The 142,944-nt window shown below is 38.9% G+C and overlaps 9 protein-coding genes across 10 annotated transcripts; 5 read left to right on the top strand and 4 right to left on the bottom strand.

Annotated features, from left to right (window-relative positions):
• Positions 1-31,868: 31,868 nt before the first annotated feature.
• buc (bucky ball) lies at positions 31,869-35,249 on the bottom strand. Its single transcript, XM_062441775.1, has 8 exons — positions 35,190-35,249; positions 34,969-34,998; positions 34,647-34,799; positions 32,713-34,209; positions 32,487-32,588; positions 32,210-32,293; positions 32,054-32,123; positions 31,869-31,970 (listed from the first exon to the last, which is right to left on the bottom strand). Exons 2-7 carry the CDS (start codon positions 34,973-34,975, stop codon positions 32,092-32,094), a joined length of 1,875 nt encoding a protein of 624 aa, XP_062297759.1. The 5' UTR covers positions 34,976-34,998; positions 35,190-35,249; the 3' UTR covers positions 31,869-31,970; positions 32,054-32,091.
• A 529-nt stretch (positions 35,250-35,778) lies between these two features.
• kbtbd2 (kelch repeat and BTB (POZ) domain containing 2) lies at positions 35,779-49,172 on the top strand. The gene is made up of 4 exons (XM_062441549.1): positions 35,779-36,028; positions 40,689-41,297; positions 44,358-44,523; positions 45,802-49,172. Exons 2-4 carry the CDS (start codon positions 41,125-41,127, stop codon positions 47,359-47,361), a joined length of 1,899 nt encoding a protein of 632 aa, XP_062297533.1. The 5' UTR covers positions 35,779-36,028; positions 40,689-41,124; the 3' UTR covers positions 47,362-49,172.
• Positions 49,173-51,311: 2,139 nt separating this feature from the next.
• avl9 (AVL9 homolog (S. cerevisiase)) lies at positions 51,312-79,257 on the bottom strand. Its single transcript, XM_062441693.1, has 16 exons — positions 79,050-79,257; positions 75,945-76,065; positions 71,834-71,919; positions 70,135-70,206; positions 69,134-69,223; positions 68,977-69,040; positions 68,596-68,636; positions 68,455-68,493; positions 68,283-68,352; positions 67,560-68,050; positions 66,276-66,410; positions 65,966-66,185; positions 64,294-64,411; positions 62,819-62,872; positions 54,614-54,702; positions 51,312-54,075 (listed from the first exon to the last, which is right to left on the bottom strand). The coding sequence occupies exons 1-16, from the start codon at positions 79,131-79,133 to the stop codon at positions 53,924-53,926; spliced, it is 1,926 nt and encodes a 641-aa protein (XP_062297677.1). The 5' UTR covers positions 79,134-79,257; the 3' UTR covers positions 51,312-53,923.
• A 2,137-nt stretch (positions 79,258-81,394) lies between these two features.
• lsm5 (LSM5 homolog, U6 small nuclear RNA and mRNA degradation associated) lies at positions 81,395-84,004 on the top strand. The gene is made up of 5 exons (XM_062441705.1): positions 81,395-81,467; positions 82,931-83,026; positions 83,110-83,137; positions 83,228-83,300; positions 83,729-84,004. The coding sequence occupies exons 1-5, from the start codon at positions 81,422-81,424 to the stop codon at positions 83,759-83,761; spliced, it is 276 nt and encodes a 91-aa protein (XP_062297689.1). The 5' UTR covers positions 81,395-81,421; the 3' UTR covers positions 83,762-84,004.
• psme2 (proteasome activator subunit 2) lies at positions 83,991-89,217 on the bottom strand. The gene is made up of 12 exons (XM_062441704.1): positions 89,050-89,217; positions 88,750-88,782; positions 88,599-88,661; positions 86,708-86,794; positions 86,362-86,410; positions 86,172-86,269; positions 85,976-86,044; positions 85,612-85,679; positions 85,070-85,124; positions 84,892-84,978; positions 84,708-84,806; positions 83,991-84,306 (listed from the first exon to the last, which is right to left on the bottom strand). Exons 1-11 carry the CDS (start codon positions 89,095-89,097, stop codon positions 84,726-84,728), a joined length of 738 nt encoding a protein of 245 aa, XP_062297688.1. The 5' UTR covers positions 89,098-89,217; the 3' UTR covers positions 83,991-84,306; positions 84,708-84,725.
• A 1,755-nt stretch (positions 89,218-90,972) lies between these two features.
• Positions 90,973-106,490, top strand: LOC134001922 (E3 ubiquitin-protein ligase RNF31-like). 2 transcript variants are annotated; one of them, XM_062441106.1, is made up of 24 exons: positions 90,973-91,157; positions 92,021-92,226; positions 92,859-93,005; positions 93,159-93,314; positions 93,439-93,495; positions 93,603-93,735; positions 93,936-94,088; positions 94,192-94,345; positions 94,845-94,996; positions 95,573-95,715; positions 96,526-96,654; positions 96,791-97,135; positions 97,979-98,164; positions 98,318-98,524; positions 99,090-99,263; positions 100,405-100,503; positions 101,264-101,353; positions 101,454-101,568; positions 102,299-102,411; positions 103,339-103,452; positions 103,648-103,696; positions 104,163-104,256; positions 105,308-105,473; positions 105,779-106,490. In XM_062441106.1, the coding sequence occupies exons 2-24, from the start codon at positions 92,023-92,025 to the stop codon at positions 105,824-105,826; spliced, it is 3,228 nt and encodes a 1,075-aa protein (XP_062297090.1). In that variant the 5' UTR covers positions 90,973-91,157; positions 92,021-92,022; the 3' UTR covers positions 105,827-106,490. The 2 variants fall into 2 exon arrangements, with proteins under 2 accessions (XP_062297090.1, XP_062297089.1); XM_062441105.1 differs by having other exon boundaries at positions 96,412-96,654.
• A 1,616-nt stretch (positions 106,491-108,106) lies between these two features.
• On the top strand, positions 108,107-118,053 carry irf9 (interferon regulatory factor 9). Its single transcript, XM_062441107.1, has 10 exons — positions 108,107-108,174; positions 108,540-108,640; positions 109,778-109,900; positions 110,033-110,213; positions 114,603-114,733; positions 115,430-115,514; positions 115,778-115,837; positions 115,923-116,312; positions 116,470-116,588; positions 117,126-118,053. The coding sequence occupies exons 2-10, from the start codon at positions 108,584-108,586 to the stop codon at positions 117,273-117,275; spliced, it is 1,296 nt and encodes a 431-aa protein (XP_062297091.1). The 5' UTR covers positions 108,107-108,174; positions 108,540-108,583; the 3' UTR covers positions 117,276-118,053.
• A 147-nt stretch (positions 118,054-118,200) lies between these two features.
• emc9 (ER membrane protein complex subunit 9) lies at positions 118,201-123,910 on the bottom strand. Its single transcript, XM_062441108.1, has 6 exons — positions 123,746-123,910; positions 123,430-123,633; positions 122,017-122,093; positions 121,757-121,826; positions 121,406-121,500; positions 118,201-119,896 (listed from the first exon to the last, which is right to left on the bottom strand). Exons 2-6 carry the CDS (start codon positions 123,622-123,624, stop codon positions 119,716-119,718), a joined length of 618 nt encoding a protein of 205 aa, XP_062297092.1. The 5' UTR covers positions 123,625-123,633; positions 123,746-123,910; the 3' UTR covers positions 118,201-119,715.
• A 9,195-nt stretch (positions 123,911-133,105) lies between these two features.
• On the top strand, positions 133,106-141,331 carry LOC134002345 (neutral cholesterol ester hydrolase 1-like). Its single transcript, XM_062441688.1, has 5 exons — positions 133,106-133,319; positions 135,674-135,896; positions 136,085-136,154; positions 137,080-137,251; positions 138,452-141,331. Exons 1-5 carry the CDS (start codon positions 133,185-133,187, stop codon positions 139,070-139,072), a joined length of 1,221 nt encoding a protein of 406 aa, XP_062297672.1. The 5' UTR covers positions 133,106-133,184; the 3' UTR covers positions 139,073-141,331.
• Positions 141,332-142,944: the final 1,613 nt, after the last annotated feature.

The raw sequence follows: 142,944 nt of genomic DNA, 5'->3' as shown, positions 1-142,944 counted from the left end.
GGGAGGGGTAGCACTGCATCAGAAAGCATTTGTATGTTAATATATTATAGCTATTAAACAAAAGGACTGACGTGCTCAACTCACAGTCTTATCAGAATATCAGGCACCAACCTCAAATAAATCAAAGTGCTGCCGTGGACCATTAAAAGTTATAATATACAGTGTGAGTGCTGACATCTCCATTTGTTAACATATGATAGCTGTCTTCGAATAATTCATGAATACAGTTATAAAGAAACTCAGTGACGTCATTTTGCTCTAATTACAATTCCAGCTGCCACTGACTCATGAAAGAAAGCACAAATGATGAAACCACAAGATTATGCATGAAGTATTTTTGATTTTATTGCAATATTTTTTAACAAGTCGAGTGCCGTCATCCTGGTTATGCCCTTGAAACAATTACAACAAAAACACTTGCTGAACCCACAGAATCATGCCGACTTTAATAATTTGAACTTAAATATAATTTTTAAAATAATTTTTACTCTTAAAAAAGTGAAACATGTTACCTGTAGATGAGGTTAGTACTTTTACCATTGCAATCTACCATCTTGAAACATGACAGTGTAAGAGAATCCTTTATCACGTGTCATAAAAATTGATTTTGTGAATATCAACCTCAGCTTAGAAAAGCTTCTACATTTGCTTTACTAAACATCTGGAGTCTGATGGGTCAACTTTCCCATAAACATTGTCCAGTATGCAGGACATGATACATTTTGGAATAAATATCAGAAGTATATTAGAGCATAACTTCCCTTGAATTAGTAAGAATTAGCTGTGATGGCAGCTGTCAAAACTCAAGCTTTCTCAACAGAAGAGGTGTTCTGGTGGCGTGAGGGTCAGAGTGCCAGCCATGAACCACAACATCCCTGATTCATGTCTGGCTGTGGATCTTTCCCCATCTCTCATTCATCATTTCCTGTTTTCCCTCCACTGTAATCTGTCTTTTAACTTGGAAGCAACAATTAGGACAAAAAATACAATGTCAAGCAAATGTTTACCTTGAATGACTTGCTCAGATGGACATTTTTTGCAGTGGGTAGCTGCTCAGTTAGCTCAATGAAGAAATGTGAAAGTGTGTCCTCTGTAGAAAGTCAGCTTTGGACAGATTTGACAAGGGCTGCATGCATCCTGAGGTGTATAAAGCCTTATCATGCTAATAAAATACAAGTATGCTTTTTGACACAAGACAATAGACAATATTGCTATATTCCCAATGCCTCATAGGAGAGAAGATTTTATGATCAGTTTTAATTCTCTGTTGAACATCCAGACACATTCCCACTACTCCTCTGAGGGTATTACAGGAATAATATAAAGATCCTCTGTTACTGAAAGAGCTCTGATTTGCTCTAAAAATCATTTCACCAGCATCAGACTGAACACTATAATTAAATGCGGTGACCAGAGTGTAATTAAAAGCTGTGGAAATTACATTTTCGCAGGAAGACGACTGCAATATTTGCAGGGATGACTCACAGTTTTGGGTTAAATTATTAAAGGGAAGCCTGAGGATGCATTTAACAAGATGCTATATTTATATGTGTGTGTGCGTGTGAATGTGTGTGTTTGAATATCTTAGGGGCCACCTGGGCTGCAGGACTGAGCCCCGGTCCCTCTGGACTTCACTGATGCTATCGCTGCAGTGTAAGCAGTCTTTGATATATTTGCTTTAATTATGGAAGATAATGAATTTAAATTTGTGATGCATCAAGGCTATGAAATGGCAACCCACCCCTGGAGCCCGTAAATGTCTGATACTGCTTCAGGCTCCAGGGGAGTTAGGGAAATCTTACACAAGATTGAGTAAATGAAAATACATATGCCTCTGAAATGCTAATGTTGACTTTTGGTGCCTAAAACTGGCTGCAGCCCACGGGACATGCTGAGCTGCAGCACTGGTTCAAATTTGTGTGTGTGTGTGTGTGTGTGTGTGTGTGTGTGTGTGTGTGTGTGTGTGTGTGTGTGTGTGTGTGTGTGTGTGTGTGTGTGTGTGTGTGTGTGTGTGTGTGTGTGTTCTTGAAAAACTTCTCTAGTGCGAGTAAAGTTAACCTTTAGCTTACCCTCAGATAAGTGCTGCACATTTCTATTCCTCACTCATAGACAAATTGCTCTGCAGAAACTAACAAGTTGTGCTTCTGAGATCAATCGCATGGAACAAAAAGAAGGGGAGAAAAAGGCGTTCACTTCATTCTGTCGGGAAGCAGTGAAGCTTAACTCTGCCCCAATTTCTCACCCTTTGTTTCACAAAAAAAAAATTATATGAGCATGAGTTCAACATCCATATTCGCTCCATCCGCCCACGTGTAGTCAAGCCGCTGGCAATTAATTAAAGGAACCACATGCACAGCTCTGCCAGCTTGTCAGGCCTGCCAGTCATCAGCACGGCGTGACAATGATCTGACCATCACCGGCTTAATTGGCATTCGGAGGACACGCTCTCCTCTTCGCTCACTGTAGGCTAAATAAACACACAGGCAGGCAGGATGCAACCTTCAGTCCTCATTTCTCTTGATCAATAACCCTGCAACACCACATCTGACAGGCAGTTACAGCTACAGGAGCATTTTTTTAAACATCTGCACTGTTATTTGAAGTTCTCAAATAATTACAAATTCACAATGGACAAGCTGCTGAAAACAATTAGACAGTCCTATAGAGGGAAAAGTAGATGTTTGAGCTTTGAACAGAAGGAATTAACACGAAGAGAAGAGCAGGATCAGTTCTGCTTCACTGCTAACATTTTCCCCAACTTGTTTGGGTATTTAAACCAACTACCATCTTGAGGTAAACATGTCTCAAACCTCCAGGCTTCCTCTAGGTATACTTCTTCCTTTAAAGTATCGAAAAAGATAATGAGCATGTGTCTGGTTAATCCAAAACTTTATCAAACCTCCTGTATGGTCATCTGGCGCAACACACCTGTAGAAATATTATTGCACTCTTTAAAGACCATCTCATAGTAGACTGTTTTATGCCACAGTATATACTACAAAGGTATGTAGAGCAGTGAGATTAGCTTACTGTAGCTCAGTTTGACCTTTAAGTTATGGTAACTTGTAACAAAAATAATTTCGGTGAAGTTCAGGATAGGGACCACACTTCAAGCACTCCTCTTCCTGTCATATGTCTATAAACTACTCTTTTTGTTCTCATTCTTTCTCCTTTTTCTCTCTCTTCTATCATCTCCACAGGGTCCCAAGGGGGTCTGCCGTGCCTGCAAGCTATGGTACATACTTCCCAAAGCCTTCCCAGCATCACAGCTGTCATCCCACGCCACCATTCCCATCTGCCCGTCACTACTATTCTCATCTCGGCTGATGGGATGGTCTTTGCTTGTGAAGTGGTTTTATTCTCTGTCAGGAGTTACTTCCTATGAATTATCTCCATATTGGACGATTCTGGGCCTAACAATGTATCTTTAATGCAAACATTCAGTGTCAGTGAAGTTTGAGCTATTTGTTGGTTTGTCTGTTCTATGTCGAAACATAGTGGGCTCTGTGAAAGAGTACCCACCCTATGAAGATTTAAAGGGCTCGTTCTAAGGTAAAAAAAAACACAAGAATTATTTTCAGGTCATTAAACACTAATTAAAACATACACATTACTCACTTAGGTGCCACTAAATTCTACACACTGCACCTTTAACGGCTACTATGGAAATGATCTGTGGTAACTTCAGTCTTTTTATTCTGCCATGGTTAAATTTCATGTCATGACTGTACCATTTCAAATCTGTGTTTTTGTACATTGTGTATATCCACAAGAATATTTCTGACAGTGTTTTTGTCTAATGGCATATAGTAACCACCACATGTCTCAGCCATATACGGTATAACATTGTTATTTTTGGGATGTGCCAGGCTTTTCATTTCTCATGGGAGCTGTGCTATACTGTACAACTATTCCAAAATAAGTTTTACACAATGTAACAATCTTTGGTGTTTCTGTTTGTTTTCCACCCGCTTCTGATACTTTATCTGGGCGTGAATGAACAGTAGAAAGTCACGGTTTCAGGGATATACGAATCATGTTGATGGAACATTCTTTGCTTTGGTGCTGACAAAAAAAATTGACTTTTAGTGTTGGAAGAAAAAAACAAGCCATGTTCCTGTTTTTTCACTGTTATTTTTAGGGGAGGCTGGTTTTGGGCAGCGTTAACAAAACTACAGTTATATTAGAACTGATATAAAGGACAAAAAATGTTTATTGATGATTGAGAGAAATGAAAGATGGACATGAGTATTAGACAAGGAATAAATAGCACAACTCTTTGACTGGTTAGCCAAATTTATCTGGAAGATCAGGTAAAATAATTACCCAAACTTCCTCATTCAACTTTGACTTACTCTACTCAGTCAAATGTGAAATATAAGGATTATTATTGAGCTGACCTTTCATTTCACCCCAAAAAAAGTTATTTATATAATCTGGATAATTTGTTAGCTTGTTTACAATCTGTCTGATTGTCTGACTGTTCTTTTCTTGAACTGTAGCGAAGTCACCGTGTTCCCAAATCTCAGTAATTACTTTTGTGAGCTGAGTATTATTAGAATTGGTGAAAGATATGAGAATAACAACCCAAATTTATCCTCTAATCCAGTGGAAGGCAAATAGTGGCCCGTAGGCCAAATCCTCTCCCGCTAGCAAGAATGTTTGACCCCCAATGAAAGTTTTTACTTTCAAAGTTTCCATCAAAACCTTTGAATTATTTTAAGGGCTTGTGTAAACCCTAATTAATGAGTTGTGTATGTAATGTGCTATATAAATAAACGTACCTTTAATGTAGATTTTTCTACACTGGTTAAGTTACTATCCATGTATTGACTGACTACATCAGTTTCTAATGGTTTCCATCTACCTGTCATCTAAGCATCTGTGTGAATAAATATGTACACCTTTTTCCTCTCCTGCCTCTGTTTGTCTGCACGTGTTATATGACCAGACAAAGACAGACGCATGTCAGTGTGCATCCTGTCAATCAGAGAGCAAAGGCCTTCTCCAGCCGCCAACCTGGAACAATGATGTATACACGGAAATGACGGGTGAGGTTCTTTTCCCCCCAATCCCCCCACCACCATTACTGCCTTAGATGAATGGGTGATAGAAACACAGAGCACTTACATTCCTGGAAAATTAGGTCAGCTGCTGAATGAAGCAAATGGGACGGGAATGAGATGAAAGCCTGCACACTTCTGTGGAAATTTTCAGCTCCCCTGTCCACTTTTACATGACAAAACATCAACCACCTGGTACCACTTCAGGCTGAAAAGAGCGTAATTGGGGGACGTTCTTCTTCTTCTGCACAATTTGAGGCATAATAGTCGAGTGTAGGACTGTTGTGTAATTGTGTTCATAAACTCAGAAGGCACAAAGACAAATTCTTCAAGCATGCAGTCTTTTTCAACGAGTAAATAAAGGTGATTGTGATTTTTCTCCAGCTGGGATCAGATTCTTCAAAGGATGCAACATCCTCATCTCAGGCCCACCCCCTCTCCCCTCTTCTCACCCCCATCTTCCCCACTTTCCCATTATATAAACTGTTTCCTTTGCCTCCATGGGGGCTTCTAATTGCCTATTGTGCTTACTGCTTGGCTGTCTGGGTGATGTGCAGTGACAGGCTGCATCCTGAAAAAAAGTCATGTGTACTCCGGGGGTTCTTCAAGAAGAGCTTTATCTGTCTCTCACATGATTTCTCTCTCTCAACAAATCTCTCACAATCCCCCTCATCCTCTTCCCCTCGTGTCTCTTATAATGTAAAGAACGTATGTCAAGTAGAAGTGTAATGTATGGCAAGTAGAAAGAGAGCATGCATGCCTTGTTCCGGGGGTAACCGAACGAAAAACTTTGAGCAATTTGTCAGTTGTTGTTGCAGTCGGTCCACAGAAGTTTGTTCAAAGCCACTTGCAGAATCTGCGAGACGTTCTTAGTTTCCACTCAGATGAGTTGGAAAGTCTGGGAAGGAAAGACAAAGCGTGTGGGAGAAACTTTCTGGTCTGTCTCTCTGCAGAAGGATGGAAATGATATTCTCAGGTTGGATATGCAAAAGGTTTTTTAAACATTTTCACATCCATCCAGTGTTCACATTTGAACATGTGAGTACTGCCTGAAGCAGATAAACAGGTGTAATACACTGTTTTGTTTTGTTTTTTTCTTTTTAGGCCATTTGTTAGTGATGTTAGTGTTTCCTCCCTTTGTATGATTCATTCTGGCAGATTTGAACACAGCAATCATTCTCGGATCTGGACCAAAACAACCATACAGAGGTCCTTTGAGGATGCACTGCAGAGATTTGAAGCACAAGAAAGATGTCTATTATCTATTAACAGAAACTCATCTTTCACTAACTTCAACAAAAATACTTTGATGGCCTAAACCTAACCCCTCACAGGACTCATGGATGAAAACCTTGGTCTCAGGTATCAACTGCCACCAACCACCATTTCTCATAAAGTCAAACCACCATGCTGCCTTGTTGACTGTGAATAGTTTAAGGCATTTTAAAACCTATTGTTTGTTTTCTGTGGTCCAAAAACAGTGAACGAGAAGGTAAACTTGTCGTGTTTTCCACTTGGTTTGGGTTCATTTCATGCCAAAAAAAAAGTTCAAGCAAATCATTAAAAGCCATGTGAAAACTCTTGCTTGCAGTTTTGCCCTGTTGTCGGTTCAGATCAAGGTTGGATCCCATCCCCATGAAAAATGTGTTGATTAATTTGTTCCCCATAGGAGTACAAACAAATCGTGCCAGGTGAGAAAACGAACGAGAGTGTGATTCAACCGGACTAAAAAAAAATGCAGGTTTGAAAAGACCTGTAGTTAAATATGATGAGTTATTGAATGTATGTAGCTTTTTGTTAGTTAGTTAGTTAATTAGTTAGTTAGTGATAGTTAGACATTTTACTGGCTTTTCTTTACTATGGCACATTGTGCTGATCACATCCAACAGAACAACAAAAACAAAAGAAGTAAAGTTAATTGTTTTATACAGTATTCTTAACTCTTCTCTTTAAACATTGTTAAACTGCACAACACAACTTTGCACAAAGTTGGACATCATATAGTTCCTCCTAAAAACATAAAAGAATGAAAAAGTCAAACTCTGATGAGCCGTCACTCAGTGAGGTTTCTGTTTAACTTCAAAGTTTCAAATCCAGACTTTCTGCAGGCAGGAAAGTGAACTGACTCCAAATAAAGTAAATCAGTGGTTTCTATTAGGGGCAAAGGCTATCTCAATTTAACCTACTAAAATCAGAACGTTTTACTGACTGTGGCTAGTCAAAAATGTCCTGAGCTTTGTTACAGGAAATCTGGACGAATGATAAAAGTATTTATTAAAAAAAACATGCAGACTGATGTCAAGTGCTGCTGATGACATGCAACAGCCATACTCTGCAGAAAAAAAAACTATGAAAACAACTGCCGTCAACACTGTGGGAAAAAAAACATGTGAACATGAAGAGATGCCAGAAGGACACAGGGGTAAAATCAAGCAGTTGCACACACACACACACACACAAATACACACAGTAGGAACTGTACAACATCCATGATTCGTTCAGGACCTCATATCCAGCAGACTGAAATGAAGCTCATCCGTTAAATTAGTGTAATCGGTGAACCACTCTCAGTGGCTCATCAGAGGGATCTGCTCCGTCCCCCATCTGCTCCCTGCCAATTCCGCTCCAGCGCTGCCGCGGCCTGCAGACTGATAGGACCCCGCAGGCCTGGCACCAGGTTCAGCCACCATGATGAGGACATTTACATTTTAAGCATTTGGCTGATGCTCATATCGAGGATGATTTACAGTTTGTGGGACCTGAGGGCAGAGGCTGACCTTGTGTGAATCACTGGTCCTCTTTGTTTTATGATCTCAGCTCTGGCAGTGTGTGTGTCTATTCATGTTCTGTGTTCGCTGTTATCAGGGATCAGGAGAGTTTTCCCACAACAGTTGACGATTTAAACACTTTGTATCTCTGGAATGAACTAATCAACCTTGAAGCACTAACGCTGGGAAATGTGTCGCTGAGGCCTGACTAATGAACACGCATATTAGATTGGTGTACTGTCATTGTTGTTTTGAGGTTCATAATGTCTAAAGGATAAAGAGTTGTTTAAACTCAGCTTCATGAACATGAGTGTCGGTTCTCTTTGTCCAAAGTGTCCTCTTATACTGGTGATTACTGTTTAAATGGTTTAAAGGGGTCATATCATGCACATATCCAGGGCCATACTTGTATTCTAGGGCTGTACTGGAATATTTTTTTTTGATTTACAACAGTTTTTAAAACTCCATATTTATATTATACTGGCTCTTTATGCAGCCCCTTAGTTCAGCCGCTGTTTGAAACAGGCCGTTTTAGCTCCTGTCTCTTTAAGGCCCCCTCCCGATAAGCCCACTCTCCTCTGATTGGTCAGCCAACTCCAGAGGCTATGTGAACAAACAAAACTAGAACAAAATATACTTACCAGCAAAAACTGAACAGGCAACTCTTTTTATCACAACCAAACGCTGAACAAGACTTTTATTAGGCTACCAAAATGTTATAACTAACTTTCATGAACTTAAAACACACTGTGAAACATGCTATTATGTAATCAATGACTCCATGGTATCAACTTGTGGAGCCATAGCCTAATGCATATGGTGCTTCACTGTCTATTTTACTTTAAATGGGACCATAATTTATAAAATTAACATCATGCTATATTGAAGAAGAAGACCTGGATTTGGTCTTTATTTCTGACAGTGGGCTCATGTTTACAGCAAGTATTTACATGAGTTATGAATATAGCAACCAAAAACTCATCGGTGTGTACATATGAGCATGTGAGTATAGTTTTAATGTAAGACAAACTGGAAATGAAAAAGGGTTTGTTTTATTTCTTATAAATTCAAATGTTCATAAATGAAGAGTTTGATGTTCCTGTGGTAAAACTGTTGAAGTTTCACATAAACTTTTGCCAGCCATACAAGCTGCATATAAGCTTAAATTAACAATATTCACAGTATATAGGCTGAATGTTTCATCTCACAACTGTTTTTTTTGCCGAGTTTTTTGCCCGGCATAGAAAAAAGAACTTCCCATCACCTTCCATCACCTTGAGCTTAAATAAGAGGATAAAGAGTACTGTCTCACTAAATCATCACTTTTCAAAGAGTACTGTATGATGCTTTAAAAGGGTTAGGAGACACTGCTTTATCTCATTCTGGATAATAGTCATTTTTTCTGTTAATGATGGCACTGGTTGCTATATTTTGCAACTGTTATATGTACTGTATATTGACATATTTATAATCACTGTAAATTCATTAATAGATAGATAGATAGATAGATAGATAGATAGATAGATAGATAGATAGATAGATAGATAGATAGATAGATAGATAGATAGATAGATAGATAGATAGATAGATAGATAGATAGATAGATAGATAGATAGATAGATAGATAGATAGATAGATAGATAGATAGATAGATAGATAGATAGATAGATAGATAGATAGATGAAAATATGTTTGACAATGTGTGCCATTATCCTTGAATTTAAATGAATCATGTCTCTATTACAGCTCACTTTTCATTTCTGATTTCACATCACCACAACATGTCATAAAAACTATTATTATTTATTTAAGGAAATGACTGAGTGCATAAAAAATATATATATATACAACATAGCCATATGTGCACGAATATGCACAACATATTTGAAAGATGTATTTTAGTAAAAACTATGATTGTAATTCAGACATTTCCAAACTTTCCTCACATGTGGACAAACACCTGCTGGCAAGCACACACATTAACGCACAAAAACAGGCTGGAAAGCAATAAGGCTGCTGACTCATTCCTAAGCTGACCACATGACCGCCGCCTTCACTTCACACTCCAATTGCCAAGGCCCCCCTGCCCCCTCCCTAGCATTTATTTCTAAAAGGGGGCTGCAGATGAAAACTTAGCTCAGATATACCCCCCAAGCCGTTGACACCTCCACCATCAGCCTCAACCGTTATCACCCAATCAAATCCCCCTTTCAATCTCCGCTCGATGAGGAAGAGATAGGAGTTAAGGTGACCTCGTTCTGAATGAGGCCGACGAGGCTGTATAATTGGATACACTCTGACGTGAGATTGAGTTTATCTCAGGTAAAAAAGGGCCTGACTGACCCGCTTTCTCCGACTCCGCTGCTCAGAGATGGATGTTTGTGAATGAGCGTAATCACTTTACAGAGGCTGAGATGGGGCTGCTTCACCTCTCGACTCAGAAACAATCAGTTTAAACTGCAGCTGCTGCAGTTACCTCACACACCAGAGGTCGACTTCTTCCTCGGTTACCTTTGACTCCTGTGAAGGATGTGTTCATGGACAAGTTTGTATCATCTGTATTGTTCAAATATTGAGCTGGAACAAAGAACTCCAGCACACTGTCTTCTCTGCTTGTAATTAGATGGGATTTATTGGGAACAATGTTTCGGTACACTGACCTTCATCAGGTTATTTTACAAGACAAAAGGACTCAGCATCTTAAATAGGTTGGTTGACCCACATGGACCAATCAGGTCACACGACAGAATGACATCGCTCAGTTAATCAAACATCAGACAAAATCACATCATAACTCTCTATGCTGAAGTATAAATAGACAAAGAAATGCAAAATGCACATTACACATAGCTTAAAATGCACAACACAACAGAGGAAAAACTAGCTTTCAAAAGATAAACATTCACTGTATTTTCAATACCTAAACAAAACTGGATGGAAAAACTCTCTGAGAATCTTGAGATACAAACATTTTGTTCTAAAACTTAATTTTGTTGGTCTTAAAACTTCAGCTTACTCACCAAATGGGAAGTAGGAAGTGGAAGTTCTTATGCTTTTTAGCTCTGACTTTATCCTGATTAGATAAATAGATTTGCCATGTAACATGCTTTCTGATGTAACTTAAATCAGCAAGGTGTGCCCACTGCTTCTGCATGTTTGATGCCACATTTGGATGAACTTATATATTGCAGCAGAGGTCAGATCAAACACACACCTCAGTAACTCTGGTGAGGTGTGAACTAGTAACTTAATCTCTTTAAAGCTGGAATAATGTATATAGCTTCTTCCCACATGGAAATAAAGTATGAATGAACAATATCTCATACATTATCTATCGGTGTCTGTCTGTAGCTCCCAGCTACTTCAATTTGATTCCCACTGATGTTCAAGATGTTTTGGAGAGTGCGTATTTGGCCATGAAGCTGTCACATGCCATGAGGCCACAGCAGAACTAGCAAAGCAGTGAGGTAAAATGTTAAAAATGTGTAGCTAAACAAGCAGCAAGTATCAGCGACACAACAGGGTCCTAGTGAGAGCAGCACTCCGACTTTCACCATATTCCCAAATGATTCTTGCATATCTGAAACAATATAATTTAGGATCCACTTATGTTAGTTTTGTTCTAATGTACATTTTGTTTTGTACATTTGGAACACAGTTGGTGGAGGTACAACAATTGATTTGGAAGAGTTGGTACTGTTTGTTAATCTGTGATACTACGAAAAATACTACTACAACTACTACTACTTCCACGTTACTGCCCCACTGACAAGTTTTTGTACTCCAAAAGATTCAAATCTACATTTCTTCTCACAGTGTACCTGTGAATCACCTTTAAAGGTAGGTTTTGACTACTGTTAGTGTTATGGAGTGTTTTTATAAGCAGGTTTGTTTTGTTTTTTTGTGTTATGTGTACAATGCAGGTTTTACTTTTATTTTAATAAAATTTTACTTTTCAAATGTTTCATGAGGACAGATATGTATTTGTTAGGCCTCAAGGATGGAACAAAAAGATGACATTTCTGCTGCAAACATTTTAGTACTTTTTTAACAGCCGATCATGAGTCTGACAATGTTACAAGAGTACAAGGCTAAATCTGTGAATTTGACATTACACTTGTTACATTTTTTTTTTTTTTTGCCTTTATTTAGATAGTAACTTGGCAGAAATGCTGACAGGAAACAGGGATAGAGAGAGAGGGGAATGACCTGCAGCATAGGTCCCCGGCTGGATTTAAACCAGGGACGCTGTGATTACATGGAATGCGCTCTAACCACTCGACCACCAATGCGCTCCATACTTGTTACATCTTTGCTGAATTTATAAACACATGCTTGTAAGTGCCAAGAGTTCTTTGGGAACACTGATCACAATTTGTTTGTTATATATAATTATTATTACATGCTGTAACCAAAAGCTCTATATCTAAATGGCATTGGCTTTTGTAATTGACATTAGACTTCATGATATCAACCAGAAAATGGTTTGATTCAACAATTGTAGGATGTCTTGCATGAAAATGTGTCCTTTTATCCTTTATAAAGTGCCAGAATGAGATACAAAAAACTCAACATATATCACACATCTCACAAGGCCAAAGCAAAGAGTAGCATGTAGCAACGTTTTTTTGCCTCATCTCACCTCATTTGACAACTTTTGACCACTTTTACTTTTACAAGCTTTTCTGTAATGCCCCAATTGTTGACATTTCTCTGTTCATTTCTGCACAATCATCATGCTTGTAAAAGACTGACGTTAAACCGCGATATACTGCTGCCGCTGTAGTTAAGACAACACTGCGCCTGAGCAGCTCATTATATGAATAACCTCGGAGAGCGTCTAGCTCGTCTTAATGGACAACACCAGGACTTACACTATTAAGCGTCTGACTGTGGGAGTCTTTTGAAAAGCTGTAAATCCACACTTTCTGTGTCTCTCACGAGCCGGCTGTATCTCACTCTGCAGACACAAACTCCCTCTATGCTTCAGTACATCTCACTCTCTATTTTTCAGTCATTCTGTCTCAGTTTGTCGTCTTCTCTCCTTCAAATTTCCTCCCTCTTATCTCTGCTCCTGTCTCTCTCACTCTCTCTCACTCAATCTCTTTCTCTCACACACACTTTCCCTCTCCACACGTCTCTCATGTTTTTCTGATCCCTCTGTCTGCTTCTCTCTGTCTAATTAATTCTCTCCTCTCATCTTCTCAGGCTGTGGGTGATCAATGATCTTTCACTAATTTCATTGGCAGTGTGTACAGTGCCAGTTGGAGGCTATCTGGAGAGTTGGTACTGGTTACATGTCAGCAGGCACCCGTGTGCAGTGTATAAAATGAACCGGACTCTGAATATATAGGAGTATATATTAACATCTTGCAGCCTGGAAATGAAGCTGAAATTGAATTTTGAGACCAACCGCTTCTTATTTCAGAAGGCTGACCTTCAATTCTAATTCTAAGTAGAGATGGATGAATATATTATACATTGTGTGTTTGGAAGCAGCCCACACACACACACGGATTCCAAGCATTTCTGTAAAATGCGTTCCCTTTTTGCAAAGGTTTTTGAAATTTCAGCTTAACCTCCCGCAGCGTCCAGAGGTCTGATGACCTTTTTATGAGATGATCTCCAGGGAAGAATTTCATGCATGTTGAGATGAACCAAACCATGACGGTAAATGTGTGCACTTTCACACCTGGATGGCGCCTCTGCCCATCAGCTCCATCTCCTCCCCAACTCTGATTCCAATTCAGCTCCACTAATCCATGAAAGAGGCACAGCAGGGTCTCCAGAAATCAGTGGCTGGGTCAGATATTTCCTATACATGAGGGATTATCTAAGTCTGCCTCGGGAAAGTAGGAAAAGGAAAAAAACCTCAATATCTTGTGTTAACAGACCTCAAAAAGCAGGCGGGAGATCAAGTTTTTCCTCGCTGTAGAGGTTTATTCATCGCAGTTAAAAGGATAAGCTAATTTTATAGGAAAAGCGTTACATTGAGGTTACCTTGACGATCGTCTCGTCTTCAAATTTCGCTTTAAAGCTGAGAGTAGCATCTGCGAGATGAATCATTCAGGGTTTGAGTATCATAGATTTAATTAGGTTTTGAGATTTGAGATAGGAAATAACAGAGAGAGAGAGAGAGAGAGAGAGAGAGAGAGAGAGAGAGAGAGAGAGAGAGAGAGAGAGAGAGAGAGAGAGAGTGTGTGTGTGTGTGTGTGTGTGTGTGTGTGTGTGTGTGTGTGTGTGTGTGTGTGTGTGTGTGTGTGTGTGTGTGTGTGTGTGTGTGTTGCCGTGGAAGTATCAATGCTGTTCACAGTGAATCTTTCAAATATGAATGGAGTGTACCGTAAAAAGAGTTTTCTTTTCAGTTCTCTTCTCAGACCACATGGTAAAAGCTTTCACGCCATCTGTGACTCAGTTTCATCATCTTTAGTGAAAATGTAACAGGGCTTATCACAGGAGAAGCACAAAGAGCTACAAGAGGACATTATGGTATCTGAAGGCTGCATATCTCAATGAGTAAAGCTCTGTCTGTTTTGTTTTGTAATAATTCCCTATTTGGTTCCCACAGTGGCTTATTTTTCCAGCAAGAGCCACATTTGAGAATCTAGTTAACACTAATTGTTAATAATTCACATTTCCGGGCCAGTTTTGTTGTTTTGTGGATACATTTTTCATGGTTCAATAGCTTTGGTGTAGATGCAAATTTGTACTTCATTAGATTCCTCTTGCATTTGTTAAAAAATGCACTTTTTTTAACACAACAGTATACATAGTGCTGTAGCTGGGATTGTATGATCAAAAAGCATAAAAAGCATGTATTTATTTGGATTTTTCATTGCTTATTTATCTAATTATCTATGTCAATTTTAACTCTTTAATTATGCTTTCTGTAAGTATAAATTTTTTCTTTAAAGGTCCGATTACTTCAAAGACTTCTCCATGTTGCCAGTAATAAAATTAATATAAGAAACTTTTGGATTTTAATACCTCCATGATAAAAACTCTCTGAAAGACATCAGTCACCACCTTTTATTACCAAATATCTGGTGAGATAAAGCCAAGATTTCAGTCATCAGACTTTCATCAGGGCAAAAATAACAACCTCATACAAGTTTAGTAAGTAGAAGCTTGGACTTTATCATTCATTTATTGGACCGAAGTGTTGTTTTCTCCAAATTTGATCTTTTGGGTTTCGCATTGCGGCATGAGAGGTGTTTTTCTCTTTAAAGTATCTCCTAAAATGCATCACGAATGCTGAATGTGAAAAACCAAACAGTGGAGTCACATAATCTCTGGCTTCCCTGACTCACACCCTCTGGTGTCAAAGGATTATCAGCTATTAAACCTGCAGATGAGATGGTAAAAGAAGCAGCTGCAGCTTCACAGGTAGGTGTTTGTTGCTCTTCTGCAGTCCCCCCCACCCCTTTCTCCCCACCGCCTTACATAACCAGGATTAGCTCATTTCTCCATCCTGCTTGTTATTGTTTGCTAACCCTCGCTATCCTGTAATCCTTTTCTGCAAATGAACGCTCAGCCTCTGATAGCCACATCTGCTCCAGGTTTCTGGCAATTAGGCCCATTGAGGAATACGACGTTCCTTTTTACCCTCCGAGGGCCCCCACGTTACACGTGTTAACAATCTCCTTCTTCCTGAATTCGCTCGTCATTGGCATTCCCCCTGCTGTGTTTGTTTGGGTAAAACGCCCTGTGTACAGGCCTGTCCCTCTGCAGAGCTTATAGACTGAAAAGCCCCAAACGCCGTGCTGATTACCTCCGGGTGGGGTAGCAGCGCTGCCAAGAACTCAACCCAGGCAGTACACAGGAAAACAACTGTGCTCTGCTATTCACAGTGTGAACGTGTATGTGTGTGTCTCATCTGAGCGGATCTGTTCAACAAGTAAATATTGTGACATTAATCGTCTGGATGATTATTCCCACAGCAAAGCCAGGCTGCTAAATGCCTATTCAGCTGAACGTCTCTTTATCTGTGGGCAGATAATGTACTGTCTGCTGCTGAATATTCACTCCCTGTCAGGAAACAGGTATAATCAGCACTGCAGTATGTGCTGCTGATAATGATGACACCAGATGAATGTGCATTTTTTTAAAGTTTGTTTTTTGTAGTCGGTTAGACATCTGCCAAAATCCATTATCGCTGTTTGTTGTCTTTCATAATTCTAAGCTAGAAAGTCATATTTATAAAATAGTATATTATTGTATAGTATATTAGTAGTGTAGTATAGTATATTGGGTTTTTATTTTTCAACAGTCAGGAGTCTTACGTCACCTTAAAAATTACACTTTTGAGTCATTAAATATTCTTTCAGTGACACATGAAGCTCTAATTTTCATATCTTGAAAGCACTATAATTACAAAGGTTATCATCATCATTGTGGTGAGTCTTTTTGGTTAATTTAATTGAAATTAAAAAACAAACAAACAAACAAACAGAAACAACAGATATTAAATTGTTCATCCTCTCATTAATAGGCATGTCTCGTAAGGAGCACATGAAACAACCCTGCAGGGCAAAATGCATGGTTCAAAATTTACAACATGACTAGGGCTGCACAAATGATTATTTTCATTAATAATGTCTGCAGGTTATTTTTTGAGTAACTGATTGTTTTAATTATAAAATATTGATTTAAAAATGGTCCCAAAAAAAGATCTGTGTTGCTTGTTTGTTTATTTTTTTCCAAGCAACAGTCTAAAATTTAAATATATATTCAGTTTATTGTTACATATGATAAAGAAAATCATCAAATCCTGAGAATGTATAGGCTAGAAGCAAGTAATGTTTGGTATGTTTGCTTGTAAAAATCACTTTTAAAATGAATTTTCTGTTAACTAATTGATAAATTGATGATGTGTTGGAAAGTGCACTAAATGGAAAATATGGTTGGAGAAGCAAAAAAACAAGCCAGAAAACATAATTTCAATGATTTTTCAGGTGAAACACATCTATGGGTTTTGGAAATCGGCCTACATTTGTTTGAAAATTCATGACACCAATTTGAATATAACTTTTGTTCCAGCAGAATTTTGATAACTTTATATCAAGACCATATTAAGTCCTTAAAATATTTCACTCACAAGCTCTGTATTAGTGCTCCAGTAATGTTGCCACACCAACCCTGTCTTCTTGAAGTTATGTTTGCATAGTACTAATCTATTTTCCCATGTAAGCTATGACGACAAATGTTCTTTCTGCCTGGATTATGATCACAGTTGTCGTTTTTTGGGTGAATGAAGAACTGCATTTATGTACCGCACAGAGGTACAGAGGTGGTGGGGGTTTTGGTGGGCGTACTTTAGGTGTCAGCAACAAATGCACTTTGTTTAAGGTTAGGGGAAAGATTGTAACTTCAGTTAAATGTTAATTTATATGTTTTGCTTTGTGGACTGCTAGCTTTTTTTGTAAAAAAAAAAAAAGGGCCAAAATATTTCTGTAAGTTTAAAACATGCGTTGGTTGTAGTAAGTGTGTTTTGGAGAGGTTATATCTTTTTAAAAATCATAATTGGGCTTGATTTCTCTTAAAACATGTTAGCTGTTGCCAATTAAAAGTAAATACATGCTATTTGTAGATGACAGAGCTGATCACACAGTGAAATAAGTTGAAAACAAGAGAGATTTAAACTTAGACTGAGGAAGCTGATTTAATCATGATTATTGCAGGAATCTCATTCAAACCATGTTTGCATTAACATGTGATACACTTTGCCAGCAGTAACAGGTGCACCTTGAACGCCCAGCACTGCCGAGGTCACACTTTCACATAACCCTGCTCCATTAAATCCACCTTTTCCTGAGAGTGGTTTCTTTCACTTCCTGTAAAAATCCGGACCACTCTCTCAGGGGGTTCACTGCCACTAGCTGCTCTATGAGTCTCAGGGCCTGCGAGGTGAGCTTTATAAACACAGGTCATTTGTCAAGTGAAAGACATTAAAGTGTAAAAGGTATTAAGACCACAGAGCACGGGCTGATCTATCTACCGTCACCTTGGCGGTGGAGAAATGCTGAGCCTGCAGTGAGGGGTACTGATGCTCGTTGTGTGCCTCAACTGTGTGATGGACCTGTTTTACAGCTCCACTCTCCATGCAGCTAACAAGTGGACACGCTGAACTTTTTGGCTTCTGCTTCCCTGTGGGCTCAGCCATTACAGTACAAGTGCCTCGAGACCTTACACGATATTCCTTTTCACAGTACACTGACTCAATATCCGATAAGGTCGCGCTCCGATTTTGTTTGTGTCACAGATGGGGTAGACAGGATTTTTTAGTGTTGATGTTGTTGTCCTGATGCTCTACAGGGTACCTGAGTGGAGCTGAGAGGGTACCTCCAGAGAAGAGCTGAATGAGAGTATGAATCATCCCAACAAGGACAAAATCCCCCCCCCAAAAAAAAAGATGGACCCTTGACATTTATGCATGCAGCTTGTGAGCAGTCGTGCATTACTGGCTTCTAGATTACCCATTTCCATCTTATGCCAAACTGTCACAACCCGATCAAGAGAATAACCAGTCTTACAAACATCTATCAAACTTTTCTACAGTGTGTTGAAGTATATAAAACGATGTGTTTGCAGCTGAAAACCAAATAAAACACACACATTTTTTTTTTAAACGCATTGTTATCGACAATAACAATTATCTTTCTTTCAATCATTAATTTCAGTTAAAGAGTGCAACTAAAATGTTTTACTGTTTAACCAACTTTTTGCCAGAACTTCACAGGCCTGCACAAATTCCTGACTTCAGTCCTTTGGGATGAACAGGAACACCAAATGCGATCCAGGCCTTATCACCCAACATCAGTGCTGGACCTCATTAAAGTACCTTCGAAAGAATGGGAGCAAAACCCTGCAGCCAAGCGCCAACATCTGATGGAGAGTTTGAATCCTTGAGAGTGGAAGCTATTATAGCAGCAGATTAAGGCTCAAAAGTCACATTTGAGTTTATTGATTCTATGTCCAGTTTTGGACATTAATAACGTATGTGTGTCTCTGTGTATGCATACTTAATGTTTATGTGGAGGTTGTTATAGCAGCAGATTGATGCCTTTGACTCTGGGATGATTAACAATCACATATGGGTGTAATGTACTGGTTTCCACATACTTTTGGCTACGTAGTGTATTAATATGTAGTGAGGGATTGGGAAAATAAAACACATTTTGGTGAAACTCAATAACTCTTGATGATAAAAAAACCAATGTCACAAAATGGCTTCAACTACATTCACAACATTTATCATAAATATAAAGTCAGCTAATCACTCATCAGTTTGGAGCTCCTGTGTAAATGTCAGTGTAGTGTAAAAGCAATAACACAGTCAAGGTCATGTTTCACTGTGGCTGCTGGCTGATCTACATTTCCTCCAGCTGCAGCTCACTGCTGCCATAAAATCACAACACAGCGCAACCTTGAGTGTGTTATTGCTTAATTGAGTGCATACACCTGAGTGTGGGGGGCCCCAATGGAAATCAAACCCCCAACCCCGCCGATGTTAGTGCCACTGAGCCTCACAGGACCACCTCGCTGCTGAATAATGGCCACACACATTAAAGTGACACACACACTTTTACTGCATTTGTCAAATGTTCCTGCCAATGCTGCACTCCAACAATACACCTATGTCCATTACATACATGCAGGTTTCACTGTGGAAGGAGTGCAATGATCTTCAAGTTTTAGGTTTGGATGCTCTTATCTGATAGATGAAAGGAGTTTTTGGTCAATATTTTCTCTTCTTAAGCTCAAAGTAAATGAAGTCACTGCAACTGACAACTTGTGCAAAGTGTGACCAGTGATGCAAAATTAGCACAGCTTACTACTCTTTATTGTAAACTAGCTGTCTGGCTAACTTTCCATTTAAATCAAACCAGTTGGAGCTGAAGTGTCCTAACGCCCACAGTTTGTTTGGGAAAGTGTAGACTGTTCTGTGAATGTCTATCAACAACCCTTCATTTTTCACCAGGAGGATGTAATGCATGCTGAGGATCTCCCCAGATCATGCTATTCATCTAACCAATCAATATAAATAATCTAATTGTGTAATTTATAATAATATATCAGGACCAAACCATTACTTTTACTGCAATACTTTTACTACATTTTGCTGCTAATACTTAGGTAGGATTTTTGAAGGAGTTTTACTTGTAATGGAGTATATTTGCATTGCTGTATTGGTACTTGGGTCTAAGTACTTCTTCCATCACTGAAAGTGGATCTAAACAATATATATTATAAAACATCACAGAAGCATTAGCTTGCAGAGTGGAGAGAATTACAGCATCTACTGGCCTCACAGGGTTGCCTTTGTTACTGTGTCAGGTGACCAATGTGCTAAACTGCCAAATAGTTGGTGTGGTCCACTGAGTGACTAATGCTGCCCTCCTACCTCTCAGTCCAGAGTGACCAGCCATATCCGGCCTCTAATTGGGCGTCTGGATGACAGAAGGGATCCTGCAAAGAAGCATCTATCATGTCCTTTAGGAGCCACAGAGGGCAGACAGCACTGTCACGACACCCACCGGGTGTTTGTCTTCAGCTGAAGACACACAGTTCTTACACAGAGATCTTCACAAGTGTACTCTATACTGACAGTAAAGGTGCTGTATTGGAACATACACATACTGACACACCAGCATTTAAAACAACAACATTTTGGAGTGATATCAATTCATTTCAATGGAATCACTAAGTAAATCCACCCAGATGTTGCTCGTCAAGTTCAGCTTTGATGCACAAATTTACTTATTTAACCAATAGCCAACCGTCAAGGCAGTGTTGACCTTCAAGGGAGCAGCAGGGAGAGTCGAAAACAAAGGAAGCGGTCAATAGCTGCCACCTTTGTGCAACGCTGCGATTTTGATTAGAAACTGCTCCACAAAAGAGCCCTGGTTTGCATACAGTAGTGAAAGAGGATCCCATGGTACAAATACATGTCTTTGTTACCTTCTTGTGCAGTTAGTGACCAAGCTAGCAAAAGAGCTAATGTAGCTCTCTGCAGTTGGTTTGTTTTTCAAATTAAAAGGGAAGTAATTTTAGCCTTCTACAGAATAAAAACCTCCCAATTATATGTATATGTCGACCATAAGAGGCACCTGGCTGTAGGAACAAAGGAAGTCATTCACAATGGTCATTTATACACAGGAAGTCATGACAATATACTACAAAAGTGGTCCTTCTTTGCAGTATTTGTTACATTCAGTGGTTAATGGTTAATGGTAAATGGATTGCATTTTTATATTGCTTTACACTACATGTCATATATTATAGCAGCAGATTAATATCAATAGTATCACAATACCTTATCAAATTAGAAATGACAGTGATGCAGATAAATTCTTCCTAGTTTATTGGGTGGAAACTCTATTCCTGTTTTAAAAGGTGGGATGTTGTCACATGACCCATTGAGTTGTCATTACAAGCCAATCCTTTGATATTACACAAACAGTGATATTTGACTTAATATAAAAGATATCAACTAAGTCTACTTTGATAAGTTATGGCCTTCCAGTTGAACAGACTGGTCACTCAATATTTTACAGGTATTGACTCAGAATCTTTACGTAATCGATACAATAATCTCTGTAATTTTATCCAAATGTTCCTTTTTATTTCTCACTGAAAAGAAAGAGCAAGCACTGGAGGAAACTCTTCCCAAAGTGATTTTGTGTTCTGATACCACTTAGTCATCTCAGAGACGCCGGTTGATGATGAGCATTTCTAAACACTTGAACCGTGTGACACGCGCTCCACAGTTCTCCAGGAAAACCAACTTGACAGATTGACAGAATCACTCCAAACAGTTAAGGAGGCAGGATGGATGCTCTTAACCTCCCACAGCTTTTATAGGCATCTCAAGCAGCTACGCACACCCACGCAGACTGCACACAACCACACATACATATACAGAGGCGTGCATTGACATTAACACAAGCTGCTCAAACACACTCTGAGACATTGTCATTCCAAAAATGTTTTAATCTTTTGTACTTTCACTGACAAAGCCTACACACATGCATACAGCATGAAAAAGAGAAATGTTTCAATCACAAATTCAGAGACACAAATATACACACACGTACATGCAAACATTTTAAATTATATCTCATTAAATGTCCAAGCTAAATCTACAGTCAAAAATTATACCATTAAAGGAATAGAAGAATATTTTGGGAAATATGTATTTTTGTTTCTTTCCGAGAGTTAGACAAGAACATTCATATTACTCTCTTGATGTATGTAGCCAGGAGTCAGGATATTACTATCTTAGTGTAAAGACTGAAAGCTAACTAATTAACATGATTCCCCTTTTATTTCAATCGTACATTTTTTAAATGCATTTCTATCTACTCATCTTTATTTTTCAGGGCACCTTTTATGCAGACTTTTCCTGTTAGTATATTCCAGAGATAAAACAGCAACTGAACAGCAACATTTGTAATTGATTCATACAGTACTTTTGTTACAATCTTGTTGCTTAAGAGTAAAAAAAAAGTGCTAAAATAATAACTCAAAAAATACCCATTAACACAAAGTAGTAAAATAAACAAAAACAAGGAGAACTACAGTTAAAACAGGCAGAGTTACACAAACTAGAAAAAAGGCAGGCTATCACAAAAACACATTCTCTATGCATTCAATGAAGAAGATGAGACACCAAACAGGTGCTCTCGACACACAGGTAAGCAATCAATATCCACAAAACAAAGGTTTTAACATAGTTGCTGCATGATAAAAAACATCCAGCCTCAGGGTCGACTGAATTAACTACAAGATTCAGTCACACATGAGAATTTTCACAGCCACATCTGTTGTTCACTAATTCTCTTACTTTGCCCTTGTGGTATGTAGTCCCAAAGGTTTTTTTTGTTTTGTTATTTTAGTTTATTGCATGTCATCCTAATACAACAGAGTTCAATGTAATTTTTATCATGGCATTCATAACACTCAATAATGACATTTAAGAAACTTAACAGCTACACACCTGCTCAAAAACAGTATACCATGTTTGTTTTGATTAGACATGTCTAGATGATTTTTTATTACTTGTGGTATGTATGTTTTTTGTGGCTAAAAATGCCACTTAAATTATCAAATTCCCAATCTGACCTTTTTTTCAATATTAATATGTGCTTCTTATTTGTGTTGATGGTTTTATTTTCCTACGAAAAAAGCTCATAAGTGAGTCCTTCTCGGCCGCTGACTCTCAAGTTCATGAAGTTCGGAGCTAAAGTATTCTTACCTCTTTCTGTCCTCAAGAGGACATTTGGCATTTGTGCATTGCAAAGACAAATCATCACTGCAAGATATTTGACACAAGAGAAAACAGGACTGTTGATGTCACTCTGTATGACATATTCTGTATGTGCCTCCTCCAGCTTCATACGGTACACACAGCATATCAGACACTCTGCCGCCACCACCTCATACTGTAAATCCCCCTGAGAGCCCATCACATTGAAGCCTTTCACATTTACCCATAATGCAGGCGTCATGAAGATGGAACAGTGGCGTAAAGAAGGCATCTATGAGATATGAGCTCTGAGACCATCCAAACCTGGCTGTCCATCTCCACCCTGAAACTGCTGAAATCTGAAGGGAAATCATGTGTTGCGCTCCAGTGCCACAACTTTCCTCTTCCCATCTGGCATCCTTCTCCACACATTGTTAGCTTCAAAGAACCTCTGCTCCCTGTTAGCCAGAAATCACTTAAGAGGGTTGTTTCAAATTGCAAAAGCTTTCCACTGTTTCTGTTTCAAACAATGCACAAAAGGAGGGCTTTTTCTCTCTTTGAAGACTACACATTGTGTGGGCTTTCTGTGCACATCTCTCCATGGAGAATGAGGAGAAGAAAGCAAAGCAATCTGAGGCAAAATACGTAGTTGTTGGCCTGTTGCGAGACCCTGATAATCACATATGCACGCATACAGACTCCCACATTTCTCTTACATGAAACAACTGACAGAAACATACACTGTACAGTCTAGTATTTACCTTCCCTCCAGCAAAGAAAGCTATTATTGCTGAACATGCTATTACATGATTCATTTAGAACAATGTCAGTATAATTGGTTTTAGTACCTGTTTTCAAATATTTGCTGAAAACTGCATAAACCCTAATGGTTTGGTCCAACATGATTCATTATTTATTCAATACATTTATGTATTTTTTACCCTTAGGGCGTGACATATTCACATTATTGGTCAATGATAAGGTCCATGGTCGCTTTCATAGCTTGACAAGAAATACTACAAATTACAGTATGTCTTTTTTTTAATATAGTGCTGAAAAATCATTTCTCTTTACAAAACAAACCAGTCATCCATTTCAGTATGTTTTCCAGAGTTTTCATGATGTAGCTGACATAATCAGAAACAGGACTAGGAGCCATGTTAGGAGCTCTGTGAGGCTGTACTTTAAGCCGAATGCTATTATCGCTTTGACAATATTGAAAGGGTGATGTTTTCCAAATAAATCAGTGATCATTCTTTTGCATTTCTTTGAAATATTAATGTTTACCTGACATTGGGGCTACATCATGGATTTATTATATGAGCTGAATAGAGGGTCACCGCTCAGCTGATTTTCCCAGTGGCCACTAGTGGTATAGCAGCAACAACAACAAAAACAAACCGGTGACCCAAAAAGCTTTTACCCCATAGATCACCATTGTAAAAGAAATAGTAAATCTAAAAGGACACCTCAAACAGCAGACAAGATCAATTATGGCTTTTTATTATGGATTGTCGATCCATGGAGGTTTGCATATGTGTAAAACGTTTTGATAGAGGATCGAGAGGTCTCACGGTGACCACTGTGAGACCACTAGTGACACACATGAACATGAGACATCCACCTGAACACTCACTGAAAGTCATTCCAGGTAAGACAGTCATTTAAAGGTCTTATGCAAATATATTATAGCAGCATGTTTAATGAATTATATGCAAAGCAGAGATGAAAACTGTCACATACTCTCTTTAAAGATGAAATTGGTTAGTTATAATGATCAAAAAGAAGCCCTGTCCACTTGAGGAAATAAGGTGTCAGACTACAGAAGGATTCATTAAATGTCCTCGTCAAAAGTATTCTATATTCTAAACTGACTTTTATATAGAACATTTCCAATTAAATTTGGTTCTTCCATTTAAAATGGAAAAGTTAATGTTGCAATTTTCCAATCATTTATGCATTACTTCTGAAAGCTTCTATCATTGTGAATAAAAAATAAAGCCTTAGTTCAGTGTTTCTATAACCTAATGGATTCTATAGTTAGTGTAGAAATAGTTCTATCTAGTGGACAAATTTAAGTACTACAGTCTTTACCAAAATTTTACTCCCACACATTACACAGGTAAAAAAAAAAACGTTTTTGAAGCAAAATAAAAGGCAAGAACTATAATAAATCTGTGTTTATTTGGATGCCATTAAATAGTGAACATAGTGATTTATTACACAATTAATTTAAGTGGAAATAATTTAAGTGTACAATCATTTCTTCTAAAAAGTGCTTTTTTTCACTGTTGAATTGTGCTCTTGTGCAAATCAGCATCGTGTGTCTTTTCTACAAGTTCCTGCAGAGAGAAAAATGACAAACTGTTAGGGATTTCAATTGTGCACATTTTAATCTTGTGATAACTATTTTTCCTTAAAAACATTGTTGAATACATTACAACAAGACATCTATTAAAGAAAACAGTACAACCTTGCAAACTTATTTCTGTATTTGCCCTGTACCAAGACATTATTCAATTCCAGTTACACTTTACCAGGTAAACATTTAGATTTGGACAACTCAAGTCAAACACAAGTACACTTTCTGCATGTTAATCTGAGATAAATCCAAAGTGAAAGGTTGTAAGTATTAAGGACAACTGGGAAAAGGTTTCCCAATCCGTCAGTCACTACACACAGACAAAGTGTGAGAGTGAGAACATAGAACATAGAATGCACCAATATGACTATTTGAAAATGTATGTTAATATCTATACAAATACAAGCACCAAATGGCATTAAGAACACAAAAAAGGCTTGGATCAAGACATTTATCTTAATGTCTCTCTAGGGAAAAAAAGAAGGAAATGATGCAATAACAAACTTGCAACATCAATACTTGCCTTTTCTCCATTTCTAGAGACACGATAGCTTAAATGTGCTGATGCTGCCTGAGGAAGATTCAAACCTTAATGTTCTTTAAGTCATTTAGTACCCATTTTTGCGTATACACAGTATAAGCTAAATGCATTTTATTTATTTTTTGTAAATCTCAATTTAAATGACTTGCATTGTGCTGATTTTAAAGTACAATAGGGTTAGGGTAGAGTGAGATGCCAAAAGGAAACCTTGTGATTGTGGTTGTGATGTCTTGTGTTTATTCAAGTGTTGAGATCTGGCTTCATTTTTGGAGCCATCAGGGTTGGGCACCACTGCTTTCCATGACTTCCCTACATAATTAAAAAGAAATGCAGAGTTATAGCACAGCATGTTAACAGTTTTTTAACATTATTGATATAAAAGTGGAAACTATTTGCTTACCAGTTTGCCACCTTTGTGTCAGGTAAATTTGATCCCTCCATTTGTCCTGAGGGGAAAGGGGCACAGTGCAGTTTTCATCCATCTCTCGGATGGTGTTGCCGTGGGGACAGTGGTGCTGCCTCTCCAATACAACAGGCTGATGTTGTGGCTCATTACACACACAGTTCTTTTCCCTCAGCTTTGGGTATGTCGCTGCAGGATACTTCTCCAAGTTTTGTTTGGAGGCCAGGGGCCTCTTGAGGTCATTGAGCCTCCTGGTATCCTCAGCTACCCTCCATTCAGACCGGTTACGACACAAACTGTTCTCAGAAGATTCTCCTTCAGTGTCATGTACATGATGTGGACCACGAACATCAGAACTGGAGTGTTTCCTCATCAGTCGTTTCTTTGAGTGAGATTTACAGGCGTCACAAGTTGGTAAACGGGGGTCATTCCACTGTTGGAAGGGAGGAGTTTTTCTTTTTAAGAGCCGACCATCAAGTCCTGTACTGGGAGATGTGCAGATCTGACGCTTTGTCAGACATCCGCTGCAAAGTCGTTCCCTTTGGGATGCAAAAGGGGTGAATGCATTCTCATTGAAATTTTTGCTCAGGCAGCATTCATGGTCAGAGAGGCTTCGTCGATCCACCTTGCCTTTGGGTTTGTACCTCTCTTTTGGCTTACGAACTGTAGGTTGTTCTTTGTACTCTAGGTCTAGTTTTCTTCGTCTGGTAGGCACATCTAAATCAAATTTGCCCAGCGGTTTGCTCTGCTTCTTGGGCGTCGGTGGCATCTTGCTAGAATAGTAGACATTATCAAAGTCTGCAAGCCAGCTGGTCGAGGGGAGGTAGGCAGGCAAGGACTCGAATGAGGTGTCCTGGTGATCCTGGATATGCGTTTCTTGTCTATGTCGGTTTCTATCTGCCTTAAGAGGTGGGTTATTAGATAACAGCAAATTAGTTGCAAGGGTCACCTCTGCCTCTGGAGTTTCCTCTTCAACAGGGACATCCATCACAAGGCACATATCTGCTTCAGACACCATCTCATCCCCCGGCCCCTCCGCAGTAGGGACCATGTCCTCCAGTTTATCCTCTGCCAGAGGAGGCATTTCAATCATGGGGACAATCTCTTCTGTAGGAATCTCCTCTCTCAACATGAGTGCATCTGCTGAAGGCACTCTGGCCACAGCAGCCAGTGTTTCATCATAAAACTCTGTGAGGCTATTTTGGATCAGTGATTCAGGAGAAGGAATCAAAGTTTCGTCCATTGACCAAACAGTGGACTCCATCTTCTGCAGCTCTTCCAGATATTTGGGGTCGAAGGGCAGGTGAATGACTTTAAAGTGAGTATTCTTGGAAATCATACTCAGATCTTTCTCACTCCTTGTCTCTTCAACTTCACCATGAGTTGCTACCTGTGAATCCAACTTGGAGGTGACAGTCACAGGGTCCAATTGGCTGCTTGACTCCTCCAGCTCAGGGATCTTGTCACCACTGCTGGGCGTCCCAACGAGCAATATGTCTGGACAGGCTTGGAGTGACTGCTCTGACCTGTCTGCAAGAAGGCATGGGCCATCATCCTGTAGCACATGGCCCTGGACGATGGAACTACATTGGACCACATCTTTGGAAAATCTGTGGGACACTTCTGCAGTTTCATGAGAATGCAAAACCTGCAGTCCCACTGGTGTGGTGCAGCATTCAATTGTCACTTCTTCTGTCTGAATCACGAAGCTGCCATTTGGTGGTGTTCTGGTGGTAGAAGAAGGCACCATGTCCTTAAGCTCCAAGGAATGATCCCCCTTCTGCATAGCCAAGGCTGGTGAGAGCAGCTGACTGGTGGGGGTGTCACTGATGCTACTGTGTACTGGGATGACACTGGAGGCTTCAACAGTGCTGGATCCTGGTGTGCTGGTCCTCTGGGTGCCAGATAGTGGTTCAGTTTGAACCTCAGAGCTAGTCATTTCTCTGGCCGGGGCGTTGTGTTGGTACCGGAACCTCCGGGCATGGTAGGCCATGGTCTGGTAGTACTGGGGGTTGAGCATGCGTCTGTAATCTGTCAAATGGAGGTGGGTATGGGGTACAACAAAGCCAGGTGGCTCCATGTAGGGGTTTGGCTGATAATGGGGCATCACTGGCATGCTATAGCCTTTAACAATAGAAGAAAAGGTAATTAGTAATAAAAGAATGTAAAAGTTTGTAAATTATTACGATTGTAAAATTTCATTTCATTTCAGAAAAAAAAAAAAACATCTCACTAAATATTTGAGATAAGATTAACTTTTCTTCCTTTTTTTAAAATGTCACTAAAGTGAAGTTCTGCAACAAAGCTCAGTGAGTTTTAAAGAATCAGGTTTCAAATCAAGCTGTTAAAACTTCAGGCTTGGGTTTGATCATTTATCGGTTTAAGAACATTCTCTCATTCTCTCTTTGACTTAGCCAATCTCCTGCAATGAGATACACACCTAGTGGTTGTTAGAGAAAAATATGAACATATTTCACATCGTACATTATGATTCACAATATAAGCAACCTAGTACTTACAAAAATCCCTGACTGGATCTTTAAATATAGATATTTGCACATCTATGAGCTTGAAACCCTAAATGCAGGTGCTGTGTGTACAAATTAAAAATATGAGCATATTTATGAGAATGTGTCCAGACATAAAATATGCCACAACTTTTCAGGGAATTCAAGTTTTTAAAAAACAACAACAACAGAAATATATGGTCTAACTAAGCTGAAATAAAATTCAACAAGTGGACAGGAGACAAGAATGGCAAGCAATCTGGATTTCACAAAGGGAACAAAAATTCAATGTTGCAGATGGTAAAGTAAGACAGTAAGTGGTTTTTAAGACAACTCATAGTATAGGAAATGCATTTTCAAGTAGTTGAATCAGAAAGACACAAGGTGATTTGGAATTTTTGGTATTTACCTAAACCAGGGTAGCCATAGTAGGGGTTGTAGGACACAGGCATCGGCATGGGCGCAGGCCACTGCATATTCTGCATGGGCAGACATGGCTGCATAGGCTGTATGTAGAAGAAAGGTTTGTGGTGCGGCTGCTGCTCGGGACGTGGAGCTCCTGAAGGCCCTTGATCCGACTGATGGGGCCCTTGGGCCAACTGACCTCCATGCGGTGCGTTTGGGCTACGAGGGCCGAGACCGTAAGAGTGTTGCAAGGTAGAAGTGGCTGCCTCCATATCTGAGAAAGAGGTTAGTTCAAAGAATTGTTTGAAATGTTTGTTTCTTTGTTGGAAATTTTGCAGCATGACAAATTGAGGTTTGCCAACAACAAAACAGATACTGAACATATATATACCTGCATGCAAACAGAAGGTTACCTCTGACAAACTCGCACAGCTCTGACAGTTTGATTTAAATTCGAAATCCAAGGTGTGGGCTTGTGATAGCAGGCTAGCTTGTCAAGTAAAACCCTGATTGGTTAGATTTTGGTTCCAGGTGATGATTGTCCAATTAGAGTTGAAACTCCTATGTTTAAAGCCAATGAGAAATGTTTCCCAATGATTCCCTCCCACATGTGCAGCATCATTTCACCTGAGGAAAGGCAGACAATAGATCAGAGATAGGTGGAAAAGTCAGACTGGTGACTTGAAGGGACTTTCTGTGATCTGAAACTACAGGCAGGGGAGGTAAGAAGCTGATTGGCTCCAACAAAACAGACCTGCACCTTCATAGCGTTATTGGCTTGATGAGAGAATGAGAGACAGAGGTTACATCACACATGCAAGGATCAAAGTGGAACATCTTCTCAACTTTAGTATCTTTGTAAAACTCTCTCCCTTTTTTCTTTTTGATCTGAGGTTTGATACTAGTTTGATGAGTGATTTTAAATCCTGTTTAAAGAGGTTCTCTGTGTGAGATGCTTGAATGGGTTTTAATCATTGCACTTTTTGACATCACATGTACTGGTCTTAATGTATATCCTTCATTTCTCCACTATAATGTATGTAACTATATGTACTTGTGTTATTTCAAAGAACAGAACAACCTGCTACTTACATTGCTTCATGGATACCATGCTTTGGGAGAAAAAACACCACATAACATTTTCATTGTTTTATAATACCTGGCTGGCCCCCCATGACCTTAAGAGTTGTTCATGAGACAGCCAGGAACCCTTGGTTACCAGACTTGAGAGACCGAGATGTAGAATAAGGGGTTAAAAGGTCAGAAATATAGGCGAGCGTCTGCTCATTTACAGGCTTTTAAAACAAACAGTATAACCTTGAAAGCGATCCTGAACTGCACTCAAAGCCAGTGGAGAGAGGCTTTACAGGCAAAAGATAAGAAAGACCCCATTAGATCCTCTGGTTCTTCTCTTTTAACTGTTCTAAAAAGCACAACAAAAGGATCTGGGAGGAACTGAACTGATCATTTTAAACATAGACTGGCTTTTATGTAGTGTTTTATAATTGTATGGTTTCATTATATTATTTTTTAATCAATAATTTACTGTGTTATTGTAATCGATCTATTTTGGGTAGTATTTTATAATTTTATTTTGACTTGTCTTTTATTGCCTTTATTATTTTAACTACTCTCCCCATTTATGTTTTGTCTTAAGTAGATTGTATTAAACACACAATGCTTTGTTTAGTTAATTTATGAATAAAAACTATTGACAGTTGAAAACATCCCCACTTTTAGTTTTAGTGCCTAAAACTTTTGCCCAGTGCTGTACATTGATAACAAACTGAAGTGGAAAGGTCACACTGATCTTTAAGAAAAGCCAAAGAATATGAAAGTTTGCCCCCTTTGTCTCCAAATGTGTTATTATTTTGAGATCTTTTTTTATAAGAATTTTGTTGAGAGTGTCATGACATTCTTCATCCTGTGTTGTCATAGTAACGCTGATGCTGCAACAAAAGAATCTGCTCAACAAAAAAGTGGTACGAAACAAGACCATGGGCCCTCTAAAAACCTGAAAACAAGTATTGTGTATGTTTGAGAGTTGTATTGCATCTCCACATTGAATTTATGTACTTCATGAGCAACGCTGTGTCGTTTTTTGTGTAGGCTACTATTACAAAGGATGTATACCATATGTGGACTATGTCGAGGATTGCTAGTTAGAATGTGCAGTTTCCCACTGGAATAATCAAGTTAATCTTACATATACACAAATACAACACAGAAAACCTGCTTTTTGGAATAAGCATGAAGATTTCCAGCAGTGTTACACATAATCTGGATGTATTTGCCTGTGATTAACACTGTGACAATGTAAATATTCCAGTTTGCTGAATAAAAGTTCTAACAATGTGTAGAAATCTCCCAGTATAATATGCATTACAAAATGATTCAACACAAAGTTTAAATAATGACAATATTTTATTGGACTTGTCCCAAATAAGTGGCACACCGTCATCTGCAACACAACCTGTCAGCCCATTTGCCTGTTTGTGAAATGTATTAATAATTAATAGTGCAAGGCAGTGTCACTGCAGAAACTTTATACATTTTTTTTTTTACTTTTATATAAACAAACAAAAAAAAGAGGCTTTCTGTGCAGTGCATTTCACCTGGTGCTCTATATATTTTCAAACACATTATCCTGGAACATTTACACCTTTAGGGGGACCTGAGGAAGAAAGAAAGACACATTTAAACAATTTATTTAATATATAATGGATCCCCTTAAGAGTGTGTTGAGCATTTACTTACAGTTCAACACACTTTATCCAAAAGTCAGTCCTGGGATATTAACATCTTGGTTCTCCTCTTATTGTAGAGCCTGACAAGATGCAAAATTAAAAAAAAAAAAAATACACCCAGGGAAATGTGCAAAGTTAATAGTACTACAGAAGAAAAAACATTAACCTCTGTCCCACGGTAGTGGCTCATCGTCATCGTTGTCCTCATCTCTTTGCCTGTGGTACATCACTTTCCTCTGAGCACTCATCTCTGTCCCATTAATACAAAAAGCAGAAATTACCAGGAGACTTAAGTATGGGTATAGAATCTAAATCTCCCCAAACAAAAGCTGTTTGGGAGATTTGATAGGCACTTTTTTAGATAAACTTTTTTGGGTTAAAGACAAAACTGAGATTGAACTTGAGTGTTTCAGTTTTTTCATTTTGGGGACCATTCCTCTAACCTTGTCGTTGGAGAGTGGTTACTTGTCTCCTCTTGGGAATCACATCACCATCTCCCCACCTGCCTTGCCCCGACGTGGTCAGATCTTCTCTGCAGAGTCCGTCTATGAAAGAGTGCATATTTCAAACATTATTTTACATGTGTACTAAAAGATGTTCAAAAAAAGAATAGAGAAATTATTCAGTCAATGAAAATTGAAAAAAGAGAAAGTCCTGGCAGAGACATACCCTGGCATGTTCTGCACTGCAGCTCACTGCTAGTCATCTCTCCAGTGTCACCGTCAGCTGGATCCTGCTTACAAAGGTCATGACCCTCCTCCTGGTCACCTGGATCTAAGGGATCTTTGTACTGACCTCTCTTATACCAAGGTTTTGCATGTCTCGGTGGGACAGAATGGCTCTTCCTGGGTGCAGAATGCTTCCTCACAACCACTCTGACTGGCTGCCCGCAACCTCTTCCATATCTGCTTTCCTCCTCAGAGTCTACAGCTTCATCCCTGTGCATCTTGGAGTTGTGAACTTTGCTCCTTCCTGCACCTTTTGCTAAGCTTTTCCCACAGCAGGCGCACATGAACCTCTTTATGCCTGGCAGCCACACTTCCTCTACTTCTCCAGCAGCTTGAGGGGATCTGCTCACAACTTCTCTAGGCCTCCGACCTGTGTAAATGTGTTTTGGGAAGAGGTCAGCATCTTCCAGATCTGTGGAGAACATTTCATCTCTGGAGGAAAGCTCATCCAGAGATGGACTCAGAACACTCATCCGCTCGTGGGTGGTCTGCATGGAGAGGTAGTTGTAGTAGTAAGGGGCTGCAGGGGAGGAGAGACGTCCAGCTCCAGTTGCTCCAGATGTCAAAACGCTCTCACAGGGCAGCTTGATGATCTGGAAGCTTGGATTTTGTTCTTCCAAAGATGCTGTCTGATGTTCTATCTTTGAGACTTCATCGCCACTTGGTGCATCTTTGAGCGCTGGCAGACTGAAGGGAAAGGAAGGTGATGATGTTGACTGTAGGATGGGATCCTCCCTCTGCTTTGTGAGCTCTTCAGCGTCACATTTGGAAACACTTTGATTAGTCACTGAGGTATCTGACTGGATATCTGTGACTTCTGCCCTCTCGAGAGGGAGGAAATGTTCCTCTTCTGCCAGCTGCTTGAGGTCAGAACACTCTTCATGGACAGAGGAGCTATCCAGAGGCAGCTCCTCTTCCAAACTACCTGACCAGCAGCCGTGAGGACTCAGGACATCTAAGCTCCTTTGGCTCGATTCGCCATCATACACAGCTGTTGTGGAGTCAGTGAACGTCACAGCCGGGGACTCCAAACTGCTATCATCAGGCACCAAAGGCAGGAGGTGAGCAGCACTTTGCTCTTCTCTTTTCTTCTCTTCACCTGGAGAAAACATTCCTGAGGTTTGGGATGCAACACCAGAGTCCAGCTCCCTCTCTGCTCCCTGCAGCTCATTGGCTCTAATTTTATCCAAGCATTCAATAAGCTTGGTTATAGCATCACTGGGGTCAGTTTGAACCTCTGAGCAGGCCATTTCTCGACGTCCATAAGGCTGGGGTGGTTGATGCTGCTGGCGAGGCATATCATTCCAGGTAGGCGTGTGGAAGCGAGGTTCAAACATTCGCCTGTAATCCATTGGGTAAATTGGGGCATGTGGGAAAACAAACCCTGGATACTGCATGTACATGTATGGGTGCATGTAGGGACGCCCCATGTTAAAACCTGGAAAACAAACAAATGAATAGGATTTCAGGCATTTGCTACTAAGTTTTCCAAGTGTCTCAAAACAGTCAGGAGTCCCTTCATAATTCAATTACAATGTAAGTGATGGGGGACACAATACACAGTCCTCCTGTGCAAAAATGTATTTAAAGTTTATCTGAAGCTAAAATTGACTGCAGCTAAACTGGGAAACACTGTCCGAAGAGGGAATTTGATGCTAAAATAAGACTGTAAATAGAGCATATATCCACTTGATATGGCTATCTCAGACTGCTGAAGCCTCATATATCTTTGTCTTCACATCAACTTTTAAATGCATTTTTGCACATTAAAGGCATTTGAAGGGGATCTTTTAATAGCCAGTATGAACAGGAGGAATTACTACATTGACGGAAACCTCTTTCGCTGTTCATATGGACATTTGAGTAGCTTTATACCTCCAGGCAAACCATATTGACTGTATGGGTTGTTCATCTGCCATTGCTGGTAGTGGTAGTAAGGTTGAGATGGTGGCTGAACATAGAAAAAGGGTCTGGGATGAGGAGGTCTCTGCTGTCCGCTCCCAAATGAATGTGGTTGTTTGCCTCCATCTACAGGAAGAAGCAGTGTACATTTAAGACACAAGTATGCATATATTATTTTTTAGTAGACACAAATCACTATTAGTTCAAGTTAACCGTGCTAAAATAATAGCTCAAATTTAGTCAAATTAAAATTTAAAATTAACTTTTGGACATTAAATTATAAGGAAATCTTTACCTTCCATTTTCTTTCACTTTCTTGCTCAACCTGTAAGAAATAAAACACCACAGAAGGACGATGACAGCCAAATAAACATCCCCCAGCAACTGAAAAATTCAAATTTTACATTCAGTCTCTCGATAAACAAACAGAAGTAGATACATCTCACTGTGAGGTCCCTACGACGTTCTACTAACAAAAGCCAAAACATCTCTGCTAATTAGTAATATAGGAAACACCTGCTGCTCTGCTCACTGAGGCCTTCAATTGCAAGCAGACAAGATGGCATCCAGAGTCACTGCTGTAAAATTAAACAGAACAAGAATGGTGTATTTTCTTCTTTTTTTTTTAAACAAAACAAAAAAAACTTGTCCAATAATTAAATGTTCGACCTTTAACACAAAAATGCTTCCAATTCTTACTGTTAAATCATCTGTTTTTATGTAAAGCACATTGAGTTGCCCCTGAGTATGAAATGCACTATATAAATAAAGCTGCCTTGCCTTGCCTTGCCTATAAATCATGTCAGTATCCATGAAAAACACCTGAACTTAGCTTAATGGGTACACTTACCATAACAGTTGAAAACATTAGTGAGAAAATTAGAAAAGTAATCAAAAAGTAATCAAATGTAATAAGTTACATTACTTTGATTAAGTAATTGAAATAGTTACATTACTTATTACATTTTAAATAGGGTAACCAGTAATATGTAACCTATTACATCCCCAAAGTAACCTTCCCAACCCGTAAAACTCAGTCCTCAATGCTTTGGATAAAGGAAAAAAACATATTGTTCAGTCTTGCTGGTATGTCTGTTATGTCTCCGTCCGTCCTGCAGGGGTCGCTGTTCCTCTCTCCACCAGGCCTGGCCGTTCAGTGTGGGCGCATGCGCAGTATCCTCATTTGGCCTCTGGTCTTTCAGGCGCTTATGATGCGCTGAAAGGTTGTCCGCTGCTCAGCTCTTCTTCACAACTGTTTAACGTCTAAACTCGGCTTGAGGAGCTTACTTGGCACTCTCTGCTGACGAGAAAAGCCTCCGTGACGGTCCAGCGAGTGGAGTCTGCCTGCAATTACTGTAAGGAAGCCTGATTTTGGGGGTTGTTGAAGTGGTTAAACTCAGTCAGGTAGCTAGCTTTATTTAGCTGGGTTTAGCAGTTAGCTTATCCGAGCGTGACCGCTCTCTTAATTTGGTCGCAGCGCAGGTTTGAAGCTATCGTGTCCTTTTCTGGAACAATTTCACGATTGAGGTGATGATGGCAGACGCTTAGCTTTCTAACAGCCTTGCTAGTGTGCATGCTACGTGGTTAGCTACCCCGGAACTGTGGGGCGCAGGGAAGCTAAAGCTGCTAACTTGCCCGCGGGGTGGAAATCAAGCAAGTGTCGCTGCTCGAGCTGTGTGTGTAACATCACATCCGAGCTGGCCCATCAGATGTGTGTCGGTCAAAAGACGAGGATGGCCACCTCGGTAACGTTTAATGAAAAGATGCAAAAAGGATGGTGATAGTGAGGTTAGCTAGCCTCAGTGAAGGCCTGTGTGTCTAATGTTACTTTGCCTTGTTTGAGAGAGAGCAGGCAGGGTTTGTTTTGGACATGGTGGCCAGTCAGCACCAAGCAAGTTCAAAATATGTCACATAACAGATAAGCGATATTTAATTGATTTGATTTAGTGATAAAATGCTTAAGTAACCCCTTTACTCCGAGTATTATAAAGGGAGAAGATGTTTCAAATGGGTTATCGTCTGCTTGTTCAGCTATTTACTGTGCAATATTGGTATTTCAATTGTGTGCAATATTCATATAATATACATATATATTTATTTCACTTTAATCTGTGCAATAAGAATATCACCTCTGGTATATTACCACTCAATACCAATATTACTCTTGTAAATAATGTCACGATTATCTTTATTACATATTTTTACTATTATTGTTCTTATTCTTTTTGTACTTATTTATTGTTCTTTATTCTTTTGTTATTGCTGCTCTTATATTCTATTTTGCTGTAACAATGCAAGTTTCCCCATTGTGGGACTAATAAAGGAATATCTTATCTTTTCTAAGCTTTTTGAAGTTGATATATGCAGATGGCCTAATGTTATCTAGTATTAAGTATTAATCAAAGTGCAAATACTAAGTAATCAAATCAATGAGTAATACCAACACAGCAATGTTAAAAATACTACATTACAAGCAAAGGTCCTGTATGAAAAATCCGACTTAAGTAAAAATATATGTATAAGTATTAGCAGCAAAATCTAGTTTAAGTAATCAAAGTAAAAATAGCACTTTGGTCCCTGTGACTGATATAGTATTATAAATGACATCATTAGATTATTAATACTGAAACAGCAGTGTGGAAGCAGCATGTTAATGTTGTAGCCAGGTTTTAAAGAAATACTGAGGTCAACACAAGGGGTTCATCATCATTTTAGTGCCTTTTTAAAAATTGTAATACTTATCATATGAAATAATGCCAGTGATAACAATATACTACAATCACAATAAGTCACAAATATGGCCAATTTTGAAATTCCTCTTTTTTTAAACTTCAGTTTCTTTATTGCATTAAAATCACTTTCACTGTTAACCCTCCCATACTGTTCATACATTCCCTGTCAGCCATTAATACATGTTTAATGCATCCTTCTGTTTGATTAATCTTATGGAAACAGAGGTTAAATTTGTACATTTGCATATATAAAAATGTAGAAAATATGTATTTTATTTCCATATTTGTATACTGTGGTTCACATTAGGAAAAGTCTGGCTAAAATAAATGTATATAGGGTGTTTTTACAGCTCTCAAGTAGCATAACTGCTGTATCTTTCAGGTTTTGTCCCAAATTGATTGTCCAACACTTATTTCTCAAGTTCATCCAAACAGTAAGCCACAATTTAAAAGTTATAAATGGCATGACATTGAGAAATTAGTGTATAAAATGTAGTAGAACAAAGGCTACTAAGCTTTAGTTTAGTAAGGATATCTGACTGAACCTAACCACAACATCAAAATGCATTTTTAAAAGTATTAATTTATTTAAATAATAAAATGAGTGTGTGTATTACTGTCAATGAGTGTTTTATAAAAGGTATAAACAAGAAAAAAAACAATACAAACTCATGATGAAAATCTACAATGGAAGCATCCCAAACAAGAAAGAAAGGAATAATGCTAATGACAGCAGCTAACCACAGGTGAATGAAGCCTCCTCCCTATGAGGGCCTCCTCCCACAATTGAAAAGCTATTTAGGCACTGGAGGAAAAATGACATAAATATTCCTTCTTGGTTTTTGGCCAGGGTTTGAAGTCTTCAGATTAACAAGCCTAAACAAGCTGCTCCGAGTTATTGCCCTTGATGAAGTCACAACGGGGAGACGAGCAACGAATTAGCACAGATTAATCAGTTAGTTGTGCTTTTTGGAGCCAGGAATATTGCTTACCTAATGTACTGTAGCCTACTGCCCAGTTTTTCTTGTGTGTGTTTTTTTGTCTTGTTTTTTACTCTTGAGTGAAGGGGATAGCCAGGAGGGGATGGAAATAATTTGATGGTTGCTACACCCACCAAATAATGATGTGTTCAATACAAGGGAAGAAAGAGGTGCAGGGACATTTTTGACCTGGAAAATTTCAATTTGATTCAAACTTATTTCTTTGTTCCACAGATTCAAGAAAGCTGTATAAGAATGTTAAACAGATATATTTAATGTGTTTTAAATTAAATATCTACCAATAGATAACATGCCCCTTAAGATAAGATGTACAATACTGTAAATTGAATTCTTATTTGCAAGAAAATAGCAAGAACCAAGTGATAAGATACCCAAGAGATCACTGTAAGGCCTCGCTCAAGGTGCTTTAAAGATACAAATAATCACAACATTAAACTCCGGTAACAGCTCATTGTCTTATTTTTCAGGTTTGTAACTTTAAACTCTGAGTATTTCAGTAAGTGTAATTCACCAATACACAAGCCTGAGCCGGGCAGAGCTACATCCGTCAGGTTGATGTTAGGCATTAAGTAAATTATCACCATGTCATAAATTCTCTCCACAGTGCTTTGTTGAAATGGTCTCGACCAACATCATTGGAAAGTGCAGCAGTAAGCTGTGCTGCTTGAAGCCAGTTTGCCATTGTTGGTAAATTGGCTTAATGGCTCTAGGTCATGGTAACCTGCCAAAAATTCTATTAAGCTAATTTTCAGCTCTATATTTTTTTATTTTGGACTCTTTGCATGATTCACAGTAAAAAAAAACAACTCCTTATTTATCGTATATTGGCTCTTTATGCAGCCTTTAAGTTCAGCTTCTTTCTCCTAACAATCTGTTTTAGCCCCTTTCTCTTTAAGGAGACCCCCCCCCTTGAACCCACTCCGTTCTGATTGGCTAGCTTTACGTATTACGTTTCCTGCTTCAAATTAAAAGCTTTTAAATGATTGTATATCAAGAGACTTTTAATGTAAATAATTTACAGGAAGTGAAACGTGTTTGTCACTGAATTAGCAGAGCTTAATTAGCGGTGTTTAAAAAACTGTAGACACAACAACCTACGGAGATATTCTTTCATTGTATCAGTTAAAATAGGCCGACGTCAGCTCGAGCTGAAAGTAGAAAAAAAATGTTAGAAAACCAAGTGTTCAGGGATTGCTTTACCTTCGTTTACCTCATTATTTGACATGTTGGCCACATTTAACATGAATTTCTGACATTGTAACATGTATATGTCTGAAAATAAGGGAAAGCATAATAGGTGTTGACAACATTTTACCCACATGAGCTCAAACTGATTAATACACTACTATTAATGAGAAATCACAAGTTAAACATGATTTGAATCATGTGGCAAGTATCTGTATATCATCGTGTATAGGTATTTATTTTTTACGTTGACGTTTCTCAGAGAGTAAGCCTCGCTTTCACAGGACCTGATCTCATTCACACCTTGAAGCAGCTCAGTCTGATGTGCTGCCACCGAGCAGCTCCACTCTGGCAGTTTTTGGGTTAAGTGTCTTGCTCAAGGGCAACTCAGTGGTGGTAATGAAGTAATTTTCCCACCAACTGTAATTCTACCGCTCCAGAGATTGAACTGACAACCTTCTGGTCACAAGCTTGCTTCTTGAAACATTAGACCACTTGAAGCAAAGTGTTCAGTGATATTCACAAGGCTGAATTGAGCCCTGCTGTCCAAAAGGATTTAAATACTAAGATAACTGAAGCCCACAGACTCCGAGATGATCTTATCCTTATGCTTCTTGAAGGCTTAAACACAGTGGAAAACACTGAAGGGAAATTCTGATTTTAGTCTACTTTTGACTGTGAATCTGGATCTGCACCGTGGCCCATAAATCAAAACATGAATGGAATAGCCTCTCTCGTAAAGCATGTGAATACATTTCATTCAGAGTCTGTAGTGCTTGTAAAATAGTCATTGTGAGTGCTCAGTGCCCAGAGGCAAGCTAGCTGCTTCCACTCAGACTGACTGTCAGTGCAGTTTCTGGAAGTGAGGGATGAAGAAGGGGGTGGGGGGGTGGCAGGTGACGTGCAAGGAGAGACAGGCTGTTGAAAGTGCAGTTTTCAGGATGATTGCTGGTCTGACATGTCAAAAGAGAAAGGAAATGAGAGAGATGAAGGCAGCTCATAGAGGATTCATGTCTTATTTTTTTCTGTGCTGCTAATTTGAATTCTGGACTCATCTTTGCTCTTTTTGTCATTTTTTCCTCTCCTGTGTTTTTCAGACATGCACTGATGTAGCTTCATTGCGACAGTTGTCCGGCTCTCCCTCTACCTCCGGTCTCCCAGTGCCTCACTGCATGACCTCAGACAACACATTAGCGTAGAGCTACAAGGGGAACCCGCCCCCTTCCTCATCCAGCACCCCCCTTCCTCTTGAGTCCTCTAACTGTGACGCTTGATCGCTACGACGATACGACCTTCTCATCTCACCTTTCAACTCATCTCCAGCAGGAGGGAGCAGCAGGCTTTTTTTTTTTGACAAAGGAGCTGAACGCCTCCATTTGGGCCAGTGGAGGTGTTTAAGAGCCGTACCCCCTGTTTATCCTCTTTAATTCTCACATTTTTTTATTTTTTTCTCCATTCTCCTGATTGGCTTGAGTCCGGTTCTGCCGGCCACGTGACTTTTCAAAACTGGGGCGCGATTCATGGGATGCAACCATGTCGGATCTCAGTGAGCGCAGGCCGGTCAACACGGACTACGCTGTCTCCCTGCTGGAGCAGCTCAAGTTCTTTTACGAACAGAAATTACTGACTGACATTGTGCTGCTGGTGGAGGACACGGAATTCCCGTGTCACAAGATGGTCCTGGCCACATGTAGCTCCTATTTCAGGTGAGTGCACCACATGGTTGTCAGAATAACTCATGTTGTACGTCGGGGGGATTTGTGTTCTCGTGGCTGATTGTGCACATGCTTTGTGCAGTACAGCTCTTCTCAGTTTGTCTCCTACAGTTTCAATAAATAATGCACCATAAGGCTGTTGGGGTTTTTGGGTTTTAAAAGACGGCAATTACTCCCCTTCAGTCTGATTGTGAAAAGGTGTAGGTGTGCTGTCATTATGTATCGTGGTTGTTATGTCTGTAAATGCTCGCCTCCTACAGTTACAATGAATAATACACCATGTCGTAGAGCAAGCGTTATCCACTCTATACATGGAGGATGGATATTAAGTGGATGGTATTTCCTTGAAAGCCAGGACTCGAGTCGCCCTCTGCGCCACTTATTCTGCTTCTGATATATTTCTACACGGAACAAATGAAGCAATCTCTAACCTGTAGTTCCACAGATGTAACCCTCGAGGCCCTTGGGAGGCCTCATTTGTACGCACAACATTGCATAATGAAGTGTGTGCACTGCAGTGAATATGACGGAGCAGCAGCCTCGGCTCTGGGAAGAGTCCATCTGTACATGACAGGAGCTCATGCAGCATTTGAACACGCTGTCTACCCGCCCTCCCCTCCCTCTTTCACTGCACAAACGCATACTAAGAAAAGGTCCCGACGACTTAATGCCTCTCTGACACGCCACCTCTTCCCCAAATCTTCCCCACTGTTTCCCACATATTCGTTATCTGGTGCGAACATGCAAAGCATTTCCCCTCCAGGGTTCAGAGGTGTTGGGGCACTTCCTCTTAGCTGCTTCTCCTTCTCTCTCTCTATGTCTCTGTCTCTCTCTCTCTCTCAGTCTCAGTCTGCTGCCTCTCATACCACCACCACCTCTCTCCTCGCACGTCTCACTTCGGGGTGAGGGGTACCGCGGGACTCTGGAGAGAGCCTGTGTTTGTATGGGAAAGTCTGGTCACGTAGGTCTTGCTGAGAGATGGAGAAGAAAGGGGCATGGGTGGAGTTGTTGGTGGGGGGTGTAAGGGGTATGCCTGCAGGGTTCATAATACAGCCTTGAAGGTTTAGCCCCTGCTGTGAGCAAAAACGGCACACACTCCCTGTACAGGAGGGCACGGTTGTTTGGCAGACAAATTATTATTAAAGGGTTCAGTTTACTTTAATTACTGATGAACCCCCTTCCCCCTCCCCCTCCCCCCTCCTCTTTGCCCTTAATATGTTGGAAAATCTTGAGAAATCACAATCATGAAAAGCCTAATACAACACCTCCAAATGGACTGTTTAAGAGCTGCAACTAACAGTTATTTTCATTATCGATTAATCTGCCAAATCTATTTTTTATTTCATTTTTGCCTATAAAATGTCAGAAAATGGTGAATAGCCTTTGTAATTTTCCACAGCCCCAGTTGACCTCTTCACATGCCTTGTTTTGTCCGACCAACAGTCCAAAACCCCAAAGATATTCAGTTTACATCACAAAAGACAAAGAAAGCCATAAAGTCTTAACCTTTCAAAAGCTGGAACTATTAAATGGTCAGTGGGTTTTTACTTTAAAAAATTACAAACGATTGTTGGTTTATCAAGATAGTAATTATGGATTTATCATTCATTATTGATTACTCTTGCGTTAATTGTGTGTAAATGTATCGCAGCTCAGGTCTGAAGGCGGGAGCATTTTACCCATAACCTATTGTTTCCTCTTTGATGTACACATAAAAACTGAACGCAGCGCATGTTGACCGAGAAATGGCTCAAACGATTATTTGATTATCAAAATTATTGTAGTTGAATCATCTGTCGACTAATAAACCAACACTATTTGTGCTCTGTAGTGCCGTTTATGGATTCAGCTCCTACCTGAAGGTTCATTGTTGTTGTTGCATGTAGGTTTCAAACCCTCTCCTCTGTGTTTGGTAGCCGTTTACCCGGAAAAATCATTTGGCACAGAGGCGACGTGTTTGTGCATTCCAGAGCAGCAATTGTATGTTTTGTGGGATAAACAGAAGAATTGCAAAGTAAGCATGTGCTGTGATAGCCACCAAGTAGGTGGTGCCCCCGATTAGAGAAAAAAAAGTAATGAAGAAAACAGTTTTACACTGTTATGCACACTGTTTATTTGACATGTGATTTTTGGCAAGTGCAGAACAGAAACATCACAAACCAGCTTGAGAAAATAACAGTTACACAGATGCGTAAAATGTGAGAAATTGATGTTGTTAAAGAGGCTTTGACTACAGAGGCTGCAGCAACACAAGAGTCAGAGCAGAGAGATTCCCAGCTGGAACTCAGCTGTTAGGTGTAATCGGTAAACTGTAACGTATTTAGTGCCACTTCCTGCCATTTTGTCTCAAGAAAATTGGGTTGGTAGATGAGCTAAAATCATTGTCCAACAACTTTTTTAACTACTTTATCAAGTCTGCAGCAGTACAATGAATCAGATTTCAATATTCAAGTAATCATTTTAGTACATTTTAAGCAAAAAAGTGATCATGAATTGAAAATATCTGGGACTGTTGATCGCACAAAACAAGAAGTGTGAGTGCGTCACTTTGGGCATTGTTGGCCATTTTTCTGACATTTTATAGGACAAACGATGAATTGAGATAATGTGCTTTGTAACTGTCCTTGTAATGAAAAGAAAGCTTTGGAAGATGTGACAAAATATCCAAAATCTCAGTTAATATCTGGTGTCGTTTCACTGTCACTGTTAATAACACAGCTCAGTTCAGTACCATTCAGTCTACAATTCATGTTGCTTTCAAATGACGTAACCACAGTGGGATATTAGCTCCAGCATACAGTTAAAGCTATCCTACGAGTGTCCAGCCGTCATTAGGAACCTTTTTTAATTTAAAATACAAACTTTGAAATGTAAAACAATGACCGAAACAGTTTGGAGGTGTTTCGCCCACTGTGGAATAAACTTTCAGCCGATAAAGGCCACATTTCTCTTACTGTCTTGAGCCGTGTGAGATCCTGCAGTTTATTTCCCTTGTTCAGTAACTTCCGTCTTGACTGATGGCCCTCCGTCGTTGTCGTCTTACTCTTGCAGGGCGATGTTCATGAGCGGACTCAGCGAAAGCAAACAGACCCACGTCCACCTGAGGAACGTGGACCCGGCCACTCTGCAGATCATCATCACCTACGCCTACACGGGCAACCTGCCGATCAGCGACAGCACCGTGGAGCCGCTGTACGAGACCGCCTGCTTCCTACAGGTCGGTGCAAACACCTCACACCATCACATTTACAGTCAAGGTTCAAGTCTGGTGATATTCTGGATTCTTCTTATTGTTAATCCACTAAAGAAACAGCAAAACCAACAATGAAATGAACTACTTAGAAAGTATTGTGTGTGTATCCAAAGCCTGATATGTCTCTCTATATTCCTCTGTGCCGTAGAGTTTCACCGTTGTCCAAAAAACTATTAAAAACTCATCAGTGAGCCACATGATTGTTCCATCATCACCACAAACACACACACACTGTAGTTTATTTTGACTCAATCCCACACACACTGTCCTGCTGCCAGAAATACTCACTAGAGCGTAGCGTTGGGCGATATATGTGTGTAATACTCGGGAGAGACTCAGCAGCCAGACATTTCTCTGTTAATGAGAATAGCTGGTCCACTCAAAGGTCAGTCCACATTAAATGAGGTTAGGCTAATCCATTGTTGCTAATTTCGGGGCTAACCCCCTCATCTTTAATCAGCACATGGAAAGCAGGACACGGGAACTTGGCTTGAATCTTGAGGAGTTGTATTTATTCACTGACGAATAAGCTAAACTTTACACACCTTGCACTGATCCATTTACAGCTTTAACTTTTACCTTCATACTCTGCACCAGTCGTCAGCGGCAGCAGCCTCATTGTCTCACACACACACACACACACACTTTCTCTCCTGACCGCACACTCACTACTCAAACCAAACCACCTACGCACTGAACTATCCCTTAAAGGAGCTATGCTACTTTTATAATGCTATAGTAATTTAAGAATAAGAATAACAAAAATAATAATAATGCATTTTATTTATAGAGCGCTTTTATCAAAGACAATTCAAATAATAACACCATAAAGAATAAATGAAAACACAATCAATAAAAGAAATGCAGAGAAGAAGATACAAGATAGAAAAACAAAGTATAAAGAAACAATCAAACATTAAAAGTGGATTTTGAGTGGATGCAAAAAAAAATTGCGAAATGTGCCACTTTGAATGAAGGACTGTTGTGGGGCTTCTTAGTAGCCAAATATCACCAGCCAAAAAGTATTCATGATGACGACGTGTAAACTTTGTTACTATAGGTCATTGTGGACAGAGCATGCTGTTGCTGATGTTTATTCTCCTTTCACATCCTTGATTCATGATGTTCAGGTTCATTTACCTCAGTGACAAATGAGCACAAATCTCTGTATACTGTGACTGTTTCACTCATGTTTTCATCTGCCAGACTTATGACTGTCTCTCTGTTCTGTGTCTCATCCAGGTGGAGGACGTCTTGCTGCAGTGCAGAGACTATCTGGTGAAGAAGATAAACGCTGAAAACTGCGTCCGCATGCTGAGCATTGGTGACCTGTTCAGCTGTAGCGAGCTAAAACAAAGCGCCAAGCGAATGGTGGAGCACAAGTTCCCCATGGTCTACCGGCAGGAGGCCTTCCTTCAGCTTTCCCACGAGCTGTTGATAGACGTCCTGAGCAGCGACAACCTCAATGTGGAGAAGGAAGAGACGGTGCGTGAGGCGGCCATGCTGTGGTTGGAGTACAACATGGAAGCACGCTCGCAGCACCTGTCCTCCGTGCTCAGTCAAATCCGCATTGATGCACTGTCTGAGGTAACGCAGCGCGCCTGGTTCCAGGGCCTGCCACCCAACGACAAGTCTGTCGTGGTGCAGGGCCTCTACAAGTCCATGCCCAAGTTCTTCAAGCCTCGGTTAGGCATGACCAAAGAGGAGATGCTGATCTTCATGGAGGCCATGTCAGAAACGCAGGGCGAGGGATATGTAATGGCTGCAGCCGTGCCTACAACAGTAGTGTGTTACAGCCCACAGGCGGAGAAAGTGTACAAACTGAGTAACCCACCAGGAGACCTGCAGAAGGTGGGCACCCTCGTCACCCCCGACAACGACGTGTTCATAGCGGGCGGACAGATCCCTCTCAAGAACTCTATCACCAACCACGGCAAGAGTGGCAAGTTACAGGCGGTGTTCCGCTCAGTTGATAGTTTCTTCTGGTTTGACGCCCAGCAGAACGCCTGGGTGCCCAAAACCCCAATGCTCTGTGCCAGAATCAAGCCCTCGCTGGTCTACTGTGAGGGTTACATCTATGCAATCGGGGGAGATAATGTCGGAGGGGAGCTGAACAAGCGCACAGTGGAGCGCTACGACTGCGAGAAAGACGAGTGGAGCATGATGAGTCCGTTGCCCTTCGCCTGGAACTGGAGCACGTCTGTTGTGGCACACGACTGCATCTACGTGATGACCCACGACCTGATGTACTGCTACTTCCCCCGAGCCGACACCTGGGTGGAGATGGCCATGCGCAAGACCAGCCGCTGTTTTGCTTCTGCAGCTGCCTTCGGTGACCTCATTTTCTACATTGGCGGCCTCCACGTGGTCAGCAACTCTGGCATCCGCTTACCGACGAGCACCATCGACGGCTCCTCTGTCACCGTGGAGATCTATGATGTCAATAAGAACGAGTGGCGCCTGGCCGCCAACATTCCTGCCAAGCGTTACTCGGACCCATGTGTGCGGGCAGTGGTGCTGCTCAACTCACTGTGCATTTTCATGCGTGAAACCCACATGAACGAGCGTGCCAAGTACGCAATCTATCAGTACGACATGGAGCTGGACCGCTGGTACCTGCGGCAGCCCGTATCCGAACGCGTGCTCTGGGATCTGGGCAAGGACTTCCGCTGTGCAGTGGGGAAGCTGTACCCCTCCTGTCTGGAGGAATCCCCATGGAAACCCCCAACCTACCTCTTCTCTCCCGACGGAGCCGAGGAGTTCGAGGTCGATGGGGAGCTGGTGTCCCTCCCTCACGTATAGCTCTTAACCTCCCCCCTCCCCTACCTCGCTGACTGAACCAGGAATCTGTAACGCAGAGGGATGAACATGAAGGGGGGGCAGATCAGTTCTCTGACAAAATGAAAGGGTTTGACGTTATCTGTGTTCTAGAGGGATCTCTGGACTTTGGAGGCTTGCGTTAGCTACAGCTGATGCTGATTGAACAATGCAGCCCGACAAGCTTGGAGCGAAAAGATGCCCCTGAAAAAATACTAGTAATCTGAAAATTTCTGTTTTTTTTTTTTTTTTTTCATTCATCTTATTTTGTCAGTTGTGACATCTGTTAGATATTATTACAAGTCTGTCATACTGTTTCTACAATGTGATAATCTAAACGTCAACTGATTTTTGTGATGATAATGAGGATGATGATGCACTTAACTGGTAAAACCTTCTCTCGGAATGACAATGGCAACTGTACCAAAATCCCCCAGCCCCCCCCTCCGATTGTGGCTTCCCTCTCTTTCCCCCTTCTCTTTTTTTTCTTCTTCTTACGCCGCTGTTAAAGGAAAAGTCTGTGGAAAATCTATCATTTGAGCTTCAAAACTGTTGAAAAGGAGGCTCTGAAAAAAGTTAGTAGCTTGCTCCTTTTTTATGAGGGCAGCGGATCAGTCAGCTTTGATTCACAGCAGCGAAAATGCAGGTGAATGGTGTCAAAAAGAAAAGTAAAAATGATGTGTAGAAACTTCTCAATACACTCCTGTGGCTTAATAGCTGTAGATCTGTCCACTTGGTTAAAATAAGCTCTTTTCTGGTTGAGCTTTGGTGGACAGCAAAGATGTATTTTAAACACAGTATTGGTTTGAGAAGTTTTTATGAATGTTTTGATATTGAACCTGAAGGTTTATTACTGGAAAATGACAAAAAAAAATTACTTTGAACAAAGTCCTCTTACTGGAAGAATTCTGGTGCTTTCAGCCACATCTTTTGTCTTTCATCAGCAAATAGTTTTATGTGGTAACTGAGCCATTTTCATGACAACCATGCAAAATCTGTCCACTAATGAGGGCCATTTCTGTGAGGAATTTTCTTTGTCATGGAATTTAAAATTCACTTACATCAAGGACATTGTCTTAATTTTGTGATTAAATAATTTGAATCATTTTAGTCTAAAATGAGTCAAAAGTTTAAAAAAAATCCCAGAGCTCAAACCTTTTAAATTGATTATTTTTCTAACCAGCCATTAAAAAATCCCCAAACTATTCAATGCAGTCTCACATTTGAGAAGCTGGAACGTCTCTTAAATGGTAGAGTTTAAATGACCTGTTAGTTGATAGAAAATTAACCAGCAGCAGTTATTGTTCGAGCCATTTCTCAAGCTAAAAATTGTATAATATTCTCTGGTTACAGTATGTTAAATATTTGCTTATTTTGTCTGTTTTTATATCACTGTAAACTGAAAACTGAATACCTTTTCTGAGTTTTGGATTGTTGGTCAGACAAAATGAGCAATTTTAAGATGATTATTTGAGTTCTGGATTTCAATTTCAATTTTTTACTATTTTCTGCTAGTTTATAGACCAAATGGTTTAATTATCAGCTGATTATTTTCTTGAGTAATAGATGAAAATACTAGTTAGTTAATTGATCTTTTTGACAAGATTTTTGCTGGCACTCTGGGTTTCTGTATGTATTGTAACGTCTGTGAATCCAAGCTGAAACCAAACTTTTCAGACCCTCCTTTTGAGCCTTTTTGAGGACAAAAGATAAGATTATTCAGTGGCATATTCCTTTAAAAACAGGATTCATCTTTTTTTTTTCTTTGCAAGGCCCCGCAGACGAGAGGAACAGGGGCCGTGGTTTTCGGTAGGGGTGGGAGGGTTGACGGGGGGGAAAAAACGTTTTAAAAAAGGGAGAGGGGGAGAGGGTTTAAAAGAGGGTGACTGCAGGTCCGGTCACCCCGTCACCTCTCCTCCCTCACCGCTCTGTCCTCCAACTCGACTCCACTATAGCACCTCCACAGCCTGTCTGTCAGTCTGTTTGCACACAGGTCTTCCACACAGCCAGCAGTTTACACCTCACTCTATCCATCGTCACATCATCATGACACTTCTTTTTGTTTTCTTCTTTCCACGAGGGTCTCTGCAAATACACACATCTCCACTCTCAGTACAAAACATAGGTTTCAGGCTCATGCATTTTTTCTTTTTATTTCCAAGCTGCTGAAATATATATATATATATATAAAATAAAATATATATTTTTCATATGTTTAAAAGACAACTGTTTTAGTGTGGGGAAAATAACCAGGTCTATTTTGTATTAGTGTCTTTTTTAATTTAATATCAGACATTACTGTAGTGTGATTGTGAGTAGAAATCCATTTTCCTATCAGATTTAATTTTTCTCGAGTGAATATTGAGGAATCTTGCTGCTGATTGGTTGTGAGAGGAGAGGGCTGGCCCAGGGCTGTTGCTATGGAAATTGTCCCAGCAACCACTAGCAGTAGTGGAGAGGGCGGGTTGGGGAGGGAAAGGGGTCTCCTCCTACCTTAAAAACATGAGCACAGGTGCTTCATGACAAACCTTACTAGCATGTTTGGCTGCATCATATTCCTTTGGCACTGTATTTTGAATGAACGTTAATTTATTAAAAAACATACCAAAAACGTTCCTGAAACTGACTCCCTGTTTGTGTCTAAAATGTGCTGCTTTTTAAAAAATGTTTTATTGTTTATCTGCAGTTTTTGTTTTTTGGTCCTAAAAAGGTCAGTGTCTCAGCACTTAGTCGATAAATTGATTAAAAGATTGACAAAAATAATCACTATTTTGATAATCTGTAAATCATTTGTCATTTTTAAAAGAAAAAGATGATCATTCCTCTCTTCCAGATAGTCATTTTTCAGAGATTGCTGTGATTCTTTTTGATGTTATAGTAAATTGAATATCTTTGGATTTTGGACAGTGGTTGAACAAAACAGGCAACTTTATGACGTCATCTTGGATTTTTGTAAACAGATGGAAATTTAAAACAGCTATTTTTGTGATCAAACTTTTTCACTTTTTTTTTATCAGCATATTTAGCTTCTTTGCATAAAAGGTGATATACAAATAAAGTTATCTTATTGTAATTTATTTTCAAAAGCAAGATAATCTTCAGATTAATAGATAATGAAAACGACACCTTCAAAGGTTTTTTTTGTCCCACTAAGTCCATAACCCCAAGATATTTAATTTACTATTATATAAATCAGCAAAGAGTTGCAAAATCATCACATCTAAGAAGCATTTTGCTTAATTAAACACTTAACTACATGTATCTAAATTTAATTTTCATCTCACTATAATTCCAAAATCCATACATGGTGCCAAGAATTTAGTCTGGAAAAAAGAACTTGAAACACTAATTGTTGTGTGCTGTTAGGTTATTTGATTAGTCTGTTGACAAAACAATGAATCAATTTTGAAACCCAGCCTTTTTCATTGATCATGAAAAAAGTGTACTTGTTGATTTGAAATTCACACAGGTAAAGATCACATCATTATGTAATGATTTTTTAAAGTTTTTGGCCTTTTATCAGACATTAGTAAGAAAATGAAGGATACTTGAGGCTGTGGTAAATGATTAATCAAAAGAAATTCTAATTAGATTATGAATCAATAATGCAAACAGTCTGGACCCCGTCACCACGCCAGTCAGTCAGGATTGCAGGGTGTGAGCGTTGAGGTCGCTGGGTTCACTGTGTCCCTTTGATGCTGCCAAATCGTTGTCAGACATCACATGGGTGCGTTTTTGTTCAGCCATGTGCTACCACCAAAACAACCAATCCCCCGCCCCTAACCCCCTCTTCCACACACACAAACACTCACCACCACTTTGTTTGGCTGACCTACATTTGTACACAGACACAAAACAGACTGATAAAAATAAAAAAAGACTTATTCCAAATTAGTCGACTAAAATACAAAAAGCCTGCAGTATATTATCTTTAATACAGCAATATAGTATATCACTTTCTTCTGAAATACATTAAAAGCATCTGTCAAGAAAATATTCTGTGAATGTGAATCCACAATACATTCATATATTTTAAATACAAAATGAAAATATATATTGTCAGAGGATTTTAAAAATAAGAAAAAACAAAAACAGCTTTTAACAGCTGATATCTTTTCAAACATAATCCAGAAATCAAAAGCAAATTCCAGGAATGAGCGAATGGTCCGATAAGTTTAAAAAGGATGAGGAAAAAACAAACAAAACAAAAAAAGCAAACATTTAAAAGCCGTTTTAAAGATGGGACAGAAGGGTGACACTCATTACAGCTGTAAAACTGGACTGGACAGAGCATGCTCACTGGACCACTTTTAATCCAACAGCTGTTGAATATTTGCAAGCATGGAGGGAAAAGATCCTGTAAGCACCTCAGAAATACAGTTATACAAGATAAAGAGTCACATAAATAGAATAAATGGCTGCTTGATACAAAACACACAGCGATCCACAGATTCAGACTTGATCCAGTGTTGTCATGACAAAACATGAATATTTATGAGATAACAGTTTCATACACAACAAATAAATAAGTTATCTGACTTTATCTGCGGAGTTACTAAATATAGCTCTCCCAATATATCAACACACACAGCTGGGTGCAAGTTCCTTCATAGTTAAGGGAGGTTTTATCACACAAAATCAGGCAACAGGTTCACAAGGATTTACAGTAATAACACTGTGGTTATTTCAGTAACAGCGTTTAGATCTTGTAATGCTTTTGTCACAGACTTTGAATAATTGATTGTCAGTGGATGGAAATGTATGAACAATTTTAAAAGTCACCTTATTTGCTTTCTGCTTCTTAAAAATCTGAGAATTTGCTGCTTTTATCCATTTTATATTGTTTCAAATTATATACTTGGGGTTTAGGACTGTTTGTCAAAAGAGTAATTTGAAGTCGTCACCTTAGACTCTACTGTAATCCATTTCCTCACATTTTTTAGATTAAGTGATTTATTGGAAAAAAACAACCCAAATTAAATGAGACAATATGTGTTAGCTTCAGCCTTAACGAAAGTCACTCAACAAAATTTTGACTGTTCACAAAACCCCTTACCTGAAAAGTGATGGTGCTTAGCAACTGTAACTAAGGTGTGTCAAGCTAACGTTACTCAGTATGAAGCGATACTCGGCTGTGTCCAAAATCACTCTCTTATTCACTACTCCCTATATAATAGACACTAAATAGCTTGCTCAGTGGTGAGCAGCAAATCCAGATTTCATACGCTAACTAATTGTCGTCATTTTGTGTCGTCACCATCAGCTGTAAAGTCGTGTGATGGTCGTTTTCACATCTTTAAAATGTGGAGCATTGCAATGTAGTATTGTTAGTAAAAAAGTAGTGTAATGCCATGGATGCTACTTTTTTTCGTACCGTTGTGGAGTATTTGAGGGCAAAATATAGTGAATATATTTACACAGCTTGAAAATACTAACAATAAAGCAGAAATGTAGCTAACTGCCTTGTTTGTCCATTTGCGCATGCTAAGCAGCTAAACAGGGTGCTATCAAAATGAAACTGCTGTCTGATCTTACACTTTTTCTTATCATACTTCTACGACAACTAACAAGCTTTACAGTGCAATTCAAGAACAATGCATCCTTTATTTGTCATATAAATGGGTAAACTGGTGACTTTTTGTTTGTGACATGCAGCTTTAGATAAAGTTAGCCAGAGAGCATTAGCAGTAGCATTAGCTTATGCTAGCTGTTTTCTTTTCAGCTGAGAAAATCCACTGTGGTAGACATGTTAAATCTAAAGCCCTTTAGTTTAAAAAAAACAAAAAAACTAAATTGGGTGGTTAATCGGTGACCATTATCATTGTAAACTTCACGTGTGAGAGCAGAAAGCTTGACAGATGTAGCGATGGTAACTAAGGGGATTCACGCTGTTACCTTGACAACCACAATGTTATTACAGAGGCTGTACTGAGTTTAAGATATAAACCGTTAAAATCCTCAAGTATGCCACAAGCTCATGCTGTTCTGTCAATTCTTGTGACACAGAGTTATTTTAAACACATAATTTCCTTGTCAGCAAAATATTCAGTTATATAGATACATTTCTAGAAATACGAGCAAAGAGTGAACACCGCAAACCCGACAACAGCATCTTTAGTGTCTCACAGGAAAGCGTCCAGCAGTATGAACTGCTGCAGAGAGGAACAGGCAGTCAGACATGATGCAGCCTGCTGAAATTTCTGGTGTTTGATCAAAAGCGCTGGCAATCTCTGCCTCACAGTGAATATGGGCTGCAGAGCTAATATAACGGCAGTGCTGCCTTCCTGTCCAGAGGGGCATCCTGCTAAAATGAGGCTGGAAAGTCACCAATAAGGGATGTGAGTGTTGGTTTTTTTATGGTTCAGATTTAGAGCTCCCATTTGATTCTAGACAAAGGTGACCGTTGTTTCCCTGCTCACATCCTTCATAACAGCAGCTCAGGTAAGAACCGCCCCTCGCTCCACTGACCCTCAGGCTTTAAAGCAGCCAGAGGATGAGAGGATGAGGAGGCAGGCAGAGTCAGAGACAGAGGACTGGTGGGGTGGTTTCAGGGTTTGACCTCAGTGGCGGGCTCTGTGTCGGTCTCCATGGCGGTCTCTGGGCAGGCTGCGGCTGAGACGGCTGCAGGTTGGGCCAGAGTGGAGAACCAGGAGGACATGGCCGACTTGGCGCTGGTTAACGCTCCACCCACTGACTGACCTGAGAGCAGAGGTGAAGGACAGAAAGACTTTACTTACAGAGCAGGGTAAGAACGTGAAAGAAAGAAACAATGTTTGAGGGTAGTTCTATTAATAGGACTACAAAGGTGATTTTAATATTTTTGATACAGGCCTCTTGTTGCAGCTTTTAGGGCAGAACAAACTGCGCCTTTTGTCACTGGGTATCTCTGACATCAGCTGCTTCCAGCTTCTCCAATGTGACGATTTGCAGCTTTTTTCTGCTTTATATCATTAGCTAACTAAATATCTTTGAGCTTTGGACAAAACAAGACACTAGAAGACATCACTTTGGACTCTCGGAACTAGTGAGGGGAATTTTTATTTCCTGTTTTTCTGTTTTTTTAAATAAACAAAATAAATAATATAACTAAACTGGAAAAAATAATTAAGTGAAAAATGTAATAATTAAAACTGCTGAAGTGATGCTGAGCATCATCAACCTGCATGACAGTGTCCATGTCTTCCCTCACAGGTATTGCTCTGGTTAAAGTTAGGGATTGTTTTCTGTGCCTTCTTACCAACTGCCTTCCCTGTCTGGACCACGCTGCGGCTGGTGGTCATCATGGCGTTTCCAATCTTCTTCCCTCGCTCGCTGTTCTGCACCGAGCTGCAGTGGAAAGGGGGGCGGGGTGCGGGGAGGACAGAAACACAATATATCAATACATTGTAGGAATTCCTCATGCTTTCCAAAAAACAAACTACACAAAAGTGCCACTGCTAAATGTTGAGCCGACCTGTTAGAGGGATTCTGTAACAGCGGAGAGGCTGAGCAGCAGTCACAGGTGGTGTAACTGATGTTTGGAGCTGACCTGAGAGCGGAAACGACGAGGCTACGTTTCACAACAAATGGAGGGCTAAATGCAGCCCTGCTTGGCTTTTTCTGACAGCGACTTGGTGCGGGTCCAACATGCAACCTTTCCGCGTGGATCCCTGCTGGCCTGACATTCAGCAGGAATCTCACTCTGTATCATCTGGGGCAAACAGCAGCGTTGTTAAAAAGACGATGTGGACACAACAGCTGCTGCCGAGCACGGACGTCTGTCAGTCTAACGCTCGAAACCTTCACACTCTCTAATGAGCCAATTATTTCATCTTAAAATAAACTCTGTCACAATTTTACTACAGTCCAGCTGACTGTAGTAGAATGTTACCTTTAAGGATCCCAACAGAGATGTCACGAGTTGTGATGAGGAAAAATGCTTCCAATTTTAGGACATGACATATTTTCCTTGTTTTGGTAACGAGGACAGGATGGCTCTGTCCACAAATACAGCAGTGAGACACACTTTAACATCTTCAGTGGTGCCCTGAGAGAACGCAACTGAAAAGCCCAACCAATAACATCATCGCAAGTCTTTGAACAAAGCTGCCTTTCTCTCCATTAAGACTGATCCTTCAGCTTGTTTCAACAGGAATGATTTCACATTAAGGACTTATTGAACACCATTTCATGGGATCTTTAAAGTAAAAATGAGTCTAGCTAAGCCTAAAGACTGGAAGCAGCTATTTTGATCATCTAATAACCATGTGAATCATTTTGCTAAGCAATAAAACCAAACTTTTGCTGGTTACAGTTTCTGAAATCTGAGAATTTGAAGCTTTTCTGTGTCAGACATGATGGTAACTGAACTTGAAGATGACACTGTAGGATCATTGAAATTATGCCTATGTCATTTTCACTATTTTACAGCATTTTAAAGACAAAAAGATTAATAAACAATTAACTGAGAAAATAATCTGCAGCCCTACTGATGAGACAAATAAGAGACACATAAAAAGCCAATGAAAATGAGAGCAAAGCTACAGTTTATCATTAGTAAAAGCTAATTTTAAAGATTCAAACTAATTGCAGAAAAAATGACAATAAGGTTAAAAAATAAAGTCTTGCAAGTAAGGGAACAAATGGGGTTCAAACATGAGGGAAAAAATACAGATTTCACCTTTAACATCATGCTCACTCCTCCCTATTTATTCAGTGACAGAACTAATCGGAGCCACTGACAGAAGGGGAAAAAAATCTGGTTTGTGGTTTATCTGAAAAAGAGCTGCAGGACATCAAGTGTGTATATGAAACCTAAAACCGGAGGGAAAGTGAGAAGTGTGTGCGTGTGTGTGCTGCTGACATAGATGACGTTCATTCATACACACCACAGACAGACAGATACAGTGTTCATCTGACCGCAGCATCAACATGACACCGCTCTCTGCAGAACGAGCCTGGCCGAGCGTGAACTGAACTGGCACCGTGACACGCTGCCACTGTGGCGTCTCAGAGTCAGACGGCCGTCCTGCAGCGCCGTCACTCACAGGACACCAAGCGGATCCACCAAACAAGCTGCGGTTGCTATAGCGCTTGTTGCTAGGATCAATAATCCAGCTCCACGGCCTGCGTGTCCACCAGGAATCTGTCCTCTCTGTGCCAGCTTCCTTTTGTGCTGAGAAGCTTGGCGTGTTTTTTTAAAAATTACTCAGCTTAAAGCAAGAGGGTGTACAATTTTGTTTATTCTGATTTTATGTATTTTTATTTGTATAAAACTCAGACAATCACTTAGCCTGATATCACCAGACCAGTTTGCAAATGCTAATTAGTCTGGAACCCCTCAGTTCATTTTCAGTCTGGTTCCCAGGGTTAATGTGTGTTTACCGCTAGGGGGGTGCAAAAGTCCGACATTTTAAAATGGCTTTAAGACTTTAAATAAAGTACTTTAAAGTCAATACTATAGAAGCAATAAATAATAATGTCCATGTGAATAATGAAAAATATTAATAATATAGTAATATAAATAATACATAATCATATTAAATAATAATAAGCAACAGAATAATTGAATAAATAAATCATAGTAGCGCAATATAATGTTATAATGTATTTATAATTACCAAAGTAGTAATAACATTACTGGTCAATGCCTTTCATATGTTGAGACTTATGGCTTTTATCATTTATTTGTCAGGCGTTGCTATATTTTCAGACAAAAAATAAATTGTGATTTTATCATGTTGTAATTCCCACTTATTGCTAACAAAGGTCTGTAATACGTGTGTATTCTTGAGGTCTAACACAAGTGTTACATTTTCTTCCTCATAAATAAACTGCAAGGCTAATTAAAAAAAAAACAACTGGTGCATTGCCAAGTTTGTTGGTGGTTACAGCCACCAACTGTTGATCAGTGGAAAAAACCTTTGGCAGGAATGTGTCTCATGTTTCTTGAGTGCTCGTACACATGTGCATCTTCAAGCTCATCCAATTGATCCAAATTAAATGCCAACCTGCTCATAATGTTACTGTTTAAAAATCTTCCAGGCCATGTTTAAACCGTACAGTTCTAGTTAAACGTAAACTTGATGCAACGTATCTTTTGTTTTTAAAATTCATTTATGTTCTCCAGGAGGAAAAAAGAAACGTACTGCTACAATCAAAAATCAAAATCTGCTCTTGAAGGTTTGTTAACGAAATAAATCTTTATAGTGAATTTTGAAATATTTTAAGTTGATTTTATTTGAACAAACTCTTTCATAATGTATCTGAATATACCTCAGAACTAGAACTACCCATCGGAGGATCTGAGGCCTCAGATTCATTACAGCCTTTTTAATTTCATGTCTTTATTTTTACACCTTTCATTAATGTAATGTAACTATGATATTGCTACAGGTTAGTATGTTACTAAATGATTTAGTTTTAATATTTTTTTTATAATTTATTATTATTTTATTGGTTTTACTTGATGGTTTATATACTTAAAAAACACCTGATTAGGCTTTGACAGATTTCAAAGCTTCCAATGTTACAAAATGTTTGTGAATTACTTTGAAATGTGTATAAAATAATGCACAGGACATCTCAAATGATGGGTTTTACTAAATATACTTGTGCTTCAATGTGATGATGTATGGAAAAAATGTACAACTTTGAAGCTGTTAAGGGAATAATTTGGGTGGAAAAAATTGAAATACGGTGGTTCAAGTGTGGTTAAATGTTCATATTTATACTTTTTTTTCCTGATACCACCCAGCTTCAAACTGGTTTTCAACAATCTCACTATTTCCCCTGAGCTACTGTGTACTCTGTTAGCTCAGAGAGGAGCCCAGCAGAAACTCTCACTCTCCATCTAGCTGACTGACCCAAATAAACAGCTCCTTATGTAGCGTGGAGTCATACGCTGACAATAAAGAACGATCCTCTAACAGTGTGTCTCTGCCTGCAGCCGTGCAGCTCGTCACATGACTCTGTTTTCTGAGAACATCTCTGCCACCGGCTGCTCTTTGTCCAACACTGGTGACGAGGAAAGATGAAAAGGGTTGTCTGTGTTTGCCCGCAGTGCCTCCATAATACACATGCAACACAGCACATTCACAAGGAAGTCAAGCGTAGGGCCTAGTTTTTTGTTGTTTTTTTTATCCAGGGAGTATAAATAGAGAGGAGGTGGCAGGGCAGCGACAGCAGGACAAAGAGTTTTCATCCTCATGTGAGGTGAAAGTGACAAGCTCAGCAGCTTTCCACTTCTAATTTCTCAACCATCCTGACAAGTGGGATACGTCAAACCAGTCACAGTCTGTCCCACTAACCCCAGCTTCCCCCCCCCCATTCCAGACTCAAGTCTCAGGAAAACAGCTCCACGTTTACTGAGGCAGAGAGAGTTTTCCACTGGCTGATGAGAGGCAACACGGCAACGCTTTTGGGGTTAGGAAAATGTCACCAAAAAAGAAAAAAACACTGAAACATGAAGTGACACTCAAAATTGACTCAACATTAAATCCTGAGCGACATATCAGCAAATAAGTGTAGAAGTAGACTTATAAGTTACTAAAAATTCCTGTACACAAATAATTAGATACAACTTTATATATAAGCACAATTATGAGCAAACATGCCTCACCTAATACAAGAAAAAACTAATTACAAAGTACTTAAAATAAAACCACAACAGTACAATGAAATATGAAAATGAGAATTAATGTCAAAAAATATGTTTGAGGTGGTTAATACATCAGGTGTCCACCAGAAAGAAAAACATCACTTAATCTACATAATACAAACTTGCCCTCACATTATATCATTTAATGTTTACTTTAGGTTTTATAGGGTCTATTTTAAAGTATTGATTCTTTTCTTTCTTAACTGTAATAAATACTGTTCTTCCGTGAAGCTTGTTTTTTTTTTTTTGGTTTACTTACTGTTATATCAGAAAATTACATATTGCAAGTGTGAAGAACTTGACAACATTAAAGCCAGAGTTGATCTCAAACTGTAACAAAAATACAATAAGGATCAAACAGGTGCACTAATGTATCAGTATGTGGTCGATATCAACTTTTAGCACTAGTTGTGGCCGTCAGATGAATATTATATTTACTGCAGGTATGTGGGGATTGTGTAATTGGCATGTTAATACAGTCACATAATACAAATGTCAAATTAACAGAATTTAATGGTCCTCAGTGTCTGAAAGCTGAAACTGTTTTGATAATGCAAATCTGTTTCAATAAATGTGAGTGAAAAAATTCCAAATATTAGTGTAGGCTTTCAACATCTGCATGAATACATCCTCATTATTGACTTTGTGTTCTTGGATTTAATAGCTGTCTAGCTTTTTGTCCCAGTAGAGAGGATTTCAACATCCGTTGAAAGAGGTAGAAGTCTGCGAGGCTAAAAACTTCTGACAGTCAATAAACACTCGTCTCTGATGTTCAAGATCGCAATGAAGACTGAGCTGTTTATCTGCCGTCGTGCCCTCACGTCTGCGTTTAGGGAACACGTGTAGGCAAACCTCACGCACACACTCAGGCTGAATCCCCTCCTGTTTTAGAGCCCTGGCCTGACACAAAGCTGAGGCAGGAAATGAGACGCGTTAATTCCCAAGAAGCTCAGATGGCTGAGTGCCGAGCTTCCTGCCTGCACCCCCACGACCCCCTGCCACCATAGCAGCTATATCCAGAGTTTTATAGTGCAGTGAATGGAGCCGAGAGCAACACATGCCCCTTTAACCTCCTCCTGGTGCATGAAGGCACCAGCACACCATGCTCTGGCCCCATCTCTGCTTTTCAAATCCTCTCATGAGACAAAAAAAATAAATCTCATCTCTCCATCATCTGAAGTTCCCAAACGTTTGAATATGCATCATTAAAACATAATAAAGGCTGCATAATAAAGACAAACCCGATATTGTTACCTCATGCTGAGGCTTTACATCATTAAGGAGCCATGTGTCAAAATCTAACTTTAAGAACTACTACTTTTTGTAGTTGATATAGTACTTGTATATTCTTAAAGATTATTTCTAGAGATGTTTAAAGACAGAAAAACACATATATTAAATAATAATGAATAATACAAACCAGTTAAAAGCATTTACTCCCACACTCCATGTCCTTCACTAAAAAAATCTGAATCTCTGAATATGTAAATAGCTTTCATTTCAAAAGTTTTCCTGCTGGACACAAATGATGCTCGTAGATACACTACTGAAACTAAAAGTGGGTTCCCATACTACAATACTATTCAGTATGTCTCAATACATAGTGTGTCAAATGGTGTGTGCAAAAAGTACCAGGATGTACCTACTACATCCACATTTTGCATTATGTAAGCCAGTGTGCTTTTCTGGCTATTCTGACCCACAATCCTTTGCACAGTGTAAGATACGTCACATCAACTGAGCTGCCGAGAGCACAGACCAATGACAGCGCAGTACCAGATGAAGTAGTATGTGAAGTGTCCCTATTGTATGCATACTGCATGCTACAGTACTGAAAGGACAGCTGCAGTATGTACTAAAAGTCAAGACAACAAAACATTTAGTTCATTTCTTACATTTGAAATGTTTTTATGGTAAGGGTCATAATTACATTTTGAGAGACTTAAAGATTACAGTTACATTAGACAAGTAATTATTACTGTATGTATTGTATTTTCACTTTATTTTATCTTGTTCTTTATCTTTTTTATCTTCTGTTATCAAATGGGGTGTTTGACTGTCTGTTACATTTATGTTTATTACACGCTTTTATGCTATCTCTTTGTAACCTTATGTAAGTTCTCCTGTTGTAAAGCAATTTCTTGTATGAAAGGTGCTATACAAATGAAGTTACTTTTTAAAAAATTAACTGCAAGTTAACGTAGTGAATGTGGATGCCATGAATTGTAATTAAATTCAACATATTTTGACAAAATTACAGTTAAATGCGGAAACTGACATTGAAAATAATGTCAGAATTAGTCCCCCCACCTGGTTTCTGATTTAAACGCAGAGCTGATGAACTAAACCTAACCCAGTGTAAGTTTCCTCCACAGTTTGTTTGTCTGTGTGTTTGCTTACCGAGGCATTAACGAAAAGTTCACAGGCCATGTCACCAAACACCCGAAGGTAAAGTGAGAGCTGCGAGTATCGCAGCCAAGCAGATCTGCCCGTGTTCTCACCATAAAGCTAAGTTAGGGATGGAGACGCGCTCGTGGTGGGAGCATTTATCCGAAGCGTAACACTAGAAGCGGCGCTCCAGCTGTGGACGGAGTCACGTTTCATCCACACTTCCTGGAATGAAATCGGAGCCGCAGCTTAAGGAGTCGCCAGCTCTGTTTTTGAGAATGAAACTCGCTCATAATTAATGACATCAGCTGATATGAGACCCTCAGTTAGTCCAGTTCAGTCACTTTATTATCCCAGATGGGACACTTGACTTGCAGCCGAAAAAACAAAAAGAAATCTTTCTTGTATATACAATAAAATGCTAAATTTATATGTGCAGATTAAGCAGGGAACACAGAGAACAAAGGAGTTTTTACTCCTATTGTACTTGAAATCTATGGCCAGGGGAAAGAGTTTCAAAATTAAGACCATGACAAGGTCTGTGGGACACCTATCACCTTACCAGCCTCCTTCACAATGTAGCTCAGGTGGTTTTTGTCTCATTGTCGTACCAAGCAATCGGAAAAAAGGAAGAACAGATTGAACAAATTACTTTAAAAACATAATTTTCCTATCTACATTGAAATCAGACGTTGCAGCCCTGTCTCAGAATTTGCAAATTTCAGGTTATTATTAATGACTGTTCCAAGATATTTATAATGTTCTACTAACTTGATGCCAAAATCTTTAATGAAGGTCTGAGATGGTGACTGAGATGTTTTCCTTCTTAAAATCAATGACCACAATTTTTTTCTTTGTGGCATTAAATTGAAGTGAAGCATCATCATACAATTTAACAAACTCATCCAGCGCCAGCCCATCCTCACCACCACCGCAATCTTAAGTATGTCCACATATCTTTAACTCACCACATGTAGCAAACATTGACCAAAAATGTGCTTAAATCACTTTAAATTAAACTGACATTTCAGACCCCTAATTTAGTTTTTACAGTGACTTTTTTTTCTTTTTGTTTTTTTAAACGACAATGAATGTTACATCCTTTTGTCACCATAAGAGGGCAGCAACGTGCACTCTATGATTGGAACTCTTATCAGCTGAGCTTCAGCCAAATAACCCAAAAAACAAAAACAACCCTGATCCAAAGACAAAAAAGAAATTTGGCGGCTCTGCTGCTGATTCAGAAAAACACCAGTGTCTTCCTTGTCTTGTTTATCGATGTTGTAGTTAATGTTTTACATGTTATTATCTCTCAAAGACACATTTCTACTACAGTGGACAATGAGGTTGTATTGTACTGTGAGCAGCAGGATATGACAGAGTGTAAATACAGCAGAGGAATGAACAAATACTCACTGTGACAGCCGCAGCTTCACATCAGCAACACTGTACTGTCCTTGAAACGGGTGTCTACAACAGAGGATAGAGGTACAGGTCACTCATAAATAACATGTCTCACACCTCATAATAATTAGTTATTCTAAAAGCTAAAAGCTGATTAAAGGCACAAATTGTTAAGGTGGTTTATTTCATGGAGAAAATGGCTACCAGATTTACATATTTTTTTTATATGTGTGTTGTTATGTGTTGATACAATAAAAATAACACATTTCACACAAGATTCCTGTCTGGTTTCCTTTTGAGAAAGGAAATGAAAAAAGTTTTTTGCAAATTCATAACATGTGAAGTTTATTGGAAATGAAACAAAAATCTTTCTATGTTCTTTCCAGACTTTCAGCCACATACTGTGTGTGTACTTTTAAATAGCAGAAGCAGATTACATACTGAAAGTATTGAAAGTTGGCATCAAATGTTTGGTCAGATTTATAATATTACTATTCTCTGGACGACCCAGAAGCTCTTTAGTTCCAGCAGCACTCAGATCTTTTAATGAACACTTTTAGATGTGGTTTAGATTCATCACCACCTTTCAGCAGTCACATCTCAATGACTTTATGAGGTTATTTATGTCATGTGCACTGTAAATGCAACCTCTACACTGTTTGCTACAGCTGGTTATCATGTCTTTAATGGATTTTTAATGGTGTTATTTATTTGTTGTTACTGGGAATACAACGTCTGTATTGTCTGCTGTGTGTACAAGTTAATTTGGTGGCAAATGAGTTTCCCCGCTAGGGATTAATAAAGCTGTCTGATCTAATTTAAATCTACATTTAAATGGTAAAGTTCTTGTGCAGCTGCTTCTATTTAACATTTGAACACATTGGCTTCTTTTGTTAAATTAAAGTGAGCATTTTTTTGAAAGTTATCACTACCAAAATTCAGGCATTGTGATCGTACCAGTATGATGGTTCAATGAATACTCATCTTTATGCTGCATATAATAAAAAAAGGGGAAAAACATATCATATCAAAATAACAGAAATGAAAATTAAATAGCATAACACCACATAAAAATCCTGTTATATATGCACATGACAGCATATTGTTACTGGCTGTCAAAGTATCTCTCAACACGCTTTTCCATGTGCACAGCAGTCAGAAATATCAACCATCAGAGCAACAAATGGAAATATTTCTCACTATAAATAAAGCTCGAGAGAAGGAACTATGTTGGGGGAGTGGCATGAAAAAATATCATGAGGGAGCCACTAATCTACAGTATGAATTTTGGGGATTTAAATATTTTTAACATTGTTGTAACTGTTAAATCAAATTACAAACAGCTGTTTTGAAAAGCCACCAATAGGAATCCTGAACCACTTCTGCTTTTTTCCACCTTAATTTAGGTTTTTATGTTAGATATGAATCTTCCTGGCTGGGAAAATGTCCTTTCTTGTTGTTTGTTGTTTCCTTTCCTGTTCACCTACCCCGGGGTGATGGCAGCCATGGCGGGGTGCTTGTTGCTGAACCACACCCGGTAGTTGTGGGTGATCTTCCAGGCTGTGATGAAAGGCGCTCCGTAATCTGCCAGCAACCTCTCGTTATCTGTGTGGAGACAAGACAGGAAACAACAAGAAGCCGACAGTTAGTGAACATGATGCATAACTGGATTAACTGTCATTTTCTACACAGAGTCAATTATGTGTGATGATCTCTGCGCGTGTGTGTGTGTGTAAGCATGATGGAACAATTACAGCTCATGTCATAATTAGTGAAGCTTTTCTACAGCAGAAAATCAACTTATTAAATGAGAACATGAGTCAGCTGCACCTTTTGAAAAACTCAGTTAAATCCTTTCAGTTTTTTTAATTCACCTGCAAATAAATTAAAGAATTGAAGAAACAATGTGGAGGAAGTTGTGGAACTTTAAATGAACACCACCTTAACATTTAAGATTCATTTCCTCACAGGCACATTGTGGCACATGATGCTGCCTCTCTGTGGAGATTAAGGGTCATGCAGATTCTTGCTCATGCGGTCACAACCACTGAATTCAGTTCAGTTGTGCTCTAGAAATCATCTTGCATATAGTGACTTATAGTCATAGTGACTAAAATTATCCTTATTATGTCATCCTTAATATTTTAGTTTGACTATGTGGTTCAGCTCATGTGATCCTCAGGCCAGAGAAGCGCAGACAGACTCACAAATCTTCCTGTAGAGCCTGAGAAATATTCAAAATCCACATAAAACTAACTGCTACAACAACAGGAGGCTTGTGGAGGTAGAGGAAGTAAAATGGTTGCAGCAAAGGTGCAGAGCTAAGTGCTTGTGGGTACAGAAAAAAATGTGTATAGCACTATCTCGTGCAAAAGTGGTTCAAAATGCTTCACATAAAAAAGAAACAGCAAAAATTTGCAAAATAAAACAGAAACATCATGCATACATACACATAACATCACACACATACAAACAAAGGAAACAATTGGAGCAAGTCTAAGTAAGTAAATAAGTGTAAAATGTTTCTATGGACTTTCTAATATTAAACAGTGAAAAATACACTATATTAGGCAGGGACAATGCTCTTAGCTTTCCAACTTTCTTAGCACCCAGAGTTCATATTCATTTGCTGAAAACCACCAAATATTTGAGCTATGCTGTCAGAAAGTCCATTCAAAAGCACATCAGGAGTTTTCAAACCAGTGCTTGTAAACTGACAAAAAAAATAAAAAGGACGAAAATGTTTATAGAGTCCGCATCTCACGCAGTTTTCAAGTCTGGTTATTCATACAGCAGTGAAATGAATGACCACCAGGGAAATAAGTAATCCATATTTTGGAAATACAACAGGCAGCTGCAGTAAAAACAGAGTGTTTTAAAATGACGTGAGGTCTAGTTGTTTTGAATTAATTAAGAGTGAACATAATTAAAACAAGACTGTACTTGAAATTACTTAATAATCCAATTTAGATCAAATATATTTAAAGACTTATTGCTCGCTTTTTAATAGCCTACAGATAGTCTGAATTAAACTAACGAATTACTGGAGATGTGTGTGAATTAACATCTTCATATTAGTGAGTGAATGAATGTCCAGAGTGAATCAGTTAGTAGATGACTCAGTAATACACAAACACAACAAATGATGCGTCTTCCTACCCTGCTGTATTGCAGAGGACAGTAAGGAGTGGATGTAGAGGGTGAACTGGGCTCTGATCCACTCGTCTCCACCTTCCCAGCCCGTCCCGTCCAGAAAGACATCGTCACGGTTCTCCGTCACATGTTTGACCAGGTAGTCGGCGAAACGCAGGTCTGCCGTCGTCAGGCTCAGGATCTTTCGGAGCTCGGGGTCGTGGATCTGGACACGAGCTTCTTCCACCTGAAACACACACAAACAGCAAACACATGAATTTATTTTACCGACTTCATATTAAAGTTAAAATAAATGCACAGTGAATGCAGGACTTACTTCAACGATAGCGTCACTGAGGTGCCTCTGCTGGCGGAAGAGGATGTTGGTCGCCCCGGCAACGAAGCCGCGCACCGTCACGTCTGATAGGAGGTGATGCTGCTGCAGGGCCATGTAGGGGAGACACAGGTAACCCTGGCAACAAAAGGCAAAGGTCACTCTGTGTGTGAATGTCAGACAGGTGTTTATCTGCAGTCAACTGACTCCATCTGGTCTACGGTGCCAGAGGAGGGACACACAAAAACACACACAGGATAAAAGCTGTTTGTGCTGTAAATCTGGACTGATAACATGATGGAACTGAAAACTCTTTCACAGCAGAGCAGTTACAGTGATTATTATTATCGAATAGCATAAACTGAAATCAAAATGTGGCACTTTAAGTTGTTACTACATCATTTTAATAAACAATTGGGATGATGTCATTTTATAGCCTTTTGCAAACAAAGCTTGTGTGTTCCCGTACTGTATTTGCCCTAATTATTAGGAATTAGTTCTGACATTTTACAATCTGGTGAGCGATTTCTTCAGCTATTGTCAAAAACTTTATAAAACTTTGTCTTGGATTTCAGAGGAAAGTGTTTCTGATAGATGAGTTAGATTTAGATTCACAAGTGGCCGTTTATTGGTCAGTTTCGCCAAATAAAAACTGAGCAAAAAGTCTAATTTACCCAATGTGATTTATCCAGTTCCCTTTTTTTAAAGCGGCTTCCCTTTGTCACTGGGTATTTTCGTTGGCAGGAGCGAAGCCAAAACAAACCCTGTGTATATTAAGCTAGCCGTGCTGGACCTGTATTCACTCTCAGATCTCTTTTTAGTCCGTGTTCATTTCAAGGCAGCTCGTTTATAAGGTGCCAGCAGACATGCTATTTTCACTTTCACAAACAGACCAAACTCTCAAAATGTATCAGCTGAAAAATAACTTTTTAACTATTTTCAGCTTTGTGGTGATGTACTTTCCAGATAATCAAATGCTTAATTTAGCATAAAACAATCAAGTGAAAAATAACCATACTTAAGTTACACATACATACATCTGGTTTAGTATTACCTTCATGCAGATTCAATTAGTTAATCAACAGAAATTGAATCTTCTGCTTTTCTTTCATTTATAACATTTGGAAGTATTATAAAATTGGGGTTTTGGGTGTGGCTTGGACCAAAAGAAAGCAACTTGAGAACAGGTGATGGACATTTATTCACATTTTCTTTGAAGATTAAATTATTATTCAGTTGATCAGAAACTGATGAAGAAATAATCATTTTTGCAGCTCTAATTATTACCTTAGTGAAGATGGGGAGTGGTAAGCCGTACTGATCCTCCTCCAGACCAGACACCAGACCCTGGATGACCCCACCCTGATCGCTGGCCGCCTGCGGCTGCACGGTGATGGGCGTCCCCGTCTGGGAGTCAAAAGCATCTGGTAGCTCTGAAGTCGCCTCCCTCCCCTCAGCCGACTCTTTGGGGCTGCCCTCCTCTAAAACGCTTGGGTCCAGAGTCTCCCAGTCACTCTCTGAGGACTCTGGAGAGGTGCGTGACGGAGGTTTAAGGTGGTTGTTGTCCCTCTCTGCGTTATTCCCTGAGGACAGGGCATCAGCGGCCTGCTGGGCGGGTTCCACTCCCTCCAGCTCCAGGGCGGTGTTGGCGATGTCGGTGACGGACACAGAGACAAACTCCTCTGCTCCTGAGACGCTCTCCACCAGGCTCAGGTCCTCTGACACGCTGCTCTTCGGCCTGTAGTGAGACGAGTCCACCAGGCCGTGCTCGATCAAACCTGAACAAACACGACACACTGGAAATGTCAGCGCTGTCTTCTTTCTGTTCAATTCACTTCATCTGTGCTCATCCATTCTGCCATTTGCTGTATCGTGTCTCTGTGCTTCATCCCTCTTTTCCCCCCTCAGTTATTACAGTTTTATCATTTGTACGGAGACATAAAAAATACATTCCATCCTAACAAAGACCAAATATATTACACAAGAGCAGTGAAAATGTTTGAAACTGACCTGGAAACAGAGATAAAACTGTCATCAGAGCTCCTACTAGTCTGTTGACAGGAGACACATAGAACAGGACCTGCAAGCATCAGCAAAAAAAGTCAGTGTCATTTCATTTTTTCATCAGGACCAAACAGCTTCTAGACAGAAGAAAATGTGTGCTTGAGTTTTTATTTCATACCTTCTTCTCCAGCAGAATGAGCTTGAAGAGGATGAGAACCTACGAAGATAAATGAGAAGCTTTACTGATAATTGACATTAAACAAAAAACTTCATTTTAAAAGAGTAGCAGGATTGAATCTTTTTATCTGTAATGTTCTACCTTGTGTCGAAAGTGCAGTATTAAATCTCTTGGTGATAAACCTGAGGAGAGAAATTGAATGAGAGCATCAACAAGGAGGAATTCACCCTGAGAGAAAAACGCCACAACAATCACATGATCGGAGGCCTGATGAGAAATAAGCAGCACAAATAAACACATGTGATCCTTCTGTAATCAAAATGACTAAACCTAGCGTTTTTTACTTTAAACTGTACAAATGAATAATCATTTTGAGATTTTTTAGAGACGAACAAGGAAGTAAGTGTTTTTGTAGTGTGAAAATAATCGTTTTTGTGTTGAAACTACACGTTTTTGCAACTTTAAAGCCTCTTTCAGAAGAAAAAAAGATGGACACATGAAATGAAATTAAGTTTTACGTACCGAGGTAAACCTGTGTATCCAGCGTGGAGCCCTTCAGGGAGCCGTTCATGTGGTCGTATAGTTCCTGCAGGGTCGGAGGAGGAAACGGGAGGTGAGTCGAGGTCAAAACAGACAAGCAGAACATTAAAAGATGGCTTTTCTCTGAGTGGACTCTTACCTTCAGTATGGAGATCTGTGAAAAGTCTTTCTCCTCGAAGTAGGCATGCGTGATGAGCTGGAGTTTTGCTTGGAGCAGACCGTAGAGAGGCTGGAAATCAGAACAAAGGCTGTCAGCAGCAAACCGAGTATGTGTGTCTCAGTCATCATCCCTGTTTTGTTTTAAATTTTTTTACTGGGGCTGCAACTGATGTTTATTTTCATTTTTTATCATCCATTAATGTGCTTATTATTCTCTGGATTAACCCTTTTAGCTCATACAATGTTCAAAAACTGTGAAAATGGCATTTACAATATCTAAGAGCCCACTGTGATGTCTTCAATTTGATAGTTTTGTCCGACCAACAGTCCAAAACCTAAAGATTTTTAATCTACTGTCACATATGACAAAGACAAGCACTAAATCCTCACACTAGAGAAGCTGAAACCAGAGAATATTTGCCCTTTATGCTAGATGAATGACAGTAGAGCTATTTTTCCATCCAGCTTTACAAGTAATGTCCCTCCATTTCTACAGTCACGCCACATAACTAGATACCACACAAGGATGTGGACAGAGGAGTAGTTCATAATGAATTTAGGCACAATGTGTGACCTCTTTAATTGAGATGCAGATCAGAAGGTTTGATGGTTTATTCAGGAGCACATAATGTCATTTCACAGCTTGGTGAATCTACCTTTCACCATTAAAATGTTGACTACAAGTCATTAAATCTCCGTGGGGACACATCAATGGGAAATTTACTTATTTTATCACTTCACACAAGGAGGATGGTTACTTCAACATCTCATGAGATTAGTTTCGGGAATGCAGGGAAATAAAAGAATCCCCTCCCCTCTTTCCTCTTCTCTCTCTCGTTTTTACATGATCACGACGAGGTCATGCTGATATTTCATGGACTGGAGACTCCTGATTTAATTATTTCCAGTGCTTAAGCTACTGAGACTGAAATCAAAGCTTTATTCTGTTTATAAGATTACAGCCTAAACTGACTCACTCACCACTCGACTGAGGACGCAGACGCTCTTCTGAACGGTCTCCCTGGTGACGTCGGCCTGTCGTACCTTAAGGGCCTGAAGAAGCATTCAAGAAAATTAATGAATATACATCATATAAAAGACCACAAATCAAACATCGTGATGACGCTGTGTGACTAATCGCCAACCTTGTGACACATCTGCTGACGTCATGAGATAAAAATAGCACGGGTGTTGTCTGTTTGCTCTGTACGCTTCTAATCAAAACTGAAGAAGTGTAAATACAGTTTGAGGATACACAGACACTGCAATCTTATGCGATAGTTGAGCATGTAATTCTAAAACTATGCACACTAATCTGCAGCCTCCACTCTTCTGGGTTCAGGCTTTCCAGATGATTTTGGGTGATAAGATCTGGCTCACAGTCGGTGTTCCAGTTCATCCAAAACAGTTTTGAATCATGGGATTGAGGTCAAGGCTCAGCGCAGGCCGCAGAAGTTCTTCCACATTAAACTGTGTAAACCATTTATTTAAGGTGTATTAATGTAACCATACACAAATATATTGTAGTTGGATTAAAACCGACTCCAATCAGAGTATTCGGAGGTCGGTATTAAAAATGTTGTCTTATATCTAACTAGTTTTAATTATCTTCCCTATTCCTTAGATGATGTGGTTTTGGGCTACAATCACCAATTTGACTGGTGGTTGATGCTAATTTTGCATCCTTGATTAATCATTTTGTTCTCTAAAATATCCAGATACAGTGAGAAATGCCTGATCAAAACTTCCTAAAGCCTGAGCCAGTGTCATCGAATGTCTTATTTTGTCTGACCAAAAAAATTTCTCAGGATATAAATTAAAAAAATTAATAAATAAAATAAAACTCAACAGCATCACAAACTACGGGTTAGGTTTAACCATAGACTATATATAAGAAGGGTTAGGGTTTAACTGAATCAACACGTCTGTAAAACAGGTTCAACAACATTCGATGACTGGATGGGGGACTTATTGCAGGGTTGTTGTTTTAATCTGCATTTGCGTTAGCAAGGTGTAATAAACTGACAACTGAGTGTCTAAATGCATTCATGGAAAGTAAAAGTGGTGATTGTCATTATTTATTTGGTGTTTTTATTTCTTTAATACTTCAAACCTTTGGATCATTTTGGGCTGTTATACAGATGCTGATGTTGTGCTTATCCTGGTTTTGATCATATTTTGGATACAGTGTTTATACAGAACACATATCCCTTTATAAATGATAAATGCTAATATCCCTGTTACTGCATGCTATTTACGCTGTAGCTTTTAACTCTAAATCAATTTGACTGTGGCTATTGAAAATGAGACCACTTTGGCTTGTGGTATACGGCTTCTGGGAATGTTTGGATCCCTCCTTGTATAAACTACTATACTACATGTCTTCAAAAATCAAGTAAAGACATTATGTACATAAAATGTCCCTGAGTTTGTGAAGGTGCTTCCTTCAGATACACCTGTCACACATTCAGGTGAGCAGAGATTTTATTTATTTCTATGGAGCTCATCTTTGTCTAAAATCTCTTAATATGCTGTAACATTAGATTTCTATTCATTGGAACTAATGTGCAAAAACATGAAAAACAATCTCAACAAAAAGCACAGTGGTGTTCACATACTTTTGGCCATAAAGTGTGCATACTGAGCTGGAGGAAGGAAATTCTGGTCCCATAAAACTGACCTTTGCTTCTATTTGGCGATAACAGGACACTCCGTAGACACACTTCATGTCTTCATTCAGAGGCGGCAGGTGAAAATAAACAGTGTCTGCAAAACAAAACAAAACAAAACCGTCAGTCTTATTACTGCATCATCTAATTTTCCTGCAAGGGAAATCCATCAGGATCTGCAAAATCAACCAGGAGGGAAAATTAGCAGAGTGAAGAAATAAAATGTGTCCTGTTTTTAACAGCTTGTTAGATTTAATACATCATGTTTATGTAGAGTTTAGCTGCACATTACCACAGAGTAATAAATGTCATAAAGCAATACATGTACCTGTCAGTGAGGAATGCAAAGTTAGCAAAAGGGATTATGTACAAGGGAAGGTGCAGAGGAGACAATTAACATTAAAAACAGCTGAGACGCTTAATGATCATTTTACATCACTGTAGCCGACTGTTAGCTGCCAAACTGGATAAACCTGCAAGCTGAGTTAAAATGTACAAGCTGCTCATGGGTGGCTTCATTTCCCACAAAGAACATCACTGATATCTTCAATTTAAGAGCTGAAATGATGCCAAATCATTGTATGTTTCAGCATCGTAAATGAAAGAATTTGCAGCTTTTCCTCAATTTAAATGAATGTAAGTTGAGTATGTTTGTCAGCTTGGACTCTAGGCGATTGTGGTGGACATTTGTCACTATGTTATGATGTTTTCTAGAACAAACAATAAGTTGAGAAAACAATCAAATAGCAGATTAATAGCTAATTAATTAATAAATAGAATAATTGTTGCACTTAAGAGAACTAATACTTGTGATTTGCATTTTTTATTACAAGAACTTTACATTACTATGCTGCATTTTGTCTGCAAAATGTCAATCACTGCTTCCCAGAGCACAAGATGAAATCGAAAATGTTTTGTTTTGTCTCAACAAAAAGTCCACAATGCAAAGATATTCAGTTTAATATTATGGAGGAAATGTGAAAACTAAATATTCATATTTAAGAAAGACTCAAAACCATAAATCAATTTTTTAAAACAGTTGGCCCCTCACAACTTGAAAGTCAGCAGTAATATATAATCAGCATTTCAGGATTAGTGATTAATGGGCTGAAACCAGCTATGTGATCATTTAAGCTCAGAAAAATGCAGAGTGTGAATTTAGTCACTGTTGTCAAATACATTGTTAATTTTTGCTCTGTAATAACATAACAAGTAATAGTATAAAAGTAAAAGGGTTAACTTTTGATCAATAACAATGACTTAAGGTTTACTTAACCTGCAGATAAGATTCCTGCTACAGTTCATACGAGTGATTACAATCAAAGTTGATAGAAAGTCACAGACTGCCTAAAGCCCCTTGAAGAGGGAGAAACAAGTCTGGGAGAAAACCGCAAATAAAACAAGGAGACAGAGGAGGAAATGGCACAACTATCAGCCTTCATTCCCTCTGAAGAGGAGACGAGGAGCATTTTAATGATGTGGTTAAGCTCTCCTCTGAATCAGACGGCGGAACAGTCACAAAGGTTAGACTGCAGACGTCACAGATTAACAGGGGTCCAGACCGCAGCTGCAGGACATCAACCTAACCAGCCCCACAGATACAACATAGCCTGTGTTTTACATTTGACTTGAAACTGAAATGTAGGTTTGTTCAGAAATGTGAGACCAGCAGCCTCTGCTGCCAATGATTATTTTTACTGGCGATTAATTGATTTGACATTTGGTCTATAAAACATCAGAAGATGAAAGTGATGAAAGTGATGTTGTCAGATGTCCTCTGAGTCATCAGGAGAAATTCATTCATTGTCCTAAATCAATAAAAAATACAAGTACTATGTACCAAAGTATGCTTCTTTTTTTTTTTTAGTTACAACAGGAAATCAATGTTCTTTTTCATTTTGTGCAAATAGGAAATGATGATGCACAAAAATGAAGTTGGTCATGGCTGGTAGTGATGAACTTAGAGAATTATCACTCGACTCTGCAGCTCCCCTCAACTTCACAGAGCTTTATAGTGAGTTTCAGCTCATTGTGAAGCTGTCTAGCTGCAACTGTTTCGGTTCACTCTCAGCGCTCTCATAGTGTTGAATTATGAATGAATTATAATGTTGCTCCAGAACTACTAGATGTGGAAATAAGCAAATGTTTACTTACAAGTGCAACACATCAACCTAAAAAGTGATATGTCAGTGTTTCTGCAGGTTTAAATTTCCTCCATCTGTGAGTATTTCCTTACAGCGTTGCACTGTGGGACAACTGTGTTCATCAATAAATTAAAATACCATCACTTTTCCATTGTGAACACTCTAAATCAAACTCAATTTCTCCTAATAACTGTTAAATAAAACCAAGGAATAGCAAGTTATGAGATTAAAATCACTGCAGAACAGCTCCCTAAGTCAAAAACAGCATTTAGATGCAACAAGTCAAATAATGACAACATGACAGGAATGACACTGATAGTGTTATCTTTTATAGTGTCTTGTTCAATATTGAGTGTTATATGATCCTGTCTTTAGTTTTGACATTGGAAAAAGTTTCGACTGTGCTGCATTGTAACCAACACCCAGTCATATCAGTGTGACTATTGTTTTTAGGAGCTGCATTGGGGAGGAAGTCACATCACTGTTGTTTTTATAAATCAGTTAATCATTAGTTAGAAGGATCATGATTTGTGAACTTTAAACTAACTGGAAATATGCATATAAAGCTGAAAATTGTTATGTTGGTGGCTTATGTGTCTTTTGCTCTGTGGAAAGTTGTGCTTATTCTTTAGAAAAACCTACTTTTTTCATTTCTTCAAGACAGAAACTTTAACCAGACCAAAAGAAAGCAGCAGCACAGAGCACATGATCAGGAAATGAGAAAGTCTCCTGCCGTGACAGAGGACCACAAACAGTGCTAATAGGTGCAGTTTTAATGGAGGAAATACATGTGTACTTTGGCTCAGTTCCTGCTGTTTGCCTTTGCAGGACAGTATGAACAGCGGCGGTGAACCACAGGACTGTCACATGACAGCAGCCACACCATACAGGACAGCTTGCCAAAAAAGACCAAGTACCCACAAAATCATTCACACCCACTGCAGCCACAGAGGCCTGATTTGAACTAACAGTTTAGAGATACTTTTTTTAAGTACACCTGCTTTTACAATATCAACAGCACAAAACTAAGATAAATGATCTTTAACCAGAAGCTGAGGATGTAATGCAAGATCATGTTAGTTTATTGAGAACTGGCTCCAAAGATTAATATCATGTAATTATCATGTTTTCAGTTTCTTGAGAGTAGTTCTGTGTGAACGTCAGTGACACACATGACAACTATTGAGCAGATTATAAATATGTTTTGGGCGTGATCCGTGTGTGAAATGTGTCACAGCTGTCTGGGTCAGTCGGTGTTGACAGTTGGCAGATAAAATCAGAATGTGTGTGTATCTGAAGACATCAGATCCTGTCATTTTTTTACATATTTGATCATTTTTGACTGATCAACTCGTCAGTTGTGTGTCAATGTGAGAGAGGCATACCTGTGCATAAATCAAAGAGAGAGGGGAAATGGTGTGCTAAAAGGCTTGTGGTGTTCACAAAGCTGGACAACTGCAATGGAGCCAAAGCTGATGGAGCTGTAAGGACAAGGAATGTCTCTACAACATAAAATCAAAGAGCTACCCAGTCAAGCACAACCTGAAATAAGCTTTGCAACAACTTCACTCACGTTCAATTCCTTTTGTATACTCTACAGGCCACACAGACACCATTGTGCATGTGCAGTAACACAAACTGCCTTTCACAGAACTACTCTCTGGAGACTGAAAATGTTATCGCTGTTATTAGTCTTTGGAGCCGTTTCTTAACAGACTAACGTCACCAAACTCTACATAATGAATTAACATTTCACCCAGTGCAGCAGTGTGACTCACTGATGTGTTTTTAATAGTTTTTGGACAACAATGGAAGTCTACGCCACAAAAGAATAAAATATAACAGGCTTTGGATACACACAATCCTTAGTAGATCAGTTCATTGTTGGTGTGGTTTGTCGACAATAAGAAACATATAGAAAATACATCGCCATATTGATTTAAAAAGTGGCATTTTTCTACTACATGGTCTCACAAACCTTCCTGATAGTTGTGCGCCCCATCGGGAAGAGCCAGGAAAGGGAGGTACCTCCACTCTTCTGGCAGCAGGTTACTGTCATGACCCTCATCTGGCATCAGCGGCGGGTAGGAGAACTCCACCTGAGGGTCGGAGAATAAAAGGAAGAGAAGGAGTCAGCCTTGTCAGCTGATTCACCATTATCACGATTTCCCCTCCATGTGTTTATATGTTAGAGGGTTTCAAATTCACTTGTGTGTGAGTTCATCAATGTTTCCTTCACATGCTCCTATTTCCTCCTGCAGGTTAGGTGAGATACAGGCTGGAATCTGCCCTCAAGTCTAAATATGAACAAGTGTGTTGATGTGTAAGCTGCCTCTGTTTCCTGTGATATGTCCCTCACCTGGATGGAGGCCGGGAACTTGCCTTTTACCCAAATTTTCCCTGGAGAATGCACTTTTAAAACAGCTGGACAAAGATGGGAAAAAGGACCGGAGAGAAATAACAGACAGAACAGGTGTTCCTGGTGAGTTCTGAGCATGAAAGTAAAAGGATACTGAGAGCTGGATTTGGCGCCCCGCTCAGTCCTGCTGCCAATTTTTCCCAATGGCCACTTGCAGTAATGCAGAGAAAAAAATCCCCTGAGAAGCATTTAAGAAATGTCTATAAAACAACTCACCGAACTTAAATAAGGTATTATAGGACTGCAACTAATGATTATTTTCATTATCTATTAATCTGCTGATTATTTTCTCGATGTATCACATTTTTTGTCCATAAAATGTCACAATTTTGTGATCGGTTGCTTTTTGTGCAACAATACGTAAAAGTTGATTTACATTTAGGGTTTGTTTTTTTTACAATAAAAAACCTACAACTTTCCCATCACAGCATCAAGATACACCAACTGTTTTGCATGATAATGTAGCCTAATGTACTACTTTACATCTTTCACTGACCTCATTATGTTTCCATTGAGCTAAAGAAAGGGCTAACGTTCAGATTTCTGTCGCTATCCTCCCACGGAGCCCAGCCTCCTGCCAGTGGTGACAGTTACCAGATTAACCTGAAACCTGCTGATCCTGAACGCATCACACACTCAAACAAAACAACAACGATTCGCTCTTTCAAAAATAAAACTCCTGCAATTTACGAGCGCGAGACGATGCAATTCCCGACTCCGGAGAGAAGAAGTTACTAATAACAAGTCTGTTTAGTAAGCTTCCTTCCAGAGAGACAGATGGGCAGCAGGTGAAACAGGAGGGAGACAGATGGATTAAAAGAGCCAGGAACACAATCTACTGATACCCAGCAGGAGATCATTGACCCCTATCAGATAACTTCCACCACCAGAGGCAACAGGCCCATTATTTGAAACAAGGAATGTGCCCTGTCTGCTCCGCTGCATTGTTTTCTCACATTTTTACAAAAACTGCCTTTTTTATCTCTCCCCTGCAACAGCAGCTGCTTTCAAGGCTGCTGAGTCGTGTTAAAAAGGCCACCGATCAACAGTTCCTTCATTTTATGGCAGCAGAAACAGACGGAGAACAGCGTAGTGTTTGGTTTTATCCCTGTCAGCTCAAGCCTGTTAATTTAATCACTTGAATTTTAGAGAGAAAAAAAGAAGACGAAGCAATAATTAGAGGATGCATTAGAGCCACTTATGCTGAATGCCACGTGTAAACTTTTACTAATTAGCAGGTGTTTGACGCTTCTTTTGTCACGCAAGAGGCGAAAAAGGTCGGCATGTCACAGTGAGTGAGTTAAAAGTTAATCTTTGCAGAACAGGTTTAGAAAGACAATTACACCAAAAGCAACTTGTAAGCTTTGTCTGTGAGAGGGTTTCTGTTCTATTGAAGTACAAGAAAAACTGCTGGAAACAATTAGTTGGTTAACTGATGGACAGACAATTAATCGCAACTACTTTGATAATTGAATGATTGTTTTAGTCTTTTTTTAAAGCAAAAAGGCAGAATATTTGCTCTCAAATGTGAGAATTTGATGCTATTCTTTGTCATAAATTAATACAAACTGAATACAGAAATTTGAAGATGTCAACTTTGACTCTGGGACATTTAGTGACAAAATGATCAACAAAATAATCTGCAATTAGAAGTGAGATATTTTTTAATATATATATTAAATGTGAGTTCATATTAAATACTGTTTACACCTAACTAAGAGGCCAAATCACCACACAGTGTTGATATGAGTGTGCTGTCCATGTGATGATACTTTCTACTTCCACCCCACTACATTTCATAGGGAAATGTTGTACTTTCTACTCCATTACATTTATTTGACAGCTTTACATTTCATTTTCAGATTTTACACAATGGAGTTGTTGATAACAGCTCCACCAGATAGTGTGTTTTCCCTCTAACCTTCTCACGTGGTTTCATTTCAATAAATGTTCAAATAGTCCCATATTTCCCCCCAAAAAAACAAAGCTTAGAGAAAAAGTCCAAACAGATTTGTGTATCAGAACTCTGTTTTTTCTTCTTTCTTCTCCCATTAATCATCTCATGAACCCTCAGATTTAATTGGTGCCTTTGGAGGAGCCCGAAGCCTATGTTGGGAACCACTGGACTAAACTAATAACAAACTAATATAAACCAATACGTTTACATTCCTGTAATAGAACTTTTTTCTTACGCAAAGGATCTTAGCTCTCCTTCCACCACTGGTATTATGGTATGTGTTTGTTTTTGGCTCTGTTTGAATGATAATTGGCTAGTTGGATAATCTGGCTCTGTGCAAAGATAAAGTATGCATCGAGGAGCCCTGAGGATCAAGCTGGAGCCTGTAATGAAAACACAGTGCTGCTGTTGAATACACTGAAGTGGAAAGATGTCCAAGTTGGCAGCAGAGCACATGTTATATAACTGTGAGCCCGCAGCAAACAGCTGATGTTAACTACATCCACTCTTAAATGCATGTCAGTCAGGGAACAGTTGTTATCATGGCTGCAGGGAAATGCAGAGGCATGACTCTTTAAGTACAATTATATAAAGATACAGTCAGTAGAAGATGTCTGAAGTTAAAACATGCATTAATATAGAGGAGATTTTTTTATGAACTCGTTAGCAGTTAGCCTGTGTTAGCGTGGAGCAGAGGGTTCACCTACCTGACAGCCCTTTTTGTGGTGAAATCCAACAACCACAATGTGCAGCACCGGTCCCTTTACTTCTTCCCTGCCCTGTGACTCCATGGCCGCCTGTTGTTGTTTTGGCAGTGCTGTGGTGGTTTTAATTCGGGGGATCGGATGTAAACACAAGCACACAGAGCCGATTTTAGCCCCCCTTTCAATCGATGCCCGTCCGCAGCAGTCAGGAGCAACAACACAACAGCACACAGACTGCTTTTCTCTTCCGCTTCGTGCACAGAGAGCCAGCGAACAAGCGAAGCGAGAGAGTTCACTGCAGCGCACTTCCTTTTTCGTTTAGCTAAAGGTTTATTGCTAATAGTAGAAGTACTCAGTTTAGTCCTGCATGAAAAATCCTACTGAAGTAAAAGTACTTAAGTATTAGCAGAGGAGGGTAGTGAAAGGGCTATTGCAGGTTTGGTCCCTCTGACTGATATATTATTATATATGACATCTTTAGATTATTAATACTGAAGCATCAGTGTTAGAGCAGCATGTTACTGTTGTAGCTGCTGGAGGTGGAGCTAGTTTCAACTACCGTATACAGTTAGTTAATACAGTATAGTGGCTCCCAATCTAAGGGTTGGGCCCCTCCAAAGGGTCACCAGATAAATATGAAGGGTCGTGAGATGATTAATGGGAGAAGCAAAAACAAAGTTCTGATACGCAAATATCATTCATCATTCAAACAAACACATATCATGATATCAGTGGTTGAAGGAGGGGCAAAAGGCGGGGCAAACAGTGAGTGTCTGGGGTGTGTGGGGGTCCTAATGATGCTGGAGGCAACCAATCAGTTTTACATTTTTGGACTTTATCTCTCCCTGTTTTTCTTTTTCCTGGTCAAAAAGGGATGAGCAGAATTTTTAACAAATGGTTTGATTTTCTTTACCTATTTAGAATTCTAAAAAAGAATAAAAGATAAAAATCACTGCGAAACAGGAAATCGAATGACCACTGTGTCAAATATCCACCTGAAAAGTAACTAAAGCTGTGAAATAAATGTAGTGGAGTAGAAAGTCCAACATTTCCCCTCTGAAATGTAGTGGAGTGGAAGAATAAAGAAGCATCAAATGGAAATAAGACAAGATAAGATAAGATAAGATATTTCTTTATAAGTCCCACAATGGGGAAATTTGCATTGTTACAGCAGCAGTGGACAGCAAAATAGAATATAAGAGCAGCAATAAGGAAAAGTGTAAAGAAAAATAAATAATATGTACAAAAACAATAAGAACAATAATAGTAAAACAAATTGTAATAAAGATAATCGTGACATTATTTACAAGAGTCCTTGAGTAAATGTGCTTAGTTACTTTCCACCACTGAATAAAAGAATAAAGTAGCCCAAAATACAAACCCCTGCACATGGCAGAAAACAGAAACCATGGTATGAATTATCTTGACTTTGACTCTTGGTGCCAGTCAAAGAATTACGTCATTAACCAGAGCACCACGCGCCATCACGTGGAGCTGGATTGACTGCAGCACGCGGACGCTCTTTCTGAATGTTTAATTTGAATTCACTTTTATGGAAACACTGATGATCCAGTAATCACCATGTTTTATAGGTGGCAATTTTACTCGTCATTACAATAGTCCATACAATATACAGCTGCAGTTACATACCACAATTGTACCATATATAATTTTATAAGGTAGAATTCAAAATGTAATCTAGTTTTTTACATTTTATATTTTTATTGTATCTTTAAAGTTTTAATTAAAGTTTTAATTAGCACAACAACAAACCAATCGGTGATGCCCAGGGGCCATTCTAGGACCAGACCTTTAGGGAGGCTCAGCTCCTAATGAGAATTTGACCTACAATGCTCTGCAAGTGTTCAGACCCCCTGCTAAATTACTCATATCACTGGATAACGTAAATTACAACAAGACATATTCATACATAGTAGAGTGGTCTACTATGATGTATAATAATAATAATGGTTCAGAATAAATCAGATTTCTACAGAGAGGACCCTAAGATAGTTAATGTACCCCGAGGGAAAGACAATATTAATGACAGAACTATCCAAAGAAAGTACATTAGACCTGTTAATAAAACCATTTAACCTGTAGCGTGTTTGTACCATCTCTAACAGACAGGCTTGCAAATTAATTTAAGTTTATAAATATTTTTTAGGGGGGAAAAATGTATATATTTATTTTTAGGGGTGCTGATATCAAATTAAGAGGTGCTTGAGCACCCATAAAAAGGGTCTAAAATCGCCACTGGTGATGCTACAGATCGCTATTAGACGATTTATTCGGGTTTGATTGCTTTTCTCTGAATACCGTCGTTCTCCTTTCGATTGGTCGTGACTGGCTTTTCAGTCAATAGGTTGAACATCATGGCGGCTACTCCAACTACAAACCCCTCACAGCTGCTCCCACTCGGTGTGTAAATCTTTAAATCCTTTACATTTATCTTTTCAGAAACGAGTGATTAAACAGATAAAACAGTCAGGACTCGCTGGCGATACTTTGTTTTGGACTGAAGTTAAGATTCTTAGTAATATTTCGTTAGTTAAGGTTAGCAGGTAGCTGCTAACACTGCTTTGGTGATTAACGAGATACAGATTTATTCATATTATTTTGATGTTTGCGAGACACTAAATTCAATTTACATACAAATAAATATGTTCTGCGTACGGACAGCTCAAAGTAGGAGATACATTTATATTTAAATGCAGTTTTTTTTAAATAGAAATGGGCAATGTAGATAATAAACATGTGACACTTAAACGTTTCCTCTTAAACATTTCTAAAACTACCCAGAAAATCAGCTCTTCAGTGAGCTATTATTATTAATATTTTTGTTATTATCATTCTGTAAGTTTAATTTTATTATCGATTTTATTCATGTTTCTTCAGTCTTTTCTCTCTTCTTTTAACCTAGTCTTAGTCTATGTTTTATTAAACATCGTCTATTTTATTTCATTTTACTTATTAAATCAGTTCTAACCTTTTTGTTGTTGTTTTACTCTAACTTTTAATAACCACCATGAAAAGTGTGTAGACAAACTACAGAATCTCTCATTTCACTTGTCAGAGCTTGTGGCTCAAAGTACTGTAGGAGATACAATGAATAGTTTACTTAATGCAGTTTTTTAAACAGAAATTGACGATCGAATCTTTCCTCCTAAATATTTCTTTAGGAAAAAAACTACTAACCTCAGCGGCCAGAGGAAGAAAATCAGCTCTGAACTGAGCAATTAAAGATCTCTGGCTTGTAGATATAAAACACAAAAACATGACCACCATGAAAAGTGTGAAAATCTGTACTTAAAAGAAAACTAAAAGGTGCAGTAATGGCGATGCCTTCCACAGTGTGACTGTAGAACAACTACAGTATCTCTAATTTCACTTTCTTTTTCATTTTTTGGAGCTTGTGGACAAGTGTATTGGCTTACAAAGTTTTATCTTATTGATTTTATTCATGTTTCTTCTGTCTTTTCTCTTTCTTTAACCTAGTTGTAATCTAGCTTTTATTTAACTTCATCTCTTGTATTTCATTTTACTTGTCTTTTTAATCTATTTTATTTCCTTATTTCTCTTGTGTTCAGTCTCAATTTTTGTCTTTTAATTTGTTCTTTGTTTTTGTTCTCCCATAGTTTTTATTCCTTTTCTTTATGTTGTCACTTGTGCTGTCTTATTATCAGCTTGTCAATCAACTGTAAAGCACTTTGAACTACACTAGCCTCTATGAAAGGTGCTATATAAATGAAGTTTATTGATTGATTAAAGCTCTCTGGCTTGTATATGTAACATATGATTGTAAAAAAACAAATGACCACCATGAAAAGTGTCAGAAAAACTACAGTATCTCATTTTATTCCACTTTCTTTTTCATTTTTCAGAGCTTGTGGACAAATGTATCGGCTCTCGGATTCACATCGTCATGAAAACCGACAAAGAAATCGTCGGCACCCTGCTGGGGTTTGATGACTTTGTCAGTATCCTTTAAGTTAAAAAATGTGTGATTTTACAGGTTGCTCAGAATATTGTCCCAGATCTCTTCCTTAACTTGATGTTTTAGACATGGTCTTAGAGGATGTGACAGAATTGTAAGTACAACTATTTTTTCCATTAGGTTCGTAAAGCCATCGACTGACTTTTCTGTTGAGTAATTAATTTTTTATATATCTGTGTTTCAGTGAAATCACACCAGAGGGAAGGAGGATAACCAAATTGGATCAGATTCTGCTCAATGGCAATAACATCACTATGGTATGCAAATTGTACCTGTTAGGGTTGTTTAGGATAAGTGGTGATTTTCTATATTTTTCTTATTGCCAACAAATCTCATGTGCATAGCTAAACTACTCTTAGGAGACTGAACACATGATTGCTGTTATTAGTCTTTGGAGCCATTTCACACCAAACTTACGGACCAAATTCTTCATAATGAGGGAACATGTCATCCAGTGCAGCGGTGTGACTCAGTGATGTGTTTTTAATCGTTTTTGGACAACATCGGAGGTCTACAGCACAGAGGAATAAGATATATCAGGCTTTGAATCCGCATACAATACTTGTTAGTAGATGAGCTGGTTCGGCGCTGCACGAGATTTGTTGATAGTAAGAAAAATATAGAAAATCAAACATCGTCAGTATCACTTATTTCCCTTTTTTTCTTCATTCTTTCCACTCTGCAGCTCATACCTGGAGGAGAAGGCCCTGAAGTATGAGATGAGGATCATCACTGGATGCTGAAGCTGTTTTGTGTTATGCCTTTCCTACGTTGTGTACCTTAGTTAATTATGTCATTATTGTTCCTCCCCGTTGATCACTGGAGTGGAAAATATTTTTGTTATAAAATTCCTAATTGAGTATTTGTTTTACTAAAAGATAAAACTGTATCATGAATCACACATGACAAAAAAAACAGGTTTTGTTACAAATAAATGAGAATCTCACTCAATTTAAAAACAGTTTTCTTTATTGTCTTTTCTATTTATGAGAACCCCTAAACAAACAATGAAGCACACAAAGATACATTTTAGTGCAAGTGTTGGTACAAAGTGTCATCACAGACGCAGAAACAAAACTTTGACCCATTTTTTTATAACTTTTTCCTATCAGCTGAAGAAGCAAAATTGAGAGATGAAACTGATTAATGTATAAATGCAGAAGACTGAACAGAAGAGTTGATTTGTGTTGAATCCACCGTGTGAAAAAAAGCGCTTTGAGGCAGAGGATAGAAGAATCTGTCCCTGTGGTACCTCCAGATCACCTGTAATCAGATAAGCACACAGAACACTGAAAGACCATCACACATGTTATACTATGAGTGTGAACTATTACCCTCTTGTAGACATTACAGAGCCAGTAAACATAACTAAACATCTTATTTTGATGCCACTATACTTCTACTCCTACATTTATTTGACAGCTTCAGTTCTCAGATGAAGATTCCACACAATGGATAATATAACAATCTTTTAAAATACAACACATTGTTAAAGATGAAACCAGCGGTTTCCAACCTTTCAGGCTTTTGACATCTTACTAAAGGTAGTGTGTAGTTGGGGTCAAATTTCAGATGTCTATTAGTTCTTCAGCCCCACCAAACAGTGATTTTTCCCTGTAAACTTCTTACATGGTTTCATTTCAATAAATGTTGACATATCTTACCTCCTCATCCCTCCAGGCTCAATACATGGAAGGCTTCTCTTCTCCTTTTGGATTGGTCACCTTCTCAAGATTCTTGCTGATGATATCATAAAGTTCAGCCTGAAACCAACAAGTAGAAAAGTGATTAAAACATCGTACAACAGCATGGTGGCAAATCTATTTTCAGTTGACTAGTGTGACTTACGTAGAATCCACGGATGTCGAGAACAATCACCCTGATTTCAGAGTAGATAGCCTCGTCTTTGTCGTGGACAAGTGAGCGATAGTCCATCTGGAAGTAAAGAGAACATGATTAAATGTATCTGTAATGATACATTCAATTGATTTGTGATGGCATGAAGATGAACACAATGAACACTCACCACATGAGTTTCCTTGGAAGCTTTGCCAACAGCATCTCCCCTCTCTGAGAAGTACCTGTTTGAACAGAGATGGTTTTATACTGTACGGCACAGTGAGGGAAAATCAGGAAAGGTTGCAATATTTGTACAAGCTACATTATGTGGCCTAAAGTATGTGGACACCAAAATATTATATTCATATGTGACTGTTAGTGGTGGAATGTAAGTAAGTACAATATTGAGGTACCTCTAGGATATATTGTACTTTTTATTTCACTACATATATTTTACAGCCATAGCAACCAGCTACTTATCAGCTGAATATGTTATACTGTAAGTTTTACTTATATATCAGTACTTCTTCCACCACTTGTGATTATTGAACATCTCCAAAACAATCTTTTGCTATATCACCCTCGTCTCTTTAGATTTAAGGAATCTGGCAGCAGAGACTTTCTCCCATTCAGTCCCAGGAGCATTAATGATGTCAGCCAGGTGAGGAGTGTCCACGTACCTTTGGCCGTATAGCGTATATATACAGTAGAGTTTGTATCCATTCTTACTTGTTGATGTTGGTCTGAAAACCATCCACTTTGGTCTTCACTGCGGTGATTCTCTCCAAGATTTTCTCCTGCATTTAAAGAAAAGTTATTAGCCTCCTAATCATTTTGAGTCATTTCTTAAATGTGAATATTTTCTGGTTTGTTAAGTCTTCTGTGACAATAAACTAAATATCTTTGGGTTTGGACTATTGGTCAACATTTTTCATCATTTTCTGACCAAATACCTAATCAATTAACCACCAGATTCAACAGATTCAGACAATAAACAGATTAATTGATAATGAAAATAATTGTTAGGTGCAAGAGCGTTTGACAAAATGTGTCACAATGCATGCCGCAGTGTGTGTCTTGAATCTAAATGTACCTGAATGGCAACACCGAAGTCATTCCCATCCTCTATTTTTGGGATGAGGTACTGAATCCAGCAGGACACCTACAGTAATAGAGCAGAAGTGAGTTAAACTGGATAAAAATGACATCTTCATCTTTACTTTGTTGACTTAATTCATGATTTTGGAGTAGATCCTGGGTAATCTTTACGTCAAGAATTCAACACTTACAACAATTATGGTCTCTCTAAGAGCAACAATCTCAGGTTTCACACGATCCAGCAGCATCATAATCTTCTCATTCCCCTTGATGAAGCCGCATTTTGGTGCTGAAGGAAGAAGGAGCAGAATGTAAGCTATAACTTCCATCATATTAATTATATTCTGACACCACATGCTACCTGTCAAAGACACACTTTACCTTTCTTCTTTTTCTTGTCCTCGTCTTCATTCTTGTCAGTCTCCATTTCCTGAAAGATCAATAATGCACAGTCAAAACATGATAATCATGTCCAGCTATTTCACAGAGCAAGAGACACAGCGCTAATGTCACTTTTACTGTGGGCAATGGTGTAGAAATTTCCAATCACATTTTGTTATTCAGTGGTCATTTTCTTTGTCTTTCACAGCAATACCAAGCCAAATGAATTGTCAGTAGCTAAAGTGGAGTTTAATAATATTTAGTGCTGACATTTAACAGTCATACAAGGAAAATCTATTGCAGCAGAGGTAAAGACAGAAATTTCTGACGGATGAACTGGTCTCACCTCCTCCTCCGGGGACGGAGGGTCGGGAATGGGGATGTCCAGCGGAGCCTTGAGTGAAGACATGTCTGTGATACTCATGGCATCATCCTGAAAGAAAAACAAACACAGAGAGGATGAGATGACAACCAGTGGTGAAGTACTTAGACCAGTTACTTAAAGGTGCTATATGTAAGAACTGTGAAGCAATTTACGTGCATTAATCGCTTACTGTTGCTAATAAGTGAATGGATTGTAACATAACTTAAAAAATGACTGTCCACCAATTTGTCTCAGTTGCCTATAACTACATGTGGACTGAGTTTTTCCACAAAGTGGCATCAAATGGAAATACTCAAGTAAGGTACAACTACCTCAAGATTTTACATAAGTATAGTACTTGAATAAATGTACTTAATTAAACTCCAACACTGATGATAACATGTAATACAAGTAAAGTCAGATATCTTTTGTTTTACTCATGTAAATCATTATTTCACCAGTAAAGTTCACCGTTAGAATACAAGACTCAATGAAATGGAGCCTGTGGATATTGCCTAAGTCCTCCCCTCCTTTATATACTGATAAGATACTGTTTAACTCTAGTGTCTATTTATGAATAAATTACTTATTAAGATTTGATGTGTGTAGAAATCTCGTGGGTTAGTTATTACTATAAGCTTACAGCTTGTATCTGATTGCCTTGCTGGGTGTAACTCAAGTTACCTTCAAAGGGATCACCTATGTTTATGCTGTTTAAGAGGCATCTATACTGCATGTTTGTGACACTGAAGAAGGTTGTTAACACTTTTGTTTTTTTGCTCTCTGTAAATGAGGTGACTCTTTATCATCGATTAGTCAAAAATATAAGGACATTGCTCCAGTTTTTCTTTGTGCGGTGGAAACTCCACCCTATATGTCCATATCACATTAAATCCATCCTACTAAGTGTAATGTTAAGAAATAAATATTGAGAACCAACAATGTCAACACTGATGCTGTTTTTATCCACTTTTAAAATGCCAATATTCCTAATGTGTCTGTATCATGGCAGGCATGTCCAAACTATTCCACAAAGGTTCATGTGGCTGCAGGTTTTCATTCCAACCAAGCAGGAGCACACCAGACTCGACTTATTTAATCAGCTGATCTCAGTCTTCAGACAGTTGATTGGTTGAATCATGTTCTCTTGATTGGTTGGAACAAAAACCTGCAGCCACACGGCCCTTCGTGGAATAGTTTGGACATGCCTGGTCTATGGTATCATCTGTCTTGTTTATGTATTTTGTAATTACTGTTTTACCTGTTCTATATGCTTTTTTTATCACAATGTAGGCCTACTATGTTCTTAGCTATTTTACATATTGTATTATTTTTCTTATTCTAGGATGTCTAACTACATCAGTCAAAGGGGCTGCTGATGAAAACTAGCTTTTTGGCAAACTCAGGTACATTTACATTTGTTTGAATGTTGATTAATGCACATGGTCGCATTTCGAGTAAAATAAACTGGATCATTTAAAGTATATTTTAGAGCTGCAGCGATCAATTAATTAGTTGCCAACTGTTAAATTAATTGCCAACTTTTTTGATAACCAATAAATTGGTTTGGGACAAGAAAAAATGTCCAAATTCTGTAATTCCAGCTTCTCAAGTGTGAATATTTCCTGATTTCTTTAATCTTCTATGGCAGTAGACTTAATGTGTTTGTATTCAGGACAAAACTAGACATTCGAAGAGCTCACCATGAGCTCTAGGAAACAGTGATGTCATTTTCCACCATTTTGTGACATTTTATGGATCGATTAATTGAGAAAATAATGTACAGATGAACTGATGATGAAAGTTATTGGAAGTTGCAGCCCTAATATATTTAAAATTATCTTTTGTGTGTTAAAATATTGTACTTTCTGACCCTGAGCAGAGCATCCAACTGCACAATCTTCGAGGGGATGAGACTGGAGAACAGATTATCTGCCTGGAAAAGTATAAAAAAAAAGTTATTTTGAACAAATGTGGCATTTTACACATAAATGACAATGTAACACATGTGCTGCTCAACAAACCTCATGATAAAGAGACTTGCGGAAGTTTTCCACCTGCAGGAGCCGAGAGAAAGAGGACAAAGTGAAGGAAAACTGCAGCTGCTGACTCATGTTACATTTACTTTCGTTTTCCTCCCAGAAGGGGGACTTTCCGCACCTTTTACAGTAAACTAATACATTGATATGTATTTCAACACATTTATGCTTAACATATAAGAAACGGTCAGCTTGTAGTTAAAACTGTTATGTAAAGTATTTCAGTATTTATCTGCAGACATGTCCGGCCTACCTGCAAAGAGCGCGTTTAATCGCTTAACTTACCTGAACTGCGCTGCTGCTGCTTATCTTCAGTGTTGCTGCCCTCGACATGATTACGCAGACTTTTCCAGTTTGAGACAAATAAATACACCAGAATCAAAAATATACAAGTTCAGATGAGGACCACGTCTCGTCAGTGTGATTTCTATTTCCTCATCCAGTTTACTTTCGATTATGATGTGGGAGGATGCAGTTTGCGCCTCCCACTGTCTCCATTTACAACTTCAAAAGCAGCTTTAATGTCCTCAGAATACAGCAGGTTTTATAGCTTCATCAGTAAAAACAATATCTATATCTAAATATCCGAAGTGAGAAACGCCTTCAATTCATTTTGTCACGTTTTAATGTGGTTAAAATTTTGATTTTAATTAACCATATGGTCTCATTGTGTCCAAACGTCCCTTACGTGATGCAAGATTAGGCCTAAAGACAAGAATATTAACTAACAGTGGATGATTTTTTAATTTGCTGTGAGGATAAATTTGTGTTGAGGCTGCGATTACATATTTTTTAAACCTCACATACTGTTAGTTTAGGTTTACCTAAAATAGGATAGTCACTCAAAACCCTATCCAACATAACACATGGCTACCTTGCAAGTCCTGTGACAGGTGATGTTTTAATCTTCGCCCACTTTAGTAATCTGCAAATATTTAAAAAGCCCAAAATGTAAAACCTTATTTGTCTCATTGTTACCTGATGTCCCAAATTACCTGACTTTACCCTACCTCATCAATCATTAATAAATGTGTGATTAATTATTAATGAAGCTGCCAGGGGGCAGAGAGAATGTGTTTGTTAGTATGTACAAGTTTAGTTTATAGAAAAAAAAACATTTACTATCACATTATATAATGGTTCAATGTTACATATGTGGAAGTTAGTGGAAAATAGCAAAGTACATTTTCTCAAGTAGGCAGTACAGTTTCAAGGTACTTGTACTTAATTTGAATATTTACACTCAACTATATTTCACAGGGAAATTGTGTACTTTCTACTCCACTACATTTGGCATCTTTAGTTAGTTAATACTGAGATTTTTTTATTTTACATGCAATAATACATGATGAACATATAAATTATTAATCCAATAGGTCCCAGACTTTTTATTTTGTGACCTTGTGCAGAAATAATCAGTGTGTAGTTGTAATCTGCACAGAATATATTACATTGCACAGAATATACTGTAGTGGAAAGCACATTTACTCAAGTACTGTAAGTACAATTTTGAGGTACTTGTACTTTATTTGATTATTTCTATTCCACTACATTTATTTGGCAGCTTTAGTTAGTTAATTTGCAGATTTATTTATTTTTAACATGAAATAATATATGATGATCTTGTAAATTACATTAATTCAGTAGCTCCCAACCTTTTTATTTTGTGACCCTCTACAAATCTTACATGGTCTTGCTCCTCCACCACTGGAACGGTGTAGTGGGCAGAAAGGACATTACCAGAACCACAAGGTCCACATTTAGAGGGGGGCTGCGTTAGAGAAGAAAAGTACATTTGGATGCTTGGCCTTCTCTATCCAAGCAACACGCTACTGGAACAATCTACCCACACATATACCTGTTCAAAAAACACACTGAAACACTGGCTCAAACAACACCAGAGCTGCAACCATAACTAATAGACAATGTTTTTTTTTAATGAATTATTAGTAGCTAAAGAATTCAAGCTTTTATTTTGAAATTAAGGATCAGGCAGAAAGTGTAGGAAGAACAGATAAACTGACACTAGCTTGGAGCAACCTTTTTATATACAGTCTATGGGAGCAACCGGAGGGATGAACTCTCGCGAGAACCTGGTCAGGTTAGGTTCATATTTAACTAGTGTACATATTCTCGCGAGATGACTGTAACCCGTCTCTCACACACAAACGTCAAACTCGAGTTCCGCATTAAAGGAGCTAGCTTCAGCTGCGCAGCCACACAGGCATAGAGAGAGGGAAAGCACCAAATCTCTGCAGCTGGGCGAGACGACAAACCACTGATATGACTTTAAAACCTCGTAAATTTTATTGACAACATAAAGACTTCCCAGGACGAAGTTAATGTCGAAAGAAGCCGACTAAACTCGTGAAGAAGGCGATTTAATTTAGCAGGTATGTAACGCTGTAACTTTCGGTTTCAGTGAATTGTTGTTATCTTGTTTTGCTTGCTAGCTTAAGTAGATCATTTAAACACACCAAAGCAATGAAATACATGTCCTCACAAACTCTTAATAGATACAATGTCGCTCTAAAGAAACGTAAGTATATATTTTAGTGTTGTTTTTGACTTCTTGGCACACTTGGCAGCAGTTTGTAGTAGCTTGGACTTTCCCATGTCGTCATATGACGAAAGTGACTGAAGGGTCTTAGAGACACTGACAGGCTGCAAAATAAGATACGTTCAAGACCTTTTTGGTTTTCCTTGCTGTCATTTTACATATAGCCAGCTTTAATTAGTTTTTTGTTTACAAGTATTACAGTAAAAGTACATAAGTATTATGATCTTGATTTATTTAAAGTATTACAGTAAAAGTACATAAGTATTAAGAGCTTAATGTAGTTAAAGCGTTACAATAAAAGCACATAAGTATTATGAGTAAAAATATTACAAATATTACAGTAAAAGTAGTGGTTTGGTCCCTCTGACTGATATATTATTATAAATGACATAATAAGGTTATTAATACTGAAGCATCAGTTAGAGCAGCATGTTACTGTTGTAGCTGCTGGAGGTGGAGCTAGTTTATATAAAGTTACCTAGTTTAGTCCAGTGGTCCCAACCTAGGGGTTGGGCCCGTCCAAAGGGTCACCAGATAAGGGGTCATGAGATGATTAATGGGAGAGGAAAGAAGAAAAAACAAAGTTCTGGTAGACAAATCACTATTTGGTGGAGCTGTTAACAAACATTGCACTGGATAAAATATTTAAATGATTCATTTTTTTTTTTACAAAGCTGTCATTTCTCATTTCAACAGCAATGAGTTGCAGCCCTCCATCGGTCCAGATGGATGAGGTGAGGAGGAGAGCCCAGTCCCTCCTCATCACCTCAGGCTCGGCGCAGGATGTGAAGGCTGATGTTCAGACCATGGCCGGCATGCCTCTGCCTCCGTCTGAGAAGTACCAGCACTTCACAGCGGAGGCCATGCTGAGGGACAACACTGCAGACCGCAACAGACAGGAGGTAAAGTTTTATATCCAGGTTGAGCCGGTGATACTGTTTGCACACAGACAGTATTTCCTGACATATCGTGAGCTTATTAGTTATCATTTTAAATATGAATATATTTTTATCGTTACACTGAAACCATAAAGTAGAAGTGCACGTACACGCACGTAAAGTTATGCTACATAATGGTAATACTAATTTCCCCTCTCTCTCTTCCTGTGTCCTGTCGAGCTCTATGCCAAGTACTTTCAAATAAAGGCAAAAAATCTCCCAAAATAAATCTTCAAAAAAAACATTAATGAGAGAGACTGACATTTACACTTGTGTTGTGTTTTTTAGGCTGTAATTTCTTTTTCTTGCCATTTGTACAGAATAAAGAGAGGATTTTTTTTTTAAATAACATAATAAAAAAAGATCTCTTACATACATAAAAGTAACTTCAAAAAAGAAAGTTAATGTCATGTAATTAACAAATATGACACAAGAATGATCAAGCTGAATATGTCTGTTTTGGAAACATGAACAACATAAAATCAAACTAAACAAAAAAAACCTGCTTGTTAATCTGGATCAGCTGCATCCACACCAGGACATTTATCAAAGATACTAACACATTACTAAACTTGATATCTCATTCTCTACATTAGGCGCTGGAATCTCTGAGTCGACTGGTCAAGGCCTTGAGTATCCTGGAGAAGTACGGTTGCAACCTGATCTGTCCCGCCAGGCCCAGATACTGGCGTAGCGTTAAGCACAATAACCCCGTGTTCAGATCCACAGTGGATGCCGTCAAGGTGAGAAAAATCCTAACAACAGTTGTTTTTTAAACTATTCTGAGAAGGCAATGTATTTTTTGCTTTGAGCTAAGCATTGACTGAATTTCTGAAACTTTTTGGTGTAAATTAAGCTGAACTAACTTCTTGAACTAAAATTTAAATGATCCACAGGGTGGTCGACGTGTCCTCTATCTCTACGGTTACACCAATCAGCAGATAGATGGCCTCAGTTTCCCAGAGGAAGCCAGTGAACCAGATACTGAAAAAGTTACTGCAGTGACGCTGGAGGTCATGACCTTACGGACAGAGGTGGACATGCTCATTAAGGTTTGTTTAATCCTGATCAATTATTTGATTCCTGTAAACATCTGTTTTACGTGCAAGGAATTCTCCGTCTTCCATTTACTCTTACTTATCTATGGGTTTTGTTTTGTTTTTTTTGTCTGTTTAGGGCACACATCCTCACCTAGAAAACTTCAAAGATATCATCCCATTTGTCATCCAGCAGGTCTGTGCCAACATTTCCAGTTACCATGTTGTAACGAAACTAGTGCTAGTACTGCAACTACATGTATAAAGTGTAAGGAGTGTTGACTTTCACTCTGGCTTCTTCAGGATAAGCTGGTGAGTGATGCTGTGGTTATCCTGCCTGGAGAGGAAAAGCATGGAGACGAGCCCGAGGTTCTGTCCCCTTCCCCTAAACCCGCTCAGGTCCCTGTACAGGGACTACCTCTGAAACCGTCAACAGGTGAGCCGCCAAACACACCTGATTGTCTGCTTTGATGATTTGGGGCAAGAAACCAAGAGATACAACTGTTTTATACTCATGTATTGATGTTTATATAGTTCAGTTTGGTTGTTCAGATTTTGTCCACAATAGCGAAAGCATGTTTTTGTCTGTAACAAGACGTCTAAACACACTTGGTATCTTTTTTTTTTCCTCTCAAGGCTCTCCTCCATCGATTCATTGCAATTTGTGTGGTGGCATTGTGTCTCTGCTTTGCCCGTCGTGTGACAATAAACCTTTCTGTGATGCATGCGATGACCTCTTCCACCGTCACCCTTCTAGAGCCAATCACAAGAGGCAGAGCACCAAACAGGGTATGCCTAATAATAAACATGTTTTGTACCTTGAAAGATATAAATTCGGGAAAAACTGCATGAGCAGAAAAGTTTATTTTTGTTTTTTTTGTTTTTCTCCCAGAAGAGACCTGTACCATCTGTGGTATTTCCGCTGTGCATGCTCAGTGCTCCACATGTGTCCAGAAGCTGTGTCTGAAGTGTGACAAGATCTTCCACTCTCACCCCGACCGAAAGGGGCACTCCCGAACTGTTATTACACCAGCCAAAACATCCAGGTGAGGGCAACGGGAACTTGAACTTTTCACTTCCTCATCTGGCAGCAGTGTGGCCAAATCAAAGCTGGTGTGACACTACAAAAAGATGTGGTTTTTCAGGGGTGTCCTGGTGGTGTTGTGGTTATGGCGTGTCCTGTATACTGTGAATGCAACTCGCCCAGTTCAATTACAGTCAACAGACCGTTGTTGCTTGCCATTCTCTCTCTCCACCTCTCTTTCTACTATTTTCTCTCAAATAATTTCCCCCTAAACAAAAAAAAAAAAAAAAAAAGTTCATATTTTAAAAAGCTTACTTTGCTCCAGAAAACTCTTACCTCATGACAGAAATGAATAATACATTTCAGAGATTTAGTGTCTGGTAACATGTGGGCCTCTACAGTATTCTGCCATTATTTTATGTCAGAAATAAACTCTTTATGATCTGTAGCAGGGAACTGCAGTGCTGTAGATGAAATTATAGAAGAAGCTAGAGTTTAATTGCCTTTTTGTTGTTTTCCAGTCCATCTTTGTCACCTTGGGAGTGCGCTCATTGCACTACAGTGAACGAGATGCGAGCCGTACTCTGTACAACCTGTGAGCGGCCTCGACTCGCCACAGCTGCTTCTACTGCTCAAGAGAGCCCACTGTCAGTGCCTACATCACCAAACACAGGTGAGATACAGATACCTGTATACAGTAAGCGGGTAAAGATTTATTTCAATGGAATGGAAAAAGTACCAGTAATGGCAAGATTTACATAAACGAAATAGAAAGTATGAATGAAAGTAGGAGTATAAGCAACTGAAGAGGATTTTTTTTAAGGTTTCAGTTGAACTGCATAATCAGATTGTAAGAATGAAACTATTAAAAAGTTGAGGGGTAAAGTCCTGTCATTTCAGATAAAGCTCTGGGAACATCAGTATACTCTGGTTAGCCAGTCTGATAGACTTAAAGTTATTATATGGACACAACAATTCACAGATGGGCTCAGGTGTGGAGCCTGATAAGTAATAGCCTTTAACCTGTGTTTGTTAGAAGTCAGGTTGCAGCATTTTGATCCATCTGTGACCCCTGGTGCAGAGAAGCATCTGCATTTGATATGTGTCTCCACTCTTTATTCAGGTTTCTCTTTTAATTTGTCCCCCGTCTGTATGTATCGCAACAGGATTCTTGACGAGATGTTACAAGGACAAACAGTGTCTGTACTCAGCATTTTAATTGTTGTTGTGTCTGTGTTCGATCCCTCAGACTGGCAGTGTAAGAGCTGCACAGTTATGAATCAAGGCAGCAGCATCCTCTGTGAGGTGTGTGAGCGCCCTCGCCTGGCCACTCGCCCGCCCGTCGCCCCGGTGCTGTCCAGCCCAGGATCTCTGTCTGATGCTGAAGCAAAGGTTTGTTTTGCTCTTGCTTTCTACATCTTTACACTGTAGGGATGTAGGATATCACAATCCTACTAAGATTTCAACATTTCTGCTGAGTGAAAACCTCCTTTGACAAACCTGAACACCAAACAAAGATTTCCATAGGTTGTCCCATTCCTCAAATTACCTACTAAGTGAAATCAGGGTAATTGAAGTCTTTTAAGAATTCCGTTTTCTCATTGAAAAAGGACTTAAAGGGTATTTAAGAATCTTATGTTTTAATTTACAAAAGTCTTATTAAATATTTTCTTTTGCTTGCTGTAGGCTGTTATATTAGCTATTGAATACTGTTGGATCTGATTTCAGGCAGGAAACGTTGTACACCTATGAACTAGAAGTTAGACTGGTGCGACAGTGGGTTGTGTTGAAGGAAGCTGTTAATTCCCTTGTGTGATATTTCATTTCGTTCCTACCTCTTTTTCATGATACTTTCATACTTTGGCCGATATGATTGTGAAACAGTTCTTAAATTGAAATTTTTAAAAAGGTCTTTTAAATTTGTAAAATAATTAACTAATTAACCCTGAATAAAGTCAAAATGATCAAGATACATAATGTTTGAGAAGGTATATAACTTCTAAAATCAGTATCTAAAGCCAGTACTTTTCGTTATGTGGCCTGTAGCTTCTAAACCAAAATTTTTTTTTTTCTTACTTCTTTTCACAGTGGACCTGTAATCACTGCACTTATGTCAACACTAAGGCCACCTCATTGTGCGAAATGTGCAACCTGTCATGCAAAGACTCTGCTGGACTTAGTCTTCTGCGGTCTCACCCGCAGACTCCATCCACCACTAAAGATCAACCTCAGCCAGGCGGGAGGCCCCAGCCGATACCCAGCCTTAACCTGGAGCTGACGAGACAGAAGATGTTGAGGGAAGACGGACTTCAACTCATCCACCAGATAAGAGTAGGTCAACTTTTCATATCATTTCACATAACTCAAACCCAGGACCAAGATGCTCTAAACACAGGATTGAAACCAGATCAATAAAAATGTGATTAGGGTGGCATACATGATGATACCCCCTGTTTCTCATTCCTAGGAAGCAGAGAAGCGCGGTGTCAGCCCAGAGGAGGTGTACGCCGCCGTCTGCATGTGCGGCAGCAGCAACATCAACCCCTGTGATTGGCTGACGTCAGAGCTCCCGCACCTGCTGGATGAAATCTGCGCCATGGCAGCCTCTGTCCAGCTAAACTACAAAGCAGGAGATTCAGAGACACAGCCGCCCACGGTGGAGAGAGACCGAGACGAGTCAGAGCAGAGCGGTCCAGTCGTCACAGGTGAAGGTGTGAAGCTGTCCAGAGCTGAGGCCAAGCTGGCGTGGTTGGCAGTAGGAGGCGACACTGACCGGGCAGTGAAACAGCTGCTGAGAGACCGACAGATTAAGGTCAGAAAATTCACAACTGTACTCTACCTACAAGAGTTTTTGTTGTAAAATCTGCATCTTACACTTTTGCCTTTACTGCTGTTTTCTTTTGCCCAAGCTTCCTAAAGCCCAAGGTGATGTTTTCAAATTGTTAACCCTTATTTCTGCAAGGAGGGGACATTGAGAGCATGCTCCCTTTTACAAGGCAAACATACAAACAGAGACAACATTCAAAGACATCAACATTTCATTCATAGAAAACACTCAGGTTCACTGTTCTTCATGCATGGACCGTACATGAGTGGGAGCAGTCTTGAGTTAATGAGCAGTTTTTTTTGTGAGTATCTCCGGACACGTCGACCTTGAAAGATAATTTAGAACTAAGACGGTCCATGGAATGCTAGTACGATACGTAGGAGTGTTGAACTATGGTTAATGAGTTTCAAAGGCAACATTTAAACTGAGGGTAGAAGAACAGACACAACCAATACTTATCTTATAAAGGCTCATACAGAGTTACACACACATACTGCATGTTTATAATGTTGTCTTTTATATGTAAACATGAGCTTTTGTTCTTCTTCCATGCTTGCAGTGGTAATGCACCGGTTCCAAAACCTAAACGCAGGATTTAGTCAATTAATTGGCTAGTCAATTGGCAGAAAGTGATCAATCAAAAAAAAAAAAGCCAAATATTCTCTGGTTCCATACCCTCAAAACTTACTGTTTTTCTATGTCATATATGATGATAAATTCAAAATGTTAGGCAGGCCGCCATTTTTTTCCTAAATTATAACTTATCCATTATATACTGCAGATGTTTTGATTGTAATTTCCCTCTCTTCTGTGTGTGTCTGTATGCAGATGAGAGAGCTTCACTCTCTGGGCTTCAGGGACGTTTCCAGGTGTGAGGAAGCCCTGCGGCAGAGTGGCGGAGAAGTGAAGGGGGCTTTGTCTCATCTTCAGCGCCCTGTCTTAGAGCCCTTCCACCAGCGCATCTGGACCGATCAGCCTGAGCCACCGATTGATCCCAAACATCACGACAAACAGGTTACTCTACATTGAAAATTGCCTTTATGGGCCTTTAGTGTTCCCACATGGTATCAGCTGACAATAGTGTGACATGTCTGTATACTTTTGGGGTGTGGCGTTTTATAATTGACTCACTAATAATTCCTTGTTGTGCTTTCTTGCGTCCCGCAGAGGATGTGCCGGCGTCTGCTTGCACTGTATGACTTGCCCAGCTGGGGGCGCTGCGAGCTCACCCTGTCGCTGCTCCAAGATCCAGACGTCGCTTCGTCGCTGGAGGATGTAGTGCAAGCTGTGAAAGAATCTAACGACAGAGATTTCATCAGGCGTCTCCTTAATAACGAGTGCCCCTGCTGTCTGAGTATCTTCCCCCGCAGCAAGGTGAGACGGTGACAGGGCCGGACACGATTCAGACTTTCCTTCATTTTGTTTTTAAACAGCTCAACACTGCAGACTGCAGGTTAAATGATAGCATCAAATGAATGAGTCTTTAAATGTTTTATGTCTTATCTTAAGCAAAGTATCTTGCAGAATGTTTTAACAATTTCACATTTCATTTCTAACTTTTTTATATCATAAAGAAACAGCTATACTGAGTGATGTAGTTAAGCAAAGTAAAATTAGAATTAAATGCAATGACTCGACATGTAGGGACACTTTACCAACTGCTTCAGTACCAAGTCTACTAGATAGCTGGAGTCTTGTTTTAAATCAATAACCAATCAATAAATGAAACTTTGATAATTCTTGATTTACTGCTTTTGTCAGTTGACGCACAGAGACTAAAGACGTCTGATATATAAACCATAGAGAAACCATTCAGTAGTTTATTTCATCAACTAACATACTTCAGTAAAATACTGATTTAAAAAGAAGTGATAGAGTTATGAAGTTCAACATTTATTTGACAGATGTTTACTTCTTCTCTTCTCCGCTTGTCTAACAGATGCAGTCACTGACTTCCTGTCAGTGCTCCGTGTGCCACGAGTGCTTCGGGCAGCACTTCACCATCGCTGTGAGAGACAAACACATCAGAGACATGGTGTGTCCAGTCTGCGGCGAACCGGATATCAATGACCCCGAACAACTGGACAGCTACTTCTCCACACTGGACATACAGGTGAACTGACAGAAAACATGAAATGATTGATTTGTGCAAGTTTCAGAGAGGTTTCGATTGGCTTTTTCACTGAATACGCACATTTCACACACTTCAGACCAGAGGCAGTGATACGATATGGTGATTTTTTTTGGGCAATCTGTAAATGCCAATCAAACGTGCATCTATATTTTATTTCGCTATTGATTTTATTTTTGTTTTATCCTTAACTGCACCACACTTTGTTAAAGTCTGTTTCGATATGAGTGCTCAAACTAACCATTAATTGTGTTGCTGACAATAACAAAATTACTATGGGATATTTGCAGACAATGTCAAGGTCCATTTGAAGAATTAATTATACAGCCATTCAATAACTACACAGGAAATGGCCAAGCATAATGACAGCTGTTCTGCAATTTTTGGTGAACCTCATTGGTGCAAAAAAAACTGCACTTCTTCTTTGCTGTCTGTTTCATTGAGCAGTGTAAACACAGGTGAGCAGGCAGCATGTTGATACTAAAATGGCAGGTTGAGGTCTCCAATTGTGGGAGTGGAAATAACTTGCATGTGTTTCTTTGTGCACACACAGTTTTAGTCATGAATGTAAACAGAGTTTTATGCATCTGGCTCCTGCTGTCAACATGCTATCTGTTTCTCAATAAGGAGAAAAAGAAAAAGACCCCAACTGTAGGTGGTCGTGATCGACTTTGAAATCACCCAACAACAACTCCACCTCTTCTCTCCCTCCATTTTCTATCTGTCCATCAAAAAGCCGCAAAGGGAAAATAAGTAAATCCTTTGACTGGGGACACATCATGTTTATTAACAAGTCTGCCAGCTCCACTGATGAAATTTGCATGTTGAGATCTGATCAGTGTTGGCAGTATCTAGATAACAAGAACACTTATTAATCCCTGGTGTGAATGCAAATAAGTCCTTTGATCAGATGATGCTAAGCAGATAAAATATCCTGATACAGATCGCATGTTAATACCAGATGGAAATTATTATTTTATGAGTACACAGAGGGAAAGTTAAGTCAAATGTGTAATAAGTCACAAACAAAAATCTTGAATTAGCAGGTAACAGGTAGCTAGAGGAGCAGGTTACATTTGCTTTAAACAATGCAGTTGGTAACATCCAGTGTGTTGTTATCCAGCTGCGGGAGTGCCTGGAGCTTGACGTGTACGACCTGTTTCATAAAAAGCTGACGGAGCACACTCTGATGAAAGATCCAAAGTTCTTGTGGTGCTATCATGTGAGTTGGCTGCTATTCACAATATCCAAATGTGCTCATTCTTCTCTGACACTCTATCAGCTCTTCCATCTTTGGGTTACATGCCATGCTTTTCAAACTTATTTTCCTTTTTATTTTGGTTCTGCTGGGCTGCTTGAGTTTAAGTGGCAATGGGGCACGAAATGAAGATAGGTCAAAGTGAATGTAGTAAGAAACTCCTGTAGAAACTACTACTGTAAAAGTAGCTTACCTTTTAATGCTCAGCTGAAAAAATAAGACCTTTTTCCCTCAGTATTGAGTTAACCATAGTTTATTTTAAGTGTACTCCACTCTTAAGTTTTTTTTAAAAGGAACAAACTCAGTGCAGCAGAACCCTACATTACCCTTTGAGATTCAGGTGTGTTAGTAGTAGTGCCTTATGTAGCCTGGAGCTGCTCGCCTCCAGCAGAGATGAGGAGCCACAGGGGTCTGTTAACCTCACAGCTTTCAGTTTCAAACTTGTGGAGACACAAAAAGGTTTATACTCCTTCCCCCCTCATGTTTTGACTTGTATCAGTGGAGTTCTTCTTACAAAAGTGAACTTTATATTTATTTATTTATCACAAATTCGTACCTGTTCTAAAGGTCCATAATAAATGTCTACACTCACATTAAAGGAAAACTGGCTGCAGCCCTGTCTCTCGTTTAAATACTTTATATTTCATCTTCTAAATTTCTGTTTCTAGCAACTTTTATACAAACAAAAAAAATAAATATGATTTTCTTCTTTTATCTGCCTCAGTGCACCACCGGGTTTATCAATGAAGGAGACCAGTTGAAGATCACCTGCATGTCTTGCAATAATAGTTTTTGTGCTCAGTGCAAAAAACCTGTGAGTACCACATTTATCTTATCCAACTTAAATTTGAAAAGAATTAAGTGAATATTGGTGGAAAGGCTCATTAATGAAGTGACTCTCTGCTTGTATGCAGTGGGAGCCTCAGCACCAGGATCTGTCCTGCGAGCAGTTCCAGCAGTGGAAGAGGGAGAATGACCCGGAGTACCAGAAACAGGGCCTGGCAGGCTACCTGAGAGACAATGGCATCAGTGAGGCTCACCAGTTTACCCACAACCACAAGTTTCATTTCAGTTTTTCCCTCACCACCTTTATATATCAGCCAGCCTCATCCTCCACACATCTCTCATGTTGTGACTGACTCACCAATTCAGTGATTAAAAGCAGTTTTCTTTTGCCTGTTTTTAGCTTTTTTTTCCTTTTCTTTTTTAAATCTAATTGACTCTTATGGTAGCTAACTAATCCATGCAACAATTAATGGATTAGTCAATTTAGCAATTTTCTTTTTTAAAGCCCTGAAAAGCAAAATGTTTTTTTCCCGAAATCCAATTTATAAGTATTCTAAATTATTGTCTCTCCTGTGTTTATGTGTTTATGTGAAATACGGCTTTTGCTGGGATTTTTTTTTTCAAAATAGTTTTTTTCAGTCTTGCTACGTGATTTAAAAAAAAAAAAAGCAAATACACCTGCCAAAACATTTTCTTTCGCCTATTTTCACAGATAAAAAAACAAAAACAAAAAAAATGATCTTGGCAAACCTATTTTTGACCTGTTCTTGGGTCATAAACACAGGAGAGAAAATAATTTAGATCAGACTTGTTCAGGACAGTTTTAGGTTTCTTTAACAGAGGCTCTTTTCTGTTTCACCCCTTGTTAGTTAATTATACCAATGCATCAGACGTAGTTTTCACTAAACAAACCAATCACAACTTTTTAATAAAGTTATGAATAAAATGATTTATCTGGATTCTCGTCTTGCAGCCTGTCCTCACTGCCGATTCCCTTACGCACTGACGAAAGGCGGCTGCATGCACTTCACCTGCTCCCAGTGCAGGTACGAGTTCTGCAGCGGCTGCAACAACCCCTACCAAAAGGTGAGGTCAACTAAAATTACCACAAGGTGACAAAGGTTTCAGTTTGAGCTGCTGAAGGTTTTTTACTGTCGACTTCTGCTTGTGTCATTATTGGTATTAATATTAGGAGTGTATATCTATCAGCGCAGTGTAATTATTCTGCCTCATCTATTTATTTTTATGTCTCAGATTAATGTACAGCATTTAGACAGCTGAATATTCCACCTTGAAACTATATTGTATTAAAAAGTCTTGGATGTAATTTACAGCTCTTAGATATCTTAAGTCTTGTCTGTTTGACCATGACACAGGTATTAAATTGTATTTGATGTGGGATTAAAAGGTCTTTAAAAATCAGATTTAACCTAGTTAACCTGCAGAAAGGCAGACTTATCGTTCTCATCTGTTTTGTTTCATTTACATTCTGCCATGCCTGCAGATCGTTCACATGTCCTTCCTGGAAACGTCTCATTTCACTTTTGATTGTATCACAACATCAACTGTCATTTTTTTGGCTTTTTGCAGAGACATAAAGTATATGAACACTGACAGAGTAGAGACATGAGGTATAGAGAAGTAACAACTGGAGCTGTAACAATTAATACATTACTGTAGTTGATCGAAAGTAAATTAATCTTTCTATTTTGGGGGTTTTTTTAAGCAAAAATGGTTTCAGCTTCTCAGATGTGAGGATTTTATTTTATTTTTAATTGACTGTTGGTCAGACAAAAAAGTCATTTTAAGACGTAACTTTCAACTCATTATTTTATAATTATAAGCGTGCTGTGTCACTACTTTACATTTTATAGACAAAACAATTAAATTGAGAAAATCATAAATTGCAGCCCTACAAACATAAACAGTTTAATAGTGTTGCACTCACTCACTACAAATAAAAATGGACTTGACTTGGGCCTGCATTTTTATTTATGTTGCTCTCTGTTGCAGGCTGCGTGTAAGACGGTTGATTGCAACTTAAATTGTCTGCATGCTCATCACCCTCGAGACTGTCTCTTCTATCTCAGAGACTGGGAGCCGCCCAGATTGCAGGCCCTGCTGCAAGTGAGTATGACGTTTATATGTTTTACTTCAGATTAAATCAGATTTCTGTTCTGAACTCTTCCTGTGTAATGTCCAACTTCTACAAAATATACAAGTAGATACATTTATGTCATTTCATTGTCAAGAAACCAATTTAATGTGAGCAGCAGTATAAAGTGTAAACTAATAGTAATTAATGTTTCTGTCTTTCCTCAGAGGAGTGGTGTGGAGTTCAACACAGATGCTCCTAATGAAGCTCAGACTGGTAAAACAGCTTCTAGTTCATGAGCGGAAAACATCTGTTTCCTTCTTATCTTTCAGTCACGTTGAGAAAAGTAAAGAAACATAGTGTGAAATATATTTCCCCTCAGGGTTGTCCCTCACCCTGGACACAAGTTAGATGACATGTAACTAAAAAGGTCAGGATACCTAGAGACGCTTTCCCAGATCTGGTGTCATCATTGGTCTAAACTAACCTAACTTTCTAACTTCGTATTTTGTAGCCACATAAATAAATCCATAAACAAACAGTTTAATCTCTGTATCTTTAAATCTACCATTGAAAAGAAATGCAAAATGGTTTCTTTAAACGTTTCAAATCACTTCCTTGTATTTCCCATCAGTTCTCTGAAAAGCTAATCTAAATAGTCTGTTTTCAAATTCATCTATTAATGCAAAAAAAAAAAAAAGCATTTCTCAGATGTGTCATTACCTCTACTCTCTCCTCTCAGACACTTGTGGAGTGATGGAGCAGAAAGATGGAGGTCAGCAGAATGATTTACCGTGCGGCATCCAAACACAGCCTGGCCAAGCTGGACTCTGCGAGTGAGTGTTTGATGATGATGATGCTGCTGCTGCTGAGTCTGAATCATACTGGGAAGAAACAGACAGCAGCCGCAGTCAATGTTTGTTTGTCTTCCCCAGCAGCCATTTTGACAGGGAATTCCCCATTTCTTTAAAATTATATTGGAAAAATCTGGTAAAACTGTGTCGCTGAGTTTTTAGGCACCCTTACAAAAATGGAAAAGAGTCCAACTGCAGACTAGATGTATTCACAGGTCGGATAGGGTCTTATTTTACAGTTTCGCGTCTGTATGATACCTGATACTAATGGACAAAAGTGTTTTTTTTCCACTGTGACTGTAATGCACCTCATGATCACAGCTGATACTGCCAACAAAGTGTCTGAGCTGAGAGCAGAATGAAAACTGAAATTGAGGCTTTCTTTGTGGACGTGAGAAACAAGTTAAAGTAAAAAGGGAACAAGCAGGTAAAATGACATCAGGGCACTTCGGCTATCTGGTCCTGCTTCATGCAGATAGTCAAAAAAAAAAAAAGAAGATGATTAAAAAGGTATGCATGTTGCATTCAGGTACGTTTTTTATAAGTCCCCCCCCCCCCCCCCCCCCCCCCCTTAAAAAAAACTCTTTACTTTTGTTTTGTCTTTTAAAATCTTGTTCGCTAAAGATGGAAAGCATGACAGCATCGACAAGACGTTTAATTACAAATGTTTGACTAAAGATATTTATGTGAAGTTCTCATACACATTATTTTTTAAATCTTATCACATAAAAGTTACGGTACTGTTGCTTCTTAATCTTATTTCTCTCCTGGGAATCCCTCACCCTTCCTGTTGGCTCGCTGCCACTCTGAGGGAGGTCTGCTGCTGACTCTTCTCGAAAAACAAGCACATTCTTTCTCTGTTGGGTCATTCTGCTCTGTCTGGATTATGTTAAAGACATTTAGTGAGAGTTAAGGCAGGGGGTTGTAAGATGTAAAAATTGAGTACAAGTTTAGAAGTATTGAAGAAGGAGTAAAAACAGGAGAATTGTATGTTTTATAAAGTCTCTAACAAAGATGTGTGTTGTTTCTTTAGGAAGCACTACAGGGAGTATCTGGTCAGTCTGATTAACGCTCACTCTCTGGACCCCGCTGTGATCTACGACGTCCAGGAGCTGACCCGAGCCTGCCAGAGATACCAGGTGGACATGCAGAGAGGAGAGAACGAGGAGGATAAAACTTACTACGATCGACTGCTCATGGTGAGACACCTCAGTTTACCGCCACACAGGTCAGGGTTAGTGCCTCGCGCAAGGACCCCAAACCTCCAAAGAGAAGGGTAGTGTGCTAGAAGATCAGAGTCTCAGCTTCTCCCCCCCATTCTTCACAGGTGCCCTTTAACAAGGCACTAGACTGTCAGCTGGCCGAATGTAGCTCTTTGCCTTCACAACAAAGCAGAAGTGTTATATTTTATGCAACAGTTTATGTATAAATCAGGTTGACAGTGGAAAAAGTGCACAGTTTCATGCATGTTTAACATAAAGATTGTTTTTTTTTCCCTTCATAGAAACTGAGGGAGGTTCCTCTTGGAGAAAAGGTTCCTCGAAAGAAATAAAGATAATCAACCTGAAATCTGCCCTCAAAACATCCACAGAGTCGATCAAGAGTTTATACAACGAGGATTTTGACCAGCTAAAGTCTTGAATTTAAATGAAGCGCCGTATTCGGTTTGCAGCTCTGGCCAATCACAAGCTGCTCTGTCCGATATTTAAAAAACAAATTCCTGTATTTGTTGTTCTGATCTCACAGTTGAAAGTTAATCTTTTATGTTCATGTTGATCATAAACTGATTTTATAGAGAGAAGAGAAGCGGTTGGAAAGGGATTACCTGCTTCTTTGTGATTTTCTACTCAGTTCATCTCAGACAGTTTTGAAGATACTGCAAGTATATCTGATGTTTTCTGTCTTTAGGTCACACTGACCCTAAAAACACACTTTAAAAAGAGAAACTAATTTATAGTATGAGGTTTGAATATTGATCTCTTATACCTCAATGAAGAAAACCTTTATTTTAATAAACTGGGTGGATGCTCAAAAGTTTTCAGAGAGAACCATTTTGGAAATGTATGTTAAGTTTCTGTGTCATAACAATGGATGGATATTAAAGCCTAATATACTATCTGAATAAAGTGTTTCTTTACTGAGAGTTTCTTCTATCACAGTTTGATCCTGTGCTGCTTTATTTTTGATGGATAAATGAGATTAAAATCAAACTTAATAAATCAACAATGACTCATTTGTGGATTTGTTGATGTCCCTGCATTTGTCATACAAGTCAACACATTCAGTTACTGCACTTGAGTATTATTTGACCTTTACTTAACATTATGAATGCAGGACTTTTACATTGTTGTATTGTTAATTTTACTTCAGTAAAAAATCTGAATACGTTTGCCACTGGCTCAGAGATTTAAAGATGAATGCTGAAGAGAAAGGTTTGCCAGTAATTGACGCTCTGAAAGAGAATTTTTGTTAATAAAAATGTAATAAATCTTGATCAATTGATTTTTGCACCTAGTAACAGGAAAACTCTTTGAAAAACACCAATTTATTATCTACTAAAAAAGGTGCTCAGAAAATTGAGTCACTTTAGCTGTCAGACTACAATTTAAAGTCATCAGGGATCTTAAATGATTTTGGTGTTTTGGTGAACCAATTCCCTTAAAATACAGGTGCTTCCATGCATGAATCCCTTATAAACATATTTTTAAAATGTTATCTGATTTGATCTAACTTTTATTTAATCAGAAAGGCCTCTCTGGGATGAGTAATGTCTTTCTCCGGAGTCTCCTGGTCAGTATGGGCAGCAACCTAAAAGAAAATGAGACAAACTACGTCACAAGATCAGAATCTGTCCTCAAAAACCAGCGAGGAACAATTTAATTATTTAATAGTGTTTGGATGATTATACACAATAATAAATCCATGTAAAAAGGGGGGTTTATTTTATTTAATCCTATTTTTAACCAGGAAAGCATCATTGAGGTTTAAAATCAGTTTCAGCTGTACACCAATAACTGCTTACAGACTAATTACATTAAAAAGATGAGTTTCACAATTTGTCTTAAAACAACAAAAACACAAACAGGTTTTCTTGCTGTTATGTCAACAGTGTCTAAATATAAGCAGCAGCTCAGGAACGCTGATGAACAAGGTGTGATTAAACATTGTATTAAGTAACAAGGTTTGTTGTTTTTTTTATTAATGGGGACATTTAAGGCAGTGGTTCTCAAATATTTCTCACCAAGGACCCGTAAACTGACACAAATTAGACCACATACCCCCATCTGATAAGATTGCTGCTTCTTAATACATATATTGTATGAAACCCATTATCAAAATAGTCATACACTCTATCAGTTTTACTGATTGATTGACTTATGGTGAAAATAAAGTATTCTCCTTTTTGCCAGGGACCCCCAGTGAGAACCACTGCTTGTCCCTTCTCTCACTCATTTTCTAATTAAATAAAAAAGAAGTTATTAAGTATGATAAAACTTTTTTTTTTAAGAAATGTGGATTTTAAAAAAAGAAAAAGAAAAAAGGGGGACATTAAAGGCAGTGGTTCTCAAACTTTTCTCACCAAGGACCTAGACCACAGACCCCCATCTGATAGGGTTTTTGCTTTTTGTTCCAAAAACGATGAAACCTAAAATAGTCATTCATTGTGTTAGATAATTATATTAAAATAAATTCCCATTTTTGCTGTGGACCCTATAAGCTGCAGTATATGTAATGCTGTGGTGCGTTTGTCGCCCCCTGTCGGCAGCGTGCGTTGCCGGTTTCTTGTAAGTCACGTGACTTCTGGGAAAAGGAGCGTCGGCTGTGAGGCTGTAGTGAACGGAGCCGTGAACGCGCCGCAGTGTCAGAGCTGCAGCAGCGCCGAGGAAACGCAACCGAGAGGTAAACGAAACTTAAATCTACTTCCCAAATTAACCGCCTCACCGTCTATATTAGATTTATTTATAAATAACAAGCGAAAGCGGACGCGTCCTAAAATGATTTACCTCCCAGAAGCACACTGCCTTTTTTATAAACTTTGGATTGTGTGTTTTTTTTACGCACGCAGCGGAGTTAAAATGTGCACCAAGACTTATCTCGATCATGTTGTTTAATTGTTCTTTTATGTTTTACACGCTAAAATTAGAGTACTGTTGTTCGTCGTTTGGGGGTATATGTGGTTATGATGTGTCTGATGGTGGTTGTTAATCGTTGTTTTGTTTATTTGTTTATTTATTTATTTATTTATTTATTTATGTTTGTGTCAGTGTGTCAGTTGTTTTGAGGTTGTTCTCGGCTCGTTTTTGGAGACATGGCAGCAGGGAGGATGCGCTCCACTCGCAGACTTCGTAACTGGATTGTTGAACAGGTGAGTTTGTGTTTGTTTGTTCGCTCGTTTGTTTGTTTGAGGGTGAGCGGTTAGGAAGAGGAGGGTGGGGAGGAGAGGAGGGGTGAGGAAGAGGAGGACGAAGATGAGGGAAAGGGAAAACAAAAGACTTCATGTGCACACAACTGTACATATTCAGGACCAACATATTCACTAACACTGTTATAAAGAGTCAGATCCTCTATTTAAAGGTAGCAACACTAATGTAAAAATACTGCAGTACAATTACTGCATGAAAAATACTATTATAGTAAAAGTATTATGAGCTTGATGTAGTTAAAGTATTACAGTAAAAGTACATAAGTATTATAAGATGGATGTAGTGGGTATTACAGTAAAAGTACTTAAGTAGTATGAGTGATGTAGTTAAAGTATTACAGTGGAAGTACATAGTAGTAGAAGTGATGTAGTTAAAGTATTACATTAAAAGTAGTGGTTTGGTTCCTCTGACTGATATATTATTATCATATATGACATCATTAGATTATTAATACTGATGCATGAGTGTTAGAGCAGCATGTTACTGTTGTAGCTGCTGGTGGTGGAGCTAGTTTATATACAGTTACCTAGTTTAGTCCAGTGGTTCCCAATCTAGGGGTCGGCCCCCTTCAAAGGGTCAGCAGATAAATCTGAGGGGTCATGAGATGATTAATGGGAGAGGAAAGAATAAAGAAGAAAAAACAAAGTTCTGATACACAAATCTGTTTCCAGTTCTTGGACTTTTTCCTCTAATCTTTGATTTTTGGTGAAATATTGGATCATTTGAACAGGAAAAGACAATATGTATACCATATGTTGATTTTTATTTATTTTTTTAACTTTAGTAGTAGTACAGTAAAAAAAATAGGTTCTTCAATGGTATAGTTATGATAATAATAGATAATATTCCAACCTAGAAAAACACAGGAAGGGAGAAGAAAGTTATTGTACTTTCTGTAGAGCTGCAAAGATTAATCAATTGATTGAAAACTAATTGCCTTTTTACTCATTTAAGAAAAAATACGAAAATTCTCTGGTTCCAGGCAGCTTCTTAAATGTGAATATTTTCTGAAATGTGACCCTGACTGCCTTTTGTAAGACAGTTTTTAAGTTGTGTATTTGAACTTCTTGCTGTTGCAGGTGAGCAGTGGTAAATATCCGGGGCTGATGTGGGACGATGACGCTAAAACTATGTTCCGCATCCCATGGAAACACGCTGGAAAACAGGACTTCCGCAAAGATGAGGACGCCGCCATCTTTAAGGTCAGCATGTGTTTCTTTGCTCTAAATCAATCATCAAATTCTTAATACTAAGAACAAATCACATCCTTATCATTAGGACAAAACAATGCAAAAGCTGGCGACTTTCTGACTAAACATTCGTGTCCTCTGCAGGCATGGGCAGAGTTTAAGGGGAAGCTGACGGAAGAGGGGCGCGACAACCCGGCCTCCTGGAAGACCCGTCTGCGCTGCGCCCTCAACAAGAGTCCAGAGTTTACAGAGGTGATGGAACGAGCTCAGCTGGATATCTCGGAGCCCTACAAGGTCTACCGCCTCGTCCCTATCAGCGAGCAGGGTGAGACATTGATCCGTCCTCTCCACGCGCTCCAGTCAGGTTTAAAGACGTCTTAATTTCTCCAAAACACGGGTGGAAATTGAGATTATTGGTCTCTGTAGACACATATGAACACTCAAACTCAGTTCAGGTCAGTTGATTTGTGGAAAATATCTTATAGGTCAGTTAGAAGCCATTAAAAGAAACTTTTAGGTTAGCAGGTTGTAAAAATCTCTTGCTGGTTAAAGACCGTGTAAAGTGAATTCAGACATTTTTCGGACTCGGCGGGCACTCCCACAGCGTTTGGGAGCAGAGAAAGAGGTTGATTTTAACACAACTTTGAAGCCTAATTTCATATATTTGGCGATTTTTTTAATCATTCAAATGTGGCAGGGTGGTTAACAACACATTTTTCTGTGGTATGTCAAACTCAGAACACATATTTATTCTTGCTTTACACGGACTTTAATAAATGGTAATATACCATCAGTTCTGCAGTCATAAGTAAATTAAGTTACTAATAAGTTCTCGATATAACAATTATCTTCCATTATAATAGCAATTTTTAAATGTTAGTAAGTTATTGGTAAAGTTATTTTCCTAATAAACATTCGTCAAATCTGCAAATGTTAATCAAAAGAGGAAAAGCTTGCATTCAACAATAACTTCACCGACAAAATGTGTAAAATATAATACATCAGGATGAGAAATATGTAGAGTAATTGTAATTATTATTATTCTGTAAATCCAAAAAACTAAAACACAAAATTAAAATGCAATGATTTGCAGCAAATGTTTTACTGTAACAACACCGCCAATTTTTAGAGGACAGGTTAAACTGTAAAATCTGTTTCGGCCAGAACAATGACGTATTCAAGGTTCGACATCTCATAACTTGCTACAACATGTTGATATGTGTTAGTACCAAGGCATTATTGTGGACAAAAATAATTATCATGATGATAAAATGACTCCACATCATGGTTCTGTTTGATCTCTTGGATTTAAATCAACCAAAACAAACTGAACAGTGAACTGTTTATTGCTGCATCCTGCAAATAAACTCAACATCAAAAACTCTTAAAAACACCACAAAAAAGAGCAAGTTGGTTGTTAAAAGTTTGACTGGAAATGACTTTAAACTTTCTCTCAGATTCTCTGCCTGTTCCGATTTGTTTTGGCTGTTAAAGGTTAAAATAAACAAAACAATCCTGCTCATTCGACCACTTGAACTTCACCATAAAGTAACTGCATGTCTGTAGATTGTAGGCTGATGTTAGCAGAGCAAGTTGTTACCACAGTAGCTAATCAGACAAGGAGTCCTGCTGTTTCTTAATTTAACTGATTAAAAAGGCGTTTTTTTTTATTGTAGTTTATCAAACTCAAACTGCTACTAAAGAGCTGTGTTGCATTCATAATGTGCTCTGACAACCAAGATAGAAAGGCGTTTCACCACAGCATACATGTAGTAAAAAATAGTGTAACGGCACTGTGCACACTCACTGTCAAATTTAGCTAGACCTGCCCCATGCTACAGAATATCAAACAAAAAACAACAAACAGGTCAAATCAGTTTCAAGCAATTATTATTTCATGTTTCCACAACAAAAGTTCAGGACTAACAGTCTACAATAAGAAAATATAATGAGGAATCTAATAAAGTACATCTCCAAGACAGGGTAGCTCAGTTCCACAAACATTACACTAGCAATAATGATATTTACTCAAATGACGCTCTTACTTACTCACTCAGACTCTCAAAGCTCTTTCCACTGAAGGGAGGCACTCACAACTCACCTCAAGAAGCCTATAATGACTTCCATTAGAGGAAATCACAGTGGATTTACAATTTCTTTTGTTTTGGCTTCCAGCAATCACTTATCTGCCTTTCTTCCACACACACACCTCAGGTGTCAGCAGACAGTAATTATCAACTCTCCTCCTCTATGCCATACTCACTGTCTCACTGGTGTCACCAATGTTAACCTAAAAATGTCAGTTGGTCCAAGAGTTGGTCCACCAATGTTAACCTAAAAATATTCATTATATACACTGTAGTTGTTACACAAGTGACGAGTAAATGTTTACAGATGATAATGGACTGGGCTAGTTGTATTTATTTGCTCTGGATAGGAAGTATTTTAACATACTAAATACTGAAGCCTCATTCTTGATTCTTGAAAAAAACAGCTACAGCTACATGTCAACATCACACTGCTCAAAGTATAAGTCGGAAACCAGCGTTAAGTTACTCATTTTCTTTATTTGTGTTTGTTTTGAATGTTGAGTCCAACAGAGAGCCAAGTAGTAACTTTTTATACACTTGTATGTGACAGCAGGACACCACAGACATATTCTGATACGTTTATCAAGAGCAACAGACGGGCTTCAAATTTAATATCTGCGATTAAAAAAATGGCTCAGATTTGTGTGTAAAACTATTCTTGATCATTAAAAACAAGGACATTTGGGTTGTGAGGTTGTATGGCTGAGTATTATGGTTTCAATCCATATCGCAGTATTAAGGGATGGCTTCTTAATACAGTCAGGAGAACAAATTAACCCTGAAACAGGTTTGCTGTAATCATCTGTTTATACTGACCATTAAAAAATCCCTTCATAATGCACTTAACATACTTCCTCTACAGCTTAACAAAGAAACACTGTCCAAGGAAACACACACAGAGGGAATTCACAAAGAGGGATCTTTGGTAGTCATTTGGTCCATAACCCAAAAATATTCAGTCTACTGTCACAGAGGACCAAATAAACCAGAACATATTCACATTTAAGAGGAATTTAGTCATCCAGGGTTTTTTGTTGGCCCGTATGTTGATGTTCTTGATGACACAGACATCTTCCATGCACTTCTGAATATAAGCAGTCACAGACTCAGCATACTCCTCCACACTCGTGTGTTGATCATCAGTTGCAGCTGCCTTGAACATGTCCCAGTCACTGCACTCAAAGCATTCCTGTAATGCTTCCATAGCTCTTGCAGGCCAGACCCTCACCTGCTTCACAGTGGGTTTTATCCTAAATGAGCAGGGGCTTGTATGCAGGAATTAACAACACAGAGAGATGGTCTGAGGAGCCATAGTGGGGGCTGGGTGTTGCCTTAAATGCCATATCAATGTTTGTATAGGCTATAAAGTGGATGTGTAGGTAAGGGAAGAAATCTAAAACCACAACCTAAAGATTTAAATCATAAAGTGGGAAAAAAAAAGAGAGAAATAGAAATGAACTTGAGACATACATGAGAGGAGTGTAACTTTATAATACTTGTTGGCTTTTCATCAACACAGACTCCCACCAGGATGAAAAGAACTGATTAAAACGTTACACAATGTGTCTTGTGTGGTGTACTGAACTATCCTCTACAGTCGTAGCTGTGGTCGCTCCACTCTGATCTCTAACTGCACACAGGAAATACATCACCGTCTTCTCCACACTTAATCAGACACATTTTTCTCCTTATTTTGCTTTAAAATACTCACATCTCTTGCTTCAGCTTCTACTGTTTATGCTGCACATTTATATTATATATTACAGCTTTGACTTCTGACTAGTTGCTGGTGTTTTTGGGGATTTATGTACTAAAATGACTACTTAACTTCTGCTTTTTTGCACATTTTAAGCCATTAGATCATCAACTAAATGCTTAAACTGTAAAATGGTTGCAGACCTGCAGTGTACATCACTGTCTTATCAGCTGATAGGTATTCAAAAGTAATCTGCTTTTCTGCTTAAATAATGGACATTATCACAATAGTTAAGTTGGGTAAGTGCTCTGAAACTGGGGTTTGTTTTATTTTTACTGCTTTTAAACTGACTTTTTTTCCTTCTTAACTCTGTTTTAAAAGCGTGTTTTTTTGCATGTCCAGACTTAATAGAAAGCATTTTGCATTGCCCCAGTGTTTGCAAGGTGCTATTCAAATAAACTGTGTTTTATTGTACCTGTTGAACCACTGAGAAAAGTCCAAAGTACAATTCTAACAAAGTCTGACTGGTGTTACTTTCTTTTTCCCCCCCTTTTTCTGGCATCTGTCGGAATTTAAACAAGTCAGATATTTGAGAGTAAGAAATTATGAATTGAGACCACAGGATAAAAGCGGATAAATACAGATCGAGTGACTTGTTGCTAGGGCAACAGGCATAACATCAAGTCAGCTGTTTTGCCAGAAAGTTCAGCCAAAGTTTATCCAGTTTCGAGGGCGAATACATTTATTAAAGAAATTAGTGATTGAGGCGCTGCTGTCTCACTTATAATCTTAAGAGAAAGATAACTGATGTGTCTAAAAAGATAAATTTGTAACACTAACCCTCCGACCCTGCAGTGTTTGCTAAGACTGATGCCATGTTTCAAATTCTGTCATTTCTGAGACATAAAAGAAGTTTCTGTTTGTTCAGGTTTGGTGACGCCTGAAAAGAAATCCAGAGATAAACCGACAAAGAGACCGAAAAGAAGGAGCAGCGAGTCGGAGAGCGATGACGTCGGTCAAGTCAAGCAGATAAAGACGGAGGCGGTCTCGTCTCAGCTGGTGAGGTCAAAGTCATGTTAATGAAGTATTCAAAACACTGAAGTCCAGCTTAAATTTAGGAAACCTAAACCAAGGCTGACTCTGTAAGCTGAGCTGGACTAGCTGAGTCTAAGAGTGGTGACTGTAAATAGGATTTGATAGCAGCATGGTCGTTCTGCTGGCCAGTTTCTTTCCCCCACTTATAGTGAGGATATACTGGAAGGTTATACTGTAAGTCTAGCATGCTCAATTAGCATTAATCCCACTAAAAAGGAGCTATTCTGTCCAAGTGTTTATATGGTTAAGTTAATGTTGTTATTACAGTCAGATAAATGTTGCATGTAAAGTCTTTTTGAAGGCTGTTATGTCTTTAATTCATTTTTGTTGCACATTATTCCTGCTGGGTGAAATTTATTTGTCATTATTGGACATCATGTAATCAGTAATCATGGTGTTAAGTTAAAAAAAAGAAAGAATCTAAAGGACATTAAGGTTCATCTTGAAGGCAGCATTGATATCTGCAACAAAGTTTTGTGGCAAATACGTCTGATAATTTAAGATATTTCACTCTTGGACCAACTGACAGTCTCAAAAAAGATCAACAGAAATATCCGATTAAGAAACAGTGCTGCAAAGCCGGAGCTTTTTAAAAGTTTTATCCACTCACAGATCTGATGTTTCAGTGGGATAAAAACCTCCAAACTTTCTGATTCTCAGAGTATTGAAGAGCTTCTGCTGCACAGTGACAATGACGTCCAATCAGAAGAGCCGGTTCAGATTGGCTCCATTATACAGAGAGACGGTGAGTGTAACAGCACCACAGACGAAGACGCCTGCACTGATTAATTGAGTCTGGGTTGAATAAATGGGGGGTGTTAGATTTATTAAGACCTAAACATACTAACTAGCCATCTAATGACACTGAGTCCTTTGAATTCTTCATTATTTTCCACCTGAAACACACATAAATAATAAAATGCTGCACTAAGTAGCAGAATAATGACTGTCTAAAAGATGTTACATCCAGCTGATCTGTTGCTTTTTATTTCTCATCCTCCTCTGTAGGGGTCGATGAGATCCAGTTGGACGTGCGGATCGAGGAGCCCGTCCCTTCTCCTCCAGCTGGTAATAAACACTTTCATATCTGGCTCTTTTGAAAAGATAAAGCATCTTCTTTTTGACTAAAACTTCTCTCTCTCTGTGTCTCCAGCCCAGGACTCTTTGCGTGTGACAGTTAACTATTTAGGTCAGCAGGTTCTCGAGCGCCAAATCCAGGGCACTGATGTCCGGATAACGTACTTGCCTTCCTCTCTCATCCCTCCGACCCCGGCAGCCCTGAAAGGCAGGTTCCCACGCATCCCCCTGCCGGAGCCTCCTTCTAGTCTGTCCCCCAGCCAAGAGCTGCAGGCCCTGCGCACCCTGCTGCCCTTCATGGAGAAAGGGGTGGTGCTGACCATCACGCCGCAGGGTGTTTACGGCAAACGCTTCTGCCAAGGTCGGGTCTTCTGGACGGGACCACACACGACCCTGCCGGGCCTCCACAAGATGGAGAGAAACACAGAGCCGGTGCTGCTCTTCAGCAAAGAAACCTTTAAACAACGTGAGCGCCCCTCTTCCAATTATTCACTGAAATATGGACCTTGACCTGCACTACAACTGTCACTAGATGTCAAAGAATATTCACCTTTTGAGACAATGTTGAGAATATTTCAGTCCTGAATATTAAATCCATGTAATTTCTTTTTTTGTGTGTTCAGAACTGGATAACTTCCGTTCAAACGGTGGCGAGCCTCCTCAGTGCAGCATCACTCTATGCTTCGGTGAAGAACTGAGCAACACAGAAGATGATCTATCCAGAAAACTCATTATTGTAAAGGTGCAACTCCTCTTTGTAACATCACCATCGATCACTTCCTTCATTCAGTGAATTGATCTGTTTCTTTATGTGCTCGTGACAGGTCGAATGTAAGAACATTTTAGTTTAGCCCCGATTTGCTTACAACACAAAAACAATATGTGACTCTTTTGCACCCTGAAAATCTCACGTCTCATTTTTCTACGAACCTTGAGAAATGTTTCATTCCCATTCAAATTCGACTCAGTGATGAAATGAGATCAAAACAAATAACTGAAAAGATCCTTTGTACATTTGGATGTCAGATTGAATTCAGAACTGTCTCCATTTGTCCATTTTGCTCCCAAAATACTTTTAATTAATTAAAACTCCTCGTTTCTCTTGTAGTTTTTTTAAATTACAGTACCACTTTATAGACACAATGAACCCTATTAAATCACAGCTGTGTGGCCATAAATGAACCAAATATGGAATTAAGAATAATGCAAAAAGACTAAACGGGTAAAATCTTCACATAAATGAAAGACAAATAAAACACTACTTTTCTGTCTTCTGCAGATCACTTTACCGTGGGCAGAGCAGCAGGTCCAGAACGCTCAGTCCATCTACGAGTCCATCTCCATCCTCCAGTCCCTGGCCAGCCAGTCTGGAGAAATCACTCTGAACCTTGTCACCGTGCCATCCGAGACTGTCGCCTGCGAGGGCTGACTGAGCACTCTGAGTCCTGAGGGGCTTTCGTGCCAAAATAAAGACATTCCCCCTCCTCCCAACTCTTTAAAAATGACAGCATGAAATGCTGAGCAGACGTCACTTTTATGAAAGACACTTTTTTTTTAGGGATACCAAATTTAAAGCGGAGATCAGTTACTGAGCCTCTAAAAATAATACTGATAAAAAATATATCATATTATTGAAATTAACACAAAACAACTTTTAGCACTAAACAACAAAAAAAACTAGAATCAACTTTAGCCCTTCATCATGTTAACTGGAGATCAAAGAGTGAATTTAAACAGATTTCTTTTAACCTGTAAATGGACGTTGAGCTGTGTGGTTGGACATTGGTTGGTATACTGGAAGCACTACATGTAAACCAACACTGACAAGTCGTCTACTCGTGTCTAAAAATATCTTATCTCTGTTCTTCAATGGCTGCACATATATTTTCCTCCAATGCCAGTGGTTCCCAACCTGTGGCTCGGGACCCTCACAAAGGGTCGAAAGATAAATCTGAGAAGGATAGGAAAGAAGGATGGAAATGTTTCTTGATGTTCTTCTAATCTGTGTTTTCTTTGTGAATCACTGGATTGTTTTAGATGTTTCAGGCTTCAGGATCACAAGCTAAACAGGTTGGAAACCACTGCTGTAAGTGTTTCTACTATGCACTATATATAAACCTTGCCTTGTTAGATGTTTGTTTTCACAGTAAATAAAAAGGGAAACATACTGTAAGTATAGTCAAAACTGAAATACATACCTGAAATATTTAAGTAGAGTAGAATTAGTGAGCAAAGATGTATCTTTCACTTTTATTTTTAATGTAACACTGTTAATCTAATCCAACCCAGTGGTGGTGTTTCCTGCTTGTGTTGGTTTTGTTGTTTTTGAACAGATATGATAACTTTTACAAACGTGGGTTTAATATTGTCTTTTAATAGATACAAAGTTTCACACTCTTGCCGAGAGACAGGGCACTGCACCTTTTGTGTCAGCTCCATAGTGGTGCTAATTCAGGATCAATAAAAAGGAAAAATCCCGCCTGTTATACTCCTACATCTGGGACATTCAGTGCAGTTTTAGGGATTATGTGAACTAATCTAATCTACACTCATCTAAGGTTCATTTTACTCATGTAAACTTGAGATTAGTGTCTTGACAGTTACACCAAAAGTCTGACAAAGTTTTAGATATTTTAAAAGCTTTTAAAATGTCTTCCTGTCAGACTCTGTTGTAGCTGTTCTGGATACACGATACATTGGGGTCAACAAAACAACAGAAAATCATTCAGTTCTATACAACAATCCTGCAGTAAATACAGTCTGCTGAAGCACAGAATATCTGCTTTTTCTTTAGACTGTCAGAGGTTTGGTAGTTTTTTAGGTGTTACATATATCCTGTTGCACATGAACGTTATTCCTCATTCAAGAAGGAAGCAGCCACTATAAATGAGTAATGTCAGTAGCAATAAGCAGTTGATCAGCTTTAAAAGAAATTTGACAACTTTAAACAACTGAGGTTTTCAAGACAGCGTAAAGCACAAAGTCACAAAGTGGACAGATAACTGTTCAGTTACAAAAACCACAGATAAAAAATGATGTTTTGGTGCATTCAAGGGCTCACAATAGTCAATTTGAGCCACTAATGAAAGGAAGTTTTTCTAGAAGTTTGGAGCTGAAAGTTTGTTATGTAAGTAAATATTTCTGAAGCTGTTTTTTTTTTTTTTAAATAACGATACTTCACTAGCAGGAAACAAAAAAACATGAACTGTTTCTGAAAAGGTAACAAGTCCACGTCACTTTTCAATAAGTTTAAGCACTTTAACACCAAGAATATCATAAACTTGACTCATCATAGCCAAAATTTGACCTCAGGAGTTACATTTAAAAGCAACATCTGTTTAACACCTTAAATCTACCACCGACCACCTGAGCTTCAACAAACTGATATTTACTGCAGGACTTTTGTATTGAAAGCTGCTTGTTACATCTCTCCACTCTTGTAGCTTCTGTTTTATGTAGGAAAAATAACAGCATCAAATGACCACAAGGGACCAGAAATACCACAGGTGCTTTGTGATAATAGTGTGAACAAGGTGATTTTAAGGTGGAATTCTTTTCTGTATAACAGCAGGGTGTTGGGCTAAGCCACAAGGCACACTCTGAAGGGGGGGTGGGGGTGGGGGGGGGGGGGGGGGGGGGGGGGGGGTGACAGAGGGGTGGAAGACTGCAGAGATCTACCAAGATGTAAATTGTTTGTTATTTATGCATGTTCTATGTTATGTCCCTGTTCAGTCATGAAGCTGCATTAAAATAAATGTATGTATCATAAGTCCGGTTGTGTTGTGTTATACATGTCACATGTGAACATGACATTGGGTTAGAACATAAATTAATCTGCGCTCTGGTACAAACTGACGCCACTTCTCAGTCTAGATGTTCCCGTTGGCTGGCGAGGCGAGCTCTGCTATCTTGGTGTTAAGTTTCTGATTGGTCCAGTCTTTTGTAATGTCGTCCAAGTGGCTGTCAAAATCCACCAATAGCGTGTGATCGCCAGACTCCTGCATCTGACTGGCTATCGCCCGAGTCTCCTCCCACTGTCTCAGCATTATCCTGAACAGAAAGAAGAAAAGGGGACAGCTTCATGTTAATGACAAGACCAGGTTTTTGTTTAAATCAGTAAAACACAAATGATTTTACCTGATGATGGCTGAGAAGATGACAAAATGTACAGACCATTAATCTGTGAAGCGTCCAATGCCTTCTGCTCCATCCAGCTTGTATGTGAGCTGGACTTAAACATTTCTTTAAGTAGCAAAGACTAGGGAAATATGTGGAATTTGGAGATTAAATCCTCTATATGTGTAAGATATAAGGTCATTCAGTATAAAATGTGCAGAGCTCATTTAACTGGTTGACTTGCTCAAAAGTGACCACTTTTTAGTGCAGATTTGGTTATGAATGAATTCTTAAATGTCAATTTCCCGGTTTGTCCTGCCCTGCTGGGCTAAGAACCATCTTTTTACACTGGGCTGTCTCTGCAAAAAGAATAATTCTGATAAACTAGAAAGAGACTGAGATTTTGATAAAGGCCTGGGTGGCGACCCTGCCGTGGTCATGAGGTGGATTCCCACAGTTACAGTCACAGTCACAGTCAAAATTGGAAAATTATTGGCTGCTGGGAGAGTCTGATAGAAACTAAAGGCAGTAAAATAATGTGCAACTATTTGCTCAGCCTGCATAATTGGGGTATAAATGCGTCACCATGAGTAGATACTGGATGACTGTGGTCATTAACATCAGCTGGTTGAAACTAACTGTTGAACAGAGGCTAAAAGATCAGAAGTGACAAAGTGAGCTCAGAAGTGTGACTTATGAGGAACTTAAACAAGAGCTGTAACTGGAAAAGTGTCTGTGTCTGTATAAAAAACCAAAAGTACAGACAGAGTATTTATAACTATAAAGAAACCAGATGATTAACAACCTTTGTAATGGCAAGACCAGTTTTATATTTTGTTTGAATGTAAGAATATAAGCATAATTGATTATAGAGAAAGGTATTTGCCAACGTATTATCTACACTGCCCATCTAGGTTTAAATTAATTGTGTTATTATGATCAGAAATGCTTTTTAAAGAACATCCTTCTCCTGTTTAAGTAACATTTGTTGTATTTTACTGCTGTGTGCTGTCATTTTATCATTATTGTATATTGTGTTTGTGGTACATACCATGTGATTATGGTGTTCAGTCACATAAATAAATGAAATGTTTAAATCGATAGAAACTAATTTGCTGTTTAACAATCAGTAAACTGCTTTGGATTTTATACTGTTGATGAATGAGAGTGTAAAGGAATCTCAATCATCATCAGAGAAATCATGTTTCCATAAACTAGTTTTATGTCTGATAGAGCTGATACTATGAATGAAATCTGTACTGAGCTCTCCAGGCTGGACGATGCACCAGTCGAGCTCTACAGATCAAACCCTTCAGGTCATATTGTGATTGAAGAAATCAGAATTTAGCCTTCATGTCTTTGACGGGGAGGTAAGATTTGTAAGCAGCCTGAGAGGTTCAACTCTGGACAAAAACTTCCACTCGCCCTCTCACTGGTTCTTACGTGTGTTTGTCTTTGAGCATCCATCTTGAATCTTTCCGTTCGTACATCACTATGGGAGGAACCCGATAGTCTGGAGACATCTTACTACCATCAAGCTGTGAGGAAGAACAGAGAAACAAAGGTCATACAAATGATTAATAGACGTAATAATCAAATTTTTTAAATAAATCAATAATTTATTAAATGTCAAAAGTGACAAAATGTAACTAGAACCCAAAGTAATATTCAGTTTCTAATGATAATATTAAAACAGAAAACTAACAGCAAGATAATCTTACAATTTGATGAACTGTCCCCAGCAAATAATTGTTAAATTATCCACGCTAAGCCAGTTTCTTGTTCTGTACTTACCATTAACAAAATGGCACTGTCAAACTGCTCAGCAATCTTATCAGCTATCTTCAGTGCACATGGTGTCGGGCTGGGTGGAATAGATGGTGACAGAAAAATAAAAAAGCTTAATTTTCAAGGAAATTAGGACTGTGGAGTGTATTTAAAGGACCAGTGTGTAGGATTCAGTGACATCTAGTGGTGAGGCTGCAGATTGCAACCAACTAAATACCCAGAAAGAAGAAAACTGCTACACTGTAGATGATGAGCTGGAAACTCACCTACTATCTGAAACGCAGGCGTTGGCTTGATAGTATCCCACTATCCTTTGCTGCGTCTGTGAACACCACACATCCACCTGAAACAGGAGGGCAGACTTTATATCATCATTTAAATCAGATGCAAAACTGGAAATCTCTTCTAGCAGGAGAGAAGATCTTCACTGGTAACAGCTGACAAAAAACAGGTAGGTTTTCTCTGCAACTAGCAGCAGGACAATGCTAAAGTCAATTTCTTTTTGATTAGTCAATTAGGTGTCAAATCAGGCTGATCTTTGGACAGGCTCCTTTTTTAAATTTTTTTTTAGCTATCTTAAATAGGAGATATTCTGCACCAGATCTATATTTATACTCTGGGGCTCTACTGGCCTAGACTAGCATTGCATTATTTACAGTACAAAAAGCTCTTTATTTATCTTATACTAGTCCTTTATGCAGCCTCTGTCTGAAGCTCAATTAGAGGCAAGTCTATCATCAAATGTTTCAGAAAATAAACTTGGCCACATAAAAAGACCTGAAATGTGCTGGTGCTGCTCTTTTTGTGAATAAAGTGAGGCAAGTTATCTTGTTTTTTTCCTCCACAGCATGGTAGATGCTGCAGTTTTGAAAGAGAAGCAAAATCCTGCTTTAATGCATAAAAATATTAACTTAATGTTTTCAGTTTTCTTTTACAGGATGTGAAAATTTTAACGCTCAACATGATCAAAATATGTCACTTTATAGTGAACAGTAGGTCTATTTGTTTTTTGTTTTTTTAAAGAACAGACTAGATTGTTTTTCATTTAAATTTCTGGTTGAGCTCAGAAATAAAAATGTCTAATGATTTTCTAGTTGCTTTTTGTAATTTGATATGAATGGAAATGATTGTGTTAAATCAGCATGTGATATCGTCTCATATCGTTGCTTCCTGAGTCGAAAACTTTGTGATATATCGGCAAACATCGAATCGTTGTCCATTGAATCGATATATAAAATCTTATCATGAAGAAACTTGTGATGTACACCCTGGGGCGTACTTTCCACTGGGGACAGAAATTATATATATATATATATATAATCAAATATATAATATATATATTATATATACATATATATATATATATGAAAAAACAGTGAAATCTGCTTTCAATTCTGAAACTGTGTTTTAAAGGGACTTTGGCCTCTCTGAGACTCTCTGAGTCTATTATATAGCTAGTGGTAGCCTACTATAATGTCTGGTAGAATATATCATTAAGAACAACATAATTACATCTTGGATTTTTTATCACTATAGTCCCTAAATGTATGTAGTCTATAAAATACAGGAAATGGGATTCAACATTTTTATAGTGGAGAACCCCCAAGACCCCTTGTTTTGTGTCCCCCCACTAACCCTCAAACCAAAGTTACACCCTTGTGTACACCCCTGGCTCCTACCTGTGTGAGAGCCAGCTGAGTGATGGGAGCCAGGGGCAGGTGTGAGTGAAGCAGCGGCACACAGTCAGTCACACACACAGCTCCGCCCGCAGAGCTGGAGGACAGCAGCAGCCCGTTGATGCTGCACCGTGGAAACAGACAGGCGTGCAGGTACATCTTCACATAAGCCCGACAGGAGAGCTCAACTTCACCCATGACGACTGACTAAGGAAGGCAACACAGACAGACACACATAAGAGCCCACACAGTCACATCATGATTATGTGCATTAGCATTAGCATTGGAGCTAAGCAAGTAGAGCTGAGTTCAAGCTTACCTCTGGAGAAATATAGTTATCAGAGAAGAATGTAGCAAGCCTAGCCTCGATGGTCAAATGTTAATCTCACGATTTACGATTAAAGCGGTTCATTTAGGGTTGTAAATCACTACCAACACAGCTATAAAGGCTAACTGTGTATCCTGACAGTTAGAAAAAAAGCGATTGTACGACTATTTCCTGTATCGCCCCGATCTGTGAAATGTAATGATTTGATTGGTCGTGACGTTGGCATCCTCGTATCCGGTTGGAGGATTAAGGTGCCAATCATTTCTTCATCACCTGCAACTTGATAACGTGCTGCAGTAGTCCTCCCTCTAGTGGAGAGGATGTCTAGAGAGCAGACAGCAAAACCACAATGTGTGCAGTATCCCACAAATTGTTGTTTTCAAAATGTATTTCATTTCAACTTCCAAATCCATAATTACAATACAGGATCAGTCAATCATCTACCCCCCAACTTTCCCAGGACATGTTTTTCTAAATTTTAAATTCGATTCAGAGGTCCTTTCTGTTGGAGCCGATAACCAGTTCATATTAGAAATTCCACTAGTTTAAAAAGCATTTAAGAAATTAACCATACTCTTCTTTCTGGATCAATTAAGTAATGCAGCATCATAACCACTCTCACTATCATATTCTATTTGTCAGTAAATTGTCACCTTTCTTGTTATCAGGGTAAAATAGTCTGTCATGGGCTCAATTGGTACTATGACACCTTTTAAGCCCATGTGTGCTCTAAAGAGGCCCACGTCATGATTTATGTACAAAATATTTTTTTTAAATGTTGATTTCAAAGAACTAAAAACAGCAATTATGTATTGAGTAACATGTTGAATATTTAAAAAAAATGAGGAAAAAACTTCCGTGCAAAAGGTCTGACTTCAGATGTGACCCTCTTTGTAATCAACTTTTTCATAACTAATTTAATTACAGTAATTGTAAGGGATTACAGTTATTTATTTTGTAATTAATTTACATAATGCCATTACATGTAACTTGTTACTCCCCAACACTGCAACTTGTTACACCTTAGTTTTTTTTAAATGTTTTTGTTAAGCTTTTGTATGTATTTCTTTACCCATAAGTCTTTATGTTTAATGTCTCACCATAGAAAGGTCATCTGACAAGCTTTTATTGGCTCCTTCTGCATGTTTCTCTTTTGTTAGTTCTTTTGTTGAATTTAAATGCATTTCTTCATGTGTAATAAATAAACAAACTGAAATACGACAGGAACTTTGATGTTTTTTCAATTTGACTAAAATATTAAACTACTTATTTAAATTTTTTAATATATTGTCATCCTGATTTTCCATATTTACTGTTTTACTCTATTTGGTACATACATTTTTTATTTTTACAATAAAATGTATTTCAGTCTTCAATCATACACACATAAATCAGATAAGAGGCCAATACTCAAATGCCACTGTTGAAAACACATTTCTACAGCCTGAAAAAGGTATAGGCTATTTGATTTCATAAGGTAACATAAAAAAAAAAAAAACAACAACTTTGACATGATTCCAACTCCCCACTACAGCTGTTTAATACATTCACACCTTTGTAATACATCAGTCCTCACTAATTGTTTTCTAAATGTGCAAAATCCTCTCAAATCATGACTTGTTTTTAAACTTTTGGACACTTACAATTGATTTTTTGCTCTTTGCATAATTTGATCCATTTGAAGTCAACCCATTCATTATGTTAAATGTATTAATTTAATAAGTGAGTAGTTCTAAGTAATTTTGTTTACCATTCATATGAAGTATGAAAATTGGGTTAGCATTTGTTCTATATGATATTCCTCACAGTAAGTTATATGGAACTATTAGGGGACAGGTTAAGGTTTTTAATGAACCTTGATTGAGAAGATTTAACTTTATTCAGCATTGCAAATGACTTCCTGGAAGTATCCCTTCTGTTGCTTTTGTAAATATAAGACTTGACCAGGGTAAAAAGACAAAGCTCAGAAAATGCACAGGTGTCCATATGAACAATGAATGAGGTTTTTCTGACTAATCATTCCTCCTGTTCGTGGCTATTGAAAAGATTCGCTTCAAATGTGCTTTCAATGTAAATGATGAGAGCCAAAATCCACAGTGTCTACAGTCAGTGCAAAAATGCATTTGCAAGTTTATATGAAGCCTACGTCTGCATTAGTCATCAATTTGATATCTGCCACATTTACAGTCTTTAGCATCAAATTCCCCTTTGCGTTTCCTCAGACTGTTTCCCTGTTGAGCTATGGTGAAGTATAGTAACAAAGAGGAATCTTGCCACTAAAAAAAAAAAAAAAACTAACGTTGAAAGAAATCTACTTGATTTGACTACTTTGTCCAGTAGATTGATTTGTCCCAAATACTGGAGGTTTACACCCTGTTAACAGTAATAGAATTTTAAAAAAGTTACAGAAAGCATTTGTTGGGTTTTCAGTCAAGTTGCAGGATTTACTTGTGAGCAGAGTTGATTCTTTCTAGCAAGAATGTGGCAAAGGTTGACATTTTTTAGATTATCAATTTCAGACTAGTCTTGTAAGAGACTGGAGATTTAAAATTTAACCTAAATTCTAGAATTACACCTACACCACAGGTATGAAACTACAGTCATTTTACAACCTAAGTCAATCTACTGTGGTCAAAAAGTAGACACGAGCTAATGGCATTTTAAATCTGGAAGTCGTGAGGACTGACCAGTCTCCTTTTAGCTATAGAGCAATGATTAAATGTGCTGCCTCAATGAAACCTTGTACTTGCACGATAGACCACCCATGAATGATGACAAGCTGAAGTCATGCCAAACTGGCCAACACTGAAAGTTGTTTAAGGATTGTCAAACATGTCAAGATATGAAACATACAAGCTTTATTTGTCAAAACCGTTTAGTTGAAAGCAGTCTTTGATGCATCTTTGTCATAGTGCCTGAAAAACACAAGACATGCTTTTAAGGAAAAATCCATACCCATTTCCAATGTCACGCTGTACCTTGTAGAAAAACTAGATTACACACGGATGCTACCCATCTTGCTGATAATGTAATGTGAATGATCACATCTTACCTATTTGGGCAGTGACTCAGAAACCTGAACGCCAGGGAGAGTAGCCAGACACCTGGGGCACCCGCTGGGGTGGGTAGCGCAGCACTTGTGATCTTTGCTGCCACCTTGGCTGATAGACCTGAGGTCTCTGTCGCCTTGGTGAGTGGCTGGACTTCTTTAATTTGTTGAAAGGCTTCTGCAGAGCTTGAAGTAGTGGTCGATTGGGTCTATCTTGTGTCATTGGAGGCTGCTTGTTTGGGTAGCTAGGCTGCTGAGGTTTCTGGGGCACCTGGTGCAGCCACCGCCGCTGCTGCTGCTGGGGCACCTGCTGAAGTTGCTGGGGCGCGTAGCTGGGTTGCCACTGAAGTTGCACGTAGCTGGGTTGCTGCTGCAGCCGCTGCTGCTGTTGCTGGGGCACTTGCTGAAGTTGCACGTAGCTGGGTTGCTGCTGCAGTTGCTGGGGCAGCCACTGGGGCACCTGCTGCTGTAGCTGTTGCTGGGGCAGCCGCTGCTGTAGCTGTTGCTGGGGCAGCCGCTGCTGTAGCTGTTGCTGGGGCAGCCGCTGCTGTAGCTGGGGCACTTGCGCAAGTTGCACGTAGCTGGGTTGCTGCTGAAGTTGCTGGGGCACCTGCTGAAGTTGCTGGGGCAGCCGCTGCTGTTGCACGTAGCTGGATGGCTGCTGCAGTTGCTGGGGCAGCCGCTGCAGTTGCTGGGGCACCTGCTGCTGTAGCTGTTGCTGGGGCAGCCGCTGCTGTAGCTGTTGCTGGGGCACCTGCTGCTGTAGCTGTTGCTGGGGCAGCCGCTGCTGTAGCTGTTGCTGGGGCACCTGCTGCTGTAGCTGTTGCAGCCACTGCTGTTGCTGGGGCACCTGCTGCTGTTGCTGTTGCAGCCACTGCTGTTGCTGTCGCTGGGGCATCTGCTGCTGTTGCACATAGCTGGGTTGCTGCTGCAGTTGCTGGGGCACCTGCTGCTGTTGCTGTTGCTGTTGCACGTAGCTGGGTTGCTGCTGCAGTTGCTGGGGCACCTGCTGCAGTTGCACCTGCTGCTGTTGCTGGGGCACCTGCTGCAGTTGCTGGGGCACCTGCTGCTGCTGCTGGGGCACCTGCTGCTGCTGCTGTTGCTGCTGGGGTACATAGCTGGGTTGCCGCTGGGGCAACTGCTGAAGTTGCTGGGGCACGTAGCTGGGCTGCCGCTGAGGAGGTTGGGGCTGCTTGGGCAGGTAACTAGACTGCTGGAACTGCAGTGCCAGCTGAGGTTGGAGCACCTGCAGCTGCTGAGGTGGGTTGTTAGGCTGTTGGGGCACCTGCTGCTGTTGCACCTGCTGCTGGTGCTGTTGCTGGGGCACCTGCTGAAGTTGCACATAGCTGGGTTGCTGCTGCAGTTGCTGGGGCAGCCGCTGCTGTTGCTGGGGCACCTGCTGCTGTTTCTGTTGCATGTAGCTGGGTTGCTGCTGCAGTTGCTGGGGCACCTGCTGCTGCTGTTGTTGCACCTGCTGCTGCTGTTGCTGGGGCACCTGCTGCTGCTGTTGCTGGGGCACCTGCTGCTGCTGTTGCTGGGGCACCTGCTGCTGCTGTTGCTGGGGCACCTGCTGCTGCTGTTGCTGGGGCACCTGCTGCTGCTGTTGCTGGGGCACCTGCTGCTGCTGTTGCTGGGGCACCTGCTGCTGCTGCTGCTGTTGCTGGGGCACCTGCTGCTGGGGTATATAGCTGGGTTGCCGCTGCAGTTGCTGGGGCACCTGTTCAAGTTGCTGGGGCAACTGCTGAAGTTGCTGGGGCACGTAGCTGGGCTGCCGCTGAGGAGGTTGGGGCTGCTTGGGCAGGTAACTAGACTTCTGGAACTCCAGTGGCAGCTGAGGTTGGAGCACCTGCAGCTGCTGAGGTGGGTTGTTAGGCTGTTGGGGCACCTGCGACTGTGGCTGTTTTTTTTGGGGCACCTGCGACTGTGGTTGTTTTTGTTGGGGCACCTGCGACTGTGGTTGTTGTTGCTCTGGCAACTGAGGTTGTTGGGGCACCTGCTGAAGTTGTTGGGGAACCTGCTTGGGCTTCTGGGGCAGCTGCTGAAGTTGTTGGGGCACCTGGGGATTCTGCTGAGGTTGTTGGAGTACCTGCGGCTGCATCAATTGCAGGGGTAGTAGCTGCCGGGGCAATGGCTGCTGGGGCAACTGAGGTTGTTGGGGCACCTTTTGCTGCTTGGGTAGATTGCTCAGCTGCTGGGGCTCATATCCAGACTTCGCCATCTGTTGTCGTTGAGGATAATAGAATGAATAGTGAATTTCTCATGCAGATTGGAAGTGTGGTTCTTGTGATTCAGCTTTAGGCTGGTACCCATGAATGAGTTGTGTTGCTACTTGCCTGGTTTGAATTTGAATCCTGACCGCCAAGTGGCCCAGTGCTCCACGAAGATTCCTCTGTTGTGTCAATGCTAATTGAATCTGGTTGACGGCCTAGAAGTGGCACTTTCTTTTCATCATGCTTCCCAGAATCGGTTGTTGTTCCAGTGCTGTGAGCTGTTGAGCAAATATTTTAGTCCATGAGCCAGCTAATGAAGTAGGTGTTTTCATAAATGGAATAAACTTACCATTAACCCGATGCCCACCTACAGCTAGCAAGGACACCAGCAACCATCTAGACAAGACAACACTGAAATTACGACTTAATCGGGATATCAATAGCTTAAAAAAAACCATAAAGCTGGAGCTCTTTATCTTACCTTATAAGAAACCCCATGGCTGAAGCCTCGGCTGTAGGCCAGTGAAGCAGCAAACTCTGACAGCTCTGTCAGCTTCCACAAAACCACACAACTGAACGAGTCTGAAAATAATAAATCGGTGAGGGGATTTTGAACCTCTTTCTAAGTCCTCCACTCTTGTTGATTAACAGGACACAGGTGTGAGTTGAAGGCAGGTGAGGCTAATTATCTTTCAGGAGTAGTCCACTGAATTATGGGAACAGAGAAGAGACTTGCAGCATTTTATGCCTTGAACATGGGAATCTTTTGATGAGCATAGAGCTTAATCATTGATTTATATCAGCGACTTGATAGAACATAATGGATTTTGATTCCATGATTTCTCCAATTAATTATAGTATTTGGGACAGTAAATATGCATGTGAGGGCAGAATACACTTTCAGATGATAGTGCCCAAGTATATTTGTGTCTTACATGTGGCTCATTTTGCACTGTTTAAACATCGAACACACATACAAAATCAGACAGACATAGATATATAACCAAGCTTTTAAAGCTTCAAATTTAATTTAACATTTTTCAGACAAAAATGTTAATTTCATGATTATTTCATGGTGCACATACAATCCAACAGCGTAATAGTATGATAATTAAATATATATTCAGAGTAAATTCAATTTAGAAGGTTAAATAGTAGAGTATGTATTTAAAAATTATCTTCCAAAAAACAATACTGTCTGAATACAAATAGCCTTAACAGAATGCTGCAAACAGTTTGAGCAGTGGTTCTCAAAGTTTTTCCACATCAAGGTCCCCCAAATTGACAACAAATAGACCAGGGACATTTGATAAAATTTTGCATTTAGGTGTTTTATTACAGAAAGTGTATGAAACCCATGACCAACAAACATTCTGTCACTGTGTCACTTACACATAGAGTTATAGTAGAAATAAATGATTCCCCTTTTTGCTGGGACCCCCATTTATCACCTTAAGAATCCCTGGGGTAGGGCCTGGCAATAAATCAATGTTATATTGATATGAGATTAAATACTGGGATTGTATATATTGGATATTGTAATACTGTGATATGGTATAAGTGTTGTCTTAACGGCAACATTACAGAAAAGTGATGTAATTTTCTCAACTTCCTGCTCAAGCTGTTCTATTATTATCGTTTACCCACTCACTATATTCACATTATTGATGATTATTTATTAAAAATGTCATTTATATATTTTATAGCAATAGTCATCCCTACAACATTGCCACAATGGCAGTATCAAAGCATTTGGTCCAAAAAAATTGTGACATTTGACTTTGACCCATATCGTCCAGCCCTCTTTTATATAAAAGCACACGATAACTGAGATATCGACGTAGCAGAGATTATTTAAGAATAATGTATCATGCTGAAAAGAAGGGAATTATATGATAGGATAAAACTGAAAATAAATCAATTCATTGGCAAATCAGTTAATTAAAAAGGTATTAAATAACACATTACAGTAGATTTTAGTGTGACCACACTGTCACAATATCCAGGTGTATTGGCCAAAAATATAGTGATATTTGGTTTCGTCCATATCATCCAGCCCTATCCTGAGTGTTCCTATAGACCACACTTTGAGAACCACTGATTTTGAGTATCCAGTAGAGTTAGTATTACTATCTGTAGGAGTTTTTTATTGCAAAAAAAGTATACATATAACAATAACAGTAACATATTTGTTGTATACAACTTGAACACAATCACAAACACACAAGGGGCACTTAAGTTTAAAAATAAAGACAAAAATAGAAAATAAATATTTAAACACAAATCTTGTAGAGCTTAAAGTGGTTTTATATATTAACAACTTTTTAATAAATGTATTGTTTGATATTAACAGTCAGCTCTGTAACGTTTGGCTTGTAGTTTAACATAAGGACTACATTTCCCGTGAGCGACGCAATTCTGGATTTACTTCCTGTAGTGGCATTTCAGAATAAGACAATATTCTTCACATGTCGTTGCCAGCGCAGACGCTAAATTTAAGCTCAGCTTTAACTTGGAAATGTGTATATGTGTGTGAAATTTGTGAAATGTGTGCATGATATAATTCCTTTTGAAAGATAAATGTTTGTCTCACAGATGAAGCCATTGTAGCTGCCACATTAGATTGCCTGAATGTAAAGTGGTGCTTCATGATTCTACTGGACAGAACAACAGTGCTGACTCTGGGCTCCTTATGGACAGAAACTCACCAGCTTTACATAAATAAAAAATGAATTATTTAAGGATGCTTAATAGTTTAAGTCCTTGCTCCTGACTCCACCAGACTGTACAGTGACAAAAATAATCTCAACTCAAAGCTACACAAACACTATTTTTCTCACAAAAAATAATATTATTGACAGAGAGCTTAATAAAGACATCTGTATATTTTAATACATTTCTATTTATTGAAATATGGTAATTATTACATTTTGAGCATAAAACATAAAAAATATATAAGCAACCAGTCACTCCAGTTAATAAATAAAACGTAAATAAAAAGAGGCATAAAGAAGAAAAATAATTTCAGTAGAAATAAAGGAAAATAAATAAATAAAAAATAAAGGTGTAAGCGACAGACATCTTCAATTAAAAATGTCTGAATACATTTGATAACTTCTTTGTTTTTTAGACAGTGTAGAGACTCAAAATAATATTTTATTTCTATTAAAAATAATTTAAATGATGATGGGGTTGTTCTGGATATTTCGGCTTTGTGGATATGAACTTTTCAACTAAAAAAAGGTTTTTAATGCTACAAATGTTTTTTTTGTTTTTTTTTCACAAAACAGGAAAGATTACTTTTTTTATTGACAAAAACAAAAAAAGCAAAAAACAGTTAATATGTACACAACGTACAAAACCGTATACATTCTGCGAACTTATAACAAATACAAAGAAAAGTAAATGTGTATGTAAAGAAAATGTACATATTACAACTATAAATTAACGCTAGGGTGATGTGGATCTATATAAAGATTCAGTAACATAGCACTGTGTGTTACAGTTTTAATTACTTATGGTTTTAGGAAGGATTTAATTGAATTAATGTATTGTGATCTCATTGCTAAATGCAATAAAGCATTCTTTCCTACATTCATGGATATGGAATTTGGCAATTAGGCTATTATGATTTTTTTTCTGTGTTGTTTTCCATGAGACCAAACAATACATTCTTCCAAAGTAAAATAAAACTTTCATCAATATTTTCAACAATAAAATCACAAAGGTTTTAAATGTTTTATTTATGTCTAAGTTGTTTTTAATTTTCTTAAATGTTCATATGGCTCAGGGAGTGCTATCTAAATTTCGTTATATTGTTGTCTAACCCACAATATAATGACAATAAAGCTACAAAACTAAACTACTACACTAAACTTATATCTTCACAAATGGGCCAAATGCCAAACTAAATGTACAACACTTTCTAGACATTCATAACAAAAACTACAACTCACTTCAATGTCTCTTTTAAATCTTTTTTTAAGATAATTTAGGAAATAATAAAGAAATAATACAAATCTTATGTGACGCCACGCATTTTGGTACGGCTCGTTACGTCGACGTTCTCGTCATACGGAAGTGGGCGTGGTTTAATCTGAACTGGTATTTGGTAACTGGGTTTGAAAAACGAGAGACGCGACCGGCAGCCAGGGTCAGCCAGTCCGCCGCGATGAGACTCTTCTTGGCCGGCTCCGTGCTGCTGTCGGCGGCCGCTTACTACGTCTACCTGCCGCTGCCGAGCGGGGTTTGCGAGCCGTGGAAACTGATGCTGCTGGACGCGCTGTTTAGGAGCTTCATGCATGCGGTGAGTTGACAGGAGTTCATGCAGAGGAGGAGGACAGGTTGATGTGTGTGGTGAGGAAGAAAACTGAGCTGTCAGGGTTTCAAACTGAGAGAAAAAACACACAGGGAAAACAAATTCAAATGTCTGTCTACTCTTACACAGAGCAGAGGTTTAGAGATCAGAGTAGACAACAGTGTGGTATATCCAGGGTTGGGAAGGTTACTTTGCAAATGTTATAGTTTACAGATTACTAGTTACCCTATTTAAAATGTAATAAGTAATATAACTATTCCAATTACTTAATCAAAGTAAAGCTTATTACTTTTTGATTACTTTTCTGATTTTCTAATGAATATTTTCAACTCTTGGGGTAAGTGTAAGTTCATGTGTTTTTCATGGATACTGACATGATTTATAAGGGAGATCATTTCTTATAAAGCAAGATTTATCTCTCATTTGATAATGTGTTCATAAATTCATGTAGATTGCGGAATATAAGATATTAGAAGTCTTGGACTGGCTTAATTGTTACTGTAACACCATTTAAGTCCATGTGTGCTCAAAGTAAGCCAACGTCATGATTTATGTACAAAATAAAGGTAAAGGTCTGACTTCAGATGTAACCTCCTTTGTAATCCTCAACATTTTCAGGGCTGCACAATATATGGATATTATATTGTGATTGTATGAGATTAGATATTGTCGTAGTACCGTCATATGGCATAAATGTGTCTTTATTGGGTTTTAAAGGTTGCATTACAGACAGTTCTAGCTGTTTATTTATTTCTGATGATTATTATCAAAAATCTTATTGGGCAAATATTTTGCGAAAGTACCAATAAATCACTAGAATATTGTTGCAATGACGATATCGGGGTATTTGATCAAAAATATTGTGATATGTGATTTTGTCCATATCGCCCAGCCCTACATATAAGAGCACAAGATAACAGCCATATCAGCATAGCAGACATCATTTTAGAATAATGTATCAAGCTGGAAATAAAGGAATTAGAATTCACAATCAAATAGAATAAAACAGAAAATAATACAATAGTTAACTTGCAAATCAGTTTAATTATTAGGTATTAAAACACACATCACAGTAGATTTTAGTGTAACAGATTGAAGAAGAATAGAATTAAATAATTGAATATAATAGAATACTTACTGAATACTATTATACTATATTTGAGTGGACTGGAATATAATATTTCATACTATACCATGCAATGCTATACTGCAGTATACTATACTGTAATGCAATTTACTATACTATATATTATGCTCGAAAAGACTATACTGTATATAACATATTTAATAGGAAATAATAGAAATGATAACAGAGAATAGAATACTATACTATACTATACCATACTATACTATACTATACTATACTATACTATACCATACTATACTATAGCTACTATACTAGGGTCTTTTACTGTCACCTGACCAGCTCAGGTTGAAGATCTGAAGCCACAACAGGTAGGTACAAAATTACAGTTTGTGACCTTTGACCCTGCTGTTTATCACCCTTAAACGTGTACCTGTTTGACTGCACTATGAACACATAACCATGTTGCAACATGCTAGTTTTAATTCCAGTTGCTCTCAAGCTCCCAACGTCCGTTCACTCACACAAATCTTCTAATCCAATTCATCAGTGTAGTCCAACACGTTATCACACCCTGTGGAGTGTTGTCACTAAATCTCATGTGCTGAGACAAACTAACCATGAATTTAGCCACTTACAACTATTGTGTGTGCATGCTACATTATCAACTTCTCAAAGAACTTCATTATATACAGTGTGGTACAAAGTTAAGAAGTAGTGATATGTAGCACAGTAAGCTAGCAAAGCTCTGTAAACATCATTTCTGCACATGCTCAGTGGCCTTACACAGAACTACTCTCCTGAGACTGAAAATGTGATTGCTGTTATTAGTCTTTGGAGCCATTTCTTAACAAACATGACCAAAGTCTTGGAACACGTCAAACAGTGCAGCAGTGTGGTTTATTAACTTATTTTTTAATGGTTATTGGACACCAATGGAGTTCTACAGCACAGAAATAAGGACTAAGATATATCAGGCTTTGGATACACACACAATACTTGAAAGTAGATAAGATTCATTGTTGGTTTGGTTCCAAACATGAGATAAGAAAATTAAGAACATCAGTCAGCGATATGCTTTGATAAGTTTGAGTATTGTGAAACCAGACTACACTGTAAGAAAACAAACTTCTGATTTTGGTGTCTTTTTGTTCCTGGGGGGTATGTTCACTTGCTGCAGGTGTTAAACTGTGTCCCTTCAGGTGTAAAACATTTGGATGTAATCATGGTATTTTTTTGTGTGCTTTTGTATTTCCAGAGCGATGTGGCTCATGCGCTGGGAGTGACCCATCGTGTTCACCTGGTGAACCAGATAGTGTCCTTGGCGGAGGTGATCGAGGCTTACCCCTGCCCTGCCGTGCACGTTTTCGACTCCACACTGGGCGGCGTGTCCACACGTGTCTTCCAGCCGAAGGGCGGGAAGAAGCTTAAAAGAGGAGTCCTTTACTTTCATGGCGGAGGATGGACCCACGGTAGCGGACGTGAGTGCCGGTTTTGAAACTCTGACAACTGCAGAAATTAAGAGATTACTACTAAAAAGAAATGAGAATCCTGAAAAGAGAAAACAAACATCATAATTTTGGGTTAAAGTTCCCTACAGTTAAATAGTCACAGTGTAATACATTATAGTATGCATCATTTCAGTATAACCTCATTACCTTTTTCATAGGGATGCGATCCTATGACCATATGTGTAGGAGAATGGCGGAGGATCTGGACGCTGTCGTCATGTCTGTTGAGTAAGTTTTTGTGCTGATGTTGAAAAAAACAAATTTAGAAGTGACCCTGCCAACAGGTTTTGTTGGCTGTCATGAAAATGTCTTCAGTCAAGTTAGTAAGTGCCACATTGCTCCAAAAAACCCAAGAAGTCATTGTTTTTACTCTCTCTTAACAAAGTGGAGAAGTTTTTGAAGCTGCATGTAGACTGGTGGGGTGGTAGTAATTAGAATTAGAATAATTATTTTATCTTTATCTGTGTTTTTCTTTTAATACCGTTACTTGCATTTCTGTTTTTACTTCTGTTATTTTGGAGTGACTTTCTTATTTTTATTATCTTTTTTTTTTATTTTACTTTTTGCATTTTACATGTACGAAAAGTGCTACAGTATACATAGAAAGTCTGATTGCTTGATTGACTTATTGAAACATTTTAATTCAAGCCCTTTTTCAAACAGGGCTAATAATTGTAATTTTGTGTTATGAAAAATATTTGAGAACTGTTAGTATTTATTTGGAATTTTAAAAATGGGAAAAAAATACAAAACCTGAGTAAAATTCAACCATATGTTGTTTTTTTACTGTCTTTTCCCCTTTTAATTACGTACAGTAAAGTATATTCTGAGCTGCACTTACTGCAAAACTGCACTGAGCTGTGTCTCTTTGCAGCAAAATCTTTAACATTTGGATGCTTTTTGATGGGACTAAAGATCTGGAATAAAATTAATTTAATAAAATGACCTCAGTGAACAAAATCTGGGTATTTTTCAGTAACCGTTTTTATCATTATTGTTCTGACAAATCAATGACTAATTTAAAAAAAGGTAACATCTTAAAAAAGTCTGTAGTCTTTTGAATCAATAATAATATAAAAAATATAAATAAAGCAATAAATCTTGCACCAGTGTTTTGTATTAAAAGTAATGTTGTCTTATGTGGTTGCTATAGTTACCGTCTTGCTCCAGAGGCGGTGTTCCCAGAGCAGTATCATGATGCGCTTGCAGCATCGAGGGCCTTCCTGTCGGCCCAGGTTTTAGAGCACTACAGCATCGACCCAGAGAGAGTGTGTGTGTCCGGAGACAGCGCTGGAGGAAACCTGGCTGCTGCTGTGGTTCAGGAGGTATGAAAAACAAATGCACACATATCTCACTGCACCTTTAGAGCAGTGATAATCCTGGTATCCACTCACTTTTTTTCACTTTGCATAATTTAACCTATCTTCTTTTTAAAATTAAATTTCTATCTAAAAGCATAAAGGAAAAGTGTTTCCATCATTTCTACTCCTTGGTGGTAAATAATACGTATCTGTTTTCTACTTTTATCTGCCAAAACCAGAGAAGCACCAAACTGCTGTGCGAGCTGTAGAATACACAATGGATCCAGTCTCAGTTATCCATTCCCCTCTTTGCGGTTGTTTGTATCTTCCCAGCTTCATCCCCACTGTCAGGGACAACGTTTACATGCACACTAATGTTCCATTATTATTCCCAATATTTTGCTGCAATTTGATACTAGTCATGTAAACAGCATATTCTGTCTGGATTTTCTGAATTAGTCCTTATTTCCGAATTTAACATTTTCCGATAAAGACATGTGAGATATGCTGTTATTATTCAGGTTTTAAGAGGATTCTTTGGACATGTGTGTAGAGTGCATTCAGAATATGCATCTCAGTTTGGGTTTTTACCACAGTTTGCATCATACATCTTCTTGGCTGTTTACAATCCACTCTGTGCGTTATAAACAACCAACCAAGTTGGGATAGAAATGCATGATGGGCCGGTTGTGTAACGCACCCCTGCACAGGCAAAATGACATATGCTGGAGCAGGAAGGCAGACGGAGGAGAGGAATGACAGGAGAGTGGAGAGCTCTTCAGGGTAGGCTGGAAAAACAGAGCGCTCTTTCTCCACAACGGGGTTGGAGGGGATCAGTTACTATCCTGACTGACGGTGCAGACTCAGTGTGATGCATCAGAAACACTCAGCAGTCATAGGACAACCTAGGTACTGCATGCGCCTGTAACTATAAATGTATAATATGAGTCATATCAGTATGACTTATAAATGTAAGGCAGCAGCTCACTAATGTTTTTCACCTCGCTGGTTTCCACTTCCACTGGAGCAGAGCAAAACCCTGAAAACCCTCTGTATGTAAGAGGGAGTTTGGCAGGAATATAATGATAACCTTTAAAAGAATTTGATTAGCCTGCGTGTTTTAGTAGTCATCCAAAGTCACCCAACAACATTTTTTGGTGGTAACAGTGAAGAAAATAAAAATATGCTGCTGAATTGTAATTTAAACCTTTACTGTGTCTACAGATGACCTCAGATGACAGTCTGACAGTGAAGTTCAAGGCCCAGGCGTTGATCTACCCTGTGATGCAGGCGCTTGACTTCAACACCCCGTCCTACCAGCAGAACCAGGCGGTGCCCATCCTCTACAGGCCTGCCATGGTTAATTTCTGGCTGCTGTACCTCGGCGCTGACTCCTCCCTGGAGACACTACTGCTCGCTAACAACCACAGCTCCCTGGACCAGCCAGCCATCAGCGCCAGGACCCGTTCCAAGTTTGACTGGACCACTTTGCTCCCAGATATACGCAAGAAGCAGTTCCAGCCGGTCATCAGAGAAACAGGATCGTTGGGGGTGGTGGACGAGTTGCCGGCGCTGATGGATGTGAGGGCGGCACCACTGCTGGCAGAGCTGGAGGTTCTGGGTAGGACGCCTAAAGCATATGTGATGACATGTGAGTTTGATGTTCTGAGGGATGACGGGTTGATGTACGTCAGGCGGCTGCAGGAAGCCGGCGTCACGGTGACCAGCGATCACTACGAGGATGGTTTCCATGGCTGCATGGCGTTTGCATTCCTTCCCATGTTGTCCAGTGTTGGACAGAGGAGCCTGGACAACTACATCAACTGGCTGGACCAGAATCTGTAGACCAACCAACTCCTCCAGGGGTCTCATTCATAATCATTGCGTACGCACAAAACAGAGCCTGAAAAAAGGCGTACGCCACCTCCCACACAAGAGTTGTGATTTATAAAAACAAACCTGAAGGGAGAATGTACCCACCTGTACGTAAACTCTGACCCATGCGTAAAACCTTTTGGAGACAGGGGAAACTGGTGACAGTTGGTGAGGCGATGAAATGAAACCAGACTTTTTAATGATTCCTCTCACACACTTCATATCAAACATTAATTATAGATCCAAGTTATCCATCTTTCAATTTGTAAAGATATAAGCCAACTGAAATCTTAAATCAGAGTCTGCTCAACATTTCATCAGTGCTGTTTCACATGGAGCACAGAGGAGAGGCTCAGCTGTGGAGCAGCACAGCCACTGCTGAAATGAATGATGATGTTTTATAAAAATGAGACCCCAAATCTTTTTGAACAGGGCTCTGTATAATCCAGTTGAGACATTTTGTGACACCAAAGATGTACTGGAGCAGGAAGTCTGGTACATGAGAGCTTCTTGTTGGACCTACAGGGAGGAGAAAAAGAGAAATAAGAAAAGAGAATAATACTTCTAATCTATATTAAATAGAATTTGAAAACAAAATCCACAAACAAATCTAGTTGTAAATCAGAATGACTGGATCTGTAGATCTGCAATCGAAAGCAAAGCATTGTCACTGTGCCTTAAAACCAAAATGCCTCACATCAATTGTAAGTTAACCAAAGAAAGTTGCGCAGAGAAACATTCGTATAATTCAAAATCCAAACATCGGTATACTTCAGGCTCATGACTTTCAAAATCTGGAAGTTTATGCACAGGATAATAGCAGAAGAGTTAAATTAGCCTTAAAACAACATCCATTTTTCCAAGTTAGGTAAACATTGAAAATGATGAGCCTTAATTATATTAACAGGCTCCTTATCAGACTTGTGTTGGAGCTCAAAGTCGCTCAGAAACTATCTTCAGCTTTTACTCTTTTATGATGCACTGAGACACTGAAATAGTCTCACACACACACACACACACAGACAGACACAAAACAGGCCAGTTAAGGCTACTCTGTGTGTGTGTGTGTGTGTGTGTGTGTGTGTGTGTGTGTGTGTGTGTGTGTGTGTGTGTGTGTGTGTGTGTGTGTGTGTGTGTGTGTGTGTGTGTGTGTGTGTGTGTGTGTGTGTGTGTGTGTGTGTGTGTGTGTGTGTGTGTGTGTGTGTGTAGTAAAAGTATGCCAGAGTTCACAGCTGTGTATACTCTCTGGATTGTGCAATATTGTATGTTTGAAAGTATCCCTCATTTTCTCTAACTTCACCCTCTGATGACCACTGTACTGCAGGGCGAATGCAATGATGATGATGATAGCTGTGAAATTTATGCAAGCATTACTGTATCACCACAAGAGAAGAGATCCCAAATGGACTATCATGTTTTCCTCCCCCAACCACCGTCAGCCCAGAGCTAATATAATGAACCGACGACAGCGAGCGCCTGACAGACTCGGTTTGGCTCTCTGCCACAAAACGCAGAGAGCCAAGACTGTAGCAGAAACACTGAGCTGAGTGTGGTCCGTACAACGCTTCACATTATTCAAGAAAAAATACATTTGAAATTGTTACACTGGCTATCAAGAGACTGTGACTTTCTTTTCTTGAAGGGAAATTATTCCAGACAGCTTATTCCCAAACATGGATTTCTGTGAGCAAGGCAAATTCCAAGCATTACCCCTCCAAACACACATCTTGTATACTTTTTAGTAAAAAAGTGACTGATTGATATGTATGAATAGTTTAATAAGTGATTTTCTAAATTTGAACTGTGGAATTTTAAAATTAGATGAGGTGGTGTTGATTGTAGAGAAAGACTTTTGAATGTTTTAAGCGCTGTGATTCAAATGCTGCAAGTGAAATTAAGCATTAAATAGTTTTGTAATGTACAAATACGGTTTTAATATAAGTTGGGTTACATAACAGGTAATTTCAGCCAAGCAAATACACAAAACCGCTCCCAGATGTGCACTACAGCGCTAATAAATCTTGTAAAATAGTTTTTTTTATTAGCTGCTGTGACAACTCAAATGGTACGCAGGGAGCGAGATCACAATATTTCCACTTATTCTTATGCTATTTTTTCCCCCTATAATGTAGTTTATGTAGTTTTTATATATGAAGATATTTTTCTGTCAGTGCCAATGCATAAGGTTTTAAAGCCATGACATTCTTGGGCAGTGTTTTACTGTGATCATGAGAATGTAGAAGCGCTGCAGGCAATGTGCAGCTGCACCTGTAGAGGGCAGCCTTTCAGGTGATGTAACACACACACTGGTGGCCATATTGGAGGTCCTTAGCTTTTAAAGGTGCAGTGTGTAGGATTTAGTGGCATCTAGTGGTGAGGGTCCTATTTGCAACCAACTGAATACCCCTATCTAAGGTGACAAAAACACAAAAGTTCTTATTTTCAGGTGATTATACACTAATTAAAACACACTTATGAATGTTATATTCAAGTTCTATCCAGTTTGTTCCACTAGATGCTGCTAAATTATACACGCTTCACTTTTAACACAGCTTTTTATTAAGTAATAATAAGCTAAAATAAATACAGAAAAAATATATTGTCTAATTATTTGCTTTAATCTACAATAGTGCAGCTATAAAGATGTATATCTCTCCAAATTATACAGAAAGAAAAAGTTTGTTATATTAGTTATTTTTTTGAGAAATCCATCCATTTTTTTGCCTTTACGAAAAAAAGACAATTCATCATCATACATTTGACTTGGTTAACACAGATGTGATATTTTCCATGTCAAATGCAAGACATGAAAAAGACACTATAAATGTTAGAAATTCACTTTTTGGAAAATGTGGTTTATTACATGTGAAGCACTATTTCACATATTGATGATTAATTCATCTATAGACACAAGTAGAATTTGGACATGGTATATACAAATTGTAATATTTCATCAGTGACATCAGTGAAATTAAAGCTAACATATTTAGCTTGATATCTGTTATTACTAAGCTAAATGGAACCTTTTAGATGGAAATATAAAATATGACCTATGTGTCATGAAAATAAAAAAATTGCCAAACATATTAAGAGAGTTTGAAATGTAGTTCCTCAGTATATTCTGTGTTGATGTTTTGTTTATTTCTGCGAAAGGACTATTTTACTTTTAGTTTTTTGCTATTTTGCATCTACAGTCTATTCACCTGTAAACCTAAAAAAACAGCACCCGATTTGTGATGCGGCTGCATCATCATCAAACTCATAATGACATTTAATTTAGTCTATTTCTTGTTATAATTACTAATGTAGTGGGTTTCAAATAATTACTACCTGTAATATTAAGGGGTTTGAGGGTAAAATTTTAAATTTAAATCACTCAGACGGTCCGTCATTTTATTATCTGCACACAATGTAAAATGTTCACATTTTATTATTTTTCAATTTATTTATGAAAAAAACCCCTATATGATTGTTTTTTTTCTTCTTTTTTGTGAACTCACTATTCACACACATTTCTTTTAAGGGAATAAACTTGTTAATATACCTAATATTAAAGGCTGTATGTGTGTTATTTTGTAAATGAAAAAGGTATCTGCTTCACTAATAATGACTCATAACTAATTGCATCATGTTTATAAAGCCTTTAGTTATAATTAAAATGTATCATCTCCTTTAAAATTGTGCCTTCATTCCTTTAGTAATTGTTAACATATAGTTTTTATGTTTTAAATTACAATTAGAAGCCTACTTTATATTCCTATAATATAGTAGATATCCAAATGTATTAGCATTTTCTTTAAAATACAGGTATTATTTATTGAGCTGTAATTGAATTATTTGTT

This window comes from Scomber scombrus, chromosome 20 (assembly GCF_963691925.1).
Source record: "Scomber scombrus chromosome 20, fScoSco1.1, whole genome shotgun sequence".
Taxonomy (NCBI): Eukaryota; Metazoa; Chordata; class Actinopteri; order Scombriformes; family Scombridae; genus Scomber; species Scomber scombrus.
This window is presented reverse-complemented; position numbering and strand designations above follow the sequence as displayed.

What these genes read in the sequence shown, in the direction of transcription:
- buc (XM_062441775.1), bottom strand. An exon ending in AACCACTCTCCAACGACAAG is followed by an intron (nt 32,294 to 32,486) that starts GTTAGAGGAATG and finishes TTAATGGGACAG; the next exon opens with AGATGAGTGCTCAGAGGAAA. An exon ending in GCCACTACCGTGGGACAGAG is followed by an intron (nt 32,124 to 32,209) that starts GTTAATGTTTTT and finishes GCATCTTGTCAG; the next exon opens with GCTCTACAATAAGAGGAGAA.
- kbtbd2 (XM_062441549.1), top strand. Translation starts at nt 41,125, where the DNA reads ATGTCGGATCTCAGTGAGCGCAGGCCGGTCAACACGGACTACGCTGTC. An exon ending in ACATGTAGCTCCTATTTCAG is followed by an intron (nt 41,298 to 44,357) that starts GTGAGTGCACCA and finishes TTACTCTTGCAG; the next exon opens with GGCGATGTTCATGAGCGGAC. An exon ending in AGACCGCCTGCTTCCTACAG is followed by an intron (nt 44,524 to 45,801) that starts GTCGGTGCAAAC and finishes TGTCTCATCCAG; the next exon opens with GTGGAGGACGTCTTGCTGCA.
- avl9 (XM_062441693.1), bottom strand. Translation starts at nt 79,133, where the DNA reads ATGGAGTCACAGGGCAGGGAAGAAGTAAAGGGACCGGTGCTGCACATT. An exon ending in GTGAAGCTGCGGCTGTCACA is followed by an intron (nt 54,703 to 62,818) that starts GTGAGTATTTGT and finishes TTTCCACTGCAG; the next exon opens with CTCGGTGCAGAACAGCGAGC. An exon ending in CCAGACAGGGAAGGCAGTTG is followed by an intron (nt 54,076 to 54,613) that starts GTAAGAAGGCAC and finishes CTCTGCTCTCAG; the next exon opens with GTCAGTCAGTGGGTGGAGCG.
- lsm5 (XM_062441705.1), top strand. Translation starts at nt 81,422, where the DNA reads ATGGCGGCTACTCCAACTACAAACCCCTCACAGCTGCTCCCACTCG. An exon ending in GGGGTTTGATGACTTTGTCA is followed by an intron (nt 83,027 to 83,109) that starts GTATCCTTTAAG and finishes TTGATGTTTTAG; the next exon opens with ACATGGTCTTAGAGGATGTG. An exon ending in ATGGCAATAACATCACTATG is followed by an intron (nt 83,301 to 83,728) that starts GTATGCAAATTG and finishes TCCACTCTGCAG; the next exon opens with CTCATACCTGGAGGAGAAGG.
- psme2 (XM_062441704.1), bottom strand. Translation starts at nt 89,097, where the DNA reads ATGTCGAGGGCAGCAACACTGAAGATAAGCAGCAGCAGCGCAGTTCAG. An exon ending in GCAGCAGCAGCGCAGTTCAG is followed by an intron (nt 88,783 to 89,049) that starts GTAAGTTAAGCG and finishes CGGCTCCTGCAG; the next exon opens with GTGGAAAACTTCCGCAAGTC. An exon ending in GGACAAGAAAAAGAAGAAAG is followed by an intron (nt 86,270 to 86,361) that starts GTAAAGTGTGTC and finishes TTCTTCCTTCAG; the next exon opens with CACCAAAATGCGGCTTCATC.
- LOC134001922 (XM_062441105.1), top strand. Translation starts at nt 92,023, where the DNA reads ATGAGTTGCAGCCCTCCATCGGTCCAGATGGATGAGGTGAGGAGGAGA. An exon ending in TGAGAGACCGACAGATTAAG is followed by an intron (nt 97,136 to 97,978) that starts GTCAGAAAATTC and finishes GTCTGTATGCAG; the next exon opens with ATGAGAGAGCTTCACTCTCT. An exon ending in TCCTAATGAAGCTCAGACTG is followed by an intron (nt 103,697 to 104,162) that starts GTAAAACAGCTT and finishes CTCTCCTCTCAG; the next exon opens with ACACTTGTGGAGTGATGGAG.
- irf9 (XM_062441107.1), top strand. Translation starts at nt 108,584, where the DNA reads ATGGCAGCAGGGAGGATGCGCTCCACTCGCAGACTTCGTAACTGGATT. An exon ending in AGGCGGTCTCGTCTCAGCTG is followed by an intron (nt 114,734 to 115,429) that starts GTGAGGTCAAAG and finishes TCTGATTCTCAG; the next exon opens with AGTATTGAAGAGCTTCTGCT. An exon ending in GAAAACTCATTATTGTAAAG is followed by an intron (nt 116,589 to 117,125) that starts GTGCAACTCCTC and finishes TGTCTTCTGCAG; the next exon opens with ATCACTTTACCGTGGGCAGA.
- emc9 (XM_062441108.1), bottom strand. Translation starts at nt 123,624, where the DNA reads ATGGGTGAAGTTGAGCTCTCCTGTCGGGCTTATGTGAAGATGTACCTG. An exon ending in CTCAGCTGGCTCTCACACAG is followed by an intron (nt 122,094 to 123,429) that starts GTAGGAGCCAGG and finishes CTCCTGTTTCAG; the next exon opens with GTGGATGTGTGGTGTTCACA. An exon ending in ACAGTGCCATTTTGTTAATG is followed by an intron (nt 121,501 to 121,756) that starts GTAAGTACAGAA and finishes TCTTCCTCACAG; the next exon opens with CTTGATGGTAGTAAGATGTC.
- LOC134002345 (XM_062441688.1), top strand. Translation starts at nt 133,185, where the DNA reads ATGAGACTCTTCTTGGCCGGCTCCGTGCTGCTGTCGGCGGCCGCTTAC. An exon ending in TTAGGAGCTTCATGCATGCG is followed by an intron (nt 133,320 to 135,673) that starts GTGAGTTGACAG and finishes TTGTATTTCCAG; the next exon opens with AGCGATGTGGCTCATGCGCT. An exon ending in ATGGACCCACGGTAGCGGAC is followed by an intron (nt 135,897 to 136,084) that starts GTGAGTGCCGGT and finishes CCTTTTTCATAG; the next exon opens with GGATGCGATCCTATGACCAT.